At 46.3% G+C, this 144,179-nt stretch overlaps 1 protein-coding gene across 6 annotated transcripts; it reads right to left on the bottom strand.

Annotated features, from left to right (window-relative positions):
• Positions 1-71,398: 71,398 nt before the first annotated feature.
• On the bottom strand, positions 71,399-126,041 carry srrm1 (serine/arginine repetitive matrix 1). Of its 6 annotated transcripts, none has more exons than XM_085962631.1 (18): positions 125,877-126,041; positions 116,170-116,259; positions 108,996-109,118; positions 105,948-106,118; positions 104,955-105,067; positions 103,205-103,420; positions 101,510-101,698; positions 101,301-101,429; positions 99,867-100,135; positions 99,269-99,349; positions 91,495-91,581; positions 85,491-85,641; positions 83,798-83,839; positions 80,967-81,053; positions 78,911-79,300; positions 77,764-77,962; positions 75,762-75,962; positions 71,399-72,772 (listed from the first exon to the last, which is right to left on the bottom strand). In XM_085962631.1, exons 1-18 carry the CDS (start codon positions 125,895-125,897, stop codon positions 72,671-72,673), a joined length of 2,661 nt encoding a protein of 886 aa, XP_085818757.1. In that variant the 5' UTR covers positions 125,898-126,041; the 3' UTR covers positions 71,399-72,670. The 6 variants fall into 6 exon arrangements, with proteins under 6 accessions (XP_085818757.1, XP_085818756.1, XP_085818755.1 ...); XM_085962630.1 differs by lacking the exon at positions 125,877-126,041 and adding an exon at positions 120,891-120,970 and having other exon boundaries at positions 91,495-91,578; XM_085962629.1 differs by lacking the exon at positions 125,877-126,041 and adding an exon at positions 120,891-120,969.
• Positions 126,042-144,179: the final 18,138 nt, after the last annotated feature.

Genomic DNA, 144,179 nt, shown 5'->3' with positions numbered 1-144,179 from the left:
GAGACGGGGGGGGTGGAGAGAGACGGGGGGTGTGGAGAGAGATGGGGGGTGTGGAGAGAGACGGGGGGTGTGGAGAGAGACGGGGGGTGTTGTTACGTCCATGTGTAATTGAGACACGGACTGCAGGAGTTGGTTATAACAGGTGTTTACTGAGTGGAGACAAAACTGGAACTACTATACAAAGTTACTTCACAGGCTTATATACAGGGGTGGTCACTACTGGTACTGCAGTATACAGGGGCTGCAGAATATAGTTCCTTCTTCAAAGTACATACACTACAGGTGTGGAGAGAGACGGGGGGGTGGAGAGAGACGGGGGGTGTGGAGAGAGACGGGGAGTGTGGAGAGAGACGGGGGGGTGGAGAGAGACGGGGGGATGGAGAGAGACGGGGGGGTGGAGAGAGACGGGGGGTGTGGAGAGAGACGGGGGAGTGTGGAGAGAGACGGGGGAGTGTGGAGAGAGACGGGGGGGTGTGGAGAGGGACGGGGGGGAGTGTGAAGAGAGACGGGGGGGAGTGTGGAGAGAGACGGGGGGTGGGTGGAGAGAGACAGGGGGGGAGTGTGGAGAGAGACGGGGGGGTGGAGAGAGACAGGGGGGGAGTGTGAAGAGAGACGGGGGGGGAATGTGAAGAGAGACGGGGGGTGGGTGGAGAGTTTTGGGCTGTTGGGTGGCAGGATGTCGCCACTGAGGAAACGGTCCCCGGCCCTAAATTAACCATCGGTGGGAGGGGACGGGAGGCAATCAATTCAATTCAATTCAATTCAAATCGCTTTATTGGTATGACAAGTTACATCTTATGTTGCCAAAGCATCGAAAAACATTCATGTTTGTACACAAAAATACAGATCTATCCATACAGTGTATAAACAGATATATCCCTGAGTGTATAAATATACATTCATATAATTTATATATACTCTTTTCTTATATTTAGTGGTTGTCCCTCTGTTTATGGCAAGCTGTAACATAGTGTGCCGCTAGTGTTACACAATTTCTTTCTTCCCCTAGTAGGTATGGGAGTTTTTGGTCGTCATTCAAATTTCTGAATTCCGGACATATTTTTGTGAATTTTGGGTAGAAATTCTCCCTTATGCCCTGATATTTTCTATAAGCTGTGAGGAAGTGCATCTCTGTCTCCACCACTCCCTGACTGCAGTGAGAGCATATCCTGTCCTCTCTTGTCAATCACTGTTGGGGGGAGAGGGGTAGCTCTGGGCAGGAGAGGCTGAAGATGTCTTTGTGTAGCCTGGAGGAGCATTCCAGCTCTTCCAGGCTCCATGAGGAAACCATCCCTTGGTGGGCCTCTTCTGGCCCTGGATCCAGCTGCTAGCAGCTATCCCCGGGGTGTTCCACACTGTGTGTGACTTACGAGGTGGGGGGGAGGGGTGGGGGAGAGGTCTGGTCACCAAGGCACAATGAAGATATTCAAACTCTCGAGATAATTCAGAGAAGAAACACAGGACTGGTCTCCAGAGAATTGAGGTATGAGGAACGACTAGACAAACTTGAGAGGTGACCTCATGGAGGAGCACAAGAACCACAGAAATTTACAATGTAAGGAGGCCATTTGGCCATCAGTGTCTTTACCCGCTCAGCACCAAAGGTGCATCATGACTGCAATCTCACTTCCCTGCACATTCGGTGCTTCGCAAACCTCAGTGTTCCATCATACATTTGGAATCCCCAACCAGCACACCAGTACTATTGGCACCGATGATCACATCATTGCCCAACATCCTCACTGATGATGCAGATGTACCAATATAAAATGCGATCCCCAGTAAAAATGCGATTCCTGCTACTATATTATTCTAAATATAGTGTAAAGTTTATAGTGTAAACCACAACCAGAAAGTCAGTTTAAAAATCTCACCAGGCCTGGTATTCCTATGTATGGCTGTAGGAATCTACGGATTCCTATCTAAATCACTGAGGTCGAGTCAGTTCAGTAAATTAACCGAATTTAATTAAACTGATGAACAAAACAAAATATGCAGGAGAAATCACAAACAGGTCTGTACAGTAGCTAGTTCCACGAGGACTGAACTTAGAACCGCCCACCTCTGACGTCATGACGTCGTCACGTTTCCCGCTACTCGGGGCACCACGTGACCAACGTGATGACGTCATTGCGTTAGTTCAGGGTTTTTACAGAAAGCTTGTTTACTCTCAGCAAACGGACCTAGGTGCTGTAACATTGCTTTAAAGACAGTTATTCACGTGTACAGGAGTTCCTTGGTGGTTTTATCACATGCGCCCCCCCAGAAGTGTCTTTAATCATCAAAGTCAATCGCAGAGGAGGTCGGACAATCCTGTCGGAACGACTCCGATATTCCCGGAGAGGAATGGATGGTGCAGTAGAGGAGCTGGGCCGCGGGGCCGATGGGCCAGGCGAAGCAACCGTGGGCGGTCGCCCACGACGCGGCAGTTGCGCCGTTTTGACCGGCTGGTCGAGGTCCAGGTGTGCAGCCTTGAGGCGGTCCACGAAAATGTAGTCGGGCGTCCCGCCGACGTCCACCAGAAAACTCTTGGCGCCCACCTTCAGCACCCGGAAGGGGCCTGTATAGGGAGGCATGAGGGGATGACGGTGGGCATCGTGCCAGACAAAAACATATTTAGCCCTCATGAGCGTTGGCGGGATATGCGACGCAGGCAGTCCATGCTGTGAAGTTGGAATGGGCCGGAAAGCGCACACCGCGGCTCGGTGAGCCTCCAGTTGTGCAGTGGCGGACCAGGGGCGCGTCAGCGATGGGAGAAACTCGCCGGGGACCCTGAGCGGTTGGCCGTAGACCAGTTCGGCGGCCGACGCCTGCAGGTCTTCCTTAGGTGCCGTGCGCAACCCGAGCATTACCCACGGCAACGTGTCCATCCACGCGGTCCCTTGGAGGGTAGCCCGCAGCAATGCCTTCAGAGAACGAGGGAAGCGTTCGCATAACCCGTTAGCCTGCGGGTGATAAGCTGTGGTGTGATGGAGCTTGGTGCCTAATTCTGAAGCCACGGCAGTCCACAAAGCAGAGGAGAACTGCGGCCCGCGGTCCGAGGAAATGTCCGACGGCACGCCGAAACGGGCAACCCAAGATGAAAGGAAAGCCCGGGCGACATCCGCGGAGGTGGTGGACGTCAATGGAATGGCTTCCGGCCATCTGGTGGTACAGTCGACAATCGTTAGCAGATGCGTGAACCCTTGTGACGGTGGTAGTGGGCCCACGAGGTCAATATGAATATGATCGAAACGCCGCTCCGGTACCTCGAAAACGGCGACAGGGGCTTTAACGTGGCGCTGCACTTTCGCTCTCTGGCACACGACACAGGTGTTGGCCCAGTCGCGCACATCTTTTCGCATTCCCCTCCAGACAAACTTGGATGCTAACAACTTCTGTGAAGCCCGCACCCCCGGGTGGGCGAGGTTGTGCATGATATCGAAGGCTTTCCTGCGCCAGGATGACGGAACGATCGGGCGTGGATCTCCCAGGGAGACATCGCAGAGCAAGGATGTGCCGTCGGAGTGGAAAAGTACGTCCACTGGCCGCAGGCCGGACGGATCGGAACGGAAAATGTGCGTCTCCGGGTCATCCACTTGGTCGATCGCCATTAGTGAATAGTCGAGGCCCAGTTGGACGGCCTGGACGGCCGCACGCGAGAGGCAGTCAGCAACCACGTTGTCCTTGCCGGCCACATGCCGGATGTCGGTGGTAAACTCGGAGATGAAAGTGAGTTGCCACTGCTGTCGGGCCGACCATGGCTCAGTCGTCTTGGCCATGGCAAATGTCAGGGGTTTGTGATCGACGAAAGCGACAAATTGGCGCCCTTCCAGTAAAAAACAAAAGTGGCGGATGGCCAGGAACAACGCCAACAGCTCTCGGTCAAATGTGCTATAGCTATGTTCGTTACTACGTAACTGGCAGCTAAAAAACGCCAGCGGTTGCCATGCTCCGTCGACCCATTGCTCTTGCACGCCGCCGACGGCGTAGTCCGACGCATCAGTCGTGAGCGTGATGGTGGCGCCGGGCAGCGGGTGCGCTAACATCGTTGCATTGGCGAGGGCCTCCTTCATGTCCCCAAAAGCGCGGTCCATTACCGACGACCAGATTACCGGTTCTTTCCTCGGAGTGCCTCATAGAGCGGCCGCATGAGCTGGGCGGCCCGGGGGACAAAGCGATGGTAGAAGTTTACTATGCCAAGGAATTCTTGGAGCGCCTTGACGGATTGCGGCCGCGGGAATGCAGCGACGGCTGCCACTTTCGCCCTGAGTGGCAGTGCCCCTTCCACGGTGATGCGGTGGCCCAAAAAAATTGACCTGCCTCAGTCCAAATTGGCATTTGTTTGGATTGACGATGAGGCCATGCTCCTGGAGACAGTGGAAAAGGACACGCAGGTGACGTAGGTGCTCCTCCTTTGACGCGCTGGCGACGAGGATGTCACCGAGGTATATGAAGAGGAATTTGAGATCCCGGAGCACCGAATCCATGAGGCGTTGGAACACCTGCGCCGCATCTTTAAGTCCAAAAGGCATCCGTAAAAATTCAAAGAGGCCAAACGGGGTAATGACCGCCGTTTTCTGGACATCCTGAGGGTGGACGGGCACCTGGTGGTACCCGCGGACGAGGTCGATCTTGGAGAACCACGACGTGCCAGCCAAATGGGCGGAAAAGTCTTGAATATACGGTATCGGGTACCGGTCCGGAGTCGTGACCTCGTTGAGGTGCCGATAATCACCACAGGGCCACCACCCACCGCTGGGCTTTGTCACAATGTGTAGTGGAGACGACCAGGGGCTATCGGAGCGGCGAACGATGCCCAACCGCTCCATAGTGGCGAACTCCGCCTTCGCGGCCTCGAGTTTACTGGCTTCTAATCGCCGAGCCCGGGCGTAAACCGGGGGGCCGGTCGTCGCGATGTGGTGTTCAACACCGTGTTTGGCGGTTGCCGCAGAGAAAGTGGGTCGAGTGAGCTCCGGAAACGCCTTGAGCAGACAGGCGAACTCGTCGGGCGGCGACTCGGTGCTGGCAACTGCGTGGGTCGTGCCGTAGCCCCGAAAACAGGGGATGGGGGCTTGTGAGGCGGCATGGATCAGGCGGCGATGACGAACGTCGACCAGTAGATCATGTGCGCAGAAAAAATCGGCACCGAGGATTGCCAGTGGTATCGTGGCAGTGATAAACTCCCAGTGGAAGAGTTGGCCACCGAGACACAAACGGATACATCGTTTCCCGTACGTACAGATGGCGCTGCCATTGGCGGCCTGTAGTGGAGGACCGCGCCACCCAGAATGGACATCGATGACCGAAGCGGGGAGTATGCTGCACTGAGCGCCCGTGTCACATAAGAAACGCTGGCCCGAAATGGAGTCGATGATGTACAACAATTTCCCGGAATCACCAACTGTCATTGTGGAGGCGAAACCGACCTCGGAGCTGCCCTTCCGGTCTCGCAATCGATGTTGCTGCTTTCGCGGTGCCGATGGCACGAATTTACACGGTGGCCGGCAGCATCTGGCTTTCTGACCGAAATGGGCGTGGTAGTAGCAAAAGCCTGTCGGTGGAGGTGCCGAGGCGGGGTTCTTGGAGGCGGGGCGCGTCGAGGTGGCACAATGCTGTTGTATCACCGCGTAAATGGTGTCGGCTTCGGCCGCGAGCGCCACACCGTCCGTAGTCGTCGACCTGGCCAGGGCCGCTTGTACCTGCACAGGGAGCTGACTCAGAAACAGTTCGCGAAATATAAAACACTGCGGTTCAGAACCGAGGAGGGTGAGCATGTGGCTCATCAACTCGGAAGGCTTAGCATCGCCTAACCCGGGGAGTGCGAGCAAACGACGTGCGCGTTCGCCTTTGTGAGACCAAATACTTGCATGAGGCGCGCCTTGAGCGTTTCGTACTTGTTTTCCACGGGCGGGGTCTCCAGCAGGCTGATAATGTGGGAAGCCGTCGAGCTGTCCAGTGCGGAGACCACATAAAGGTAACGGGTCCGATCCAGCACTATGTTTCGCAGTTGGAACTGAGCCTCCGCTTGAACGAACCAGGAGGCTGCCTGTTGTTCCCAAAATTGAGGGAGCTTCAAACTCGCTGCATTTACATCCATCTTGTTCTTGAGCATGCCTCTGCGAAAATCGTCCGCGAAGCTTCGGGGTCACCAATGTAGGAATCTACGGATTCCTATCTAAATCACTGAGGTCGAGTCAGTTCAGTAAATTAACCGAATTTAATTAAACTGATGAACAAAACAAAATATGCAGGAGAAATCACAAACAGGTCTGTACAGTAGCTAGTTCCACGAGGACTGAACTTAGAACCGCCCACCTCTGACGTCATGACGTCGTCACATTTCCCGCCACTCGGGGCACCACGTGACCAACGTGATGACGTCATCGCGTTATTTCAGGGTTTTTACAGAAAGCTTGTTTACTCTCAGCAAACGGACCGAGGTGCTGTAACATTGCTTTAAAGACAGTTATTCACTTGTCCAGGAGTTCCTTGGTGGTTTTACCACATGGCAATACTTCACAAATGTATCCAAATGGTAATTTTTTGTTTGTTGTTTTTCCCAGATACAGTACCAGACAAAGCAAAAGATAAGTAACCCAGCAAACTCATTCCATCTATGTATTTGTACAGAGTCTTGCTGCAGCATATCAGCCCAAAGTGACCATCAAACACAAACTTGAACTTTTGAATCCTCAAACACAAAACGATTTCACGGAGAAATTGTAATTTCAGCATTTAAAACAAGTTTAGAAGAGGCAACTGGCAAATCCAATCTAAAGAAAAATAGGAAATAGTTAAAAACATAGATTTTTCTTTACAAAACGACCTCACTTTTTGAAACCACTGCTGTCTCCAGCAGACATTGGGCAGCAGACCGACTGTATTGGCCCAGTAATTCCTGTCGGGGGCTTGCCGCGCGCGCAAGCCCCCGATGTGCGCTCACCCTGCGCGCCGACATCTGAAATCTGGCCCGCAGTGGATTTCCTGTCAGTGGCCAAGTTCTGATCCCGGCGCGCTGTGCTAACCTGACCCAGCGGCGTAGTTAGTGCGATGTGCTGGCTGGGATCAGGTGAGCACTGTTCAGCCAATCAGGGGAGGGGAAACTTCATTCATAAGGGGCAGCACGGTGGCATAGTGGTTAGCACTGTTGCCTCACAGCGCCAGGGACCCGGGTTCAAATCCGGCCTCGGGCGACTGTCTGTGTGGAGTTTGCACATTCTCCCCGTGTTTGCGTGGGTTTCCTCCGGGTGCTCCGGTTTCCTCCCACAGTCCAAAGATGTGCGGGTTAGGTTGATTGGCTATGATAAATTGACCCTTAGTGTTAGGGGGATTAAATACGTGGGGTTACGGGGATCGGGTGGAATATGTGTCGGTGCAGGCTCGATGGGCCGAAATGGCCTCTATCTGCACTGTGAGGTTTCTGTGATTCTTCTGTGATTCTGTGATAAGTTTGATAGTAAAGACTGTCAAACTCATGAAAAGTACGGCACCCCAAAACACTACTTAAACTTTAAATAAAATTTTAAAAAGCATCCCAATAATTAAATTAACTATGAATAACTTTAAAAAACTATTTTAAACAATTAATCAAATTTTTGAAAAAAATAAATTTTTTAAAAATAGGGTCTAAAACTAAACTTACCTTACTGTAGATTCTTTAAAAATAATAAACCTGTGGAAAAAAAAATTCTAAATTGTACTAAAAGACCACTTACCTGTAAAACTAAGTACTTACGTGTGGTTTTTCAATGCGTAAAAACCGGAGGCCTTTACACATGCGCAAATCTGTAAAAATACAGGAAATCCAAGTCGCACGCGCTGCCCAATACCGCGCATGCGTTCAGCCTCTTAACCCCTTGGGTCAGAGGACAGGAAATGCCGGTTTTCAGCGCATGCGCTGTGCATGCTGAAAACCGACAATTCCTCCTGGCACACGCGTGAGTACCCTGTCCGTACTCACGCGTTGTGACAGGAATTACTGGGCCATTGTGTGCGCTGTGGATCAGTCCCAGCAAGTGCTCGCCTTTCTGGAGGTCACTCGCAAGTTTACTGGGTCACAGAAACCTCTGGAAAAATGCACCAAAGAGTGATCTGATTAGACCCTTGATACAATCTGATCAATCTGTAGATGTTTGGAATTTGGTGGAGAAAGCAGCCAGCAATTAAATGGCTATTCTTTAAAAAAAAATGTTGCTCCTATCTGCAAAATGGATGGAGGGAGTAGGGAGGCTGATGAACCAAAAACCTTAAAAAATAGTTTTAAGAAAGGTTAGAATAGATTCTATTAGTTAAGTAAAGAGTAAAATAAAGCAAAATAAGAGAGTAACGAATAGGAAAGCCAATAAAGACTGGAAGGGCAAACACAAGTAAAAACATTTATTAGTTTAGAATTAATATTTCTATAATAAAACAACACCTCAAGTGTGCACGTGGGTGTCGGGTGATGCCAGGATCTGGCATGGCTATACAGCCTATGTTTGATTAACCTGCTGTCATTACCTATTGGCACTCGCTTGTGAAGTACAACCGCTTGGACATATCAAGGGTGATCACCAGGGCAGGGTATCGGAAGGCACCTAGTGTCCATGGCACTGTAATAAGATAGAAAGAAAGACTGGCATTTTATACAGTGCCTTTCACGGCCTCATGACATTCCAAAGTGCTTTACAGCCAATGAAGTACTTTTGAAACACAGCAGCCAATTTGCGCACAGCAAGGTCCCACAAACAGCAAGGTGATAATGACCAGATAATCTGTTTTTGTTATGTTGATTGAGGGATAAATATTGGCCTGGACACCGGGGATAATTCCCCTGCTCTTCTTCAAAATAGTGCCGTGGGATCCACCTGAAAGAGCAGACAGGGCGCCTCAGTTTAATGCGATAGCAAAATACTGCAGATGTTGGAAATCCGAAATAACAACACAAAATGCTGGAAAAACTCAGCAGGTCAGGCAACATCCGTGGAGAGAAATTTGAGTTGACGTTTCGGGTCTAACCCTTCTTCAAAAGGGTTCGACCCGAAACGTCAACTCAAATTTCTCTCCACGGTTGTTGCCTGACCTGCTGAGTTTTTCCAGCATTTTCTGTTGTTATTTCGTCTCAGTTTAATATCTCATCCGAAAGACAGCACCTCCAACACTGCAGCACTCCCTCAGTCTTGCACTGGAGAGTCAGCCTAGATTTTTTGCTCCAGTCCCTGGAGTGGGACTGTGAACCCACAACCTTCTGACTCTGAGGTGAGAGTGCAGCCCACTGAGCCACGGCTGACACCATCAAGGAGTCAATGCCTTCAGAAGATGAGGGTCAGGGGGTTGAAAAAGAATGAAAAATAAGCAGGGCAATTATGGAAGATATACCTTGGAGATCAGGATTTGTGTTTAAATGTTTTGTTTGGACCAGGAGCTCTACATAAGAAGTGAATAGAAGGTGGATTAGAACAGGATAAGTGCGGCAATGTCCAAGACACAGCTCATTTCCCCTTCACAACACCAACTATCTGAACAACTCCAACAAGTCATTTGTTCTTTCCTTTTAATTCAGGAGGGAGAGCCTATGAGGGAATGCATTTCTTCACAGTCATATGCAGCCCACTCACTGAAACATTTCAAAGTTTGGGCATCTCTGCTTTAGTACATTGGAATTTTATCCTTGCATCAGAATCATGTTTAGAAAAGGTATACGGTTACCCCGAGTCTCTAATTTTGGAGAATTGCTACAGAAGATCATCACTTGCTACAGCTGTGTCGCTTCAGATAGAGTTGACTGCAGCTCCTGCTATCAGCTCTAAATAATAATTGGATCATTATTTAACCAAATACTCAATTTAAGATGTGCATAGTTTATAGCTATGCACCAGTCTTCTCAGTGATCCCCTCCTGGGAGACGTCATGTAAATGAAGCAAGCTTTGACCTATATCTTTCACAGGCAGAATACATTAGTATTGATTCACTCTGACGGTGTTTTAACTACAAGATCAAATTCAGTGGATCCAATTGTTCCACGGTAGATATGATCATGCAGCCTTTATCTACCTCTGCCCCAAATTGGATCCTCTGCAATCTCAAATTACCACCGTGACACATTGGCCATGGATCTCCACAATATGGAAAGTGGCCTAACCAGGAAAGGTTGCAACAGTCTGATCCCAATCACAGCTGACTTAAACATGTGACAAACAGCTCCCCTGAAGTCTCAGTGTGTGAACACACACCTTATGTGGTACTAAGCTATATGGCTCAGGGAGACCCCAGGTTCAATTCCTGGTCTGTGCTGAGTTAGCTGATTTTTGCCAGATCAGAAATGTAGGTGCTACAATCGGCCTCGGCATCCCTGGGCCAGGAAGGAGTAAAATCAGCCAGAGTCCCTGCTCTGGATAACTATCGAGCGACTGCAGTGGGAAAGTGCATCTATGGATGTTGGGGAAGGCCTTGGCTCAGTGGTGATGCCCCCCCCCCAAGTTAAATAGCCTAACAACACACACAGGAAGAATGGCCATTTGAGTGCTACTACATCTGCGGAACTGTACGTCAGTGAGTCAGTGCCTTCAGGAGAAAAATGGGAAGAAAAATTAAATAATAGGTTGGTCTTTACTTAAACTGAAAATGCAGTAAATAACACTACAGCGGGAATCGACTGTGCATTTAATTTAATTGATTACAAATTCAACTGTACTAAAACTGTCCAAATGACACTAGCGTGACCAGTGTAGCTAAGATTTTACTTAGGTGCAAGAGTAGAGTGTGACTGAGTCAGTGTACTTTCAGAGGGAGAAGTCATGCAGGCTATATGCCATCAACAGATTTGCAGAAATGGGTCAGTAAAATTTTCAGTTTTATGATGAAATTCTTCATGGCCATTTACTAATAAATGGATTAGCGAAACAAATACCTCCCAGTCAAAGGAAGCCCAGACTTCAAAGTGTCCTGGACACATTGTTGACACATCCTAATAGTGCAAGTTCCTGTTAAGCAATTTGGTCTGATAAGCAAATCATAATTTATGGCAAGCACATTATCCACTAAAAGACATCAGCTGTACTTCCTAGAAACTAGCTCCATATGGCACACAGCTATTTCCTCCTTGGCATTCACTATAAATGCATTATTGTTTTTTTAAGTTGTGGAGCGCTCATATAAAACTTCAGTTATCTCCTTCACTGGGCCAATGTAGCTCCAAGAAAGCTATTTTGTTATCAAAGCTGTAGTGTTCCACAATTGTAAAGTGATATCTAGTCTGTAAAGCTCGTGTTTTAATATAGTTTAAATTGAAAATGTTCCTTTCCAGATACCTAAAACAACAAGCTGCAGCATTAATGGCGAGATGTGGCTGTGCAGCAACTGTATGAAGTAGCAGTTGCAATCATTGGAATTCTGTAGGGGATCTGAAAAGATGAAGTAAGCCATATTGTCCTCTTTTTGACAACTTTATGAGAAAGTAGATGGACATAAACAGAGAGCCATCCCGGTCGAAAGTGTCATCAGATTATTTGTTTGCGGTTAGTACTGCCCTGAGGATTGTCTGAATAGCTAAAAAAAAACACAGCTTTTTCCTTTGTTAAAGTCTTGCTAAAGGCCAATCGTGAACAAATCATGCAAGAGGGATAGAATTGGGAAGTAAGTATCAAACCATAGTTCACAGCCTTGGCTTTAGAAAGATTAACGGATGGAAAGATAGTGAAATATCATCACAACTGTGGAGATACTGGAAGGGTGAGAGGTTACATCAGAGGAGAGGCACAACAGCAACTTGCATTTATATAGCGTCTGAAACATCCCAAGGTACTTCACAGAGGCATAATCAGACAATAAAACCAATGGGGAGCCAAAGAAAGACATATCAGGAGGTGTGACCAAATGCCTGGTCAAAGAGGCGGGCTTTAAGGAGGGCCTTAAAGGAGGAAAGGGAGGTGGAATGGCAGAGAGATTTAGGAAGGGAATTCCAGAGCGTGGGACTTAGACAGCTGAAGGCACGGCCGTCAATGATAGCGTAAAGGGAGTGCGATGCACAAAAGGCCAGATCAGAGGAACTCGGAGTTTGGGTTGGGGGCAGGAGGGAGGTTTGGAGGAGATAGGGAGGAGCAAAGGCCGGAAGGGATTTTAACATGAGGATGAGAATGGTAAATTTGAGGTATTGGGGTCCAGGAGCCAACAAGCACAGGGGTGATGGGTGAGCGGGATAGGATATGGGTAGCGGAGGTTTGGATAAAGTGAAGTTTAGGACGATGGCGGATGGGAGATTTGCCAGAGCATTGGAATAGTTGAGACTGGAGGTGACAAAGGTACGGATGAAGGTTTCAGCTGCAGATAGGCTGACGCAGAGGCAGAGAGCGGCGATGTTATAAAGGTGGAAATCGGCAGTCTTTGTGATGACGAGTTGAAAGCTCAGCTCTGGGTCAAATAAAATAATAAATCTACTCAATAACTCATCTCAATGACTGACACCTAAAATGGCTATGGAATTTTTTCAATACTGGGCAGTTCACATTTGTGCTGTGTAGTTACTCTGCAGAGTGCCCTGGCCATTTCATCAAATCTAATGCTGGTTCCCATAGCCTGTTTTTTTCAAAGTGTGCTTTGCTGTATTTTTCCTCCATTGCTTTGCCATAGAATATCTGCCAGCCCCACTCCAGAACCCTGAAGCACTTTCGCGTTGTCATCTTAAGTCCAATTGCATTCTCGAATAGGGAACAGGAATTATTGTTCTGGCAAAGGGTTTATACCTGAAATGTTAACTGTTCTCTTTCAGGCGTAAAGACCTTCTGTGCATTTCTAACACTTTGATTTGTAGTTTAATCAACTCTAATTCTCCTACTTCACCCTGTGCAAACTCCAACTCCTATTCCGCGCCAAGTCCAGTTCACATTTTGGTAGGAAGAATGAGGAGAGACAATACAAGCTAAATGGTACAATTTTAAAAGAGGTGTAAGAAGAGAGAGACCATGCGGTGTTTGTGCACAAATCTTTGAAGGTGGCAGGGCTGGTTAACAAAGACGTTAATAAAGCATATGGGATCCTGGGCTTTATAAATAGAGGCATAGAGTACAAAAGCCAGGAAGTTATGCTAAACCTATATAAAACACTAGTTTAGCCCCAGCTGGAGTATTGTTTCCAATTCTGGGCACCACACTTTAGGAAGGACATGAAGGCTTTGGAGAGGGTACAGAAGAGATTTACTAGAATGGTTCCAGGGATGAGGGATTACAGTTACATGGATAGACTAGAGAAGCTGGAGTTGTTCTCTTTGGAGTAGAGATGGCTGAGGAGATTTGCTAGAGGTGATTAAAATCATGAAGGGTTTAGATAGAGTAAATAAAGAGAAACTGTTTCCAATGGCTGAAGAGTCGATAGCCAGAGGGCACAGATTTAAGGTGAAAACCAGGGGCGACATGAGGAAAAATATTTTTACACAACGAGTGGTTAGGATTTGGAATGCACTGCCTGATAGGGTGGTGGAAACAGATTCAATAATAGCTTTCAAAAGGGAATTGGATAAATACTTGAAGAGGAAACAATTACAGGGATATGGGGAAAGAGCGGGGGAGTGGGACTAACTGGATTGCTCTTCGAAACAGCTGGCGCACACTCAATGGGCCGAATGGCCTCCTTCTGTGCTGCATCATTCTATGATTCTGTGATTTTATGATTCGCCCATGCCCAGCTCATTGACCTCCACTAGCTCACCTTCCCCAGTGCATTGATTTCAACATTTTTCCTCATTTACAAATCCCGTCGGGCTTTGCTCCATCCTTACATTCCAGCTCACGCCTTCTGCTCTTGTGAGTCAGGAGCACGGTGTGTCCCCTTCACAGCCTTCAGCCATTGCACCCCTACACTCTGGAATTCTCTTCTTAAATCTCGGCTTTGTTGCAGCTTTCCCCAGCTTCGAAAGCCTTCTCAAAGCCTACATCTTAAATTACACGTTTTGGCAGGTACACTAACTCTTTCCCAGTTCCTGCTCAATTTCCAATCACCCCACTGGGAAATGTCCTGAGACATTTCAGCACATTAAAGCATTTAAGCGTAAACAGTTGTAGTCCACTACATTCTTATCAGATCATTTGGACTGACAATGGCATGTGGCATCTTTTTGAAAATAGGAATGCATGCTATACTTACTGCATTGATATTTAAATTAGGTTCTGAAGACGTTTAACTCCAGTGGGACTTGGTGGCCATAGAGTAACCAATTGAATCACTCTGTTTTAATTATTATACTAATATAATGCAGGCAGCGCTGTACTATTTTCAGTATAACTGAATCATGCTAAATGAACAAATAGAGCCAAATGAACTCTTGAATCTTTCTGCAGACTTTTTTTTATAGCATATTACTGAGTTTCAGTATTTATAGTTGAGCCCATTTAATTGGCCTGCAGTTCAATACAAGTTTAAACAGTAAATATTAGAAATTTCTAAATTAATATGATGATCCTTCACAAAAAGGGTGTTGAAGGTGTTGTGTATGTACCTTTAAGAGAAGAACTGATTTTATACTGCAGTACCGGCAGTGACCACACCTGTATATAAAGCCATAGCAGGCTTCTGTACTTCAGTCTTAAGTTACCCTCTGTTCAGCTGCAAGCACGAGTAGAGGGAGCAGCCAGACTTTGGAGAGTGGATTAAAGTGGTGGTCCCCTGACCAGGAAGAGGAGGAGAACGTTGGACCACCACCACCAACTCCACCATCATTACATCAACTGAGGTGCCTGGAGAGAGAGGACAGAGAAGGAGAAAGGAGGCCTACATCAACATCAACCAGGGGAGAGGCCTTTCTATCACTGCCTCCCCAATTTGGCCTCCACTTCAGGAGAGGGAGAGAGGGGAGAGAAACCAACTGCTTGAAAGGAGGGAAGAAAACTTCATCCGGAACATCTACAGGTGGGTGTTATTTGGGGCACTCTCCCAAGACTTTGTATTTTAGGTGGGGGGAGAAAAGAAGAAGCAAGGCTGGATCATCAAGGGGTGTAGTGTGTGTGCTCTTGTTAAAAGCTAGGCCACACACACCACTAATTAGCATCCCTTCTATTGCCTGCCCTGGGAGAGCTTGGAGCTGCCCAAGGTGAAGTCCTTAATTTAATTTAATTACCTCGTTAAGACCTGTTGCAGGACTAAGCTTGGGCTTCTCCAGCTTTTCCAGGTGAAGACGTCTTCTCCCCCTGCCAGAAGACCACCATCACCAAAGACTTTTTCCATCGGAGAGTGCAACCCTGCCTACACCCACCCACCATCCTGAGTGGCAACACTGCCCTTTGCGGCCTCCCTCCTTCCCACCACCCCCCCACCTCTCTCTCTCTCTCTCTTTGTCTCTCTCTGCCTGTCTTTCTAAGGCACCTTAGTTTCATCTATTTTATTAATTGCCAATTGAAGCAGAGGGGCGAGGGCTCCTCTCCCAATTTAAATCAATAAGGAGAGAGGTGTGTCCTCATTTTAATCAGCTCCCTCTGCTCAATAGAGGACAAAAAAATATATATATACACCGAGGCCATTAACACCTTCAGGCCTGTGACTTGGGGTGAGTGTAGCCCTTAAAAAAAGCACCCCAGAATGGCGACTGCATCTTCGCCGGTGGCGGGGCCAGCCGGGACCTATGCGAGAGTGGTAGCCACAGCCACAGCTGCTCCCGCTGTTCCTGCTGCCCCGTCACCTTTTCGATTAATAACGAAAAAGCTTGGGGTGAAGAGCTACACTCACCCCACTATGACCATCGAGGCCTGCGTCAAGGCCATGGCTGGGGTTGTCGGCCCCTCAGCCATCGTCGCGGCCTCGAAAATGTATGGGAAGGCTGTGTTCTTCCTGGGGTCGGAGCGGGCGGTGTCCCTGGCTGTCGCCAAGGGGCTCACCGTGGGCGGGACTTTCCTGCCGGTGGATCCTCTCGAGGCCACCGCGCAGAGGATCATTATTTCCAACGTCCCGCCCTATGTTCCTGGTGAGCTCCTCCTTCCCCATTTGCGACAACTTGGGGAGGTGAGGTCGGGGATCACGCCCATCCCGCTCGGCTTCCGGGAGGCCAGCCTTCGCCACGTCTTCTCCTTCCGGCGCCAGCTGTTTATCCAGCTGGCGCGGGAGGAGGACACTGAAGGGGCGTTCGTCGTCCTCCACGAGGGGACCGCCTACCGCGCCTTTTGGACGTCGGACGGTGTGAGGTGCCATGCCTGCAGGGAGGTGGGGCACATCAGGAGGAACTGCCCTGCCTCCAAGGCCGCCGGACCGTCTCGTGCGGCCGAGGCTGGCGCCGCCGCCGCCGCCCTTCCCCCCGGATCTGCCCGCGCGTCAAGTACGTCTGATGCGCGGTTGACGTCGGGGGCCGATGCCACCAAGGCCTCCGGCGGGGGGGAGGGAGCGTGTCCGGCCGGAAAGAAGGCGCGGGGAAAAAAGAAGCACCTTAGGGCAGGTCCGCCCGTGGATGGTGAGCCCTTGCCCCTTGAGCCCCTTACACCCGCGCTCCTCGCGGAGTTGATCAGGGCAGATGTGAGCGGGAGGGGCCCCGTGCCCGAGCCTGTGGCCGCAACCGCCGCAGCGGTAATGCCAATACCTGCGGCCGGGCTCGGGCCCGAGGAACCCGACAAACCTGCTCCGCCGGAGGGAGTCGAGGAGGAGGCCTTTGCAGACATGGAGGTCTCCCTCGCTCCCTCCGTGCTAAAAAGAAGGCGCGACCCCCTGGATGAGGAGGAGGACCGGGAGGAGGAAGGTCCCTCCGAGCAGGGGGAGTCGTCGCCCGCCGCGGGTACTGCGCCCCCCCGCCCCCCCAGCGCTGTCGTCATCACCAGCGATCGGCAGGGGTCGCCTGTCCCTCGGGAGGCTGAGGCAGATGTGTCTGTCCAGCACGTGCCTCCCGGGGATGGGGATGAGACCCTGCCCGTGGGGGGGGTTGCGGAACAACCCGCGGCAGTAATTGAAGTTGACCTTTTATCGGTGTCGTTACCCCTCGCCGGGTCGGGCAGCCTGGGGGTTGGGTCGGGCGAGCTCGAGGATAATGAGCTCGCCCAATGCGACCCGGACGTCTCCCAGGGGATGCTCGTCCTGGTAGAGCTTTTAATTCAAAACCCCCCGTCCGCTGGGTCGGAGGTTGGTGGCGGGGAGGAGGATGGCCCCCTGGCTGCGTCTCTGGTGCCGGACGTACTGGAGGAGCTGGAAATTGTTCTCTCCCCGGTTTCTCCGGTCGTTCCGGCGTCTGAGGCGGAGGGGAGCTCTGAACCGCCGCCGTCTTCTGGCCCGGCACCCCTAGAGGAGCCCAGGGAGAAATCCTCTGCCGCCGATCCTGGGGGTGGGATCCGGGCGGAGGCGGGGCTGGCTGGCGCGGCCGAGTCGTTCGCTTCGCACTGCGCGGCGGACGGGTTGGCCGCTGGTGACGACCCCCTGGAGGAGGATGGAGACTCGGTGATGGGCACGGAGGACGATTCGGACTCCAGCGCCGACGTGGCGATGGATGACCTCGTGCCCCTTGCCAAGTCTCCCCTCATTTCCGTAAGGGAACTCCGGGATTTTATGGCCACGTGCCTGGGTCAGCGCAATAAGGTCCGGCTGGCCCTCGACAGGTGGTCGGAGCTGGCGCTGCTCATCGATTCCGTCCGCGCCGCCGTTAAGATCTTGGGCGCGGACGAGGGTGTGAACCCGCTCGAGCTGCGTCGGCTCACAACGTTTCTCACTGGGCTGCTGAGGAAGTGGCGGCGGACCAGCGGCTGCGCTTCCTCGCCCCGTTAGGTGTAGGTAGAGGTTGCACTATGCTTCTGACATGAAGATAACCATAGCCAGCCTCAACATCAACGGCAGCAGGGAGGCGCGCCGCAGATTCAATAACTTCTCGGTCCTTCGGGACGGGAAGTATGCGGTGTGCTTCCTGCAAGAAACCCACACCGTTCCGGGAGACGAAGCCACGTGGCTCCTGGAGTGGCAAGGAGGGGTCAGCATGAGTCACCTCTCCAACAATTCCAGCGGGGTGGCTATCTTGCTGGCCCCGCATTTTCAGCCGGAGATCTTGGGGGTCAAGGAGCACGTGCCGGGCCGCTTGCTCCATGTCACTGTTCGCCTGGGGGGCGTGCCGCTCCATCTAGTGAACGTGTACGCCCCTCAGACCAGTGCGCAGCAAGTGCGCTTCTTCGAAGAAGTGTCCGCTCTCTTGGGCTCCATCGACGTGGGCGAGTGCGTCATCCTCGGGGGGGATTTTAACTGCACCCTCGAGGCGAGGGACCGTTCGGGTCCCCCGCGAAGCCCGGCGGCGATGGAGAAGTTGAGGGACCTGGTTGGGTCCTTCGACTTGGTGGACGTCTGGCGAAATCTCCACCCCGACTCCAGCGCCTTCACTAGTGTGAGGTCTGGGGGAGGAAGGTCCAGAATCGACCGCCTCTACATTTCCCGGGCGTTCGTCTCCTGCGTTCCGGCAGCTTCCATGCGGCCGGTGCCGTGCACGGACCACCACCTGGTGTGGGCGGAGCTCGCTCCGCTGCGCGCGCGGGGGGGGTCCGTGTACTGGCATTTTAACAACCTGCTGCTGGAGGACGCACGGTTCCGGGATTCGTTTCGTCGATTCTGGGCCGACTGGAGAAGGAAGCAGGGGGGCTTCCCCTCCTTGAGGCTATGGTGGGATGTGGGCAAGGCTCACATCCGTCTCTTCTGTCAGGAGTACGCGAAGGGGTCGACCAAGAGGCGGGAGGCCCGGGTCGGGCGGTTGGAGAAGGAGGTGCTCGACCTGGAGTCCCGTCTCGGTCAGGTCGTCGAGGACCCGGCCCTGCGGAAGGTGTACGAAGAGAAGAAGGGCGCGCTGAAGGACCTGCAGCTCGTCGGGTCCCGAGGCGCGTACGTGAGGTCGCGGATCCAGCTCCTGCGGGACCTGGACCGCGGCTCCCCCTTCTTCTACTCGCTGGAAAAAAGACGGGGGGTCCGTAAGCAGCTCTTGGGGCTGCTGGCCGACGACGGATCTCTGGTCTCGGATCCGGAGGGAATCAGCGCGGAGACCCGCGCCTATTATGGGGCTCTGTTCTCTCCGGATCCGTCCAGCGAGGATGCGCGCAGAGTTTTGTGGGAGGACCTGCCGAAGGTTGGCCCGGAGGGCGCCGAAAAATTGGACGCTCCGCTAAGTCTGGCGGAGCTGACCGGCGCCCTCCGCCAGCTCTCTAGGGGAAAGTCCCCGGGGCTGGACGGGCTGACCGTGGAGTTCCACAGGGCGTTCTGGGACGTCTTGGGGGGCGACTACGCGCGGGTCCTGGGGGAAAGTTTGGCGACCGGGGAGATGCCCCTCTCTTGGCGCAGGGCGGTCATTGTCCTGCTGCCTAAGAAGGGCGATCTCCGCCTCCTTAAGAACTGGCGCCCGGTCTCCCTCCTCAGCACGGACTATAAAATCTTTGCCAGGGCCATGTCTGCTCGCCTTGGCACCGTGCTGGCCCACATGATCCACCCCGACCAGTCCTACACGGTCCCGGGCCGGACCATCCACGATAACATCCATCTGGTCCGGGACCTGGTCCACCACTCCCAGAGGGCTGGTCTGTCGGTCGCCTTCCTTTCCCTGGATCAGGAGAAGGCGTTCGACAGGGTGGATCACGAGTATCTCTTCGGGACTCTGCGCGCATTCGGGTTCGGGACGCATTTCGTCGCCCGGATCCGACTTCTGTACGCCGCCGCGGAGTGTCTGATTAAAGTTAACGGGTCCTTGACGGCGCCCCTTCGCTTCGGGAGGGGGCTGCGTCAGGGATGCCCCATGTCCGGTCAGTTATATGCCATTTGCGTGGAGCCTTTCCTGCGCCTCTTGCGGAAGAGGTTGACGGGACTGGCTCTGCAAGGGCCGGGCGTGGAGGTGGTCCTCTCGGCTTACGCCGATGACGTGCTCCTCACGGTCACGGATCCCGCTGACTTGCGGAGGATGCGGGAATGCCAGCAGATTTACTCGGACGCATCCTCCGCCAAGATCAACTGGGAGAAATGTTCCGGACTCCTGGTGGGTCAGTGGCGGGTGGACTCCCTGCCGGAGGAGTTCAGGCCTTTCGCCTGGAGCACCACGCACCTCCTCTATTTGGGAGTCTACCTTAGCCCTGCCGAGGACGCTTGGCCGGCGAACTGGCAAGAGCTGGAGGCCAAAGTCACCGCTCGCCTAGGACGCTGGACAGGACTGCTCCGAGTGTTGTCCTACAGGGGTCGAGCGCTGGTCATAAACCAGCTGGTGGCCGCCATGTTGTGGTACCGGTTGGTCACTTTGATCCCTCCCCCTGCGTTTGTCGCCAAGATTCAGAAGAAGCTCATCGACTTCTTCTGGGACAAAAGGAAGCACTGGGTCTCTGCTGCGGTTCTGTGTCTCCCGCTTAGGGAGGGCGGTCAGGCGCTGGTGTGCCTTCGCACCCAGGCTGCGACTTTCCGTCTTCAGACGCTGCAGAGATACCTGTACGTCGAGAATCCTCCGAGATGGTGTGCGCTGGCGACGTTTTTCTTCCGCCAGCTGCATGGCCTCAATTACGACACGCAGCTCCTGTTTGCGAAAGTGGGCAGCAGGCGTGCCGGCCTGCGGGAGCTGCCTGTCTTCTACCAGGAACTACTATGGGTTTGGAACTACGTCGCTTCCAGGCGGAGCTCTCCCCCGTCAGGAGCGGCGGCTCTCCTTCGGGAGCCGCTGCTCAGGAATCCGCACCTCCACGAACACGGGTTCGGGCGGCTGGCGGAGGGTAGGGCTGTGGCTGGCAAGGTGACCAGAGTCGGGGACCTGCTCGATGGCGGAGGAGCGGGCTGGATGGCGCCGGAGGAGCTGGCGCGGCGCCTGTCCTGGGCCAACGTCCGGCTCGCGGTCGAAACCATCGAATCGGTAAAAGCGGCACTGGGCCCCGACTCCACTAGGTGTATCGAGGCGGCTCAAGCACGTGGGGCGATCCCGTCCGAGCTTACCCCCGTTCGGACGGAATTCCTCATCGGCGCCCGGCCCCGAAACTCCCCTCGGGAACCGGCGCCTCACAACTTGAGCCGTCTCGAGGAAATACCCTCCGTGCCTTTTCATTCCGCGCGGAGGGGTTTCCTGTACGGGCTGCTCCTGCACACTCTCCACTTTGCCATCTTCGTCTACCGTCCGGACACGCCTTGGCGTGGCGTTTTGCCGACCGGCGGTAGCGGAGGTCCCCAATGGAGGGCTCTCTATGCGGGAGTCCTCCCTTGTTCCATCGGGGACTTGGCCTGGAGGGTGTTGCACGGAGCGGTCCCGTGCAATAAGGTTTTAAGTAGGTTCACGGACTCCCAGGCCGCCTGCATTTTTTGCGGCCTGGAGGAGTCCGTGTTTCACGTTTATATGGATTGTGAGAGGTTGCAGCCCCTCTTTCACTACTTGAAGGGGCTGCTCCTCGATTTTTGGTTGCACTTCAGTCCCACGCTCTTGATCTACGGTCACCCGGTGCGGAGGGGAGCGGACAGGTTGGAGGACCTCCTTGTGGGCCTGCTCCTGGGCCTGGCTAAAAGAGCCATCAATTGGTCCAGGCAGCGGGCGGTCGAGGGGGTCGTCCAGCCGGATTGCCTGCATCTCTTCCGCGGCCATGTTCGCGCCCGGGTGGCCCTGGAGATGGAGCACGCGGTGTCCGCCGGTGCGCTTGAGTATTTCCGCGACCGGTGGGCGCCGCGGGGACTGGAGTGCATCATCAACACGGATAACCAAATTTTAATTTGATTTGTTAAGCTTTAGTTGAACTTTTGTTTATTTACAGTCGAATTGGTTTTTTTTGGGTCCAAATAAAAGAGTACCCTCTGTTCAGCTGCAAGCACGAGTAGAGGGAGCAGCCAGACTTTGGAGAGTGGATTAAAGTGGTGGTCCCCTGACCAGGAAGAGGAGGAGAACGTTGGACCACCACCACCAACTCCACCATCATTACATCAACTGAGGTGCCTGGAGAGAGAGGACAGAGAAGGAGAAAGGAGGCCTACATCAACATCAACCAGGGGAGAGGCCTTTCTATCACTGCCTCCCCAATTTGGCCTCCACTTCAGGAGAGGGAGAGAGGGGAGAGAAACCAACTGCTTGAAAGGAGGGAAGAAAACTTCATCCGGAACATCTACAGGTGGGTGTTATTTGGGGCACTCTCCCAAGACTTTGTATTTTAGGTGGGGGGAGAAAAGAAGAAGCAAGGCTGGATCATCAAGGGGTGTAGTGTGTGTGCTCTTGTTAAAAGCTAGGCCACACACACCACTAATTAGCATCCCTTCTATTGCCTGCCCTGGGAGAGCTTGGAGCTGCCCAAGGTGAAGTCCTTAATTTAATTTAATTACCTCGTTAAGACCTGTTGCAGGACTAAGCTTGGGCTTCTCCAGCTTTTCCAGGTGAAGACGTCTTCTCCCCCTGCCAGAAGACCACCATCACCAAAGACTTTTTCCATCGGAGAGTGCAACCCTGCCTACACCCACCCACCATCCTGAGTGGCAACACTGCCCTTTGCGGCCTCCCTCCTTCCCACCCCCCCCCCACCTCTCTCTCTCTCTCTCTTTGTCTCTCTCTGCCTGTCTTTCTAAGGCACCTTAGTTTCATCTATTTTATTAATTGCCAATTGAAGCAGAGGGGCGAGGGCTCCTCTCCCAATTTAAATCAATAAGGAGAGAGGTGTGTCCTCATTTTAATCAGCTCCCTCTGCTCAATAGAGGACAAAAAAATATATATATACACCGAGGCCATTAACACCTTCAGGCCTGTGACTTGGGGTGAGTGTAGCCCTTAAAAAAAGCACCCCAGAATGGCGACTGCATCTTCGCCGGTGGCGGGGCCAGCCGGGACCTATGCGAGAGTGGTAGCCACAGCCACAGCTGCTCCCGCTGTTCCTGCTGCCCCGTCACCTTTTCGATTAATAACGAAAAAGCTTGGGGTGAAGAGCTACACTCACCCCACTATGACCATCGAGGCCTGCGTCAAGGCCATGGCTGGGGTTGTCGGCCCCTCAGCCATCGTCGCGGCCTCGAAAATGTATGGGAAGGCTGTGTTCTTCCTGGGGTCGGAGCGGGCGGTGTCCCTGGCTGTCGCCAAGGGGCTCACCGTGGGCGGGACTTTCCTGCCGGTGGATCCTCTCGAGGCCACCGCGCAGAGGATCATTATTTCCAACGTCCCGCCCTATGTTCCTGGTGAGCTCCTCCTTCCCCATTTGCGACAACTTGGGGAGGTGAGGTCGGGGATCACGCCCATCCCGCTCGGCTTCCGGGAGGCCAGCCTTCGCCACGTCTTCTCCTTCCGGCGCCAGCTGTTTATCCAGCTGGCGCGGGAGGAGGACACTGAAGGGGCGTTCGTCGTCCTCCACGAGGGGACCGCCTACCGCGCCTTTTGGACGTCGGACGGTGTGAGGTGCCATGCCTGCAGGGAGGTGGGGCACATCAGGAGGAACTGCCCTGCCTCCAAGGCCGCCGGACCGTCTCGTGCGGCCGAGGCTGGCGCCGCCGCCGCCGCCCTTCCCCCCGGATCTGCCCGCGCGTCAAGTACGTCTGATGCGCGGTTGACGTCGGGGGCCGATGCCACCAAGGCCTCCGGCGGGGGGGAGGGAGCGTGTCCGGCCGGAAAGAAGGCGCGGGGAAAAAAGAAGCACCTTAGGGCAGGTCCGCCCGTGGATGGTGAGCCCTTGCCCCTTGAGCCCCTTACACCCGCGCTCCTCGCGGAGTTGATCAGGGCAGATGTGAGCGGGAGGGGCCCCGTGCCCGAGCCTGTGGCCGCAACCGCCGCAGCGGTAATGCCAATACCTGCGGCCGGGCTCGGGCCCGAGGAACCCGACAAACCTGCTCCGCCGGAGGGAGTCGAGGAGGAGGCCTTTGCAGACATGGAGGTCTCCCTCGCTCCCTCCGTGCTAAAAAGAAGGCGCGACCCCCTGGATGAGGAGGAGGACCGGGAGGAGGAAGGTCCCTCCGAGCAGGGGGAGTCGTCGCCCGCCGCGGGTACTGCGCCCCCCCGCCCCCCCAGCGCTGTCGTCATCACCAGCGATCGGCAGGGGTCGCCTGTCCCTCGGGAGGCTGAGGCAGATGTGTCTGTCCAGCACGTGCCTCCCGGGGATGGGGATGAGACCCTGCCCGTGGGGGGGGTTGCGGAACAACCCGCGGCAGTAATTGAAGTTGACCTTTTATCGGTGTCGTTACCCCTCGCCGGGTCGGGCAGCCTGGGGGCTGGGTCGGGCGAGCTCGAGGATAATGAGCTCGCCCAATGCGACCCGGACGTCTCCCAGGGGATGCTCGTCCTGGTGGAGCTTTTAATTCAAAACCCCCCGTCCGCTGGGTCGGAGGTTGGTGGCGGGGAGGAGGATGGCCCCCTGGCTGCGTCTCTGGTGCCGGACGTACTGGAGGAGCTGGAAATTGTTCTCTCCCCGGTTTCTCCGGTCGTTCCGGCGTCTGAGGCGGAGGGGAGCTCTGAACCGCCGCCGTCTTCTGGCCCGGCACCCCTAGAGGAGCCCAGGGAGAAATCCTCTGCCGCCGATCCTGGGGGTGGGATCCGGGCGGAGGCGGGGCTGGCTGGCGCGGCCGAGTCGTTCGCTTCGCACTGCGCGGCGGACGGGTCGGCCGCTGGTGACGACCCCCTGGAGGAGGATGGGGACTCGGTGATGGGCACGGAGGATGATTCGGACTCCAGCGCCGACGTGGCGATGGATGACCTCGTGCCCCTTGCCGAGTCTCCCCTCATTTCCGTAAGGGAACTCCGGGATTTTATGGCCACGTGCCTGGGTCAGCGCAATAAGGTCCGGCTGGCCCTCGACAGGTGGTCGGAGCTGGCGCTGCTCATCGATTCCGTCCGCGCCGCCGTTAAGATCTTGGGCGCGGATGAGGGTGTGAACCCGCTCGAGCTGCGTCGGCTCACAACGTTTCTCACTGGGCTGCTGAGGAAGTGGCGGCTGACCAGCGGCTGCGCTTCCTCGCCCCGTTAGGTGTAGGTAGAGGTTGCACTATGCTTCTGACATGAAGATAACCATAGCCAGCCTCAACATCAACGGCAGCAGGGAGGCGCGCCGCAGATTCAATAACTTCTCGGTCCTTCGGGACGGGAAGTATGCGGTGTGCTTCCTGCAAGAAACCCACACCGTTCCGGGAGACGAAGCCACGTGGCTCCTGGAGTGGCAAGGAGGGGTCAGCATGAGTCACCTCTCCAACAATTCCAGCGGGGTGGCTATCTTGCTGGCCCCGCATTTTCAGCCGGAGATCTTGGGGGTCAAGGAGCACGTGCCGGGCCGCTTGCTCCATGTCACTGTTCGCCTGGGGGGCGTGCCGCTCCATCTAGTGAACGTGTACGCCCCTCAGACCAGTGCGCAGCAAGTGCGCTTCTTCGAAGAAGTGTCCGCTCTCTTGGGCTCCATCGACGTGGGCGAGTGCGTCATCCTCGGGGGGGATTTTAACTGCACCCTCGAGGCGAGGGACCGTTCGGGTCCCCCGCGAAGCCCGGCGGCGATGGAGAAGTTGAGGGACCTGGTTGGGTCCTTCGACTTGGTGGACGTCTGGCGAAATCTCCACCCCGACTCCAGCGCCTTCACTAGCGTGAGGTCTGGGGGAGGAAGGTCCAGAATCGACCGCCTCTACATTTCCCGGGCGTTCGTCTCCTGCGTTCCGGCAGCTTCCATGCGGCCGGTGCCGTGCACGGACCACCACCTGGTGTGGGCGGAGCTCGCTCCGCTGCGCACGCGGGGGGGGTCCGTGTACTGGCATTTTAACAACCTGCTGCTGGAGGACGCACGGTTCCGGGATTCGTTTCGTCGATTCTGGGCCGACTGGAGAAGGAAGCAGGGGGGCTTCCCCTCCTTGAGGCTATGGTGGGATGTGGGCAAGGCTCACATCCGTCTCTTCTGTCAGGAGTACGCGAAGGGGTCGACCAAGAGGCGGGAGGCCCGGGTCGGGCGGTTGGAGAAGGAGGTGCTCGACCTGGAGTCCCGTCTCGGTCAGGTCGTCGAGGACCCGGCCCTGCGGAAGGTGTACGAAGAGAAGAAGGGCGCGCTGAAGGACCTGCAGCTCGTCGGGTCCCGAGGCGCGTACGTGAGGTCGCGGATCCAGCTCCTGCGGGACCTGGACCGCGGCTCCCCCTTCTTCTACTCGCTGGAAAAAAGACGGGGGGTCCGTAAGCAGCTCTTGGGGCTGCTGGCCGACGACGGATCTCTGGTCTCGGATCCGGAGGGAATCAACGCGGAGACCCGCGCCTATTACGGGGCTCTGTTCTCTCCGGATCCGTCCAGCGAGGATGCGCGCAGAGTTTTGTGGGAGGACCTGACGAAGGTTGGCCCGGAGGGCGCCAAAAAATTGGACGCTCCGCTAAGTCTGGCGGAGCTGACCGGCGCCCTCCGCCAGCTCTCTAGGGGAAAGTCCCCGGGGCTGGACGGGCTGACCGTGGAGTTCCACAGGGCGTTCTGGGACGTCTTGGGGGGCGACTACGCGCGGGTCCTGGGGGAAAGTTTGGCGACCGGGGAGATGCCCCTCTCTTGGCGCAGGGCGGTCATTGTCCTGCTGCCTAAGAAGGGCGATCTCCGCCTCCTTAAGAACTGGCGCCCGGTCTCCCTCCTCAGCACGGACTATAAAATCTTTGCCAGGGCCATGTCTGCTCGCCTTGGCACCGTGCTGGCCCACATGATCCACCCCGACCAGTCCTACACGGTCCCGGGCCGGACCATCCACGATAACATCCATCTGGTCCGGGACCTGGTCCACCACTCCCAGAGGGCTGGTCTGTCGGTCGCCTTCCTTTCCCTGGATCAGGAGAAGGCGTTCGACAGGGTGGATCACGAGTATCTCTTCGGGACTCTGCGCGCATTCGGGTTCGGGACGCATTTCGTCGCCCGGATCCGACTTCTGTACGCCGCCGCGGAGTGTCTGATTAAAGTTAACGGGTCCTTGACGGCGCCCCTTCGCTTCGGGAGGGGGGTGCGTCAGGGATGCCCCATGTCCGGTCAGTTATATGCCATTTGCGTGGAGCCTTTCCTGCGCCTCTTGCGGAAGAGGTTGACGGGACTGGCTCTGCAAGGGCCGGGCGTGGAGGTGGTCCTCTCGGCTTACGCCGATGACGTGCTCCTCACGGTCACGGATCCCGCTGACTTGCGGAGGATGCGGGAATGCCAGCAGATTTACTCGGACGCATCCTCCGCCAAGATCAACTGGGAGAAATGTTCCGGACTCCTGGTGGGTCAGTGGCGGGTGGACTCCCTGCCGGAGGAGTTCAGGCCTTTCGCCTGGAGCACCACGCACCTCCTCTATTTGGGAGTCTACCTTAGCCCTGCCGAGGACGCTTGGCCGGCGAACTGGCAAGAGCTGGAGGCCAAAGTCACCGCTCGCCTAGGACGCTGGACAGGACTGCTCCGAGTGTTGTCCTACAGGGGTCGAGCGCTAGTCATAAACCAGCTGGTGGCCGCCATGTTGTGGTACCGGTTGGTCACTTTGATCCCTCCCCCTGCGTTTGTCGCCAAGATTCAGAAGAAGCTCATCGACTTCTTCTGGGACAAAAGGAAGCACTGGGTCTCTGCCGCGGTTCTGTGTCTCCCGCTTAGGGAGGGCGGTCAGGCGCTGGTGTGCCTTCGCACCCAGGCTGCGACTTTCCGTCTTCAGACGCTGCAGAGATACCTGTACGTCGAGAATCCTCCGAGATGGTGTGCGCTGGCGACGTTTTTCTTCCGCCAGCTGCATGGCCTCAATTACGACACGCAGCTCCTGTTTGCGAAAGTGGGCAGCAGGCGTGCCGGCCTGCGGGAGCTGCCTGTCTTCTACCAGGAACTACTATGGGTTTGGAACTACGTCGCTTCCAGGCGGAGCTCTCCCCCGTCAGGAGCGGCGGCTCTCCTTCGGGAGCCGCTGCTCAGGAATCCGCACCTCCACGAACACGGGTTCGGGCGGCTGGCGGAGGGTAGGGCTGTGGCTGGCAAGGTGACCAGAGTCGGGGACCTGCTCGATGGCGGAGGAGCGGGCTGGATGGCGCCAGAGGAGCTGGCGCGGCGCCTGTCCTGGGCCAACGTCCAGCTCGCGGTCGAAACCATCGAATCGGTAAAAGCGGCACTGGGCCCCGACTCCACTAGGTGTATCGAGGCGGCTCAAGCACGTGGGGCGATCCCGTCCGAGCTTACCCCCGTTCGGACGGAATTCCTCATCGGCGCCCGGCCCCGAAACTCCCCTCGGGAACCGGCGCCTCACAACTTGAGCCGTCTCGAGGAAATACCCTCCGTGCCTTTTCATTCCGCGCGGAGGGGTTTCCTGTACGGGCTGCTCCTGCACACTCTCCACTTTGCCATCTTCGTCTACCGTCCGGACACGCCTTGGCGTGGCGTTTTGCCGACCGGCGGTAGCGGAGGTCCCCAATGGAGGGCTCTCTATGCGGGAGTCCTCCCTTGTTCCATCGGGGACTTGGCCTGGAGGGTGTTGCACGGAGCGGTCCCGTGCAATAAGGTTTTAAGTAGGTTCACGGACTCCCAGGCCGCCTGCATTTTTTGCGGCCTGGAGGAGTCCGTGTTTCACGTTTATATGGATTGTGAGAGGTTGCAGCCCCTCTTTCACTACTTGAAGGGGCTGCTCCTCGATTTTTGGTTGCACTTCAGTCCCACGCTCTTGATCTACGGTCACCCGGTGCGGAGGGGAGCGGACAGGTTGGAGGACCTCCTTGTGGGCCTGCTCCTGGGCCTGGCTAAAAGAGCCATCAATTGGTCCAGGCAGTGGGCGGTCGAGGGGGTCGTCCAGCCGGATTGCCTGCATCTCTTCCGCGGCCATGTTCGCGCCCGGGTGGCCCTGGAGATGGAGCACGCGGTGTCCGCCGGTGCGCTTGAGTATTTCCGCGACCGGTGGGCGCCGCGGGAACTGGAGTGCATCATCAACACGGAAAACCAAATTTTAATTTGATTTGTTAAGCTTTAGTTGAACTTTTGTTTATTTACAGTCGAATTGGGTTTTTTTTGGGTCCAAATAAAAGAGTACCCTCTGTTCAGCTGCAAGCACGAGCAGAGGGAGCAGCCAGACTTTGGAGAGTGAATTAAAGTGGTGGTCCCCTGACCAGGAAGAGGAGGAGAACGTTGGACCACCACCACCAACTCCACCATCATTACATCAACTGAGGTGTCTGGAGAGAGAGGACAGAGGAGGAGAAGGAGAAAGGAGGCCTACATCAACATCAACCAGGGGAGAGGCCTTTCTGTCACTGCCTCCCCAATTTGGCCTCCACTTCAGGAGAGGGAGAGAGGGGAGAGAAACCAACTGCTTGAAAGGAGGGAAGAAAACTTCATCTGGAACATCTACAGGTGGGTGTTATTTGGGGCACTCTCCCAAGACTTTGTATTTTAGGTGGGGGGAGAAAAGAAGAAGCAAGGCCGGATCATCAAGGGGTGTAGTGTGTGTGCTCTTGTTAAAAGCTAGGCCACACACACCACTAATTAGCATCCCTTCTATTGCCTGCCCTGGGAGAGCTTGGAGCTGCCCAAGGTGAAGTCCTTAATTTAATTTAATTACATCGTTAAGACCTGTTGCAGGACTAAGCCTGGGCTTCTCCAGCTTTTCCAGGTGAAGACGTCTTCTCCCCCTGCCAGAAGACCACCATCACCAAAGACTTTTTCCATCAGAGAGTGCAACCCTGCCTACACCCACCCACCATCCTGAGTGGCAACACTGCCCTTTGCGGCCTCCCTCCTTCCCACCCCCCCACCTCTCTCTCTCTCTCTTTGTCTCTCTCTGCCTGTCTTTCTAAGGCACCTTAGTTTCATCTATTTTATTAATTGCCAATTGAGCAGAAGGGCGAGGGCTCCTCTCCCAATTTAAATCAATAAGGAGAGAGGTGTGTCCTCATTTTAATCAGCTCCCTCTGCTCAATAGAGGACAAAAAAATATATATACACCGAGGCCATTAACACCTTCAGGCCTGTGACTTGGGGTGAGTGTAGCCCTTAAAAAAAGCACCCCAGAATGGCGACTGCATCTTCGCCGGTGGCGGGGCCAGCCGGGACCTATGCGAGAGTGGTAGCCACAGCCACAGCTGCTCCCGCTGTTCCTGCTGCCCCGTCACCTTTTCGATTAATAACAAAAAAGCTTGGGGTGAAGAGCTACACTCACCCCACTATGACCATCGAGGCCTGCGTCAAGGCCATGGCTGGGGTTGTCGGCCCCTCAGCCATCGTCGCGGCCTCGAAAATGTATGGGAAGGCTGTGTTCTTCCTGGGGTCGGAGCGGGCGGTGTCCCTGGCTGTCGCCAAGGGGCTCACCGTGGGCGGGACCTTCCTGCCGGTGGATCCTCTCGAGGCCACCGCGCAGAGGATCATTATTTCCAACGTCCCGCCCTATGTTCCTGGTGAGCTCCTCCTTCCCCATTTGCGACAACTTGGGGAGGTGAGGTCGGGGATCACGCCCATCCCGCTCGGCTTCCGGGAGGCCAGCCTTCGCCACGTCTTCTCCTTCCGGCACCAGCTGTTTATCCAGCTGGCGCGGGAGGAGGACACTGAAGGGGCGTTCGTCGTCCTCCACGAGGGGACCGCCTACCGCGCCTTTTGGACGTCGGACGGTGTGAGGTGCCATGCCTGCAGGGAGGTGGGGCACATCAGGAGGAACTGCCCTGCCTCCAAGGCCGCCGGATCATCTCGTGCGGCCGAGGCTGGCGCCGCCGCCGCCGCCCTTCCCCCCGGATCTGCCCGCGCGTCAAGTACGTCTGATGCGCGGTTGACGTCGGGGGCCGATGCCACCAAGGCCTCCGGCGGGGGGGAGGGAGCGTGTCCGGCCGGAAAGAAGGCGCGGGGAAAAAAGAAGCACCTTGGGGCAGGCCCCCCCGTGGATGGTGAGCCCTTGCCCCTTGAGCCCCTTACACCCGCGCTCCTCGCGGAGTTGATCAGGGCAGATGCGAGCGGGAGGGGCCCTGTGCCCGAGCCTGTGGCCGCAACCGCCGCAGCGGTAATGCCAATACCTGCGGCCGGGCTCGGGCCCGAGGAACCCGACAAACCTGCTCCGCCGGAGGGAGTCGAGGAGGAGGCCTTTGCAGACATGGAGGTCTCCCTCGCTCCCTCCGTGCTAAAAAGAAGGCGCGACCCCCTGGATGAGGAGGAGGACCGGGAGGAGGAAGGTCCCTCCGAGCAGGGGGAGTCGTCGCCCGCCGCGGGTACTGCGCCCCCCCGCCCCCCCAGCGCTGTCGTCATCACCAGCGATCGGCAGGGGTCGCCTGTCCCTCGGGAGGCTGAGGCAGATGTGTCTGTCCAGCACGTGCCTCCCGGGGATGGGGATGAGACCCTGCCCGTGGGGGGGGTTGCGGAACAACCCGCGGCAGTAATTGAAGTTGACCTTTTATCGGTGTCGTTACCCCTCGCCGGGTCGGGCAGCCTGGGGGCTGGGTCGGGCGAGCTCGAGGATAATGAGCTCGCCCAATGCGACCCGGACGTCTCCCAGGGGATGCTCGTCCTGGTAGAGCTTTTAATTCAAAACCCCCCGTCCGCTGGGTCGGAGGTTGGTGGCGGGGAGGAGGATGGCCCCCTGGCTGCGTCTCTGGTGCCGGACGTACTGGAGGAGCTGGAAATTGTTCTCTCCCCGGTCGTTCCGGCGTCTGAGGCGGAGGGGAGCTCTGAACCGCCGCCGCCTTCTGGCCCGGCACCCCTAGAGGAGCCCAGGGAGAAATCCTCTGCCGCCGATCCTGGGGGTGGGATCCGGGCGGAGGCGGGGCTGGCTGGCGCAGCCGAGTCGTTCACTTCACACTGCGCGGCGGACGGGTCGGCCGCTGGTGACGACCCCCTGGAGGAGGATGGGGACTCGGTGATGGGCACGGAGGACGATTCGGACTCCAGCGCCGACGTGGCGATGGATGACCTCGTGCCCCTTGCCGAGTCTCCCCTCATTTCCGTAAGGGAACTCCGGGATTTTATGGCCACGTGCCTGGGTCAGCGCAATAAGGTCCGGCTGGCCCTCGACAGGTGGTCGGAGCTGGCGCTGCTCATCGATTCCGTCCGCGCCGCCGTTAAGATCTTGGGCGCGGACGAGGGTGTGAACCCGCTCGAGCTGCGTCGGCTCACAACGTTTCTCACTGGGCTGCTGAGGAAGTGGCGGCGGACCAGCAGCTGCGCTTCCTCGCCCCGTTAGGTGTAGGTAGAGGTTGCACTATGCTTCTGACATGAAGATAATCATAGCCAGCCTCAACATCAACGGCAGCAGGGAGGCGCGCCGCAGATTCAATAACTTCTCGGTCCTTCGGGACGGGAAGTATGCGGTGTGCTTCCTGCAAGAAACCCACACCGTTCCGGGAGACGAAGCTACGTGGCTCCTGGAGTGGCAAGGAGGGGTCAGCATGAGTCACCTCTCCAACAATTCCAGCGGGGTGGCTATCTTGCTGGCCCCGCATTTTCAGCCGGAGATCTTGGGGGTCAAGGAGCACGTGCCGGGCCGCTTGCTCCATGTCACTGTTCGCCTGGGGGGCGTGCCGCTCCATCTAGTGAACGTGTACGCCCCTCAGACCAGTGCGCAGCAAGTGCGCTTCTTCGAAGAAGTGTCCGCTCTCTTGGGCTCCATCGACGTGGGCGAGTGCGTCATCCTCGGGGGGGATTTTAACTGCACCCTCGAGGCGAGGGACCGTTCGGGTCCCCCGCGAAGCCCGGCGGCGATGGAGAAGTTGAGGGACCTGGTTGGGTCCTTCGACTTGGTGGACGTCTGGCGAAATCTCCACCCCGACTCCAGCGCCTTCACTAGCGTGAGGTCTGGGGGAGGAAGGTCCAGAATCGACCGCCTCTACATTTCCCGGGCGTTCGTCTCCTGCGTTCCGGCAGCTTCCATGCGGCCGGTGCCGTGCACGGACCACCACCTGGTGTGGGCGGAGCTCGCTCCGCTGCGCGCGCGGGGCGGGTCCGTGTACTGGCATTTTAACAACCTGCTGCTGGAGGACGCACGGTTCCGGGATTCGTTTCGTCGATTCTGGGCCGACTGGAGAAGGAAGCAGGGGGGCTTCCCCTCCTTGAGGCTATGGTGGGATGTGGGCAAGGCTCACATCCGTCTCTTCTGTCAGGAGTACGCGAAGGGGTCGACCAAGAGGCGGGAGGCCCGGGTCGGGCGGTTGGAGAAGGAGGTGCTCGACCTGGAGTCCCGTCTCGGTCAGGTCGTCGAGGACCCGGCCCTGCGGAAGGTGTACGAAGAGAAGAAGGGCGCGCTGAAGGACCTGCAGCTCGTCGGGTCCCGAGGTGCGTACGTGAGGTCGCGGATCCAGCTCCTGCGGGACCTGGACCGCGGCTCCCCCTTCTTCTACTCGCTGGAAAAAAGACGGGGGGTCCGTAAGCAGCTCTTGGGGCTGCTGGCCGACGACGGATCTCTGGTCTCGGATCCGGAGGGAATCAGCGCGGAGACCCGCGCCTATTACGGGGCTCTGTTCTCTCCGGATCCGTCCAGCGAGGATGCACGCAGAGTTTTGTGGGAGGACCTGACGAAGGTTGGCCCGGAGGGTGCCGAAAAATTGGACGCTCCGCTAAGTCTGGCGGAGCTGACCGGCGCCCTCCGCCAGCTCTCTAGGGGAAAGTCCCCGGGGCTGGACGGGCTGACCGTGGAGTTCCACAGGGCGTTCTGGGACGTCTTGGGGGGCGACTACGCGCGGGTCCTGGGGGAAAGTTTGGCGACCGGGGAGATGCCCCTCTCTTGGCGCAGGGCGGTCATTGTCCTGCTGCCTAAGAAGGGCGATCTCCGCCTCCTTAAGAACTGGTGCCCGGTCTCCCTCCTCAGCACGGACTATAAAATCTTTGCCAGGGCCATGTCTGCTCGCCTTGGCACCGTGCTGGCCCACATGATCCACCCCGACCAGTCCTACACGGTCCCGGGCCGAACCATCCACGATAACATCCATCTGGTCCGGGACCTGGTCCACCACTCCCAGAGGGCTGGTCTGTCGGTCGCCTTCCTTTCCCTGGATCAGGAGAAGGCGTTCGACAGGGTGGATCACGAGTATCTCTTCGGGACTCTGCGCGCATTTGGGTTCGGGACGCATTTCGTCGCCCGGATCCGACTTCTGTACGCCGCCGCGGAGTGTCTGATTAAAGTTAACGGGTCCTTGACGGCGCCCCTTCGCTTCGGGAGGGGGGTGCGTCAGGGATGCCCCATGTCCGGTCAGTTATATGCCATTTGCGTGGAGCCTTTCCTGCGCCTCTTGCGGAAGAGGTTGACGGGACTGGCTCTGCAAGGGCCGGGCGTGGAGGTGGTCCTCTCGGCTTACGCCGATGACGTGCTCCTCATGGTCACGGATCCCGCTGACTTGCGGAGGATGCGGGAATGCCAGCAGATTTACTCGGACGCATCCTCCGCCAAGATCAACTGGGAGAAATGTTCCGGACTCCTGGTGGGTCAGTGGCGGGTGGACTCCCTGCCGGAGGAGTTCAGGCCTTTCGCCTGGAGCACCACGCACCTCCTCTATTTGGGAGTCTACCTTAGCCCTGCCGAGGACGCTTGGCCGGCGAACTGGCAAGAGCTGGAGGCCAAAGTCACCGCTCGCCTAGGACGCTGGACAGGACTGCTCCGAGTGTTGTCCTACAGGGGTCGAGCGCTGGTCATAAACCAGCTGGTGGCCGCCATGTTGTGGTACCGGTTGGTCACTTTGATCCCTCCCCCTGCGTTTGTCGCCAAGATTCAGAAGAAGCTCATCGACTTCTTCTGGGACAAAAGGAAGCACTGGGTCTCTGCCGCGGTTCTGTGTCTCCCGCTTAGGGAGGGCGGTCAGGCGCTGGTGTGCCTTCGCACCCAGGCTGCGACTTTCCGTCTTCAGACGCTGCAGAGATACCTGTACGTCGAGAATCCTCCGAGATGGTGTGCGCTGGCGACGTTTTTCTTCCGCCAGCTGCATGGCCTCAATTACGACACGCAGCTCCTGTTTGCGAAAGTGGGCAGCAGGCGTGCCGGCCTGCGGGAGCTGCCTGTCTTCTACCAGGAACTACTATGGGTTTGGAACTACGTCGCTTCCAGGCGGAGCTCTCCCCCGTCAGGAGCGGCGGCTCTCCTTCGGGAGCCGCTGCTCAGGAATCCGCACCTCCACGATCACGGGTTCGGGCGGCTGGCGGAGGGTAGGGCTGTGGCTGGCAAGGTGACCAGAGTCGGGGACCTGCTCGATGGCGGAGGAGCGGGCTGGATGGCGCCTGTCCTGGGCCAACGTCCGGCTCGCGGTCGAAACCATCGAATCGGTAAAAGCGGCACTGGGCCCCGACTTCACTAGGTGTATCGAGGCGGCTCAAGCACGTGGGGCGATCCCGTCCGAGCTTACCCCCGTTCGGACGGAATTCCTCATCGGCGCCCGGCCCCGAAACTCCCCTCGGGAACCGGCGCCTCACAACTTGAGCCGTCTCGAGGAAATACCCTCCGTGCCTTTTCATTCCGCGCGGAGGGGTTTCCTGTACGGGCTGCTCCTGCACACTCTCCACTTTGCCATCTTCGTCTTCCGTCCGGACACGCCTTGGCGTGGCATCTTGCCAACCGGCGGTGGCGGAGGTCCCCAATGGAGGGCTCTCTACGCGGGAGTCCTCCCTTGTTCCATCGGGGACTTGGCCTGGAGGGTGTTGCACGGAGCGGTCCCGTGCAATAAGGTTTTAAGTAGGTTCACGGACTCCCAGGCAGCCTGCATTTTTTGCGGCCTGGAGGAGTCCGTGTTTCACATTTAGATAGAGTGTGAGAGGTTGCAGCCCCTCTTTCATTACTTGAAGGGGCTGCTCCTCGATTTTTGGTTGCACTTCAGTCCCACGCTCTTGATCTACGGTCACCCGGTGCGGAGGGGAGCGGATAGGTTGGAGGACCTCCTTGTGGGCCTGCTCCTGGGCCTGGCTAAAAGAGCCATCAATTGGTCCTGGCAGCGGGCGGTCAAGGGGGTCGTCCAGCCGGATTGCCTGCCTCTCTTCCGCGGCCATGTTCGCGCCCGGGTGGCCCTGGAGATGGAGCACGCAGTGTCCGCCGGTGCGCTTGAGTATTTCCGCGACCGGTGGGCGCCGCGGGGACTGGAGTGCATCATCATCCCGGATAACCACATTTTAATTTGATTTGTTAAGTTTTAGTTGAACTTCTGTTTACAGTCAATTTGTTTTTTTTTGGTACAAACAAAAGAGTACCCTCTGTTCAGTAAACACCTGTTATTATTGTTCTCCTGCAGTCCGTGTATTATTGATACTCGGACACTACAGAAGGGTCACATTGACCTATTGATTATTTGGAGAATTTGTACTGTTTTCTGAATAGTACCGTGGGCCTTGGTTTAGCCAACAACACAGTACTCCTTCAGTACTTCAACACAACTTTGCAAAAACCAGCTCTCTTATCCCAATGGTGAGAACCATAACCTCTTGCTTTTTTGGGATGAAAGAGATTGTTTTAGCAGTGTAAGAGCAGGGAGCTGGCATACAGACGTCACGCTCCTGTGACCTAAACTACAGAAATGCCAAATGTAAAAGCACTTATAACGTGGTGTCACACCAGGTCCGTTCTACCCCCTCCACCACTGTGGCTGCAGTGTGCTCCCGTGCAGTGCCCCTTAAATGAATCAAAGGGAATGCTATTCTATCAACGCCCAGCCAGTGTGCGGTCACTGCACAAAATTATGCAGGTGAATGCCAGGTTCTCTGCCAGCTTGCACGATGCCTTCATCCTCAGACAAGTGACCATTCCAGCGTGGTTTGTAGAAGGACAAGGATCAAAGGGCTGGTTGTGAGCTGACCTTGACTATCCACCGTTACCATGGTTAACGACATCCCTGAGGGCTCCATTTAATAAAGCAGAATGATATGAAGCTCAGTAGAGTGGCCATTGAAAACAACACTGGCATTCTGAAGCAAAAGTTCCAATGCCTGGATCATTGAGGGACTGCCGTACAATGTAATCCAGGGAAGATATCTAGAATCATAGTCGCATACTGTGTACACCTTATAGGACGGGGGCATCCATCTGGAGAAGCAAAAAGTGGAACAAGCCAGAGGAGAAACAGTAGGATTTGTCACATGACAAAGGCAAGGCTCCTGAAAGACTCCAGGGCAGTCAGGTTCCGACTGGCTGAACCATCTGGGGAAATCTCATCCTGGAACTTTTCCCTTAAATATGCCATCTAGTATAACAGTTAGATCCCATCCCTCCCTCTTGACCTTCCTCTGCAATAAAAACATCACTGAAAAACCTACACAGAATCCATTCACTTTCCCAATCACCACCATTCCACTACTGACAGAAACCTCAACAGCCAGTGACATCAAAAGGACTTTGCACACAGCCTAATCTCCAGCCAACACATTTATTGTACAGATGTCCAAATTGTCAACTGTCAACTTAATTCTTTCCATCAGAGTGCTTCCCCTTTCTAACAGTGGGTGTCTTTTGTGCATGGCTAACTAGCCTGGTGCTTCGTCTAAGTATTCCCTAAGGCAGGAACAGGGCAGAAGGATGGCAGCTGTGTATTAGTGTCAGGATGCAGGACCCGAGGTGGCTCTCAGTCTCCACCAGCCACAACACTAGATGGGTCGGCTTCAGGCGACTGTTCATTCACTGCTGTGGGACATCCTGGCCTTGCCCGCTTTCAGGCCCCTGTGCAGATAATTATGGAAGTAGAGTCATTTAAAGAGAAAGCACCAATATCCTCTGTTCCAACCTGCACCTTCTCCTGACCTTTAACAATCTGCCCACCGATCTGAAGTTTGACAAACCCCATGACAGGAACTGCACTGAGCAGCCTCATCTGTGAGCCTGTCCATTGAGAAGGCCACACTGTAGATAAAAGCCTGTATTGCATCAGTGAGAGCATTCAGGAGAACACCCAAAACTGGAACAAGGTCTCAGCTGTACAAAGCTGTGCAGCAGATGGTGCTGGGGCAGTTACCCACTCCAAGGATGTCTATATTTTATATTCTGTGCATCAGGACCCCACACTCCTCTACACTTGCCATCATGTTGCGGAAGCTTGCTGACTACATCACCCAATGACTGCAACAGGCTAGCATGCTTTGAAAGCATTCTTCTTTTGAAAGTCGGGCCACAGAGGTCTTGAGTCCACTGCCCAGGCAGTTGTTGCAGATTCCTCTTGTCCCTCCTTCTGCTCCTCTATGCTCAGTTCCCCCCTCATTCTCTTTATCTAAATCGCCCAGGTGAGTTTAATTGGGCTGCTAAATGCCAAATTTTGGAATTGTGACAGGGTGCCAAGTTAGCTGCTTCCTGCAGCTTCTATGGAAGGCGATTGTATGCCATTTCTGTGAAGGCAAAATGAGCGACAACACTTAGAATGAACTTAAGGAATACTCATCTGCCTATATAGAGCCATAGAGTCATACAGCACAGAAAGAGGCCCTTCGGTCCATCGTGTCTGCGCCGGCCATCAAGCCCTATCTATTCTAATCCCATTTTCCAGCACTTGGTCCGTAACCTTGTATGCTATGGCGTTTCAAGTGCTCATCTAAATGCTTCTTGAATGTTGTGAGAGTTCCTGCCTCTACCACCCTTTCAGGCAGTGAGTTCCAGATTCCAACCACCCTCTGGGTGAAAAAGTTTTTCCTCAAATCCCCTCTAAACCTCCTGCCCCTTACCTTGAAACTATGCCCCCTGGTTATTGACCCCTCTACTAAGGGGAAACGTTCCTTTCTATCTACCCTATCTATGCCCCTCATAATTTTGTACACCTCAATCAGGTCCCCCCTCAGCCTTCTCTGCTCTAAGGAAAACAACCCCAGCCTGTCCAGTCTCTTTTCATAGCTGAAGCGCTCCAGCCCAGGTAACATCCTGGTGAATCTCCTCTGCATCCTCTCCAGTGCAATCACATCCTTCCTATAGTGTGGCGACCAGAACTGCACACAGTATGCCAGCTGCGGCCTAACTAGCGTTTTGTACAGCTCCATCATAACCTCCCTGCTCTCATATTCTATGCCTCGGCTAATGAAGGCAAGTATCCCATATGCCTTTTTAACCACCTTATCTACCTGTACTGCTGCCTTCAGGGATCTATGTACATGCACACCAAGGTCCCTCTGATCCTCTGTCCTTCCTAAGGTCCTACCATTCATTGTGTATTCCCTTGCCTTGTTAGTCCACCCAAAATGCATCACCTCACACTTTTCAGGGTTAAATTCCATTTGCCACTTTTCTGCTCATCTGACCAACCCGTCTATATCGTCCTGTAGCCTGAGGCTTCCCTCCTCGCTATTTACCACTCCACCAATTTTCATGTCATCTGCAAACTTACTGATCATACCTGCTACATTCATATCTAAATCATTAATGTACACTACAAACAGCAAAGGACCCAGCACCGATCCCTGCGGTACACCACTGAACACAGGCTTCCAGTCACACAAACAACCTTCGACCATCACCCTCTGCCTCCTGCCACTAAGCCAATTTTGGATCCAATGTGCCAAATTGCCCTGGATCCCATGGGCTCTTAGCTTCTTGACCAGTCTCCCATGTGGGACTTTGTCAAAAGCCTTACTGAAGTCCATGTAGACTACATCAACTGCATTACCCTCATCCAAACACCTAGTCACCCCTTCAAAAAATTCAAATTGGTTGGACATGATCTCCCCCTGACAAAACCATGCTGACTATCCTTGCCTCTCCAAGTGGAGACTAATTCTGTCCCTCAGAATTTTTTCCAATAATTTCCCTACCACTGATGTTAGGCTGACTGGCCTGTAATTCCCTGGTTTATCCCTACTACCCTTCTTGAATAATGGTACTACGTTAGCTGTCCTCCAGTCCTCTGGCACCTCCCCTGTGGCCAGAGAGGTTCTGAAAATTTGTGTCAGAACCCCTGCAATCTCCTCCCTTGCCTCACACAGCAGCCTGGGATACATCTCGTCTGGGCCTGGGGATTTATCCACTTTTAAGCCCGCTAAAACTGCTAGTACCTCCTCCCTCTCAATACTAATTTGTTCAAGTATATCACAATCCCCCTGCCTGATTTCTATGCCTACATCGTCCTTCTCCATAGTGAACACAGATGTAAAATATTCATTTAAAACCTCACCCACATCTTCCGGCTCTACACACAGATTGCCACTTTGGTCCCTAATGGGCCCTCCTCTTGCCCTTAATATACTTATAAAACACCTTGGGATTTTCCTTTATTTTGCCCATCAGTGTTTTTTCATGCCCCCTCTTCGCTCTCCTAATTTCTTTTTTAAGTACCCCCCTGCACTTTCTATACTCCTCTAGGGCTTCCACTGTTTTTAGTCCTTTGTATCTGCCAAAAGCCTCCCTTTTTTTCCTAATCCATTCTTGCATATCCCTTGACATCCAGGGTTCCCTGGGCTTGTTGGTCCCACCCTTGACCTTTACGGGAACATGTTGGCATTGTAATCTCTCTATTTCCTTTCTGAAAGACTCCCACTGCTCTGATGTGGATTTTCCTACAAGTAGCTGATCCCAGTCCACTTTGGCCAGATCCTGCCTTATCATATTAAAATTAGCCTTCCCCCAATTTAGAACCTTTATTTCCAGTCCATCTTTGTCCTTTTCCATGACTACCTTAAATCTCACTGAATTATGGTCACTGTCACCAAAATGCTCTCCTACTGACACTTCTACCACTTGCCCGGCTACATTCCCTCTCTTGTAGGGCTTTCTACATGCTGGCTCAAAAAGCTCTCCTAAATGCACTTTAAGAATTCATCAGAGTTAATGTAGTCTGTGACAATTATTGGAATTGGGAGGGAGGGAGGGAGGGAAGGCAAGAGAGCAAACCTTCATTTTCTCCATCTCCTGTCACCTTGCTCACGGTTCAATCCTTGCAGTTCTACAGTTCTTTCCTTAATCGAGTTATTTCCTGAATTGTAGCAGGTCCTTCTCCGGTAATAGTAGCCTTCCTTCTGGAGACGTACGAGACTTTCATTACTAACTGCAGTCTCCGCCCACCCTACAGTACTGGTCGAGTCATCTCCCTGTGCTGCTGTTTTAATGTTCTTTCCTACATTAGATCCTTCCAAGTATTTGTGTGGAGTGTTTGTAGATTGTGACCAGGGAGATATTCCTAAGTGGGTAAGAGACTCTGCAAACTTACATTATATAGTTTGAATGAGGACAGAAGGTTGTATAATAGCAAAATACTGCAGATGCTGGAAATCTGAAATAACAACAGAAAATGCTGGAAATACTCAGCAGGCCAGGCAGCATCCATGGAGAGAGAAACAGAGTTAACGTTTCAAGTCTGGGACCCTTCATCAGAAGGTTGTATGTTAGGATACACTAGATTGGTGCGAAGGGGCTCATAAACAGCTTTATACATGTAAAGGTTCACACTTATTTCCCCTGCTCCTGGTGGGGTTTGTTAAACTTCATTTTGCATTGTATTGATGTCTGGACAGTGCTACTGGAGTGGATGACCTCAGTCACCTCTTGCCATGATCTGCATGCCACAGCCTTCAGGCCCCTTCCTTTCATGGCGGGGAAACAGGGCATCCCTCCTTTGCTCCCATTTCTGCAGCAGCTGCTCAATTGCCTCATTATCAAAGCAAGATGCTCTTAAACTGCCTGACACAGTGATGGATTAAACACTATTTTTAATGCAGCAACAAAACCTCTCTCCTTTGGCAATTTCATTTCAAAGATAATCTGCACAGAAGCATTGCAGAATAATTGGCTATAAATTGCAAGCTTTCAAAATGTTAAACTTTGCTGAGGCTACAGTATTTCCTGCACAGGTAATCCCAAACACCCAAGTGGCACCAGTTACTTTCAGCACCCACAAGCCTTTTAAGGCCTGCGCAGCACTGTGACCTCATGGCTGGGCCCAATCAAATGCCTCAATGCTCCCGCAAGAAATTGGGACACTAAACTTTGACCTTGTGCGCTGCCTTGTGTGTTGTGCTCCCCAGCATGGACTCAGGATGGTGGCCTCATTGTGCCCAGCTTTGAGTAGTGCACAATATAATTTCTAGTGTCAGTTCCAATGATTTCTAATAATTCATAAAATTGTTAGATTCTGTGCCAAGGTCTATAAATTGTGGGTTGGCCTTCCATTTAATGATGACTTTGTTTGATATGAATTCTGTCAAAATCCAAGAGAAATGTTTGAATGCATTAACTTAAAGGCTATAAAAGATCATAAAATCTAAAGTGCAGTAATGTCTGGCAAGCAGTCAAAGCCATCCCACTTCCCTCTTCACACCAGCAGTCCCTTAAGGAAAAGTAATTGAAACATTGAGGGGAATAAGCCACAGATCCAAAGCATCAATTAGAATCTTCTTTGAATTCTACTACAAAGACCTCCTCGAGAATGCATCAGCAAAAAAAAAATCTTTAATGGAAAATCTTTTCTCTTGATTCTGGATGTATGGTTCTTCACTGACCAGTCATGTAATTCCATTTTAAGACAGGGACACAAACAATGTAATTACATAAACTTTGACCTCAAATGAATGCAAGTTGCACCTAGAATCACTCCTGATTTGTGCCTTGTAGGTGGCTTTGGGGAGGTGGGGGGGGTGTCAGGGGGTAAGCCACTTGCTGCAGAATACACAGCCTCTGACCTGCTCTAGTAGCCACAGCACTTATGTGTTCAGTCAAGTTGAGTTTCTGGTCAATAGTGATCCCCAGGATGTTGATGGTGGAGGAACTTGGCAATATTGCCATTGAGCATCCATGGGGAGTTGGTTAAGCTCTCTCTTGATGGAGATGGTCATTGCCTGGCACTTGTGTGGTGCAAATGTTACTTGCCATTTATCAGCGAGCATGGATTGTTTCATTATCTGAGGAATGGCAAACGGAGCTGAACACTGTGCAATCATCAACTTCTGACCTAGTAAAAGGTAACAGCTGAGACTACTATTCCAGTAATGAGTACCAACAGGTAACCCAATTGAAATCTCCCCCACCCCCTTTCCAAACCTCATCGCCTAGGAGCCTTTTATAGAAGGGATTCCTATGTAAACAAGCTTTCCTATCTGTTTGACTCTTATTTACACCCAAGCACAAATAAAAATCCAGAAAATGCCAAGACAGAATCTTTAAAAAAAAACTTTATGATTAAGTTAAAATAAATATAGTTACAACAAATAGAAAAATGTTAAAAAAAATATGGGAGAGGAAAGAAAGATGCCCTTCTTGGTCACAATATTAAGGCAGTACATTAGTATCGGTTGGCCAAAGTAAAAAGATGGCATGGATGAGATAATATGATGCGCTCTGAAATGGAAGGACATCCGGAGAATCTGCCACCAGGTTTGGATTATTACCTATTGTAAGTGGACAGTTTCAAAAAGAGTAAATGTTACACTTTGCTCTCAAAACAAACATGACAGACATCTGGCACCTAGCACTGGAAAGAATAAATAGTTAACAAATGCTGCTTTATTTGTATTTAATTTAAGGAGCAGATGAACAATACTTGCTAAGCAATGAAAAGATGAAGTGAAGAAAATATGAATGGATTCTATTGAGATCATGCATGAAAAAGAGAGTTATACATAATAGAAGACTAGATGGCTGCAATTGGAATTATGTATGATCAATTATGGATTTATCTGGAGTAGACTCAACTATTACTAATTACTGATTGAATTATTTGAAGACAGAACATTTTCAAATATTTTCTGTTCCACATTTCCAAAATATCTGCTGTGCTCGCAAAGGGTTAAGAGATTTTTTGTAGTTTTCTCATTGTACTTTAGACTGTGATATGCTTCATCACAAATGGACATAACCTTTACAGATGTTCGATGAGAGGAAGGCAGAGGAAATTGTGTGCTTAAAGGGTTTAAAGTAAACTGTTCAGCTTCCAACATCTTTCTGCATTATTATAGCTTTTTTCCTTTGAAGGTCTTTGGTCAGGCATCGTCTTTCCTTAGGGAAACTACATCAAAATGGAGAGGACAGGGTTTTAAGCAATCAGGGAACAATTTGATTTCCAGTCAGGTTTCACAATGACACAGGCCAGGGGATTTGCAGTGAATATTTTTAAATCCTCAGACCATCGCAATTGGCTGGTTAGTTTCCATAGAGCTCCCATATAATGCATTTGTCAACTATAGAGCTCCCCACTACCTCCTTCTCCTCCTTTCGGACCTTCCTCTCTTCAACCAAGTTTTTGGTCACCCCTCCTGATGTCTCCTTCTCTGGCTTGGTGTCCATTTTTGCTTGACTATTTCTCGGAGAAGTACCTTGGGATGTTTTTCTATGTTAAAGGCACTATATAAAATGAAACTTGTTGTCGATAACCAATGGTACTCCAGAGGAGATAGCTTGTGCAAAGCACTATCCCACCAATAGAGTTCCAGGTTTGCTGGCAACAAACTTGATTGTCTGTTAAATGAACTTTCTTTGTTTCCACTGGGACACTAGATGGAGCAGACAGCAAAATACTGGCAGAACCCAAATTATGCCATTAAATCACACCTTCTATCAGACAGTCGTGGAGTGGTAATGACAACCATGAAAATCAAGCTTCTCACATTATCACCTGTAAGTATTAACTTGTTCCCATGCAACTTCCTTCATGGAGAGTGTAGATTAGTACAAGTCACATTTTGAAAAATCTGACTTGTTAAAATGATAAATTGGACAGCTGTAAATTCCAGTTGTCCAAAAACTTGAGTGCTCACCAAGCAGTTTCATGGAAACAAATACATTGTAGTGGCAATCAGTCCTGTGTTCTAGATATCTGGTATGTAAAATTTGCTCAATGGCTTCATGCTGCCAAGCTGAAAGGTATCACCGCCAACCACCCCCCCCCCCCCCACCCCAAGCTGACCGTGACAGCAAACTGATGACACTGTAAAACTGTTTTTTTCCAGTAGGCATATCTGCAGTGACATCTGAAAAACAGCTCCGTCAGGCAATTCGGTACATAACTATAGAAAATCGACTTCATTTTTAAAAAAATGGCAAAATAGCATAATTTGAGCACTAATGATGCTCAAATTAATATGTAATCGTCATCTTTTATTACATGGACTCCCAACCAACGAGGTTGTGGTATATAGTATCATATCCGAGATGTGGATAACCATGTTAAATGTTACGACCTCTCGGACAGAAAAAATTGAAGTGATATACCAACATACAAATCAAAACCAATATTTATCATTATTCACAAAACAGTAAATATGGTTCAATACTTCATTTACCTTGAAAGAATTCTCTAACAATGGTATAATAGACCAGGACATCTTTAATGACATTATGAAAGCTAGTACCACCTTACACTGGCTCAGGGTTTGAGAATGTGACCAGCATGGTGTCAAATTCAAACGGAAAATCTACCCAGCAATCACTGACTCATCTCTTCTCCATGATTGCAAAACGTATGCCAAAGACATTTCAGGGAGAATTGAAGTTGTTCTCTGCGTATTCCATGTTTTAGGGGTTTTATGCTCGATAGTCTCCTTGGGTTCAGCATCATCGCCTACTATCAGAAGTGGACCTGATGTCCCCTATAAACCAGAGTATGCCCTTTTGTTCCCAATATCTAGGTAAATGTAGTGAGACACAGGGGTTGAACAGAGAATCCTCGTCACTGCTATTCAACTTATTGGCACATCATGTGTTGTCACATGATCTCCTCAACTTCACTTGCCAGAAGAATATACATTAAATCAGACCGCAGTTCAAGCTATAAACCAACAGATTTATTGAACTCTTCTGCGCTAACTCTCAACATAAAAATGTCTAATTACACAGTAGCTTCTTCTAATGTAGGAGTGCTCTACCACAGAACCCTCTGATTAGCTGCGTTCCCCCGACTGACTTCTTGCTGCAACTCAACTTAAATACAGCTCTAAATGTCTTTGAAGTTACCCCAAAACAGGTATTTTCATAAGTACATTTAGATGGCTAAACACTCGGGGGATTCAAAATGCCATTTGCTCACACAAATGCAGCTGCCAAACAAATATGTACTATAAATAGCCCCAAAGGATGTTTGCAATTGAATGGAATGAATTGCCTCCTTTCTGAGAAACTCATTGATCTGTTTCGACCCTTTGATCGATTGGTGATTGCAAGAAATTAACACTTGTCCAGACAGCAATCAGGTACATTGCTGAGCAGATGACACTAATTGCTTTTCACACAGATATTAAAACATTAATCATCATTTTGTTCCACAACAACCAGCTTCAGATGTATCGAACCCTGGTTAGACCACACTTGGTCAGCTCTGATCTCCATATTATAAAAAGGAAAAGATTTACTAGAATGATATCAGAACGGAGAGGTTATACCCATCCAGCTGGGGCTCTTTTCTCTAGAAAAAAGACTGAGGGGTGACCTGATAGAGGTCTTTAAGGTTATGAAAGGGTTTGATGGGGTAGACGTAGAGAAGATGTTTCTACTTGCGGGCTAGGGGCCATAAATATAAGATAGTCACTAATAAATCCAATACGGAATTCAGGAGAAATGTCTTTACCCAAAGAAGTTAGAATATGGAACTCGCTACCACAGGGAGTAGTTGAGGAGAATAGCATAGATGCATTCAAGGGGAAGCTAGATAAGCACATGTGGGAGAAAGGAATAGAAGGATATGTTGATGGGGTGAGATGAAGATGGGTGGGAAGAGGCTCGTGTGGAGCATAAAAATGGGCATGGACCTGATGGGCCGAATGGCCTGTTTCTGTGCTGTAAAAACTTTGCAATACCTGTAATAGATGCATGTTGATGGAAAACAGGAATTGGGGTGTGAATTCTCTGCCTTCTGCAGAAATAGCTAGCTGTAACCAATTTGAACATGTTTCGTGCTGTAATCTGGCAAAAATATAATCCAATAAATGATTCAACATTGACACAACTTGTGGGCATCAAATGGCAAGATAAAATGCCCAAGATTGAAATTCTACCTTAACTGTAGTAGCAGCCATGCTTAATAAGGTGGCTCAACTATGATGGGTTGATCACACTGTGAGACAACAGGTTCCCCAAGGCTAGGCTCTACTCTTATTTCCCGCTGAAAGAAGTGTCTTAATTCAAGCATTAAAAGGACAGCCTGAAGCAAAACCCAAGCCCATGTGACGACATCACCGACTCCTGAAGAATTACCACAACACACAAATAATAGGCATTTCACCATAAGTGCAGTGGAGCAGTTTCCTCCTCAAGTCTCTTAATAGAACAGGGCGAGATAGTAAAAATCACAAGAGCTGGCTGCCCCACCCTCCTCCATGAAGGCAGTTTGGCCGTTGTGGGCTAAAGATGTTCGTCTCACTCCTACAGTTGGCAACTGTGGTTGGACCCATTCCGGAAGGTTTCATCGCATGAACGCCCGCCTCCATCCATCTTGCCAGCCCTTTCCCCATCTCGAATATTTTTATAACTAATAAATAGAAGTGTTCAAAGAAAATTTTTCAAAATACAATTTTTTTTTTAATGCCCCTATGATTCTTCTCGCGGGTTGCTCGCAGCACTTCTTAGGAGATTAATCTTTAATTCCCGGAGACTCCGGTACAATCCAGGAGGGTTGGCAATCCTACACATCCACCTTAGTCAACCTAGGCTGTCCGAAGATTACTACAGAATCAAAAGCACCTTCATGAGAAATTAGTTCAAATTGTCAAATTCAAAAGGCCATCATTTTCTAGATTGAAGTCTCAATGAAAATGGAACACAAAGAACAAACAACATACATTTTTCTTTTTTGTTTCTCACCATTCTATCTGGGTATTTAGATTAATTTTGCTCAAGGATTGATGCATTTGACATCAAGGGACTAGCTTGGAACAGTCTCTGAGCTAGTTGATGCAAAGAAGCTGAATTAACATAATTATATATAGTAATGAACAGCAGCAATTAGGCCATCTTGATTATTGGCTAATTCAGCGCTCTCACAATCAGTAAATCCCCTGATGTATTACCAACATTGTTAATCATAATGTTTTGTAATGATTTTATTTTAAAAAAGAATCCTGATACTGTAGTGTGATTTCATCTGTAATTTTTTTTGTTTTTAGTTATTACAGCAACATCTCTACATCAACCAGACACAATGACATATTGCCAACAAAAAGTTAACACTGAATTTTTACGTGTTTATTTGCTGTGGAGGTTTGAAGTGTGATTGTATCTACTGCATGAATTAGAAGGTTATAAATTCAAGCTTCGGATTAGGACTTGAGCACATAACCTAGGCTGGCATTCCAAGTGCTGCATCAAATGCAGTCTTTCAGAGGAGACGTTAAATTGAGCCTTTTGCCTGTTCCGATGGATGTAAAAAAACTACATGTCACTTTTTCCAAAGTGCAGGAAGTTCCCCCAGTGACCTGGCCAACATTCATCCCTCAGCCAACATCAAAACCGTTTAACTGGTTGTGCATCCCTCACCATCCACAGCCCCCTCGCTAGCCATTGTTTCAGGCTGAACCAGACGGTTTGCAATCTCGGCTTCTTATTTGATCTTCAAGCTAAGATTATGATCTCATATAGTCTCCTTCACAAAGACCATCTACTTCCATCTCCACAACATCACATGTCCCTACCTCATCCATAGTTTTGTCACCTTCAGACTTGACTATTCTAATACGGTCCTGGAGAGTCTTCCATCTTCCTTCCTCCGTGAACTTCAGTTCATCCAAAAACTGTCATACCCTAGGCCACACGAGGTCCCACACACCTATCACCTTGGTGATTTACATTGGCTCCCGGTCCTCCAACCTCACCAATTTAAAATTCTCATCCCCGTGTTTAGATCTCTTCATGGCCATATTTCTTTATCTCTGTAATCTCCTCCAGCCTTATTCCACCCCCCGCAACTGGTCCCTTGTGCATCACCACCTACCTGGCACCACCATTGGCAGCCATGCCTTCATCCCTTTAGACCCCATGCCCTGGAATCTCCCCGCTGAACTCCGACACCTCTCCACCTCCCTCTCCTCCTCAAAGAACACTCCTTAAAACCCACATCTTTGACAAAGCTTTTGGTCACCCCTCCTGATATCTCCTTCTTTGGTTTGTCTTCCATTTTTGTCTAATTACAGATCTGTGAAGTGTCATGAGATGCTTTTCTATGTTAAAGGTCAAGTAAGTTGTTGTTTTAAGTCAAACACAGATCGCGTATGTACTGGGTAAAAGAGTTGAACAGTCATTTGATCCCATGTAAAGAGACACTTGCATTACATAGCATCTTTCACATACACAGAATAATCCAAAGCTCTTCACAGCCAGTGAGTTACTTTTGAAGTGTAAACACTTATGTAGGTAAATGCAGCATAAACATCAATGACCAGTTAAATCTATTTTGGTGGTATTGGTTGAGGAATGAACGTTGGCCCTGACATCACGAGAACTCCCTGCTCTTTGGAAAAAAATGCCATGGGATCTTTTACATCCACCTAAACAGGCAGATAGGCCTCAGTTTAACATCTTATCCAAAAGACACTGGCCCAGAAATTCGGGGGGCTTCCTGCGGGTGCAAGCCCCCGACCTGCACTTACCTAGCGTGCCAGCCGTTGAGCTGTGGGCCCCCGTGGAATTCCGATCCGGGGCCTGGTCCAGCTGCTGGTGCGCAGTGCTTGCGTATCCCAGGGGCGCAGTTAGTTTGATGCATCCCCTGGGATCACATGGGCCATGGGGAGTCAATCGGAGCAGGGAATGTTCCATTCATAAGTTTGACAGGAAGAGCTGTCAAAACTTATAAATACTACAGCCCCAAAACATCACTAAATCTTCAAATAAATTTAAAAAACATCACATTTTTTAAATAAACTATAAATTACATGAAATAACTATTTTAAACAATAATTTAAATTTTTGAAAAAAATAATTTTATTTTCTAACGGGGCTAAAAATAAACTTACCTTGCTTTAAAGTATTTAAAAATAATAAACCTGTGGAAAAAATGTTTTAATTTTAATTAATTCACCACTTACCTTTTAAAAAGCAGGCCTTATGCCTACTTTTTAAATGTGTAACTTCTGCAGACTTACCCTCCCGGGAAAACCTGGAAAAAAAACAAAGTTCAATGCGCACGCACAGTCTCTCCTGCGCACGCGTTCGAACTCTGAACCCCTTCGTTCAGGGGAACGGAAGTGCCGGTTTCCCGCGCATGCGCAGTGCATGCAGGAAACCGGCACTTCCATTGGGCCTACGGGTGAGTATCCCATGTGTACTCACCCGCGGAGACCCGAAGTTCTGGGCCAGTACCTCTGACAATGCAGCATTTCCTCAGTACTGCGAGCCAAGCTGACACTTAAATGCATGATCTGGCTAACAAACACAGAAAACAAAGAAACTGGATGCTAGAAATGGTAAGTGTGACCAGTCTATTTTCCCAGATAGGAACTACAAAAGTCACAGCAATAGCATTTTTGAGAGATTACAGTGTATCGTGTATTTCATTTTATTCTACACACAAAGTGTATAATGCATTTCATTTCATGTTTTTTTTAAACTGGTAAAGGAAGAATACCAGGGACTAAGTTTCATGCACAATTTTTTCCCTTAACATTTGATATGTTGCATCATTGTCACGAATGCTTTTCAAGCACCAAGATCTACCATCTCTAGAATGGCATTACCAATTAGTGCTTGCTGAAAAATGAACAATTCATCATTTTTAAAAGGTACCAAATTGGTTCAACTGGTATCAGCTCCCACCCAGTATTTTAAAACCATAGAACCGAGTTTGTATTATTGTGAACTTAGTACAGTGCATGCTTCTTATAGCAGACTTATCCATGTGATCCAATTTGTCTCGTTCAACCAATGTTCATTCTAGCCACAGGAGTGCCAAATAACGAGTCCGAATCTTTAATGATCCTTTTAATTGCACGCATGTAGATATTCAGTTTGTTTGATCAGTCAGCTGAATACATGTTTATATAGATATTTAGCCATTAATTGTGAGCAAGCAAACGGCAGATTACTAACTAGACTTGAATTAAGAGCACAAGTTCTGGAAATAATGTGCACCATTTCATGAGCACCACAGAGGGCAAAATGATAGACACAAATCACGGTTAGTTTACTTACATTTCCTGCAACTATGCATTTACATTGAGGTTATGAGGCCATTGAACAGAGCTTTTAAAATTTCTAAAGGATACGCAGGGACAGGTTATTTCTTCTGGTTGGCGAGTCAGTGACGAGGAGTCATGAGTTTAAAATTGTCACTATGCAAGTGAGGAGATGGGTTAGGAAAATGTCTTCATGCACGAGAGTTGCTGGAGCATGGAATGCTTTGCATGAAGCAGTTCAGGCAAAGAGCATTGCATCTTTGAAGGAAAAAAAAAACATTTCAAGCAGAGGAAGGTATTGGACAATGGGGAGAGGAGAACAGTGGGATTAGTTTTGCATTGCTCTCGCAAAGAAGTCAGCACCGGCACAATGGGTCAAATTAACTCTTTCTGTGCCTCTAACGAAACATGCATTCATTTGGGAAATGTTTTTTTACCCAATTGCCTTGACAAACCATGTTCACTACGAGTGGGTACACTGCAGTTCCCTCTGCTATTAGATGGCTGAGAATTATACCCATTACACTTACCCGGCTCGCCTGAATTAAATACCACCTCACCTGTGCTGGCCAGGTGATGCTTCGTTCACACAGAGGTGCTCTGGTGCCTATCAAAACTTGTCAGTTCAAAAATTCAGAAACATTTTTGTTTCATCATGTATAAGTGCCCACACAACTTATGGTGCTCTACGTTTGAGGAAATTAACACATTCAATGTGGTTAGTATAATCTAATCAAACAAAGTTTCTGGCCTGAGGTGACTTTGCCCGTGATGGAAGACTGTAAGCATGCGTCACAACATTACAATGTCATGACAAGAAATGCAATTAGACTAGTCTCCAGCACAAACTTTCTCTCTCAACACTCCACACCCCATCCCCACCTTAAAAAGCCCCTTCAAAACCAATCTCTGAATATGCCTTCAGTCCCCTTCTCTAACTTGTTTCTACTCCACAGGATCCACTTCTTCTCTGTGAAGAACCCTGGGATGTTTGTTGCATTAAAGGCACTATATAGTGTCTTAGCATTACTGACGTCTTGCACAGCAACCTAACTTGGGCCATGGGGGAAGTGAAACATCCAGGTTGGATTTAATGTGTCGCATCTGTATTAGTTCTGAGAAAGTTACAAGAGAAGTAAATTCGGCAAGGAAATCAAAGTACGACAAGAGCAAAGGCTCAAGTCTGACCTGCTACAGAAAGTGAGAATGTCCTGCATTATAATGATCTTATCTAGTGTTGTACTGCCCTCTAATGGAGAAGTAGAGAAATGTCAGTGGTTTTAGAACTTTTGCAGCAGTGAATGTGAAAATGGGTGTTTATGATTTAGTTTATTGTACAAATTACAGTTTAAACTCTTACTGTTTTAAAAAAGGTGGCTAAATGGATCATGCCATGCAAAGGTAATAATGCCAACCATAATATAGCAATGTAGTTTGTTCTGTGGTCAATGGTGCTCAATGGAGTGCCTCTGGTAAAGCAGCACGTTATTGCTTGGGATCCAGTGTAGTACAGATTGGAAATATTAAGGTTATTGCCATTCTGGAGTTTCTGATCTTAGCTAGGGTTATTCGGAGGAGTAGCAGAGACCAGTTGTTTCCCCCAAGAGACAGAGAATACTGGCGAACATATGTCAAGCAGTATCACACTCACAAACTTAGTAACTGATGCAGTACAGGTACACTATCCATTATCCAAAAGCCTTGGGACCAGCTGAGTTTCGGTTTTCGGAATTTTTCGGATTTCAGAAGGTATTATTATAAAACTGGGAAACTTGTATTTAATATAAATTTTAAAAGTTCAGGCTACCTCTTGCGACTGTTCCGTGTCTCATTCCCCTTCCTGCTTCTCTGGAAAGCCGGATATCGGCTGACTCCTACTAAGCTGGCCCGCAAATCAGGTCGGAATATCGGATGGGCCGCGGTTCAGGTCGGGGTCAGGGGGGTCCGGGGGGGGGGGGGTCAGGGGGCAGAAAAGAATATCGGACGGTCCACGGTTCGGGTCGGGAGAAAAGAATATTGGACGGGTCGGGTCGGGTCGGGTCGGGGGGGGGGGGGGAGAAAAGAATATCGGACGGGCCGCGGGTCGGGTCGGGGGAGAAAAGAATATCGGTCGGGTCGGGTCGGGGGGAGAAAAGAATATCGGACGGGCCGCGGGTCGGGTCGGGGGGAGAAAAGAATATCGGACGGGCTGCTGCAGCTATCGGACCGGCCGCTGTATTGTTGTTCACGCTCCCGGTACCTCCTTCACACTGCCCGGCTCGGCCTGCAATCTCCTACCCAGGAGGGAACTCTGTGACCCTCTGCCCTGCTCAGCGTAAGTCATGCACTACTCTGGTCATGTCGTGCGCACGACTTACGCTGAATGAAAAAACTTTCGGTTTTTAGAGGTTTTCAGAAGTTCGGATAAAGGATAGTCTACCTGTACTACTGAGCTGGGTACAGTTCTGTGGTAGCTTTCCTCTTGGTTCAGAAGTGGTTCATAGTTCTGTGGGAAAGAGATGAAATAACTTCTAAAATCCTCATTATGATTGATTGAATTAATAAATACTATGGGGAAGGGAATGGTTAAGTCATTCCTTTAACAAGCTCCTTTTTGTCACTAATACAAGCTATTCTCACCTCCTTTTCAAAACAGTAAAAGGCTGATTAAATTTGAGCCTACTGATCTATTGTAGGAGTGGCTCAATAGCTTTAGAGGTAGTGTTGGATTACCAATAAATCCTCTTGTATTTAACCCCAAGGCGCAACTGGCAATTGAACATAACTATTGGCATCGGCCAAGTTTCTTGACCAGGCAACATGATGGGGCACTGAATCTCAAAACTGGCTAGAACAGCAGAGTATAATTGGTAGTTGCAAATTATGGAGCCATATTTATGGGGTCTAATATCATCTCTGAATTTTGACTTTGTGTTCATTAATTAGAAATTAGCACAGATGGTCTGAACTGCTTTTCTCTGAAAGGCTGGTAAATAGATGACTGAAATAAAATCAATTAAGTGGTAGCAATACTCTTATGCTAAAAAGAATATTCATATAATTACCACCGTCAACCGCACAACATTGCCCTGAAGATGAATTTAACACAGAAGGAGGCAAATTACGGGCTAGATTTTCCACCCACAGACTATGTCTGCACAGAAAATCTAGCCCATAATATGTTTCAATTGTAATATAAAATGTACATGGCTCTGTTTTGAGACATGAAAACAGGCATTATATGTCTTAAACCCCCAAAAAGCATTTGAAATAGAGTTGCACAGGGAAAGAACGCCCCCCCCCCCCCTACAAATTGGAGAAAACCCTGTTGTTTTCTGTAAGGCCCATGCTCTAAAGCTTGTAAAGACATTTACAAGTGCTTTGTGAACAGTGTTTATTAGTCACTTACTTCAGGGATCTGATCTACCTCCCCATTTTGTTTTTCCTCTTGTAATCACTCCATTTCACAAAGCATAAAAAGTGGATTTGAAATGGTATTTTCAAGATTCAAGTTATTCCTTTGATGTTATGTTCTTAATCCAGTTGTAAATTAATTTGCCTTCAAATATTAACTTGGTCCTTTCGTTGTTCCCAAGATAAAAATGCTGGTTATTTTTTTTGTCCAATTTTTTCATTAAACTACAAAGCTAACATTAAAGAACTGTACAGGAAAAGGAATAGAGCACAAATCTCAGACTGTAGTTCAGAGTCGGTGGGACAGTCGCCCAGCCTTACATGGAATATTGTGTATAATTCCGATCACTATATTGCGAGAAAGACAGAGTCATTGGGAGAGGTTGCAGCGACTGAATTAGGCATCCAAGTTATAAGTAGAGGCTGCAGAACCTGGGAATATTTATACCCGTGAAAGTAAGTCTGTAATATTCAAGATCCCAAAGGAGACGGCCACAGTAAACATCAATAGGTTTAAGCGTCACAAATTCTACAACAGGGCACACCCTGAAACTGAGGGAGGGTGAGGGGAACAGTTTAGCTTTAATTACACCGAGGGTGTGAATGTATAAAACAGACAAGGGAGGCACAGTGAGGGCTAACTGTATCAATAGTGGATAAATACCTGATGAAAAATTTGATTAAGGGGTATGAGAACTTAAGTATCGTGGGATGCATTCCTGGACATAGAGTCACCAGGTGGACCACAATAGTCTTTTCCAGTCCTGTGTGTTCCTCTATATTAATACAAAAGCTAGTGACAAAGATTTGATAAAGATTAACTGGTTTACTAAACTGCATGGTTCAATATTTTTTTTTTTTAAATGTGCCTTTAAAAAACCCAACTCAAAAAGAAGTCTTAAAATGTATTACAGACTTGAGGCAATAAAACACATAACATAAGAACATAAGAAATAGGAATAAGAGTAGGCCATATGGCCACTCGAGCCTGCTCTGCCATTCAGTAAGATCATGGCTGATCATCTACCTCAAATCCACTTTCCTGACTCTCCCCATATCCCTCAATTCCCTTAATATCCAAAAAATCTATCGATCCCTGGCTTGAATATACTCAACGACTGAGCCTCCACAGCCCTCTGGGGAAGAGAATTCCAAAGATTCGCCATCCTCTGAGTGAAGAAATTTCTCCTCATCTCAGTCCTAAATGGCCGACCCCTTATTTGAGACGGTGACCCCTGGTTCTGGACTCCCCAGCCAGAGGAAGCATCCTCTCTGCATCTACCCTGTCAAACCCTGTAAGAATTTTGTATGTTTCAATGAGACCACCTCTCATTCTTCTAAACTCTAGAGAATATAGGCCTAGTCTACTCAATCTCTCCTCATAGGACAATTCCCCCATCCCAGGAATCAGTCTGGTGAACCTTTATTGCACTCCCTCTATGGCAAGCATATCCTTCCTTAGGTAAGGAGACCAAAACTGCACACAGTACTCCAGGTGTGGTCTCACCAGGGCCCTATATAATTGCAGTAAGAAGTCTTTACTCTGTCCAACTAATTTGTTTTACCACAGCGCAAATTCCCATCTAGATTCCCAATTTTGGTTGCACCATAAGAGGACGTTGAACAAAGGCCTACATGTGTGTGTCCAATAGGAGGTGCAAGCAACCTGCACTGAAAATGAGTGCTTATTGCAACAACACTGCACTGTATTAAAATAGCTCATTTGCAAGCTGAAATGACATCCTTGATAAAGCACATTTACTTGTATAGGAATAGTTTTTTTCCACCTGCTTACTATCCCAATCACAAAAGGAGATTATCTACCTTTAGCATGGCCTTCCACGGTCTTTGAATATCGAACAGATATTGGGCTAAGTGCATCATCCGACAAGGAAAAAAAGAGGGAGTAAAGGCCATTTAAAAAAAAGTTTGCTCATTATAGCCACATAATTTTCCACCACTGTACAACAGCCACAGCCTCAGGCCACTCCTTAATATTTCTCAGTGGCAATTGACATGAAGGAATACATTTTCAAAATTAAACAAAATAGGTTTGATAACCTCCATTAAGTTTTCTAACCTAGGGCTCTTAACTCAATACAAAGCCAGACACGGCGTCTCACTGATGTTTGGAGTGTGAGCGATGATATCCTGTCTTCTGTGATCCTGATGGTTTACTGCTTTCAATAAGACCCGCTGGGTAGTCTGGAGCAGAGTGTGCATTTCTGTAAAAGATGGTTGTGAGTGCCAATCACGGGAAAGAAAAAATGACATTTGGAATATGGGTGTCAGCATCAATTGAGGTCAATGGCTGGTCGGCCGTCCGATGGTTAAAATTAATTGAAAATTAGTTGAAAACTTAAAACTTTTGGAAGTTTGAATAAAGGTATTTCTAAATTAATTTAATAACCAAAAGTAAAAACCTTGTATAATTAAGGTATTGCCTTAAAAAGCAACATCAAAGAGAGACTCAGTGCTGCGCCGTATCAGACACTATTTACAACAAAAAAGAATCCCGCTAGATTGGCACTGCTATGGACCAGCTGATGCTCAGCTTTAGGTCATATAGACTAGCACCAGTAGCTTGGATTAATTTTTCCATGCCTCTATGAATCTGGAGACAACAACGTTCCATAAGCAACTCTTCACAAACTGTATATAATAGAACTTTATCCTACTCATTCACAAAACAAATCAGTCACACTGTATGACTGAAGGCAGACTGGCTGGAAAGAAGTGCTGGAGTGAGAAACTGCTTGCTAATCCAGTCTACTAACATGCCAGATTTACTCTCCCAAAGTCTCCAGCTATCTTATAAACAAGAGGCCCTGCAATAAGGTGATTGTGAACTGCTCTTGACAGAACATAATACTCAAGGCTATAATTGAAGGACACAGTTTGACTCCCAATATCACACAACTAATACTCATAGGATCACTGCAAGACAATTCAATAGATCAGACCCTGTGAAGTTTCCTGTCCTAAAGAACTCAAATGGTTACCATTCGACCAAGGATGGAGAATTGATTTTCTCACAAAGCAGCAGCACAAGCCTCCCTTGGATTGAAGCAGTTCTAGCATTGTAATACTGCAACGCCATTTAAACAGAATCAGCTGCTACAAAGCTCCAATGAGAAGCTCAACTCCCAGAAGAAAAAGTACACTTCAGACAACCATAATTAAGGTGTGTACTTAGGTGCTCTGATGAGGCAATTATCCAAGTTTAGGGAGATGCACAACTCATCAACAGAAAGGCATTAAGCATTTGTTATTTTTACCCAGGCATGAACCTTCCTGTATTAAAAACAGAAACTGCTGGAAAACACAGGTCAGGCAGCACCTGTGGAGAAACAGCTAATGTCACAGGTCGATGACCTTTCATCAGAATGGGAATATGTTTGGCAAGGGGATGGGCACCAGGATGAAATATTGGAGATGAGGATAAAGGTGCACAGAGGACTGGGAGAGGGGAATAGCATTAACGTAAAGAATAGTTCAGAAATAGGAGGGATCAGACAGGGACAAATGCAAAGCAGTCTAAGATGGGTTTGGAGTGCATGTGCGTAAATGCACGGAGCGTGATAAATAAGGTTGGTGAGCTGCAGGCACAAGTCTTCACATGGGACTATGATATAGTGGCATAACAGAGACCTGCTTAAAGAAGGGGAGGATTGAGAACTTAATATTCCCGACTACAAGGTATTCAGGAAAGATAGAGAAGGAATAAAAGTGGGTGGTGGTGGTGGCAGCATTGATCAAAGAAACTATTGTAGCACTAGAAAGGGATGATATAGTTGCAGACAATTATGATCATCAGATTGTGTAAAGTTTCCTGTGCTGAAGAACTCAGATGGTTACCATTAGGGCAAGGGTGCAGAATTTATTTTCTCATAACAGTAGCACAAGCCTCCCTTTAGATTGAAACAGTCCAAGGCATAGTAAGGCTACTGCAACACCATTGAAACAGAATCAGATCAAATTGGTTAGAATTAAGAAACAACAGAAGATGTTGCACTATAATGCACTACTGGCTATATACTATAGGCCACCAAATAGTGGGAAGGAAAAAGAGGAGCAAATTTGCAAGCAAATTACAGAGAGATGCAAGAACGATAGAGTAGTGATAATGGGGGACCATCAATTATCCTAATTTAGACTGGGATAGCAATAGTGCAAAGGGAAGAGTGGGGGAGGAATTCCTGAAATGTGAAGAGAACTTCCTTGATCAGTGTGTTTCCAGCCCAACGAGAAAGGAAGCAGTGTTGGATCTCATTCTGAGGAATGATGTGTGGGGCAAGTAGAGCATGTTTCTGGGGGAGAATTTGGGGAACAGTGATCATATCATTAGGTTTAGTTATGGAAGAGGACAAGTAACAATTAAGCGTAAAAATACTTAACTGGAGGAGGGCTTTCAGTGAGTTGAAAAGGAATCTGGCCCAGGTGGACTGGAATCAAAATTTGGTGGGCAAAACAGTAACTAAACAATGGGAGGTCTTCAAAGGGGAGATGGTTCAGGTAGAGAGTAGACACATTCCCACGAGGAGGATGGGAAGGGCATTCAAAGCTAGAGCTCCCTGGATGACTAAAGACAGAGAATAAAATGAAACAGAAAAAGGAGGCTTATGACAAATATAAGGCTGACAATACAATAGAGAACCAACCCGAATACAGAAAGTACAGAGATCTAAAAAAGGGAATGAGGGGTAAAGAGAGAGCATGAGAATAGATTAGCGGCTAACATAAAAAGGAACCCAAGTCTTTTATAAACTTATAAATGGTAAAAGGTAGTCAAAGGAAGGGTGGGACTGATTAGGGACCAAAAAGGACATCTTCATGTGGAGTCAGAGGGCATAGCATGAGTACTTTGTATGTCACCAGTAGAGAAGAATGTCACAGTAAAAGAGGAGATAGGAGAGAAATTGGATAGCATAAAAAGATAGAGGATGTACTTAAAAAGTTGGCAGCGCTCAAAGTAGAAAAGTCACCCAGTCCAGATGGAATACATCCTGGGTAACTGAGGGAAGTTAGGGTTGAAATTGCAGAAGCACTGGCCATATTCTTCCAATCCTGAAATATGGGGGAGGTGCCAGAGGACTGGAGGATTGCAAATGTCATACCCCTGTTCAAAAAAAGGGAGAGGGATAACCCCTGCAATTGCAAGCCAGTCAGCCTAACATCAGTGATGAGGAAACTTTGAGACAATATAATTCAGGACAAAATTAATTAGCACGTGGAAAATTATGAGCTAATAAATGAAAGTCAGCATGGATTTGTTAGAGGTAAATCATGTTTGAGTAACTTGATTGAGTTCTTGTGTATATGGACTTTCAAAAGGCAAATGATAAAGTACCACATAATAAACAGGTAAACAAAATTAAAGCCCATGGGATTAAAGGGACAGTGGCAGTGTGGATACAAAATTGGCTAAGGGACAGAAAGCAGAGAGTAGTGGTGAACGGTTATTTATCAGTTGGAGGGAAATATACAGTGGTGTTTGCCAGGAGTTGGTATTAGGACCACTGCTCCTTTTGATATATATTAATGACCTGGACTTGGGTATACAGGGCAAAATTTCATCAAAGTTTGCAGATGACAAAACTCAAATGTAATAAACAATGAGGATAGTAACAGACTTCAAGAGGGCATAGACAAGGTGAAATGGTCAGACACATGGCAGATGAAATTTAACGCAGAGAAGTGTGAAGTGATGCAATTTGGTAGGAAGAATGAGAGGCAGGACTATAGGAAAAGAGCAGGGTGTGGGAGTAACAACGGAAAGTGCTGGAAAAACTCAGCAGGCCAGGCAACATCCGTGGAGAGAAAATAGAGTCAACGTTTCAGGTGAACCCTTTGTCAAGACTAAAGAAGCACTGGAAATGAAATAGATTAAGAGGCCAGGCTGGGAGAGAACAAAAGAGAAGTGAAGAGACATTAAGAGGTATTCAAAATGAGAAGAGATGGTGATAGGACTAGTGGAGACAAAAGACGGCTCTAGATTAGGTGTGAAATGCGCTGGCAGAATGGGAGACAGCTGCCATGTGGGAGAGAGAGAAAAAAAAGGGGGGGGGGAAGGGCCAAAACAAAGGTGTGGATAAAAAAATAAGTAAAAATGTAATAGGGGCCGAGGTTATGATCTGAAATTGTTGAACTCGATATTGAGTCCGGAAGGCTGTAAAGTGCCTAATCGGAAGATGAGGTGCTGTTCCTTGAGTTTACGGTGAGCTTCCGTGGAACAATGCAAGAGGCCGAGGACAGTGAGGTCCAAGTGGGAATGGGACGGTGAATTAAAGTGACAGGCGACCGGAAGCTCGGGGTCACCCTTATGGACTGAACAGACGTGTTCCGCAAAGCGGTCACCCAATCTGCGTTTGGTCTCCTCAATATAGAGACGACCACATTGTGAGCAGTGAATACAAGATACTAGATTGCAAGAAGTACAAGTAAATCGCTGTTTCACCTGGAAGGGGTGTTTGGGGCCCTGGACAGTGGGAAGGGGGGAGGTATAAGGGCAGGTGTTACATCTCCTGCGCTTGCACGGGAAGGTGCCAGGCAAAGGGGAAAGGGTGCTGGGGGTGATAGAGGAGTGGACTAGGGTGTCTCGGAGGGAGCGGTCCCTACGGAATGCTGAAAGGGGAGGAGAGGGGAAGATACATTTGGTGGTGGGATCACTTTGGAGGTGGCGGAGGATGATCCGTTGAATGTGGAGGCTGGTGGGGTGAAAGGTGAGGACAAGGGGAACCCTATCGTGGTTACTGGAGGGAGGGGCAGGGGTGAGGGCAGAAGTGCGGGAGATAGAATGGACACGGTCGAGGGCCGTGTCAACCACGGTAGAGGGGAATCCTCGGTTGAGGAAAAAGGAAGACACGTCAGAAGCACTGGTGTGGAAGGTGGCATCATTGGAGCAGATGCGGTGGAGACGGAGAAACTGGGAGAATGGGAGTGGGAGTAATTGGATAGCTCCACCAAAGGGTCGGCACAGACACAAGGGGCCAAATAGCCTCCTTCTGTGTTGTATCATTCTGACTCTATGCTGGAGATGAACAGTTTTTAAGCAAGGGCAGAGCCAGAGGAAAAAAGTAAAGAACAAAGGGAAAGATCTGCGATAGGGTTGATGGCAGGAGTAATTAAATGACAAATGGTACGATGGTGCAAGGCAAAAGGGGATGAGGTAATGGGACAAGAAACAAATGATGGGTCCAGAGGTGTAAATGGCTACTGCAGAATAGCAGTGGGGATAGGAAGCATTGAAAATCTGGCAAGGAGAAGGCTCCCTTGGCCCAGGAAAGTGGCAGAGAAAGGTGGGTAGACCCCATGGTCGTGGACTACCCCGCCAACAGTATCGATAGGGGATCCCCACCCCACACCACCTCCACTCCCAGCACCTATTATGAGAAAATGGGAGCGGTCGTTAAAATCTAAAGTTGTTAAACTCAGATGTACAGCTGGAAGGACTGCAATGTCCCTAAAAGATGAGTCACTGTTCCTCTAACTTACGTTGAGCTTCATTGGAACAGTATAGGAGGCTGAGGACAAAGAAGTCAGAGTAAGATGGAGAATTAAAGTGGCAAGCAACCATAAGCTCAGGGCACACTTGCAGACTGAACAGGGGTGTTCAGCAAAGCGAACCCCCAATCTGCATTTGGTCTCTCCAATGTACTTGGACCTTTCTGTATTGTGGTCAGCTTAACTTTGCGAACTAGGTATGATGCAAGTAGTGGAGGCCCCAACACCACTTTCTTAATACTCCATTGTGTTTCAGAGAATTGGTTATGTTTTTATCCTAATCTTAACTGTTAGCCATGGCTCATTGCACTTCCCCTTCTCCCAATCTATTGCCATTCAGATAATAATCTGCCTTCCTGTTTTTGCCACCAAAGTGGATAACCTCTCATTTATCCATGTTATATTGCACCTGGAACAGTACCCATGGATTGGAGGGTAGCTAATGTTACCCCACTATTCAAAAAAGGTGGTAGAGAGAAAACGGGGAATTACAGACCGGTAAGCCTGACAGCGATAGTGGGGAAAATGCTAGAGTCCATTATAAAAGATGTAATAGCAGAGCACTTGGAAAACAGTGACAGGATCGGACAAAGTCAACATGGATTTACAAAAGGTATCTCCAAATTTGCAGATGACACAAAGTTGGGTGGGCGTGTGTGCTGTGAGGAGGATGCTGAGGAACTACAGGATGATTTGGACAGGTTGGGTGATTGGGCAGAAGCATGGCAGATGCAATATAACGTGGATAAATGTGAGGTTATCCACTTTGGTGGCAAAAACAGGAAGGCAGATTATCTGAATGGCAATAGATTGGGAGAAGGGGAAGTGCAATGAGACCTGGGCGTCCTTGTGCACCAGTCACTGAAGGTAAGCATGCAGGTGCAGCAGGCGGTTAAGAAGGCAAATGGTATGTTGGCCTGCGTAGTGAGAGGGTTTGAATACAGAAACAAGGATGTCTTGCTACAGTTGTACAGGGCCTTGGTGAGACCACATCTTGAGTATTGTGTGCAGTTTTGGTCGCCTTATCTGAGGAAGGATGTTCTTGCCATGGAAGGAGTTCAGCGAAGATTCACCAGGCTGATACCTGGGCTAGCAGGAATGACGTATGAGGAGAGATTGGGACGATTGGGCTTGTACTCGCTGGAGTTTAGAAGAATGAGAGGGGATCTCATTGAAACTTATAAAATTCTGACAGGACTGGACAGACTAGATGCAGGAAGGATGTTCCCGATGGTCGAGGAGTCCAGAACCCGGGGTCACAGTCTAAAGGGGTAGGCCATTTAGGACAGAAAGGAGGAGGAATTTCTTCACCCAGCGCGTGGTGAACCTGTGGAATTCTCTACCACAGAAGGCAGTAGAGGCCAATACATTAAATACTAGCTGGAGTACCCGGCGTTGCCAAGGGAAATGAAGAACCCTCTGACATGTTTATAAAACTGTTGGGATTGAAGAACTCTTCCTAAGCACCCAGGAGGTGGTTGTTTAACTTCGTTTTTTGTTAATAGGGATCGACAGTAGCCAAAAATTCAAGTTTTTACAGTTTTCCTTCTATGTCACTTTGGAGGTAGCAAGCAGAATTATAATTTTGCAATGTTATCATTGACATTAATGTGTCATGATCATATAATGATTGTGCATTATTGTAAAAAGCAATAAAATTGTTGAAATTTTTAATGAGAGGACCACATTCCGCTTAAAAAAACTCAATGATTATGATTTAAAAACGCAATTTTTCATAGCCAACCCAGGAGGAAATTGCATGGCTTCATTTTTTTTTTTTTTTAAAGAGTTTCCGGGATTAGGCATTTTTATTGAGAAAAAATCCGTCGCCAACTGTTTGCATAATACAGCGCTGATGGACAGGTATTGATGGCGGAATATATTTTCTTTCTCTACGCCCTTCCGATCGTTAATTGGCAGTGCATAAAAAAGAATGGCGTTGATGGAATTTTAATCTGAATAAAAAAAACAAATTGGCCGAGTCTCTTTCGTTTTTTTTTTATAAAAAGAGTTTCCCAGAATCGGTATTTTTAGAGAAAAAAAATTTCTTCACCAAATGCGCCAACTATTTGCATAATACAACACTGATGGCCAGGTATTGATGGCGGAGTATATTTTCTTTATGCCCTTCCCATCGTTACTTGGCAGCACGTAAAATATAGTGGCTTTGACGGAATTTTAATCTAAATAAAAATACCAAATTCGGTATAATCTGTATAAAAAATTTTTTTCCGATTTTGCAAGCGTGTATCATTGCATAATTGAGGTGGATTAATGTTGCGCATTAACATGATAAACTGAAACTTAAAGAAAATGCTGTTGTGTGTTGGAAGGCAGGGGTGCTATATTTTGTTCGGGTTTTACAGTTACCTGTTTTCCTTCCCTAATGATGGCATTATTGGAGAGCCCGTTGATGTACAACATTTTCTGTTTTTCCTGAGGGTGTTAAAAGAAACAGATTCCTTGATGCACCAACTCTTGAACATGCCACGTACAACTGGCCATGTGAAAAACAGGGCGTGAGTAAGTTGATGCCAGCAACCTTCAAAGTCTGCCCCTGTGCCTTGTTGATTGACATTGCAAAAGAAATTGTTACAGGAAACTGTCGCCTTTTAAATTGAAATGGCAAGTCATTTGGTATCATTGGAATTCGAGGAATGAGAACATCCTCACCTCTGGCGCAGCCTGATATGATGGTAGCCTCAATGAGATTTGGCATGAGCTTTTTGACTGCCAGTCTGGTTCCATTGCACAACTTTGGTGGATCAATGTTTCTTAAGAGCATGATGGGGGTGCCCTCCTTCAGTACGAGTTTGTGAGGAGGTGTTCCTGAAGGCTGCAATGAGTTGAGGAACTCAGTGGGGTAGTGTACGCCATCAGCACGGTCACAAACAGTATCAACACTTTTATAAATTCGCTCTTGGCCAGGGAGTTTTTGAAAAAGCAGCATGTTGATGTTGTTGACAGTATCATTCTTGGGTGCACGTATTGACCGTTCACACAGCCACTTGGGATCTTTGAAGTGATTGAGGAGGTCTGGATACACCTTTGAGATCAACTCATCAACTGTTCTGACTTGACTGCCACAGCCTGGAGGAATTGTGATTTGACCACTGCGGTCAATTGGCAACTTTCCATCTCCCAAATTTAGGGTAAAGGATCCTGCCATTTTGTCACCATGCACCATGCATATGAACACGCATGTTTGTGGTCAAATGGACTGTTTGCACAGCTGGCCACAGATGCAATGCCTTGAGACATGCATTGAGTTCATCATCTGGTGTTCCTCTGGGGACAACTGGCAGGATTTGGCGGAAATCACCTGCCAGCAACAGGGTGATGCCACCCATCAGCCTATTGTTGCCTCTCAGATCTTGGAAGAGTTCTGTTGAGTGCTTCAAGTGCCCTCTTGTGGGCCATTGTACACTCATCCCATACAATGAGTCTACACTTTTGAAGCAACTCAGCAGCACCAGTTTCTTTGCTAATGTTACACACTGGGTGTTCTTGTCTTGTCAGATCCAGAGGGAGAGCAAAGGTTGAGTGGGCAGTGCGACCTCCTTGGAGAAGAGTTGCAGCAATTCCTGATGAGACAACAGCCAGTGCAATGCATCCCTTAGAGCAAACCATGGCCAGTAAAAGATTGATCAGGAATGTCTTTCCTGTTCCATCAGGTGCATCGAGGAAGATAATACCACCAGCATTGTTTTCCACCATATCCACAACCAACCTGTATGTCTGTTTCTGGTCTGGAACCAATTTAGGTTCAGTGATGGTGACAAAGGAGGTCAGTTCCTCAACATTGTAGGTGCTTTCCCGAGTACCTCTCTGCTGAGACCTGGAGAAGTATTCCTACAGGGAGATGGAAGGTTCAACTCAGTCAGAGACTTGCCAGCCAATGCCAAAGTCTTCTCCTCCAAAAGGATCAATACCTGATTGTACATTGCATCAGTGAAGTTCAACTCCATTGGGGGGTTGGCTCTCCTGAGTTGGTGTAAGATGTCTTCTGTCAGGCTGTCTGTGATCTTCCCACAACTGCATCGGGTTGGAAGGGCTGCAGAGGGCAATTATAATGGCAAAAAGATTTCGTAGCCTATTGGGGGAGTAAGACAGAGCAGCTTCTGTCATCGTTGCATGCTAATGAATGTCATCCTCAATGAGTCCTCTCCTGCGGCAAGCTTCTTGAAAGGAGGCACAGAGATGGCCATTGAAATTCTTGAGGTCATTAAATGGTGTGGGGCCAGCAACCTCATGGAGGAGTAGATGAAGGTGAAAGCACTGTGTTGTTTGGATGGACCGTGTAGACTCTGCCAAGTGCATCAGATGAGTACACCCCTGTATGACCAGGAACTTCCTTCTGACCTGGTCCAGGGTGCCGAGCCCACCATGTCTTGTTTGGCTGCCAGGTGTAGTACTTGGGCACCTGATGATACAAAAGTGTCTTGGCAAAGTCAATCATTTGGCACAACTCAAAGAATGCTGTCAGTTTTGTCTTTGGAGGCTCCTCAGCACGTTGCCTGGCATTTACTGGTCAGAAGAAAACCCTTTGTCCATTTTGGAAGTGCACATCCAATTTAGTGACAGTGGGGTAACGCTTGTTGATGTCAAAACCAAAAATTCACCAGGCTGCCTCATTGCTGCAGATGTAACGGCCCATCAGATGTGTGGCAATCTCATCATTTTGATTTTGCTGTCCAACCCGTTGAAAATCAAAGACAGCTTGGTCACTGCCCTTATGGATGTACTTGCACACATATTTGATAGACTTAACTTAGTGGCAGTACTCCACATTGATGTGACATTTGAAGAGCCTGGATAGGAGTGGACAATAAGGAACAATCCAACGGTTGTCAACTTCCAATGGCTGTCCTTGCTGTCTTGTCTGATTTGATTGACGAGGTTGACTTCACTCACCAGAATGCTGATTTTGCATTATTTCAGTGCTGAAACCTCCACTCTCTTTGCCCCTTCCCCTGTACAAAGGATAGCCATCATCCCTATGCTGAGTTTGTTCGCGGAGTGGCTTTGTACATTCATTGTTTTTCATGCAGGGAGAAGAAGGGTTGTGTCGCCCACAAGGACCATGAATCATATTTTTTACAACAACATCAAAGAGGATTGGATCCTTGTCCTTATCGGGTAGCTCGGCAGAGATGAAGGAATCAACTCGATTGGGGTGAATCTTTGCCTGAAGCCAGAGTAAAAGATGAACATGAGGAAGTCTTCTCTTCTGCCACTCAATACTGTACATGTAGCAATGGGGTGCACCAAAAATTTTGCCTAGTCAGAAGTTTTACCAGTTTTTTAACTTTGAGGTTGAAGACCTGTGCTATGAGGTTATGCCTTTCAGTACCAGCTTTGGGTGGGAACTCCTGCCATTGGGGATTGCAAGTCATGGTGATAGAGGTCAGGTCTGCCATAGTTTCTGACATAGGTCATGGCATCCTGTGTGTGCTCATGCATGTACCTAGGACCTCCAACAAAGGTAGATGGTAGGATGACCATTTGACTAATGTCCTCAGTGTTGCCAACATTGGCCACAGCATCTTGCAAGTGTATATAGTCTGTGACTCAACTGATTTTGGTTATTCCGGAACCAATTAAGCCGCTCTCCTTCCATTTTTGCATACATGTCAGTGAGGAATTGGTGGAGAAGTCCTCCACACTGAAGCAGGTGGTTTGAACCAGTTTGTCGTTCCATCAGCCTATATGCATAGAATTCCATGGCAGATACCATCTTTTGCCTTTGGGCTGTAGGTGGCACACCAGTTTTGGGGTCAAGAAGTAGATTTGGAGAAACTGAGGTCTTTCGTTTGGTAGAGGAAGTAGGGAGCCAGCTGTATGGTACACCTGTCCATGAACTTTAAAAGTTGGGCAAAATCCTGATTCATGCACTCTGTTTGCACCAAAAGAGGTCATTGCGAAACAGTTGTTGTACTTCCTGCTATGAGTAATTGTCTTGAAGCTGGAGTTCTGCCCAACAGAAGTGAGTGTAGGGGTTCAGGTGGAGCTGGTAGTGGTGGAAGTTTCACCTTTCCTCCATTGCAGCATATCCCATCAATTTCCCTTTCCCACTTCAGAGCACCAGTTAGGACAAATGATGGTCATCCTGCCAATGACGACTGTGGGGTCTGCCTCATAATTGATGGTGGGTTCATAAGAGAAGGCTGCTCTGTGCCAATGATTCCAAATGTCAACTCTGGCAATGGCTATGCGTATAGTGTCGGCCTGACGACGTGCCTGAGTCTGGGGCTCTGGCTTGGGTATGTCTCGCCTGGTCAACAGCTTGCCGTGCCTGAGTCTGGTCAGGAGTCTGAGGCTCTGGCAGTTGCCATTCTGGCTGTGTTGGCAGCTTTAGGTCCCTCAGGTTGTTGAGGAATCTCAGCTGATCTAGCAGCAGCATTTCTGTCCTGGTTAACCTGAAGGCGAGCCTGTCTCTGCTCATCAGTTTCAGCAGCTCTCCGAGCCTTATCTCGGCATGCATCAGAAGTGCTGCGTCCAAGTCTGCAACTCTTTTTTGAGCCCATGTTGTTAAGAAAAAAGTACAAATCTATATACAGGAAACTTTGCGCTATCCGGCACCCACGGGACCGAGCTGCTGCCGTTCCCTCAAAACTGCCGTACACTCTAGAGTTATCTGACAACAATCACTGTTGCTTAGCAACAGCTTCTAAACACTCAGGTGTGGCTACAAGCCTCTGTAGCTAAAGCTGTTGCTATAGCTACAGACCTTGCAAAGCTTGACTGTTCAAATAAAGCAAAGAAAACAAAGAATAAAAAACGGCTCCTGATTTTTGCCGGTGGCTCCAGATTGCCGGATAGTTCACCTCCGGATAGCACTGTATATAAATGAGTTTGTCTGTCTGTGTATGCATGCGGTGAAATGAGCAGATTTTGTCCGTTTTTTGTACTGTGCGAACAATTTTTGTCTGACCAAAAAATAAACACACCTATGACACTCCCCTAATCATAAGCTTTCTTTTGATATAACATGTGTGTAGGTACACACTATAACTTTTGAGTTTACCGCACGCATACAGACAGACAGACAAACAAACTCTAATTATATATAAAAATATAAACTAGCCTGGAGTACCCAGCGTTGCCGAGGGAACTGAAGAACCCTCTGCCATGTTTATAAAACTGTTGGGATTGAAGAACTCTTGCTAAGCACCCAGGAGGTGGTTCTTTAACTTCGTTTTTTGTTAATGGGGATCGACAGTAGCAATATACTCCAGGTTTTAGTTTTCCTTCTATGTGAATTTGGAGGCAGCAAGCAGAATTATAATTTTGCAATGTTATCATTGACATTAATGAGAGGGGGAAGGAGAGAGAGAGAGAGAGAGAGAGAGAGAGAGAGAGGGAAGGAGAGAGAGAGAGGAGAAGATGGGGGGGGGGGGGGGGGGGGAAGAGAAGGAGTGAGGGAAGAGATGAAGACACCCCGGGGAAGGGGTTGGACTCAAGAGCCCGGCCGCGGTGACCCAGAGCCCGTGCGCGGCCTAGCGCCTCAGGCCCGGCCCAACTCAGCTCAGCCGCTCGCTGTCTCGGGCCGCGCGGTTCTCTCTGTCTCTATCTCTTTTCCTGGTCCCGCACTCACGGCAGGCCGCAGGCTTAGGCCCCGCCCCCCCCCGACGCATCATACCGCGGTTCCCCCGTAGGATTGGTCAACCATCACATCACTCAATGCTAATGAGCTGAAATGAGTGGATTTTGTCCGTTTTTTGTAAACTGAAAATTTTTTGTCTGACCAAAAAATAAACACGCCTATGACACTCCCCTAATCATAAGCTTTCTTTTGATATAACATGTGTAGGTATGCTCTATACTGAATTTGGATGATCAGCCATGATCGCATTGAATGGCAGAGTAGGCTCTATGTTTCTGTTTCTCCATAGTAGCACTCTCACTCAGCTCTGAATTTGCTGTAATGGGTTAAAGTCCCATGCCAAAAAACTTGGGAGCACATAATCTAGGCTGACAGTTCAGTGCAGTAGTGGGGCACTGCTGCATTTTCAAAGGTGCTGTTTTTCAGATGACGTTAAACTGATGTGTGTCCCATCGCTCAAGTGGATGTGCAAAATCCCCTGGCACTAGAAGAGCAGCAGGGGATGGATCATGGCAAATATTTATCCCTCAGCCAAGTGCTAAAAGAAGATTCTCTTATTTATCTTACTGCTCTTTGTGGGACCTCAGTGCACAAACTGGCTGCAAAACAAGCGAGGACTAATCAGAAGCACTTTGAGATGGCCTGAGGATGTGAAAAATGATATACAAGTGAAAGTTTCTTACCTGGAGTGGTTGTGTTTTATGTGACTCCAAACTGAACTCCTAGTTTGCATTAGGCAGTGCAATGAACTGATCAACTCCAGCCTGTCTTCTAGGTCATAAGCTGCCTTGCAAGTTTCAGAATAGATCATACACTGCACGCTAGGCAGGGTCTGTGTGGGATATAAAGCTCTGAAATCCAGCTGCTGGTAACCAGTCAGCGCTGAGGTAGCTAATATGTCATATTATATTGACACCAAGACTGCAAAATAGGATTAGAATTTAAAAAAAACTAACTTAAAAGGACCTGAAAAAGACCAAGCTACAAAATAATTGAACACTGAGGAATCACAAATAAATAACCGATCACAGGCAATTCGAACGTTTTCCTTTGTGGAACCGCTGCCAATAACTACAGGAGTGTAATTTCAGAACCAGGACTCACGTGTGTCATTGGCTTGGAATGATCACACAACTATTGCAAAAATGAAGTATTAAAGAGACAATGTCCCACAATCTCCCCATTGCCATTTGTATGAGGACAAATGAAGAGCAAAGTACAGGCATTTGTTTAATTTGCTGGATTATCTGAACATCTAACCTCATGAATAAAAGTAGCACATTCTCCACACTTCGTTCTTTTTACCTTTGGTCTATTACATGCATTTATATAGTGCCTTTAACGTAGTAAAACATCTCAAGGCACTTAACTGATAAATTTGTCCCCTTTGCTGTGACTTTTGATAACCTAAACTCATTCACATAACTGGTTAGAGGAAACAGAGATTCTGTACACATGGTTTGAAAGCAAACTCTGGTCCTAGGAAAATTGCTGAAACACATTACAAAACCAAATGTCCCCCAATAGGAAACATGGATTTGATCCCCAATACAAGAGGACAGTGTTCTAACCTCATGCACTACTCACTTGCTAATCTTAAACTAGGTTGCCAATGCCAGTTATCCACCTATTTTAGAACACTACACTATGGCAAGAAGTGTGTTCAGCACCATGAACTGTTGCATAATCACCCTGACTACAGAATAAGAGTTAAACTATTTCTCAGTTTAATATAACTATATTCTCTCCTGCAGCAAGCTCGACTTCTTCTGGTGCTCTGGTTTTACCTAGCTCTGTACTGCATCGAACATCTACATCTACCCTTGGCCTTCAGTGCACACAGTAAGTGGGACCAAAATACAACAGGATTGTTGGCGACTAATGCATTCCAGCAACTTACAATTTGCATGTCAAGTTTCTGCTCCATTTTGTTCTTTAATTGAAACATATGAACATATTTCCCAAGCTGCTATACACAAAAGTTTATATAGCTGTTTCAATAAAGATTACTGTTTTTATATTCTCAATTTTCATTTCCTTTGCTGTAACCAATTTTGGCCAAAACGGCACCAATACAGTTTACTAAAGATGTGTGCAGACACACCATTAATAAAATCTGCAACTACTTCCTGTGGGGGAAAAAAAGAGCCTATCAGAGGGAAGAAAATTGAATTTAGAAATTTAATTTCCATTTATTACCTCAGCTTTTTACAGCTTTATAATTCAACGTTTATAAAAAAACAAAACCCTTTTAAGTCAAAAGATGACAAATTCAAAATATTCATTAGATTTGTTAAGCTCCCACAAAAGAACAGCATCTAAACAAGTTTTTACTTTCAGAACAACCGTAACAGTAGAAGACACGAACAGTTTGGGTGAAACCAGCCTGTTACACAAAGCAAAATACAATCCAAAGCTACTGTCAACCAGGAAATCGTAAAATCCTTCAGATCCTGGTAGTTCCATCCTCTTCCTATAACAATTTTCATTTAAAAAAAGAGACTTCCAGTGTTCTAGATACAGCGCATTTTCACGTGAAGCTCTTTGTAAAGAATGTTGTGGACAATCAAACGGCTCAAATAAAACTCAAACTCTGCAGAAACTACACTACAGGTCATATCAGTGGATTAAACACAAAGGATTTGTACACTTACATAAACGATGTCACAAAATACCATTACATAATGATAGCCAAGACAAGAACTGCAAACAGATTTTAAAAAAAAGGTACTAACACTTTCAATGTTCAGTCACTAACAGCATAAATTCAGTCAATTCAGCGCAAATCCAGCATAGCTTGTGGCTGCATGTGTAAAACTGATTTACTCCAAATTCACTTAATTTATTCCATTTAAATCTGATTTTATCAAAATCAGTTTCCCCACAATGGACTTATCTCACCTTCAAGCGGACCATTTAGAAAGGAGTCAGGGCATTCTGGGCCGCAGACTACCCCAAGATCTCCATCAGTCTGTTCCATGACCAGCTGGCAGAAACCATGATTAAGTTGGTTGAGTTGATGGAGGGAATGAAACATCTCTCTGCTCCAGAGCTGTATCTCGAGTCCAGATATGAATGGATGAATCTCACCCAATCGTGGTAGATGAGGATGAGCAACTTACAGCTTTAGGATTAAAACCACTAACCATCAAACCATCGGCTTCTCAAATATTATTGCATTTAAAATATGGGATGTAGCTGTGAAAATGAAAGACGTGTAGGAATTTTGTTCTAATGTGTGATAAAACTTACAATCATATGATTTGCCTGTATGAAAAATAATTTCTAGTATAGGTAAAAGAGGCAGTGTCAGTGTTCATGAGTGGCATGGCAGCCATCTTAATGTACTGGCATTATTATAGCAGCCAATTTTAAAATGTACAAAGCCCTTGTGCCTAATCCATTCAGCCCCTTAGGTTTATTCAGTACTCTCCCTCATGATGGTGGTGAAGTTTGAGCCTTTCGCATTGACCGCAGAGCCTTCTCTCGGAGGTGCTTTTCTAGATCGTCTAAGTTTTCATCTTCACTTCCTGACTCCTGTAATAAAGTAATCAGATTAAACTCATGTAGAATTACATTACAATGCCATTTTTGACAGTGGCTTAATTCAAAAGAATCAGGATATCAGACATCCAAATTATGTACGGCAGAAGCAAATAAATATACAGCTCAAATAAATTTGACTGCTTCTGTATTATAAAATTTGGACATAGAAAAAGATAAAATATGCTTTATTATAATCTAAACATTGGTTATTTTATTGCTTGTGCAACACTTTTACCTAAAGTAGTCCCAGCCTCCAAGAAGTAGGTGCATTATAATGTACATTTGGCTCCCAAATAATTTTTGAACTTAATAACATACAAGTGGTGCAGGTACCAGACTCAAATGGGAAAAAAATGGAACAGCTCACTTCTGTAATTCACAGCTCTAGAATATAATTTCTGTTTCCAGACATGAGTTGAGGAAACCCCCAGTGGTGGAAAGCTTTGGGAACCACAGGTTCACAATCATCTGTTCTTCCCAAGCATGTTACACTTACCATATGCTATGTCTCAAATTACTCACTGTATCCCAAAATATTTTCTGGAAAAAAAATCTGATTTCCAGCATACATAGAAACATAGAAGATAAGAGCAGGAGTAGGCCATTCAGCCCCTCGAGCCTGCTCCGCCATTCAATGAGATCCTGGCTGATCATCCAAATTCAGTACCCGGTCCCTGCCTTCTCCCCATATCCCTTGATCCCTTTAGCCTCAAGGAATATATCCAACTCTTTCTTGAATATATTTAATGAACCGGCCTCCACTGTCTTCTGTGGTAGAGAATTCCACAGGTTCACCACTCTCTGGGTGAAGAAATTCTTCCTCATCTCTGTCCTAAATGGCTTACCCCTTATCCTTAGACTGTGACCCCGAGTTCTGGACTCCCCGGCTATCAGAAACATCCTTCCTGCCTCTAGTCTGTCCAGGCCTGACAGAATTTTATAGGTTTCGATGAGATCCCCTCTCAATCTTCTAAACTCCAGTGAGTATAAGCCCAATCGATACAATCTCTCCTCATACGTCATTCCTGCCATCCCAGGTATCAGCCTGGTGAATCTTCGCTGCACTCCTTCCATGGCAAGAACATCCTTCCTCAGATAAGGCAACCAAAACTGCACACAATACTCAAGATGCGGTCTCACCAAGGCCCTGTACAACTGCAGCAAGACATCCTTGTTCCTGTACTTGAACCCTCTCGCTATGAAGGCCAACATACCATTTGCCTTCTTAACCGCCTGCTGCACCTGCATGCTTACCTTCAGCGACTGGTGCACAAGAACACCCAGGTCTCTTTGCACTTCCCCTTCTCTCAATCTATTGCCATTCAAATAATAATCTGCCTTCCTGTTTTTGCCACCAAAGTGGATAACCTCACATTTATCCACATTATAGTGCATTTGCCATGTTTCTGCCCAATCACCCAACCTGTCCAAATCACCCTGGAGTTTCACGACATCCTCCTCACAGCACACCCTCCCATCCAGCTTTGTGTCGTCTGCAAATTTGGAGATATTACATCCAATTCCCTCGTCCAGATCATTAATATATATCGTGAACAGCTGGGGTCCTAGGACCGATCCCTGCGGTACCCCACTAGTCACTGCCTGCCACTCGGAAAACGACCCATTTATTCCAACTCTTTGCTTTCTATCTGCCAACCAGTTCTCTATCCAAGTCAATACCTTGCCCCCAATCCCATGTGCCTTAATTTTGCACGCTAATCTCTTATGCGGGACCTTATCGAAAGCCTTCTGAAAGTCCAAATACACCACATCCACTGGTTCTCCCTTATCTATTCTACCAGTTACATCCTCAAAAAATTCCAGTAGATTAGTCAAGCACGATTTACCTTTTGTAAATCCATGTTGACTTTGTCCAATCCTGTCACTGCTTTCCAAGTGCTCTGCTATTACATCTTTTATAATAGACTCTAGCATTTTCCCCACTACCGATGTCAGACTTACCGGTCTATAATTCACCATTTTTTCTCTACCACCTTTTTTGAATAGTGGGGTAACATTAGCTACCCTCCAATCCATGGGTACTGTTCCAGAGTCTAGTGTGTTCTGGAAGATGACCAGCAATGCATCTACTATCTCCAGGGCCACTTCCTTAAGTACCCTAGGATGTAGATTATCAGGCCCTGGGGATTTATCAGCCTTCAATCCAGTCAACTTCCCCAACACCATTTCCTTACAAATACTGATTTATTTCAGTTCCTCCCTCTTATTAGTCCCTATGTTCCCCAACATCTCTGGGAGGTTATTTGTGTCCTCCTTTGTGAAGACAGAACCAAAATATGTATTTAATTGGTCTGCCATTTCTTTGTTCCCCATTATAAGTTCCCCTGATTCTGACTGTAAGGGACCTACGCTTGGCTTCACCAATCTTTTTCTCTTCACATATCTATAAAAGCTTTCATTGCTGCAATATCCTTTTTGTTCTAAGGTACACTGTATTCTACAAATGACAAAGACTGCTTGAACCCATCTTCTCTAGGGGACGCACAAATGGCGTGTTTAGAGTAATAACTCTAGTATCCTACTCAGGTCATCCATACCCAAGACTACATAGCAGAATATTAATCAGACTCCTTCATTTCTCTGAGTGTCCATAGCTCCACTTACGTGTCTATTTGTAACCCTCCCCTTTTATATTTTCCAAAAGTGTTAGTTGCCATGGATACCAGCAACAGTCTGCACCACAAAGGCCTCAATCTATGCTCCTCTTTGACCTGATAAAATGTATTCTTTTTCAGGATCTGAAGTAATCTAGTCAGTGTTTTCCTCAGTACCGGGACTTGTGCTTACTTCTGAACAATGCTCAGTCAAGCTGTATAGCTAAAAATGAGCAAAACCTACACAAAAGGTAGCCATTTCTAAAGTGTACACTTCAAACATCCCACGATTATTACAACCAGGAAACATCCAATTTATTTCTATTTTGTCTCTAGTTTTAACTATCCTCGAGACACTGACTCACCTTTGTGGGTTCTGAAGCTTCTGGCTGGGGTGACTTTGCTGGAGCTTCGACTGGTTCTACCGTTTCTTCCACAACTACTGCCGGTGCCACTGCAGCCTTTTCTTTCTTATGCTTCTTGTGTTTCTTGTGTTTTTTGTCCTTCTTGTGTTTCTTATCCTTCTTTTTCTTCTTCTTCTTTCCTCCAGTTTCCTGGTCAGAGACCTTGAAGATAGAAGGTAGTATTACCTCAAAGCACTCAATAGTGAGAAATATAGCTCTCGTGTTTTTTAAGTGGATCTTCTGCACTTACAAAATAAATGATTTAAAAAAGTTGGCAAGAGTTACAAGAACAGATGTACTTAAGGGTATATGTACTTATATGGGCAGTATAAATACTTCAAGGTAAAGAGTTTCTGAATGGCACATTTTAGAATAGAAAACTAACATTTTTACTATCTTGGTATCCAGTATGGAGGAACTCAGAAGAAATTAAGGTTTGAAAAATCAAATGCCAGGGTATCTGTTGACACAAAGTGAAGCACCAACACACCATCATGGACTGATGAGACTAGGGTTCAGAACCAGAATTCGTCACAAGTTGATTCATCAATTTTATGTATAATACTATGGGAAGTGAAATCAAATCACCCCACCACTTAAGAACATAAGAAATAGGAGCAGGAGTAGGCCATTCGGCCCTTCGAGCCTCCTCTGCTATTCAATAAGATCATGGCTGATCATCTATCTCAACTCCACCTTCTGCACTATCCCCAAATCCCTTGGTTCCCTTAGTATCCAAAAATCTATCGATCTCGGTCTTGAATATACTCAACGACTGAGCATCCAGAGTCCTCTGGGGTTGAGAATTCCAAAGATTCACAACCCTCTGAGTGAAGAACTTTCTCCTCATTTCAGTTCTAAATGACCGACCCCATATTCTAAGACTGTGACCCCTAGTTCTAGACTCCCCAGCCAGGGGAAACATTCTCCCAGCATCTACCCTGTCAAGCCCCGTAAGAATTTTATGTTTCAATGAGATCACCTCTCATTCTTCTAAACTCTAGGGAATATAGGCCTAGTCTACTCAACCTTTCCTCAAAAGGGCAATACCCCCCCCCCCCCGCCACAATGCCAGGAATCAGTCTAGTGAACCTTTGTTGCACTCCCTCTAAGGCAAGTAAATAAGGAGACTAAAAGGGTACACAGTACTCCAGGTGCGCCTCACTTATGTGCCTCACAGGGGCAATACTGGGAGAGTCCTGGCAACTGACCGCCCAGCCAAAGGAGTGGCAAGAGGAAACTAAAGATGGTCGAGAAAGAAATGTCAACGAGGGAGTGTTACCTTCAGAAAAAACTCACGCCGTAATTTCAAATGAGCAATACTCATCCCACTAACTCTTGCATCATTGCCTAATAAAGGAGCTACTACTGTGTTAAAATTTTTTAGTTTAATGCCTTTTTCAATTTTTGGAAGTATCACCCATTATCTAAAAAATAAATTGTATCTATGGAATTTAAATGAAGAGTAGCTTAATGCCACTTAAGCTTTGAAATGAAAGCTCCAGAGATTGTGGAAAACATTCGCAAATACTACATTATGCAAGTTGATCTTGCAGAATTTTGAAAATACCATACATAAATCATACCATAAAAGTCCTCAAGTCCAACTTACATAAAGTAAACCACCCAATTTTATTGGAGAATTTCAGACCTTTTGCAACTCAGCTCAATTTTAAAACACTGAACAAGGCATTAGCTACTGAAATGTCTAATCAGTTAAGAATGGAGTAAAATCGAACTTGGCTCATTAATGAGAATCAATTTTCCCATTTCTAGATCTCTGTTCAAAATCCATAGTAAAGCATAATAAAATGCAGCAAGGATTGCCTAGTCAGGGCCACTCGACATCTTGCAAAGTACAGTTTTACTGTAGGGGGTTACTTGCACTGTTGGTCTCGATCATCGGAGAACCTATGAAGCCAAATTGGAGAAAAATGTTAAATGGCGGAATACTGAAGTGTACCTTGACAGGAGATGGACTAATTGAAGCACTCTTTGCCTTTTTGACTTGTGGTGGCGGAGGAACAGGTGTTGGTGACCTGCTGGCAGACTGTGACCTGGAGACTGAAGCAACTGGCCTTTTCTTGGGAAGAGGTTCTGGTGATCTAGATATGGATCTGGACGACGTAGCCCTTCGCACAGCTTGTGGACTTGGTGAGACCCTAGGAAATTCACAAATTAGTGTATTGAAAATGAAGGGTTCTTAGGAATCAATGCCAGAATCCATAAAGCTCATCTTCCACATCAACTGGATTGAAGCTGCCAAAGTTTCCTAGAATAAGTTTCTAACTGAAATCCAAAAGGACGCATGCATGAGTTAAGAAATTAAATGCTCCAGCTGCAACAATTATTAAAATGGATAGTAAATTAGATACAGAAATAAATGGAACCTACAAATAGATTAAGGAACTACCCATTAAAAGAGAAATGCATTAAGTTGCCACTGCAGCTGAATCTGGGTTGAGAACACTCACAACCAAAATATGTACTAAATGAGTAAACTGTAACTTTTCTTCATTCTATATATTTTAGTTACATGTTGCAATGAAAAATGTAAGTTAGGAAAAGTTATAAACTTATGTTTTGAATTCAGCAAAAATTAAAGAGCTGGAAAAACTATAAAGTTAAATCATGTAGCAAGAGAAAGCGTATTTGGGCTATGAAAATGTTGTCAAAAGCCAAAATTAGAATGGTGGCACACTCACATTACGTGTTGGAATACTTTCACAAGGTAAGCAAGTTATTAAACATTTACAGGAAACTTTGGTTTATCCGGAGGTTAACTGTCTGGAATGCTCGAGCCACCGGCAAAAATCAGGAACCGTTTCGTTAGTTTTTTTTTTTCATTGCTTTTTTCCCCCCCACCAGTCAGGCTCTGCAAGGTTTCGCTGAAGCTGTTGCTAAGCTACAGAGACGCTTGCAAGGTACGGCCGACTGTTTAGAAGCTGTTGCTAAGCAACGGGGTTTGTTGCCAGATACGGAGCTCAAAATCGCCGTACGTTTCAACATTAGCGCTGGTTTGTCCGGCAGTTTTGATGGGGCGGCAACAGCTCGGTCCTGTCAGTGCCGGATAGCACAAAGTTTCCTGTACGTTCTATTTATGCCCTTACTTTTTGGGTTTCTTGGGTTCCGGGGTCCGTGATACTCGCCGGATTGGCCGGTTACTAGGGGACGGAGACAGATGACGTCGTTGTGGTGGTGGCGGTGACATTGACATTCTTCGTGCCGGCGGAGGACTAATGGATCCACGCATTACCCTAGGTCGTGGGGATGGCGAGTGGCGTTTGTGTAGTGGTGGTGAGCGAACATCTCTGTTGGAACGGCTAGGAGGTGATCCTCTCCTACGCCTGGAAGAGGGGGAAGGAGAACTACGGCGCTTTGGTGCTGGTGATGGGGATCCCCTCCTCCTCAGTGGTGGTGATGGAGTGTATCTCCTCTGAATTGGAGGGGAATAGCGCCTAGGTGAGGCTGAACGTCTACGTGGCGGTAGAGATGGCGATCTAAAAGACAAAAATCAATGATAAAATCAAATTAGTAATACTGCGGATAATTGTCATGGTTAGAACAGATAAATCTAAATTTAAAGTTTTAATTATTCTTTGACTTTATTCTGGTAGACCATTCCTGTTATGTGCAACCTAATGATTAATTTTTGTTCCTTTCACTCAAATTCCACAGCAAAGAAAGAGAATTTCAAGTTGGGATATGACTAATATACCAGTGACACCACACGGAGAAACTCAAAGTGCCATAGGCATAATTAAGGAGCTCCACACGGACCAGAAAGCTGCTAGCTTTGATCTCCAGTTAGTAACTCTCAGCCAGGATGGCAGCAGGGCCACAAGTGGCCTCAAAGTACATTAGGCAATGCAAAAAAAAGTCAGTTGAGGTTCTTTCCGATTACAGTAATCCCATTGCAAAGAATGCACATCGGATGCGAATGGACTGATACTTGGCTGTGACCCCTTCCAAAGTTGAACAAATCCCCAATACAATCGAAGCACACGTAAAGACTTGTAACCTGAGCAAGGCAGCGAGAGCTGCTGATCACATTACAAGTGGGAAGGGAAGGGAGAAAGAAAAAAAGGGGGAAACTCCACACAGAATGGAAGAGTTTCCGTTGGAACAAGGCACCACTATAAAACACTACATCATGCTTACCCTGGAATCAAAACATAATCTGTTAGAAGTTCTCTGTAGGAGTGTAAAACATTTAAAAACATTACAACCATTTCTAGATAATTAAACTTAAAAGTTCCAGTACCATTAGCATTCATCAGTACCTACTTACAACGTGGACTTATATAGCATACATATTATTTATATGGCATATATAACAAAGCATTCCCAGGTTGGACGGTGTAGGAAAAGACACTAAGCAGAATTGTAAGTTTCAGAGAACCTAATACAACAAAATCCATTATAACGATGATACAATACTCCCATGCTTTGTGTAAGCCTACGTTCATGGCACGTTAAATGCATTATTGACTGCTACAGGGCTGCAAAATGAAGCTTCCAGCACACTGACTTTGGATTGGAGATTCACAATATGAAAATCATATAAACCAATAACTACATCAAAACCTCCATTTTACTGTTTTCAGGCAAAAATGCTATACTCAAGGCGCAACAGAATTACACCAGCACCATTTATTTTTGTGGTGCCAAGTACATGATTTCTACCTTGCACCAATAAACTACAACACAGCACAACTACAAGCAGTAATCTGAAAAGGGAAACAGGAGCTGAAAAGATGGATAGAAAGTTCCTACACCATGCAAAAGTAAAAAAAAATTGTTGGGACATTTCTGGGAAAATGATGTCAATGTCGAAGCTAAGCATGGTTTAACTGTGCCTCTACATGCTTCACAGTCGCATCACAATTTTGCTATACTACTTTTCATGTCATAGCACATTTAAATTCGATCTCCGTCTACGCTATTTCAAGAGACGTGCAGAATTAATCCCCTATATATTTTGGAATGACAATGAAATCACGCGCCATGATTTTAAGGAATCCATGAACTTGGTAATAAGCGAACCATGCTAATTCTACCACCAACTTCACATTGATCACCTTGCTGCTCCCTATGAAATTATGAAAAGTTACGAGTTTCTCTCGAAATAAGACCTACTTGACTGCAAACATTTACAGTACTAACCTGCGCCTTAGTGGAGATGGTGATCTGCGTCTTCTAGGAGATGGTGTACGCCGGCGCCTTGGCGGTGGTGATGGGCTTCTCCTTCTCCTGTTTGCCATACATCAGCATGTGAACATACATTCAAGGTGTCATCACAAAAGAAATATTGCACTGTAGATCTCTCACTGTTCCCATTAACTCCCATCCTCGAAAGTTAAAACTGAATTTTAGCCAAAGCAAATAAACATTATACTGATATAAGACAGCTTTAGAAATAAATTCTGGTAGAGAATGCCTTTTCAAAAGAGACAACTGTTTTCACAAAATACACAGTATCCACGAAATGATTTTCTGTACAGTTCCAATTATAAAATGGAATCAGTTACAGAACATTTTTTCATAGTTCTTTTGAAGTTTAGGTATAAAGATTAAACAGAACTTTACTGTTTGACATTGTGTAAAAGAAATGTTATTTATTTTTTTTATTTTTTAAAAAGGTTTAGATGATTGAAAAAGGTATTCCAATGCACTATTCTTCAAAATTAGATGCATCAATGGTCCAATTATTTAGAATTTACAACAGACCATTCAGCCCAACTGGGCTATGCCAGAGTTTATGCGCCACACGAGCCTCCTCTCATCCTATTTAATCTAACCCTATCCTTACCAAAACTGCTCCAAGTTTTGTAAAAGTAGCAGTTGGAAAATAATAATTGCACTTCATGTTTACTGAAAAATGATGTCAGCTTCGATCCCTGGTCTGATATAGGCCAAGTCTACTCAATCTTTCCTCACAGGACATTTCCTTCCCCCCCCCCCCCCCCCCCCCAAATCCCAGGAATCAGTCTAGTGAACTTTCACTGACTTCAGCCAGTTGGATGCTACAACTAGCCTCAGCACACTTAGGCAGGGGAGAGTTAAAAAAAAAAAAAAATCAGCTGTTTATTGATACTAGCTATCTAGTGACCAATGTTCCCCCCCCGCCGCCAAGGTGCACATTCGCGCACTAATTGCAAGGTCCTGCACAGGCCAATCAGTGACGGCAGAAATATCACACATGCACAGTCGCTCAGCAACTTTAAAAGACCCGTGTAGAGGGAAAAAAATTTAGAGGGAACATTGCTTGTGAACTAATTTGTGGATCAGGTCAAGACTGAGCTCGATAGCGATGTCCTGCACAGCTGAAAAGCCTTCCAACACTTTGTCTAGTTTCACACACGAAGAATGCTCAGCTGAATACCAGATTGCTGCCACTACCCATTCCAACTATACCCCAAAAAGTCAGCCTTCAGGAATGAAGAAATATGGAACAGAAGGACACATTATTTAGAACATGCATAAATTAGATGCAGCTACAACACTGCAAATCCCTTGGAATGTTATTGTGCAAAATTGTAAATATAAAACATGATTAGAATTTCTGCTGTTTGGAGACTAACATTAAATAATATTCTGTAAGCTTCTCTAATTCAACATCAAAAAAATCCAGGTTTATTTCAGTGTAATTTAAAAAAATACCAGTGTTTCAAGGTTGAAACAGATCACAAATTTCACAGGGATCATAAAGAAATAGGGCTTGTATTTTGAGTTTGGATTTTTAAGCAACCAAATAAAATGCTTTAATTTCCTCGACCAACTAAATGTCCATAGTTGTTTTTTTTTTTAAAAAACCTCAAGTTGAAACTGAGCAATAACCATAGAATACAGAATATCACTGGTGACACTTGTTATTTTACTTGTTAGATTAGAATTCATTCACTGGTTACCGGTCTTTCACACCAAATAAAACTGGCCGCCACCACTATATCATCCCACATACAGTGAAAACCACATGTTTTTTGTGTCAAATTTGAAAGCCAAACCACCTAATTCTGCAGAATGCCTTCTACCAGGTCCTAAACTATTTCACACCAAGTCAAAATGAAAGCACCCAAACTACCCAGTCTAAACTGAATATGCACACTAGCCTGCTCTATTGTATAAATGTATACTGCTCTTATTATATCCAGGGATCAAAAATTCCACTGGTTACAGGTATAATTCAGGTCTTCTTACTTAGTGCTCCACAAATTCAAGATAAATGAACCTGGTTGGAACGTCTGTGGCCTAACTTGATGAATGAAAAAAAGGGTGACTGACAACAGGATTGCTTCCCAGTAATTTAAGTAGACACAAGGATAATATCTACTTTTCTTCTTAATACCGTTATCTGCAACAGTGACTCAAACTAGGACCCAGGAGTTTGAGTACTGAGGCCCTGGAGCAGTAGATTAGAAAATATTTTGATTCCGATGTTGGTTTTATAATTATTACAGTATGTAACTAGTCCAAACTACTGAATTATATTCTTTACTCTCTTTTACACCACACTTGAAATATAGTTCTAGAATTCTTGACTGTGTTTTCCTCCCCTGCACAGTATATCTTCTTGGACGTTTTCATTTTTGATTATTTTTGTAACCCTCAATGTTAAAACTGGCAAATTTGGTACAAGTGGGTTCCGCTGTATTCATAGTTCCCCAAGTATTTGAAAAATTGAATTAATTAAAAGCAGATAATTCACATTAAATTAGTTCTTTAAAGTTCAGTTTAAAGTTCCCATTTACAAAATTAAAAATCAATTTCAAGCATACATCAAGAATTAAGTGCTCTAAATTTCCTGTTCAATTGAAAATTCGATGCAATAATTACTTTGGCACTCCAGTGAAACTGGATGTAAGGCAGCCCTCTTGCATTGTCTGATAGGCAGTGCAATAATTTGACTAATTAGTTGGGCTGGGGTTGCTAATTAAAGGAACCTTAAACAGGCTAACGTTTTCAATGATCAGACAGCAACTCATTTTCAAACCAACCTTTTCGCCACTGGGAAGTGCCACCTCTTTCCAAGCGGCATCCTGATAGCAAGAGAAAACAAAACCAAGCTGTGTTTTTTCACAGATCAACCTCTAACGGAAGTATCTTAAACCAATAATTTATACAGACAGTACCTCTTTGGCGGATTTAGATTTTAATTCATAACTACAATAACATTTACTTAATTTTTTTTTACAAATAACCTCCCAAACTGCTTTCTATTTCCCAGGTGTCACGCTCGAAACTGGCCAGGAAGAGCAGCAGTTGACAGTGGACTTCAATGCCCATTTAAGGAGCAACCAGAAAGGAGTGCTAAGTGTAATCTGATGCGGAACAGGGATGATTTATCTTCCCCACTGGCCAGACACCCTGCCTCTGCTTGGTACTGCACCTAGTGGCTCATCCAAAACTAGCAACTCTCAATCCACCCTATAACACTCGACTACAGAGTTACATGCTCAATTTAAAAAATATTTATCTTAATTGTTGTGTGTTTCTGGGTTTACACAATATTTAATATCTATTCAATTCTTCTGAGTTATCTACCCAAAGGATTCCAGTACTTGTAAAGAGGATCTTTCCTCTCTCAATGACTAATTTTCATTTAGTACCAGCTTCAAGTTTTAGGAAAGGAATACTTCCAATTTACAGTACTCATTCCATAAAAGTTCTAATTTATCCCATTTCTCCTGATTCATGAAATTCCAAATTTTAATTTCCAGGACACAGTGGGGTGGAAACACCAAATTACCCAATGTATCACCAGGAGGAACAAGATCCCCGTTCAAAAGAATAAGCTGCCTGCTTATACAAAAGCAAATGATACCTTTCAAGTAGAAGGCCCATCATGGTGCACCTCCAGCAGGCTAACTGGTAACATTTCAAATTTGGAATTTCTTCTGCCAGGTAGGAGGGAAAGAAAAACTTTTTTTTGGTTGGGATAGGGAACACTTAACACTAAATGCACTATATTCCTGCAACATTATGTCTCCCTTTAAGTGACGCAGTCTTTAATATGCTATGTGATAAAGAAAATCAAAACTATAAAACAAGTGAAATACCTGCAAATACAGCAAGACATTTTAATTTCAGCAGACTTGTTTAATTTAGGTTCTACACTAAGCCAGCTGCAAGTTACTTTACTAATATGGTCCTTGTATCACTGTCCTTCAACCCAAATCCCCAAAAACCGTACCAATGTAATGGCACCAGACTTTGTAAACTGCCTTAACAGGATTTATATTTCTCCAATTTGCAGATGGACTGATGTGTACAATGAGGACCAAAAATGGGCAGAAACAAGGAATTATTATCCATCCTGCACTGCACAAAAGCAGCTTCCCCCTTATTGAACTTTTACCTTTAATTGAAAAAAAAATCTAATCTTGCAGCTATAGTGGAGGAAGTCAATATTCAAATGAGCCTTTAGTCACTTTCAATATGCATAAATCAGATTTTAGTAAATGGGAAGCTGTTTAAGCCTTTGAGGGAGCCACAGCAAAACTACAACACTTAATATATTGCAGATGTCATCTTAGTGCGAAAAAGCATGGTGATACAAGACACGTTAAAGTGCAGACTTCAGGCCAGGATAGAACCTAAAACCTAACTGCTCATTTTTCTAAATACTGAACTCCAAAGTGATGCAAGAAAAAAAATGATTCCAACAACAAAAATGTATTTGGATTTTACCTCGGTGAAAAGTCCTTGTGCCGTTTTCGCATTGCAGGGGATGGAGAAATACTCCGGGACAACGAGCGCTGGCGTCTTCTTCGAACTTCCCCATTCTTTGCACTTGACCTTTTTGGTGCTTCATCTTCAGATGAGGAGGAAGATCCAGACTCTGCATAAGTGACATTTAACTAATTAAAATAATGAAATGAATGAGTACTACACAATACATATATATATATATATATATAATATATCATTCCTATTGTCAAATTTGCAGAATAAATGCCAAATAAGTCTGTCCTCAAAAAATGAAACAAAAAGTGAAGCAATATTCCAGTCAATATCAGTGTTTGCACATATCTAATTATTCATCTCAGCCTGCTGATACTAACAGATAGCTGCAATACTAATTGGGATTACAGAGACATGGCTCCAGGGTGACCAAGGCTGGGAATTCAACATTCAGGAAAGGCAGGCAAAAATGAAAAGGAGGTGGGGTAACATTGCTGGTTAAAGAGGAGATTAACAATAGTAAGGAAGGATATTAGCTCTGATTATGTGGAATCTGTATGGGTAGAGCTGAGAAATACCAAGGGGCAGAAAACGTTAGTGACAGTTGTATACAGACCCCCAAACAGTAATGTTGAGGTTGGGGATGGCATTAAACGGGAAATTAGAGACACGTGCAATAAGGGCACAGCAGTTATCATGGGTGACTTTAATCTACATATAGATTGGGCTAACCAAATAAGTAACAATACTGTGGAGGAGGAATTCCTAGAGTGTATACAGGATGGTTTCCTGGACCAATATGTCGAGGAACCAACTAGAGACCAGGCCATCTTAGACTGGGTATTATGTAATGAGAAAAGGATTAATTAGCAATCTTGTTGTGCGAGGCCCCTTGGGGCAGAGTGATCAGAATATGATCGAATTCTTCATTAAGATGGAGAGTGAAGTAGTTGACTGAGAGACTAGAGTCCCGAATTTAAATAAAGGAAACTACGATGGTATGAGGCGCGAGTTGGCTAGGATGGATTGGGGAACATTAATTAAAGGGTTGACGGTGGATAGGCAATGGCAAACATTTAAAGATCGCATGGATGAACGACAGAATTTGTTCATCCCCGTTTGGCATAAAAATTAAAAAAAAAAGTGACTCAACTGCGGCTAACACGGGAAATTAGGGATAGCATAATATCCAAGGAGAGGACATATAAATTCGCCAGAAAAAGCAGCAAACCAGAGGACTGGGAGCAGTTTAGGATTCAGCAAAAGGAGGACAAAGGGATTAATTAAGAGGGGGGAAATAGAGTATGAGAGTAAGCTTGCAGGAAACATAAAAACTGACTGTAAAAGCTTCTATAGATATGTGAAGAGAAAAAGATTGGTGAAGTCAAGCGTAGGTCCCTTACAGTCAGAATCAGGGGACTTTATAATGGGGAACAAAGAAATGGCGGACCAATTAAATACATACTTTGGTTCTGTCTTCACAAAGGAGGACACAAATAACCTCCCAGAGATGTCGGGGAACATAGGGTCTAATGAGAGGGAGGAACTGAATGAAATCAGCATTTGTAGGGAAATGGTGTTAGGGAAATTGACGGGATTGAAAGCTGATAAATCCCCAGGGCCTGATAATCTACATCCTAAAAGGTACTTAAGGAAGTGGCCCTAGAAATAGTAGATGCATTACTGGTCATCTTCCAAAATTCTATAGACTCGAACAGTTCCTAAGGATTCGAGGGTAGCTAATGTAACCCCACTATTCAAAAAAGGTGGTAGAAAGAAAATGGGGAATTATAGACCGGCAAGCCTGACATCGGTAGTGGGGAAAATGCTAGAGTCCATTATAAAAGATGTAATAGCAGAGCACTTGGAAAGCAGTGACAGGATCGGACAAAGTCAACATGGATTTACAAAAGGTAAATCGTGCTTGACTAATCTACTGGAATTTTTTGAGGATGTAACTGGCAGTATAGATAAGGGAGAACTAGTGGATGTGGTGTATTTGGACTTTCAGAAGGCTTTCGATAAGGTCCCGCATAAGAGATTAGCGTGCAAAGTTAAAGCACATGGGATTGGGGGTAAGGTACTGACTTGGATAGAGAACTGGTTGGCAGACAGGAAGCAAAGAGTTGGAATAAATGGGTCTTTTTCCGAGTGGCAGGCAGTGACTAGTGGGGTACCGCAGGGATCGGTGCTAGGACCCCAATTAGTCACAATATATATTAATGATCTAGACAAGGGAACTAGATGTAATATCTCCAAGTTTGCAGATGACACAAAGCTGGGTGGGCTTGTGTGCTGTGAGGAGGATGCAGAGAAACGCCAGTATGATTTGGACAGGTTGGGCGATATGGCAGATGCAGTATAATGTAGATAAATGCGAGGTTATTCACATTGGTGGCAGAAACAGGAAGGCAGGTTATCTGAATGGCAATAGGTTGGGAAAGGGGAAATGCAACGAGACCTGGGTGTCCTTGTGCACCAGTTGCTGAAGGTAAGCATGCAGGTGCAGCAGGCGGTTAAGAAGGCAAATGGTATGTTGGCCTTCATAGCGAGAGGATTAGAGTACAGGAGCAAGGATGTCTTGCTGCAGTTGTGCAGGGCCTTGGTGAGACCACACCTTGAGTATTGTGTGCAGTTTTGGTCACCTTATCTGAGGAAGGATGTTCTTGCCATGGAGGGAGTGCAGCGAAGATTCACCAGACTGATACCAGAGATGGTAGGAATGACGTACGAGGAGAGATTGGGTCGATTGGGCTTATATGCACTAGTTTAGAAGAATGAGAGGGGATCTCATTGAAACTTATAAAATTCTAACAGGACTAGACAGACTAGATGCAGGAAGGATATTCCTGATGGCGGGAGAGTCCAGAACCAGGGGTCACAGTCTAAGGATAAGGGGTAAGCCATTTAGGACTGAGATGAGGAGGAATTTCTTCACCCAGAGAGTGGTGAACCTGTGGAATTCTCTACCACAGAAGGCAGTTGAAGCCAATTCATTAAATATATTCAAGAAGGAGTTAGATATATTTCTTAAGGCTAAAGGGATCAAGGGATATGGGGAGAAAGCAGGGACAGGGTACTGAATTTGGATGATCAGCCATGATCTCATTAAATGGCAGAACAGGCTCGAGGGGCCGAATGGCCTACTCCTGCTCCTATCTTCTATGTTTCTATGTTAAAATACAGGAGGTTTGTGGCTTTCCCTTCCAGTGAACAATGCTGGTTAACTAAGCTTATTTCTTAATCAATGCTCCACTCAAAAAAACCATAATTAATGCAATGTATTAATGTGCTTAGGCACCTGTGCAACACTTATAATTCATAACCAGCAGTTCACCTAGTATTGTAGGGCTCGATAGTACTGATGAGCCAAAATGGGAGCTCCACAGCTTTAAAAGACGATACATACGGAAGGGTCTCAAATCATTAACAGGACTGTTTCTTATTTTTTGGGCATTAAATTTAATTACTATTTTGTTTTTCCATGCACTATTTAAAATTGAGAACTAGCATTAGTGCATATAGCACATTTCAACAGCACACAAATCAGGTTTATTTTTCATTTGATTTACATATATGGGCTGCAATGTAGCAAGTCTCTCTCTCTCTCTCCCCCCCCCCCAGTCTCGCTCTCTATCCCCCCCCAGTCGCTCTCTGTCTCCCAGTCTCTCTCTCTCTCTCCCTTCCCCTCTCTCCCCCAGTCTTTCTCTCTCTCTCTCTCTCTCTCTCTCTCCTCTCTCTCCCCCCATCTCTCTCTCTCCTCTCTCTCACACTCCCAGTCTCTCTCTCACACTCCCAGTCTCTCTCTCACACTCCCAGTCTCTCTCTCTCTCTCTCACACTCCCAGTCTCTCTCTCTCTCACTCCCAGTCTCTCTCTCTCTCACACTCAGTCTCTCTCTCTCACACTCCCAGTCTCTCTCTCTCTCTCACACTCCCAGTCTCTCTCTCTCACACTCCCAGTCTCTCTCTCTCTCACACTCCCAGTCTCTCTCTCTCACTCCCAGTCTCTCTCTCTCTCTCTCACACTCCCAGTCTCTCTCTCTCTCTCTCACACTCCCAGTCTCTCTCTCTCTCTCACACTCCCAGTCTCTCTCTCACACTCCCAGTCTCTCTCTCTCACACTCCCAGTCTCTCTCTCTCTCACACTCCCAGTCTCTCTCTCTCTCACACTCCCAGTCTCTCTCTCTCACACTCCCAGTCTCTCTCTCTCACACTCCCAGTCTCTCTCTCACACTCCCAGTCTCTCTCTCTCACACTCCCAGTCTCTCTCTCTCACACTCCCAGTCTCTCTCTCTCACACTCCCAGTCTCTCTCTCTCACACTCCCAGTCTCTCTCCTTCCCTCTCTCTCTCTCTCCCCTTCGCCCCCTCTCTCCTTCCCTCGCTCTCTCTCGCTCTCTCTCTTTCCCTCTCTCTCTCTCTCCTTCCCTCTCTCTCTCTCTCCTTCCCCCCAGTCGCTCCCTCTCTCTCTTCCAACAACAACATGCCCTCAAAAAGCCACGGCACCGCCGGGCTCCCCCAGCTAGTTTTATATATATTGAAACTGCTACAGTTGTATGCACTACTTGGTTCAGACCATATACTTTTAGCATTTTAGACACCTACATGGTCCAATATACCTAACAATTTAAATGCGTCACACTGTATGAAGTTCATAGTTCCATACTTTTAATCCCTTGTGGCTCTGCCTCAACTTTCCCATTACCAAAAATGAGTCAGCATTTGTTGATGGTTTCTCCCACTCATAACCTGAGCGTACAAAACTGAATGGGGGGGGGGGGGGGGGGGGGGGGGGGGGGGGGGGGTCAGATTTCCTTAGGAAATATTGATCTCTCATTTCCTCCCACATTCCTTTTTCCACTGTCACAGAATAAGGACGAGAGCACCATACCTGAGTTTGTGTGCTAAAAAGAGCAAAAAAAGTAGAATTCTTAACTGAGTAGCACAAATAGCAAAAGAACCAGACAGAATGCCACGGTATTGAAAAATAAAAAACTGTAATGAGCAACCTAACAAACTTACATATGAGCTAAATGAATGCCAAATATATTACTACATCTAGCATTTACACGGTGCTTAACAAATTATAGCATTGCTGCTCTGTACAGTTTTTAGTTGCAGATACTCAGAATTTAATTCAGTTCTATTGCTTGCTTTGGTATTTAATTAAGATTCATTTATTCCATTCCACGTACCCACTACAAAATTAGGACCTTTCTTTGAGAGTACGATACAACACAGCTAAGTTCCCCTTTAAAAAAAAAGCAATACTTGGCTAGGGAAAGCATCTGAATTGGGAGTTCTGGATGCACTGAAGACTATCCTGGCAGACATCATCTCATTCCAGACTGCCTACCTGAATAGAAGTTTGTAGGACCCCACAGGGTAAGATGATGATTGAAAATCACTACAAACATGGCAACAATTACAGGTGCATAGAGCAGAATTCTATGATTATTAGTCACGGTGCTTTCCAAAGTAGGATACTTCACTGAAATCCCTTTATCTGATCATTCATTTCTATTCCAAAGTTATACACTAGGGTCGCTTTAAACTCCTGATGCCAAATATATGGACCTGAACAATTGGATTTGATCAAAGTTGAAGACACCAAGTTATCTCTGCATAATACTTTAGAATACCAATGCATAAATTATTCAAAAACAGAACTGTAGTGGAACTATCCCATAATGGAGGGAACCATGAGTGGCCAATGGAAATTAGCCGCAAGTCTCCAAATCTCTCTTCAGTGGGCATTTTAAATGAATCCTGCAAATATTCTTGTAGACCTGAATTCCACAACAATTCTGGTAGATGATAAAAAGTATCAATGAGTGCAAATACAAAATTTTCACTGTACTGTATTGCAGTGAATTGGTTATTTTTCCAGTACAAAAGTACATCTGTAGTCACATAAATTTAAATAAATCTTCAAACATGCCAATAGGTCAGGTGTCGTCCCCAAAAATGTAAATGTGAAGTGATATAAAACATCCGACAGGACTCCCACCTGAAGAGGTCTGCTGGTTCTGTTTGCGATACTGACGTCGCTGTTGCACTGATTCCACTCCTGCAGCTTTGCCTCCTTTATCATCTTCTGCAACAATAAAAAAATTCTAATAACGGTTTTCTAATCCCCATCTCTATGGTTTTCCCCCATTATATATTCTTTCAACTTGGCAGCACAGAAACTAGGCCATGATCATTAAAACAAATACTAGGTGCAATTAAGCCCAAAGAACCACTTCACTACATTTCAATAACAAATAACAAAAACAAACCTGGAAATAAAAAGCTTGGTACCAGTGAAAGTGACCATGAAGCTTGTCGGAAAAACCCAACTGGTTCTTTAGGAAAGGAAATCTGCCGTCGTACCCAGTCTGGTCTATATATGTGACTCTGGTCCCATACCAACGTAGTTGACTCTTAACTGCCCTCTGAAGTAGCCTAGCAAGCCACTCAGTTGTATCAAACCGCTAGAAAGGAACAAAACAATAAAACCGAATAGACAACTCGGATACGACCGAGGCATCAAATCAGGACACGGCAATGGCACACCCAGCCCAGTTGACCCTGCAAAGTTCTCCTCACTACCATCTGGAGACTGGTGCAAAAGTTGGGAGAGCTGTCTCAGACTAGTCAAGCAACAGCGAAATAGTCATACTTACAAAATCACACTCATCAGCCAACATCCTAGACACTATCACCATCCCTGGGTATATCCTGTCCTACCAGAGGTGCAGGCTCAGTGGTATACAGTCGGGGAAGATAAATCAGTACCCCTACGTGCTGAACACCACCTGGAGGAAGCACTGAGGGTACCGCCAAGGGCACAGAATGTACTCTGCACGGGGGACTTCAAAGTCTATCACCAAGTGGCTCGGTAGTGCCAGCACTGACCTGAAGGACATCGCCGTCAGACTGGGCTTGTAGCAGGTGGTGAGATAACTTAACACAATGGAATAAGGTACTTGAACTCATCCTCATTAATCGGTCTGTCGCAATTGCATCTGTCCATGACAGCATTAGTAGGAGCGACCACCGCACAGTCATTGTGGAGACCAATCCCATCTTCACACTGAGGATACCCTCCGTCATGTCATGTGGAACTATCACTGTGCTATTTGGGTTAGAACAAATCTAGCAGTTCAAAACTGGGCAACCATGAGGTGCTGTGGGCCATCAGCAGCAGAATTATATTTCACCACAATCTGTAATCGCATAGCTCGGCACATCCTTCATCAAGCCAGGTGACCAAACCTGGTTCCACGAGGACTATAGAAGAGCATGCCAGAAACAGCATCAGACTTACCCGAAAATCTGGTGCCACCCAGGTGAAGAAAACAAAACTACATTCATGCTAAACAGCAGAAGTAGCATACTATAGACAGAGAAAAGCGATCCCAATCAGGTCAAAGCTCTGCAATCCTACCACATCCAGTCGTGAATGGTGGTCAATTAAGCAACTAACGGGAGGAGGAGACTCCATGAACATCCCCATTCTCACTGATGGTAGAGCTCAGCATGTGAATGCAAAAGACAAGACTGAGGTGTTCACAACCATCTTCAGCCAGAAGTGCCGAGTGGGTGAAATTTCTTGGCCTCCTCCAGAGGTCCCCACCAGCGCAGATGCCAGTTTTCAGTTAATTCAATTCATTTCACGTGACATCAAGAAACGGCTCAGTGCAAAGGCTACAGGCCCCGCTAACATCCCGGCTGTACTGCTGAAGACCTCTCGTCCACAACTAGCTGTGCCCTTAGCTCAGCTGTTACGGTACAGCTACAACACTGGTATCTACGAAACAATGTAGAAAATTGTCCATGTATGTCCTGTCCACAAAAAGCAGGACAAATCCAACCAGGCCAATTACCACCCCATCAGCAGCAAGTGATGGAAGGAGTTAACAGCGCTTTCAAGCGGCACTTCTTCAATAACTTGCTCACCGCAGTTTGGGTTCTGCCAAAATCACTCGGCTCCAGACCTCATTATAGCCTTTGTCCAAACACGGGCACAAGAGCTGAATTCCAGAAGTGAGGAGACAGTGACTGCCCCTGACATCAAGGCAGCATTTGATGGAGTGCGTCACCCAGGAGCCCCAGTAAAACTGAAGTCAATGGGGATTAAGGGGGAAACACTAGTGACTGAAGTCATTATCTGGTACAGAGAAAGATGATTGCGGTCACTGAAGGCTAATAATCTCAGCCCCAAGACATTGCTGTAGGAGTTCCTCCGGCCAGCAGCCTAGGCCCAACTATCAGCAGCTATTCCATCAATGACCTTCCCTCCATCATAAGATCAGGAGTGGGGCTGTTCACTGATGATTGTCCTGTTCAGCTCCATTCACAATTCCTTAGATAAGGAAGCAGTCCATGCACCTATTCAGCAAGACAGACAATGGGCAGGCTTTGCTAATAGGTGGCAAGTAACAATCGTGCCACACAAGCGAAGATCATCTCCAACAAGAGAGCATAACTACTTGCCTGGATGGTTGCAGCTCTGACAACACAAGAAACTTGACACTATCCAGGACAAAGCAGTCCACTTGATCGGCACCCTATCGCATTCACTCCTCCACCATCGGCGTACTGTGGCTAGTGTGTACTATTTACAGGATGCACTGCAGCAACTCACTGATGCGCTATCAATTACTCATAAAAGACTGAGAGTTAGAAGAGTAACTAAAGGCTTTTATTAACAACAGAATGGAGGTCTGCCTCGAGTGGTCGACCGGTCCAGGATACCAAGGGCTGGGGAGCAGTCACCTTTATACTAGGACCTGTGGGAGGAGTCAGCCGAGGCATGTACACAGTGGAATACAAACAGGACAAACAGGAATACAAACAGTGGTTTACCACATTCACCCCTTGTTTAAAATTGAGTCCGGCGGGGTGAAGTGTATTAAAAGTTCGTGTATTGGAGTCTCTCCGGAGGTCTTGTCTGCCGCTGTGATCGGCGTGGCGACGGCAGGGGTAGTGAAGCTTCCGGCGTCGAGTCCAGCGTAGGCTGTGGCACAGGCGTGTCGTCCTCGTAGATGTCGAGCGGGTCGCGGGGCCCAGGCCTGCTGGGGCTGGATATCGGATCGTGGGGGGGGGGGGGGGGGGGTGGTAGTGGGTAGTGGGTTACTGTGGTCCCCGAGGGTGCAAGGTCTCTTATGGAGACTGTGTCCTCCCGCCCGTCCGGGTATGCGATGCAAGCATACTGGGGGTTGGCGTGGAGGAGGTCGACCCTCTCGACCAGGGGGTCCGTTTTATGGGTCCTCACGTGTCTTCTCAGTAGGACCGGCCCTGGGGACGTCAGCCATGGCGGTAGCGATGTCCCTGATGTGGACTTCCTTGGGAAGACAAACATTTTCTCATGAGGGGTGGCGTTAGTGGCAGTGCAGAGCAGTGACCGAATAGAGTGGAGCGCATCGGGGAGCACATCCTGCCAGCGGGAGGTCGGAAGGCCCCTAGACTTTAAGGCTAGCAGGACGGCCTTCCAAACTGTCGCATTTTCTCTTTCCACCTGTCCGTTCCCCCGGGGGTTGTAACTGGTGGTCCTGCTTGTGGCAATACCCCTAGTTAGCAGGTACTGACGGAGTTCGTCGCTCATAAACGATGAGCCCCGGTCGCTATGGATATAGCTGGGGAAGCCGAACAGGGTGAAGAGGTTGTTCAGACATTTAATGACCGTGGCACTGGTCATGTCCGGGCAGGGGAAGGCGAACGGGAAACGGGAGTACTCATCAATAATATTGAGGAAGTACACGTTGCGGTCGGAGGAGGGGAGAGGCCCTTTAAAATCAACGCTCAGGCGCTCGAGTGGCTTTTATCAGGTGGGCCCTGTCTGGTCTATAAAAGTGCGGTTTGCACTCAGCGCAGACTTGGCAGTTCCTGGTCATGGTCCTGACCTCCTCAATAGAGTAAGGCAGGTTGCGGGCCTTGATGAGGTGGAAGAACCTGGTGACCCCCGGGTGGCAGAGGTCATTGTGGAGGACCCGTAGTCTATCGATCTGCGCGCTGGCGCAGGTGCCACGCGATAGCGCATCCGGGGGTTCATTTAGCTTCCCGGGCCGGTACAAGATCTCGTAGTTGTAGGTGGAAAGTTCGATTCTCCACCTCAAGATCTTGTCATTTTTGATTTTGCCCCTCTGCTTGTTGTTAAACATAAAAGCAACTGAACGCTGGTCAGTGAGCAGGGTAAATCGTTTTCCGGCCAGGTAGTGCCTCCAATGACGCACAGCCTCCACAATCGCCTGGGCCTCCTTCTCAACAGCGGAGTGTCTGGTCTCCGGGCCTTGGAGGGTTCGTGAAAAGGCCACGGGTCTCCCCGCCTGATTGAGGGTAGCGGCCAGGGCAAAGTCGGACGCGTCGCTTTCCACCTGGAAGGGGATGGATTCGTCCACTGCGTGCATGGTGGCTTTGGCAATGTCCTCCTTGATACGGTGGAAGGCTAAGCGGGCCTCTGCCGTCAAGGGAAAAGAGGTGGACTTGATCAGCGGACGGGCCTTGTCCGCATAGTAGGGGACCCACTGGGCGTAATAGGAGAAAAACCCTAGGCACCTCTTCAGGGCCTTGAGGCAGTGGAAGTTCCATAAGGGGACGCATCCGGTCGGGGTCGGGGCCGATGACTCCGTGTTCCACAACACAGCCAAGGATGGCGAGGCGGTTTGTGCGGAATATGCACTTCTCCTTGTTATATGTCAGGTTTAGGAGTTGGGCGGTGCGGAGGAATTTTGAGAGGTTTGCGTCATGGTCCTGCAAGTCACGGCCGCAGATGGTCACATTGTCCAGATAAGGGAAAGTGGCCTGCAACGCATTTTGATCTACCATCCGATCCATCTCCCTTTGGAAGACGGAGACCCCGTTGGTGACGCCAAAGGGAACCCTAAGGAAGTGATAGAGGCGGCCGTTTGCCTCAAAAGGCAGTGTACTGGCGGTCCTCAGGGCGGATGGGGAGCTGGTGGTACGCTGATTTCAGGTCAATGGTCGAGAAGACGCGGTACTGCGCGATCTGGTTGACCATATCAGCTATACGGGGGAGTGGGTAGGCGTCCAGCAGGGTGTAGCGATTTATTGTCTGGCTGTAGTCGATGACCAGGCGCTGCTTCTCGCTGGTCTTAACGACCACAACCTGGGCTCGCCAGGGGCTGGTGCTGCCCTCAATAATCCCTTCTTTCAGGAGCCGCTCCACTTCGGTTTTAATGAAAACCCTGTCCCCGGCACTGTATCGCCTGCTCTTTGTGGCGATGGGCTTACAGTCGGGGGTGAGGTTAGCAAACAGTGGTGGGGGGGTGACTGAGTGTGGAGAGGTTGCACCTGGTGCGCGGCGGGCAATTTGGAAGCTGCTGGCTGCGGACTGTGAGTGGGGGTAGGGGTCCACCGTACGCCATCGTAACACTTTTAAGGTGGCACTGAAAATCTAACCCCAGCAGGACGGCAGCGCAGAGGTCAGGCAGGACCAGAAGTTTAAAATGATCGTACACGGTCCCGTCTACTACGAGTGTCACCACGCAGTAGCCGCCGATGTCCGCCGACTGGGACTCGGAGGCCATAGAAATCCGCTGTTGCGCAGGCAGGACTGGGAGAGAGCAACGCCGCACCGTGTCGGGGTGGATGAAGCTCTCCGTGCTCCCAGAGTCAAAAAGGCAGATTGTATCGTGACCATTTACCTTAATGTCCATTGTGGAACTGGCCAGTTGGTGCGGTCTCGCTTGGTCCAGTGTAACGGATGCCAGCGTAGGGGTCGGTGTGTCGCTGCGGGTATCAGATGAGGCGGTGTCGGGGGCCTGCTGCGTCCCGGCTGTCGTCCAAGATGGCGGCGTCCATGATCCCCATGTGGCTGGAGGCGTCCAAAATGGCTGCTGTACCGGTGATTCGCACACGGCCGGGGAGGTCCAAAATGGCAGCCCGCATGGCCCACACGCGGCGCTGCTGGGGTTCGGGGTGGCTTTGGCCCTGCAGACGCTAGCGTAGTGTCCCTTCTTCCCGCAGCCCGAGCAGATCGCGTTTTTCGCCAGGCAGCGCGCTCTGGGGTGTTTTGCCTGGCCACAGAAGTAGCATTTCTGGCCTTGGGGCACTGCTGTCTGGCCTTGGGACACTGCTGCGGTAGTTGGGCCGTTGTTGGGGTGTGGCTGGGGTGGCACGGCGCTATGAGGCGGTCCTACCGTGTCCCAGGCTGTCATTCCCCGCGGCGTCCACGGTGCAGAGGAGTAGGCATCCATGCCCTGGTAGGCTGCATCCAACGATAGTGCGAGTTCAGAGGCCTTGTTGAGGTCGAGGTTACTCTGCTCCAACAGTCGCTGTCGTGTGTAATTGGATCTGTGGCCCGCTACAAAAGCGTCCCGGATAAGTTCCTCTGTGTACACGGCGGCCTTTACATCCTTACAACCACAGGCCCGGCCAAGCACAGACAGTGCCTGAAGGTATTCCACGGTCGATTCCCCAGGTTGTTGTTTACGACTCCCCAGGAGGTGCCTGGCGTACACTTCGTTCACTGGGCGCGTGTACTGGTCCTTGAGGAGCTTGATAGCATCCGCGTACGAGGTCGCGTCTTGGATGACCGAGTACACTCGGTGGTTCACTTTGGAGGTCAGGACATCCAGTTTGTCCTCGTCCGATTTGATTGCTTCGGAGGCGGTCAGGAATTTTTCGAAACACTTAAGCCAGTGAGTAAACTTGGTGGATGAGTCCGCCTCCCGATGGTCTAAGTCCAGGCATGCTGGTGTGAGGATCTTCTCCATTATAAAAATGTTGTTAATAAAATTGATGCGCTATCAATTACTCATAAAAGACTGAGAGTTAGAAGAGTAACTAAAGGCTTTTATTAACAACAGAATGGAGGTCTGCCTCGAGTGGTCGACCGGTCCAGGATACCAAGGGCTGGGGAGCAGTCACCTTTATACTAGGACCTGTGGGAGGAGTCAGCCGAGGCATGTCCAGGCATGTACACAGTGGAATACAAACAGGAATACAAACAGTGGTTTACCACACTCACCATGACTTCTTTGGCAGCACCTCCCAAACCCCGCAACCTCCACCAACTAGAAGGACAGGGCAACTGGTGCATGGGACCAAGTAGCACACTATCCTGACTTGAACATATATTGCCATTCCTTCATTGTCACTGGCCTAAAAGTCAGATGAATGGAGCATTTGGGGAGGGTTACGGGGCTGGAGGAGGTTACAAGAGACTGGGAGGGGCAAGGTCATGAAGTGATTTAAATATGAGGAGGAGAGCTTTAAATTAGAGGCATTGCGTGTTAATGAGAATAAGACTGATTAATGGGTGAGCAGGACAGAATGCTGGCAACAGAGTTTTGGATGAACTGAAGTTTACAGAGCGTGGAGGATGAGGTTAGTCAGGAAAGCATCGGAATAGCTTAGTGAGTCTGGAGGCGACATCAGCATGGATGAAGGTTTCAGCAGGTCAGCTGATGGAGTGGCAGAGGTAGATGGAAGTAGGCAGTCTTTGCAATGGAGAAGATATGGGATTGGATGCCCAGCTCCGAGCAAAGTAGGACGCAAAGGTTACAAACCATCTGGTCCAATCCAAGAATGACTGGGAATAGAATGGAATCGTAGCAAGAATATGGCATTTTGAACAAAAAAGTCCACTAAACTTTTCGACCCTCCCCAACAAAGTTAAGCACTGGTTGACATTACGATCAGAACTGCAATCGCAATTGAGGGAGGATTTTAGGTCACATTAATCATGCTTGATAGAGCCAACAGATGGCAATTTTGACCTCTACTCATCCACTTTTAAACATCAATGGGATTTCTCCAAGTATGGTAACACTAACCTGAGTCTGATGGCTCTGATCTTCTTGGTTTAGGAGGGGGAGAAACAGATTCATGCTTCGCACTCCCTTTCCGTTTTGGTGCTGTAACAAAATAATTTAAATAATATATAGATTAATCTGAGCATCCATTTCTCCACTTATTTTTCTCTCCTTTCATTTAACCTATGTTGCACATCATTTCCTGAACACAAAAATAGAGAGCCTTCTCCCAGGTCTACACTAAGTGACTTGAGTGACTCACTGTGTGGGACCCCCTTGGGATGCATTAATAGAAAATACTTGCACCCTTGTGTCTGCCCACATCTTAATTTTAAAAGGACAGTACAGATGAACGTTTCCACCAGTATACCCATTAGCAACAGTTATTATCTAAAATAAAATAATCTGACCGATTAGCAGGTAAGATACTGCATTTTCAGGGCTGGATTTCAAGTAGTACACTAATAGAGATGAAAGAACTGGCTTTTTAAATCAGATTAACCAGTCTCCCATTTCAGAGAAATGTTTTTTTAAAAACCTAGGTTGCAGAAATGGTCTAATTTGTTAAAATCACCTCAATGCCAAAAGAAGTCTGCATGCTTAGTTGGATAAAACTTACCTGGCCTAGCAGGGGAAACGGAGGTATAACTTTTCCTTGACCGATTCATATGTGGAGGAGATGACAACCGTGGTCCCTTATGAATTGGACTTGCTGCAGACACAGGTGACCTATGTCGTCTCCTGGGTGGAGTAGCAGGGGATGGGGAAGATCGGCGAGGTTTTCGGGGTGGACTGATTGATATGCGTTTTGTCTTCTTTGGCGGTGACCTTGATCTGGAAGAGGAAGAGGAACTACTGCCCGAGGAAGAAACTGAGGGAGATCGGCGCCTGCGGGAATTAAGTTGAAACATACTGTAAAGCTCGACTTTAAAATGCTTTACTGCCCCCCCCCCCCCCAACCTACTCAAAGCAGAAAAATGTAAAGCTAATTCCCATGGCTGGATAGAAATACAGAATGATCAACACAATGGCAGTGACAATTCACACAAATATTGCTTCATTACATTTTCAGGGCAATTTCATCAATTAAAATGAATAGATATTAACTAAAACAAATGGAGATTGAGGTCATCGGATTGAGATCACCTGCTTAAGAACATGAGGTTCAAAAACCTTTTTTGAAGTAGACAAAATTTATCAAGATTCTTTTTTCAAGGATCCAGGACACATCCCAGGCTTGAGCCCATCAACAAGGGATTCACAGTTTAACCCTCTTTGAAGACACAGGAACTCCATGCCTGGAAGTACCTGCGTCCCTGGTCACGGCTTCTTCCACACCACCGGCCTTGTTTGAGGCAGTTGGAGACTCCGCCCCTTACATGGTCCTGTGGAAATACCCGAGAGTACTGGCCTAATTCAAGGGCATTCTCCCACCAGTTAGTGGGTGAGTGAAATGCAAAACCTTCAGCAAATCAGTGCAATTTCAATTATTGAATTTCTACCAGAAAGCAATGCCGTAGAAATGCCATACTTTACAGGCAAAGGATGCCAAACAATTCTACTTTTAAGAGTCAAATCAGGATGTCTTTTGGAAATTATTTATTTGAGTAGAGGAAGAGAGAATGACTGCTTTGGCCAAAGCTAAAACTGGTTTGCAGAATGCAAATTCTATTGTAAACTCCAAAAAGTAAACTGTACATTCACAACGCCAGCATAGGACTGATACACAAAGACCTAGACATGTTTGATATAGGTTGCTAGGGTACTTCATCAGAGGTAATAGGATATACTAAGAAATGGAGATTAGTGGTAACTTTTATCATTACAATAAACCGCTCAGTTGGACAGCTAATACATTTAGTGCAAATAGTCTAACAAAATGTTGATCTGATAGTTTTCCAAATATTCATTTCAGCTACTCTTTTTCAAAATCAGTAACGGTGTTAACTTTAAAAGTATATTAAATACATGGAGCTGATCTGCAAGTAAAATGTATATTTAAAATATTAGCTTTTATAACAGTTCTGAAGAAGATTTGAAATTAAATGTATACCTTCTAATAGGGGATCTACTCCTTCTATGTCTGGAAGGAGGTGGAGGTGGTGGCAGACGTCTTGGTGGGCTCCTCCTTCGAGGTGGAGACCTCCGTCTTGGACTGGGCCGTCTACGAGGTGAATAGGACCTGAAATTGAGATTGTCAACTATTATAAACTGTGATTTTAAAATGTTAATTAATTAGGGGAAAAAAAACAAATAACTTACCTCGACCGGGACCTAGGGCGCCTCCTTGGCCTTGAATGAGAGCGTGAACGGGACCTAGACTTCGATTTTGAACGTGAACGTGATCGATGCCGATTCCTTTCTTTTCTTTCCTTCTCCTTTTTTGTAGGTTGTTCTAATAAAGTTTCCTTCACCTCTGGTGTCGCAGGTTTGATTTCCTTCAGAATATCACTATAGAAGAGCAGAAAATTAGAGTGTTGAATTTTTCTCTGAATTTATGGACTTATCTAGATGTAGCCACAATGTGCATGACAGAATGTTCACAACAACTTTCACTATGTTTTAGTCATAAGTATATCCTCATGAATTCTTCCTTTCTCCCAGAGTTACATTGAATACAATGATCAAAGGAATAACAAGCATTATTCGAATGAAAAGGTTTAAATGATTACTTAAATACAAGTGTGACTCGAGCGGTTTAGTCATTTAAAAGTAACAAATGAGAGCTCATCGCTGCACTATACTTGAACTCTGCTTATTTTTTAAAGTTGGAAATGCATATAAAAGCCAATGGAAAAAGATTTTCAATTTGACTTAAATTCACCAAATATTTAGGATGTTTCATGATGACTTTTTAATAGGCATCATACAAATCTGTTTTCTCTCCAAACATAACCTTGGTTCCTAATAACGTAACCCTATTCACTTCCCAGTAGCGTAAGCCCTTGAAAATAAAATAAAGTTTAAATTCATTTTCTGTAACATCCAATTTTTTTTATTTTTTTTTACATTAAATTCATCAGAAATTACTATGCAGTTTATATCCACGGTTAACAGAAACGATGGGCCGAAATGTGTGGTGGGTAATAACAGTGAACAAATAGCATTCGCTGTTATGACCCCTTTGAAACTGACCGCAACTTCAGGATTTAGCGCATGCGCATCCTAACGAAAAAATCCCGAAGTTGCGGTCAGTCATTTACTGCTCCGACACTGGCTGCGCTCCAGCAGCACCCCCTGCCCCCACAGCCGGCAATCAGTGAAACTGATGAAAACATTGGCTTTTCCGCAGTAATATCGCTGTAAAATACTGCATTAAAAGTTAGATCCTTTTGGATTAGGTGTAACTGGGGTTAGCACAGTTTATTGACTGCTAAACAACGTTATGGCCCTGAAAACTAATTTTAATTTTATGGAGTGTCAAATTTATCAATTTTAATTAAAAAATTGCAATTAAGTAAAAAAAAAAAAAAAATATTTTTTAAGTTTGTTCAACTTTATTTCAGGTTTACCTTTTCCCCCCATGCAAGAGCCCCAATCTTTGTTTTGCTCGCTAACATTTTAAAAAAGTTAGGATAAAAAGAGCTTATTCACTTCCTGGTCTGTAAGAATTCTGCATTGTGTTTGGCTGCATAGACAGCTTGTTGACGTCACAGCAGCTCGTGCTCGGGATTCCCCATTAACTGACACTGATCTCAACTGAACGTCGGAAAAGTCGAACTTCTCGCCACAGCGATCGCGAGATCTTTGTGGAAAGCTTACTTCGAGGCCAGTGGCGAATGCCTTTGCTTTGCTGCTGACTGCAAATTACAGGTCAATATTTCACTATTTCCAGTTCATTTCTTAAATGTTATTGATGAATTTTGAACTCATAATTTTTCCCAAACCTTAATGTAGGCAAGATGTTACATGCTCCCTACTGAAGTTAGGGAAGCTTCAATAAAAACAATGACTAACCTTGTTGAAGTTGCCTCTGGAGCAGGGGATTCTTTCCTTTCTTTGAGAGAGAGATCTGGCTCAGGTGACAGCTGCTCTGGCTTCTTAACTGTAGACACTGGAGAAGCACTTCTGCTCCGGCTTCTAGTCCGACGACGAGGAGACCTAGAGGGAGAACGCTTTCGCTCCCTTCTTGCTGGGGACCGCCTCCTGGGTGATGAAGATCTTGACTTACGCCTGCAACAGTTAATTTTCTTTTAAAATTTGTATATTAAAAAGCCAGCAAGGTTTTGCTAATTACATCATAAATCTTGTTAAAATACTTCCAAAGGGAAGCCCTTATTAATAGTCGCCATTACTGTTTTTCTAAAAAAAGGTAGATCAGAAAGTATCACTGAAATCTGTCAGACTAAGGTAGTATAGCTTCTCATTGGAAATCATTGTTGTATTCCTTGAAATCTGCTGATTTTCTAGATTAGAAATGCACATAAAGGCCAATGGAAAAAGATTTTCAACTCGACTTAAAATTCACCAAATACCTAGAATGATTCAATATTTTTCATGACTTTTTAAAAGGCATCATACAAATCAGAACACCCATACCAAATCCCTCGGCATTTATTTATGGTCTCCTTATTAACAGAAACCAATTTAAAACAATGCAACATAGAATCATAGAAATCTACAGCACAGGAGGCCAGTCAGTCCCCCATAGCCAACAATCTGTGAAAATGTTAAGCCTTGGGGTTTTAACAGAGTATTAACTGCTAAACCAACGTTATGGACCTGAAAAACTAATTTTAAATTTTGCGGCGTGTCAAATTTCTTCATTATGATAAAATTTACAATTATTAAAAAACTTTTTTTTTTTTTTTTTAAGTTTAATTTTTTTTCAAAGTTTGTTCATATTTCAGGTTCTACCTTATCCCCATGTGAGAGCGCCAGTATTTCTTTTGCTCTCTGTAATGTTTATAAAAACTCCGAATAAAAGCAGCTTCTCATTTCCTGGTTCCCTGTCTGAGAATTCTGCAATGTGATTGGCTGCTTAGACAGCTTGTTGACGTCACACCAGATCACACTAGGGAATTCCCACTACAGAGCACTGCAATCAATTACGCGTCGAAAAAGGCAAGCTTCTCACCACAGAGATCTCTGTGGGCAGCTTACTTAGTGGCCAGCAGCAAATGCCTTTGGGCCATAATGAGACAAACTAAAGACATTGAAAAAGACTATTGAAACTTTATTTTAATTTTAAAAGGATTAAACTATTTCAAAGAAAAGCTAAAATCTTAACGATTGTCACCCCTGAAAAAAATGTATACTAAATGTACAATATTTATAGCAGATGCTAGCAAAGAACATTTATTTCCCATGCTAAATTTGGGGAAGTCTTGATACACACAGCACTGTCTAGCACTTAAATTCACCAATGTTGGTGAAATGCCTTGGGTTATAGTGAACAATATCAACCTTCTTTTGGATGGTAAAAAGGGGATGCAAGAGAAGAGATTATCTTATCCTATTAAGTGCATCGATTTAGCATGGCTTATATGATACAAGAACTGAAGGCAGCAACTGATGCAGTGTGCTTGACTGCCTTTGCATCATGCCATTGGTAAAGCGTGGAATTAGCAAATAACAAAGCAAAGTAGGAACTTGCCGCTAAAAAAGTTGATTTTCCATCTAACTTGAATGAAGAGGACTAGACTGTATACGCTACCCAACCACTGGACTGAACCATAACCTGACGATAGACTTCATTCTTAATCACCTCTTTGGACTTCTGGATCGGTCCCTCTTTTCTCTGTTTTCTTTGTCTTCCTTATCCTTTTTTTCCTTTTCTTCATCTTGTTTCTTCAGGGTAGCTAGCTTTTCCTGTTCAATCTGCAATGATAAGGAATTCATAAAGCTGTGAAGAGCAGGAGAAAATATATAGTCCGTAATATTCTGTTTCACTGCTCCGCCATTGACAATCACCATGTCATTTCAGCTATTTCCTAGATTCACAAAATTAAAGGAGAAAAATCACTTTTTAATTAAGGAACGCTTAGAACAAAGCAAAACCGAAGTGATTCTGGACATTCTGTATCTAGCTGTGTATATAACAAAGTGTCTTGTATCTAGCATTGTGTTGCAGTGCACCTGGAAGTGTGGACTCATACTAATCTCACACCTCAAAAGCAATCAAATCCTTCATTTTTTCCCCCCAAAGCTACTATCGATGAACCAACAAGTACTACAAGCCAACCAATTGCCTTAACTTGTGATCTGGTCACCAAATTGGATCCAGAGTCAATTGCCAACTTGTTACTTGGCTTAGAAATTGGATAATACTCCACACCAAAATTAAAGCAGCAGCCACCAATCTCTCTACATGCAATGACCAAAAGGGTACACAGACATAAATTGAGCAAGAGACACCAACAAAAGGAAGAGGTGAGAAATTCAGACAATGTTCATATTCAGCTTTCAATTTCCATTTTCAATATAAGTAGTTGTAGCCTGTTCTCCTTCCAGCTTTTGTCATTGTCTTGGCTTAACGACTCATCGTAAACTATTCCCAGATCAAATACAGGTATAGTGGAGTTGCATAAAATTGCTCAAGAAAGCCAAACAGAACTGCTTTTATCCATATATGCAAATGACAATTCCTGTCAGATAAGTAATTTGCAAGATGGTCTAGAATGAAGGCTCTTCCAACACATTTGATCTCAACCTAGAATACCAGCTCGATCAACTTCACACAGATCTTCAAATAGATTACCTGTCTCTGCTTGATTTCTTCTTTCTTCTGTTCTAGAAAGGCAGAGGGGATTCCTGCGATGTTTTCTTGTGCGCTCAACAGCAACGGCCACAGCTCGCCCATGAACATTCTTGCATTCTTCCCATTCAAAAATCCCGTCAAGTTAATCTGCATCAGCTTTGCGTCTGGATTCTGCAACAGACACAACATGAAAGCAGGAAGGTTATTTGGAAAAATCCAAAAGCAGTTCACTCCACTACTTTCAATCTACCTCAGTATTCTAAAGACAAAATTGACAGATGCAATACTTTAGATAATAGCAAATTACATTAATGGTTTTTCTATCTGTGCTGTGCATCATCAATACCATTTCCCTGATCTATCAGCCTATATAAATTGGCCGTGTGTCAGCTTTGTCTTCTTAAAATTTCTCTCAATATGAACAATCCACTTAAATCCCATTTACGAGGCCAGACTGCCTCTCACTATTTCCTGACAATAGCCAATGGGCCTTCTGTAGTTTTAGTGAATGGGTACTGCACATAGGTTGCCAGAGCAACGAGGTCCAGTAAAAAAAAACAAACGTGTCAGAACACCACAAAGCAAGTACAGAGTCCTGAGGTCTTCAATTTCTTCTGGTCGACTCCTGAACCCAAAGTTCCAAGTCCCCTGTAGAGAAAGATGTTCCCTTGGGTTGCTTCCGACTCCCTACTGCAACTCAATCACCTTGAGTATAATGTTATATCATTTATCTAAATTGTAAGAGACGAACAAGCAATAATGAGTAAACAGCCACATAAAAGAAAAATGAACAGTTTATATTAAACTTCTGCTTAAATAAACTTGCCTTCATGCTCCAAGTGAAACAGAGCTGTTGCTACCTCCAAATCTGAGTTTTAGATTAAACTACAATATCTAATAACATGCAAGCACCTAAACTGTGTTACAATGTATTAATGCAATGAACTACGACATATACATGCTGCTTCTTCCACCGATTATAATTGATCAAAATCAGGGCTAGCACATATCTAAATCAGGGCTAGCACATGGTTATTAATGCTGCTTTATTATAATTGTGAGATTTATGCTATGCTTTTTAGCACTGCTAGATTAAATTGACTATGCTTATAGTAATCAACATATCTAAATCCATTACTGCTGGGTAGATACTGGGCTGCAAAGAAAGCTAGTTCTTCTGCTAATTTGGACTGTCCCTGTTCAAAGATTTATTATTTTAGAAATATTCCACCACTAATGCCAAATTATTTGTATGTTTACAAAAGCAAACATCTTTGTTCAATATCCAAATACATATGTAGAGCATACACGTTACTGTTTAAAATGTTTTAAGATAATTTAATTTGTAAGCAGATGCACAGAAATTTGGTTACATTGAAATTTACCACTACTTTGAATCTTCTGGCAGTTCCGAGGGGTCTCAGACATGCTAGCAAGTAATACCGCTTACACTGCATCTACTAATGTAACAGACTAACACAGAAATCTACACTATTTCCTTTCCCCCCTCACTTGTGAGCTGCTTGCATCCTCCTGCAACTGGGAGGGTAGGATGGTTTGGGTTGTAAACTTTTCCACATCCACCATCAATGCCACTCCATGATCAGTTATTAAGAGGTACAATTCAAGCAGAGCAAAAAGAGGACAATTTTTCTTTCTTTCAAAATGAACACCTTGCTTCCATGCAGAATTCTATCTAGTAGTATAGCCGCTGTCATGTTATTCATTTATAAAATAAAAAAAGCCTGAACGTTTCTACGGACAAATTAGATCAGACACATTTAAATGTTAAGGATACATTTCAGTCGCGTGAAAAGGGGTGTAGAACCTTATGGCTGCACAAATTCAGTACCATTTGTAGATCCACATCAAACATGACTTTCCTCCTATATCATCATTTTTAAACATTCTTCCCCAAAATGAAAGATGGAGTCTCATTATCCCTTGGGTTGCAGTGGCGAGTTGAAGTTTTGAGTATTTTTTTAATAAAACAATTAGCCCTCCAGAAATATTCCAACATCTTGATTTTTAATTGAAAGATTCAAAAAAAAAAAACTACTTTTTTTGCACATTGGTCATTAATAAGCCTAAAGCTTCACTAAAAGGCCATATCAAGTTTTCAGATTACAAAAACAATTTTTATCTGTAATAGTACATTTTTCCTCATCTAGACTGGCTACTGTTTTGCTTTCCACTTTTTACTTCTGAGCAGTGTAAAGTTTGTCCGAGTGCTCTTCATTGAGTGGCATGAGGATTTGCGTCTGGTCACTTTACACAACTCACCTCCAAACACACACTGCATCATCAAGGGAGGAGGGTCAGAGCGACATTGGAATTCACTTTGCTGTGACCTAACAAGGTGATGGTGCTATACTTCAGACGGAATAACATCCATTTTGGTTCAGGCCTTTTAAATCATAAATCACACGATCATTAGAAAAATGCTGTCAAAGGCGCTTATTATACAACAAAACAAGTAAGAACACATACAAGATGGATTTTCTTTGTTACCTGAGGGCTAACTGAAGGAGTCATTCAATATTTTCAACTGCTTCTCACAAGAGTATATTAAGCACTCTTAAGGAAGAGCACCCAACCTTGTATATGCAAATACATTCAACTGATTGGTCAAAAACATAATTCATCAACATTCAAATTAGTTTCCTTAAATTTGGGAAAATTTCAGGAAAGTGAACTCAATTTAAGCTACCTAAATATATATTTTTTAAATCTGTAACATTCATAAATTCCATCTTAGAACCCAAATTAATTTCCAAATTGAGTATTTTATGAAGAAAGTGAGTCAGGAAAAAATTCTCAATGTACCCTTGTGAAAATAACTGAAAGTGCTGAATGGTCCCCAAGAATCCTGCCATATTTAAAGCTATCCTTGCAGCTTTTTAACCACGTTTTATACTGTCTTCAACATTAACTGTGTAGAAAACAAGCAAACCTGACACTTTACATAACTTTCTTTCACCAAAAGTCCAGGTGAAAAACCACATCACAATAACGTTTTAAATACTCTTTCGTGTTTCCAATTATTACCTTCTCTTCAAGGTGGTTGAAGATGAACTCAATAACAACATCATCCTCAAACCCAAGCATTTCTGTCACTCTCTGTGTAATCCATGGCTTGATCACTTCCAGGTTCACTTTATGCATGTCCACCTGAAACCAAGTTAAAAAAAAAATTACAATTAACATCACACTTGCAAGTTCCAATTCATAGCCTCAGTGGGAGATTTTGTCTTAATCTATTGAGATTTATTGTGACTTAATTAATCATATCCAACACAGAAATAACAAGCCAGTTTGAACACATTAAAAAAAAAAAATCCTGACAATAAAGATAACATTATTGCAATGGAGCAGATTGGAGGCATTCAGTAAGGTTCCAGATAAGAGATTTAACAAAAATGGGAGCATATGGAATTGGACGCAACCTACTGTCATGGGTAGGGAATTGGTTAGGAGATGGAGAGTAGGGATAATTGGCAGGATGCGACACACACACCCCCACACAAGGATCTGTACTGGGGCCTTCGCTTTTCACAATGGCCCTGAATTTGCGGTCGGTGGCATACGCCGCTGACTCGAGAAAGATCTACAAACTTACCTCCTGGCTCCAAAGCTACTGAGAGTTCGGGTCCTGGGCCTCCAGGCGAACGCCTGCGTAAAGGCCCATGGATCCCAGGGACGCAGGAGGTTCAGAAACATCTCTGGGATTACGTGGGCCAGGTCCTCCAATGAGAAAGGAGGATTTCCTTTCCAAACGGAATCCCCTATAAACCCTACTGGAACCCCCAAATAATTAAACAATTTAGACAACTGTAATAAACATAAATGTTCTGATTTTCAAATTTAAAGTCCCTTCATTACAGCAAATACAATTAAAAAAATTTAAAAGTTTAAACATTTTAATTGCGGCCAATATTTGCATAAACTACAGGAAACTGTGCGCTATCCGGCACCGACGGGACCGAGCTGCTGCCGTTCCCTCAAAACTGCCGGACACTCCAGAGTTAATGTTGAAAGATAGAGATTCTTATCTCCATATCTGACAACAAACACTGTTGCTTAGCAACAGCTTCTAAACAGTTGGGTGCAGCTGCAAGCGTCTGTAGCTAAAGCTGTTGCTATAGCTACAGACCTTGCAGTGCTTGACTAGAAAACAAACGAAAAGAATAAAAAACGGCTCCTGATTTTTGCTGGTGGCTCCAGCTTGCTGGATGGTTCGTCTCCGGATAACTCAAAGTTTCCTGTAATTAAGTTTTTATTTAAAATTTTTAAAATGTATTTATAATAACCTTTACGCTGGTGAAAGCAGGCCCTATGCCTGCTTTTACCAGCCGTAATAGTTTCATGGGCATTTGCTGGGCAGTAGTTGGACAAATAGCCCAACTCTGCACCAACGAAAGTGAATTTCTAGTCGGTTCAGATGATCGGTCAAGGCGTACCATGACGGATCGCAAGTTCCAGGTTTTCGTGTATACGGAAACCCGGAACTTACGGGGCCTTTCAGAAGGCTTACAATGGCGTATGCCATCACGGAGACCATAAATTTTGGCCCTATATTTATAAGTTACTTAGATGAAGGAATAGAAAGCCATATATCCAAGTTTGCTGACATCACAAAGTTAAGTGGCATAGTAAATAGTGTAGACGGGAGCAGAAAGTTGCAACTGGACACTGATAGATTAAGTGAGTGGGCAAAGCTGTGGCAGACAGAGTTCATTGTGGGGAAAGTTGTGAGGTCATCCACTTTGGACCCAAGATAAATGGATCAGAGTATTTTCTAAATGGCAAGAAGCTAGGAACTGTGGAGGAGCAGAGAAATTTAAAGGTCCAAGTACAGAAATCACTAAAAGCTAGCAGAGAGGCACAAAAAATAATTAAAAAGGCGCATGGAACGTTGGCCTTTATCTCATGGGGCTGGAATGCAAAGGGGTGGGAGTGATGTTAGTTATATAAAGCTCTAGTTGGGCCCCATTTAGAGTACTGTGTTCAGTTCTGGGCACCGTACCTCAGGAAGGATATATTGGCCTTGGAGGGGGTGCAGCACAGATTGAGCAGAACGACACCGGGCTGGACAGGTTGCATAGACTAGGCTTGAATTCCCTGTAGTACAGAGGATAAAGGGGTTATCTGATTGAGATGTTTAAGATGGTTAAAGGAGTTGACAGGGTAGAGAGAGAGAAACTATTTCCTCTGGTGGGGGGGTCCAAAACAAGGGGGCATAACCTTAAAATTAGAGCCAGGCCATTCGGGGGTGATATCAGAAAAGTTAAAAGCCGACTCCCAATACACGTACATAAATGTGCTTCAGAAACAAATTTCTGTGATAATACTGAGACTTAAATGGAAGTCCAAGAGTTCAGAGCAAAATTAATGACAACTGTATTTTCTTCATTGTTTACTTGACCAGTTGCTGTGAACTACTCGGACAAACCTTGGAGGAATCCCATTCTTTTTTTTCCTCCTTCTAAGAACAACTATGAAAGAGACTCAGAGGCCAATCCAATGAATTCAGTTGCCCGTGTTGCTAAAAATCGAGCATTAAGCTACTGCAGTGTCTGTAAGCCTAACGGGTTCAGCATTGGTACTCTTGTCCTGCTATTTAAAAATTACTCCTTACAAATATGTTGCAGGTGAGATTAATTCTCTCATTTGTTACCAAAATTGTCACACTTAAAAATAAAAACATATGCTGATAGCAGAGACAAATTAGTTGGGAGGGCCTATATTGACACATCACAGTTTAGAGTTGAAAGATTGAAACAGAGTATTCCCAACATGTTAAAAGTGAAGTCCAATTGAGAGATTGTCAGAGCAAAGATAAGATTATACTGGTGAAGTGTGAAAAGGGGGGACATTCTCTGAACTGGATAGCTGTGGTACACAAATGATCTGCAAAATAAAAGGCGCTGAATAACTGGACAATTTCTCAAAATAAGGAATAATCTAAAGTTCCCAACCATAATATGGTTTCAATTAAATGAGTGGAAAGATCATAGTACTTAGATAAGCCTGTAGCCAAAGTGACTTCCTTTCTATTCAAAACACTTTCACTGTATATTTGCATCCAACGTGGCTGAAGCATGGTTAGATCAACAGTGTTCTACTGACCTTTCTATTCTCGGCAAGTTCACCACAAATTCCAGATGGGAATACCAAGACATTTTGGACAGAATGCCACATTTGAAAATGTGTGTGTTTAGTCCAATGCAGGGGTATCCAAGATGTGGGACAAATCTGGCCCACAAACTCTTGACCTAGCATGTGAAGCCCTCGGGAGTAACTTTTTTTTGGGGCTTGTGCATAATTCTGACTGATTTCTGTTCAGTCTCAACTGTTTACACTTCCCAGGCCTAAAGGATTGGAAAAGTTTGCTCCCCAATTGGTAGATTTAGACCAATGAGGGAGCAGCCCTTTTGCACCAATCAGGAAGCCGCCTTTACTAGTCCTCCAGGCCCAGGAAGTTTAAAGAACTACGGGTGAAACTTCCAAGTGTTCAAACCTACAACTGCAATAGAAGCAAATTAAAAGACAATGGCACCAGACAGAGGTAGCAACAAAGTAAAAGGAGCAACAGTGGTGAATATCCCCGCAGAGAGCAAGTGGCATGCAGGACAATGGATGCCCGAATGAAGATGATGGTGGATGATGGGAAATAGACCAGACTGGAAATTGAAGAACAAGAGTAACCGGGGTATAGGAAGCAGCCTTCATGTAGATCAGATTTTAACATTTCTGTACGTCAGGGCTCACATTTTTGCACATAGAAACATAGACGATAGGAGCAGGAGTAGGCCATTCGGCCCCTCGAGCCTGCTCCGCCATTCAATGCGATCATGGCTGATCATCCAAATTCAGTACCCTGTCCCTGCTTTCTCCCCATACCCCTTGAGCCTTAAGAAATATATCCAACTCCTTGAATATATTTAATAAATTGGCCTCTACGGCCTTCTGTGGTAGAGAATTCCACAGGTTCACCACTCTCTGGGTGAAGAAATTCCTCCTCATTTCTGTCCTAAATGGCTTACCCCTTATCCTTAGACTGTGACCCCTGGTTCTGGACTCCCCGACCATCGGGAACATCCTTCCTGCATCTAGTCTGTCCAGTCCTGTCAGAATTTTATAAGTTTCAGTGAGATCCCCCCTCGTTCTTCTAAACTCCAGCGAGTATAAGCCCAATCAACCCAATCTCTCCTCATACGTCATTCCTGCCATCCCAGGTATCAGCCTGGTGAATCTTCGCTGAATATGGGGTCATCAGGTTGTGTGTTAGGGGTTGTGTGTGGCTTGAAATTTGTGTATGTAAGCTACTGTGAAAATGTGTGCAAATGCTTCTCCAATAAATGTAGGATGTCATTCGAAAAATGTAATTATGTTAGACGCGAATACAGAAAGTAGAGAACTGAAAAAGTAATGAGGGGGGCAAAGAGACTTTGAGAATTGATTAGCAGTTAACATAAAAGGGAACCCAGAAGTATTATCTAAATAGTAAAAGCGTAGTCAAAGGAAGGGTGGGGCCAATTAGGTACCAAAAGGGAGATCTGCTTGTGGAGGCAGAGGGCATGGCTGAGATACTAAATGAGTACTTTGCATCTGTCTTCACTAAAGAGGAAGCTGCCAATGTCACAGTAAAGGAGGAGGTAGTAGAGAAATTGGATAGGATAAACAGAGCTAAAGAGGAGGTACTTAAAAGGTTGGCAGCGCTCAAAGTAGTGAAGTCACCCCGTCCGGATGTGATGCATCCTAGGTTGCTGAGGGAAGTAAGGGTAGAGATGGCAGAGGTCGTGGACACAATCTTCCAATCCTCCTTAGACATGGGAGCAGTGCCAGAGTTCTTTGATGAAGTAACAGAGGGGGCTGATGAAGGTAGAGGATGATGTTGTGTAGATGGACTTTCAAAAGGCGTTTGATAAAGTACCAATAAACTTGTTAGCAAAATTGAAGTCCATGGGATTAAAAGGACAGTGGCAACGTGGATACGGAATTGGCGAAAGGGCAGAGAGTAGTAATGAATGGCTGTTTTGCAAACTGGAGGGAAGTATACAGTGGTGTCCACTAGGGGTCCGTGTTAGGACTCTTTTTGATCTTTATTAATTGACCTGGACTTGGGTATACAGAGCATAATTTCAAAGTTTGCAGATGGCACAAAACTCAAGTGAACAGTGAGGAGGATTGTAACAGACTTCAGGTGGACATAGACAAGGTGAAATGGGCAGACACATAGCAGATGAAATTTAACAGAGAAAAGTGAAGAGATGTATTTTGGTAGAAAGAATGAGGAGAGGCAATGTAAACTAAATGGTACAATTTTAAAGAGAATGCAGAGACCTGGGGGCTTACATACACAAATCTTTGAAGGCGGCAGGACAGGTTGAGAAGGCTGTTAAAAAAGCATGGAAGCCTTGGCTTTATAAATAGAGGTATAGTGTACAAAAGCAAGGAGGTTATGCTAAACCTTTGTAAATCACCGATTAGGCTTCAGCTGCAGCAGTGTTCAGTTCTGGGCACCACACTTTAGGAAGGATGTCAAAGCTTTGGAGAAAGTGTAGAGGAGATTTACTAGAATGGGATGAATGACTTCAGTTACGTGGAGAGATTAGAGAAGCTGTGGTTGTTCTCGAGAGCAGAGAAGGTTAAAGGGGAGATTTAAGAGGTGTTCAAAATCATAAAGGAGTCTGATAGAGTACGTAGGAAGAAACTGTTTCCACTGGCAGGAGGGTCGGTAACCAGAGGACACGGGTTTAAGATAATTAGCAAAAAAAAGGAAATGGGAGATTTTTTTTAAAATAAAGGCAGCAAGTTATGACAATCTGGAATGCATTACCTGAAAGGGTGTGGAAGCAGATTCAATAGTAACTTTCCAAAGGGAATTGGATAAATACTTGAAAAGGAAAACAATTGCAGGTACTGTATATGGAGAAAGAACAGGGGAGTGGGACGAATTGGATAGCTCAACAGGCACGATGGACTGAATAGCTTCCTTCTGTGCTGTATAATTCTATGGTATGATAATGTTTAAACAGGATTCTACCGGACCCGAAAACATTTAAATCATACACAGCCCACAAATTGGTTGAGACGTGGATTTAACTGTCTAATGTACTAAATTTAAACTCAATCTATGAAGGGCAAAGAAGTGCTTGATTTTAAATGAATATGTATCACCAATATTTCAGGTTCAGCACAGGTGTACAACACAAGTGTAACATTCTGATAAAGTGTACAGTTAGCTCTTTAGACTATCAGGTTCCACATGTACGCTGACGACACCAAGCTCTACCTCACCACCACCACCTCTCTCCACCCCTCCACTGTCTGATTTGTTACACTGCTTGTCTGACATCCAGTACCGGATGAGCAGAAATTTCCTCCAGCTAAATATTGGGAAGACCAAAGACACTGTCTTCAGTCCCCGCGGCACCAACTTCATCCCTCTCCCCAGCAACAGTCCGAGGCTGAACCAGACCGTTCGCAACCTTGGTGTCATATTTGATACCGAGATGAGTTTCTGACCACATATCCACCATCTTACCTAGACTGCCTACTTCCACCTCTAACATCACCTGACTCCACCCCTGCCTCAGCCCATCTGCTGCTGAAACCCTCAGCCATGCCTTTGTTACCTCTAGACTTGACTATTCCAGTGCTCTCCTGGTCGGCCGATCGTCTTCCACCCTCCATAAACTTGAGCTCCTCCAAAACGCTGCTGCCAGTATCTTAACTCGCACCGAGTCCCGTTCACTTACACTGGCTCCCGGTCCAGCAACGCCTCAAGCTTAAAATTCTCACCCTCGTTTTCAAACCCCTCCATGGCCTCACCCCTCCCTCTCTGTAGCCTCCTCCAGCACTACAAGTCTTTGAGATGTCTGTGCTCCTCCAATTGTGACCTCTTGCAAATGCCAGATTTTAATCCCTCCACCATTGGTGGCCGTGCCTTCAGCTGCCTAGGTCCTAAGCTCTGGAATTCCCTCCCTGGACCGCACTGCCTTTCGCTCCTCCTTTAAGACGCTCCTTAAAACCTACCTCTTTGCTCCAGCTTTGTCATCTGTCCCAATATCTCATGTAGCTCGGTATCAAATTTTGTTGGCCAACGCTCCTGTGAAGCACCTTGGGGTGTTTTACTATGTTGAAGGCGCTATATAAATGCAAGTTGTTGCTGTAACGAAGACAAGTATAATACCTTTAAAATAAAATAATACACTACCTTTTTCTCAAGACATTCTGCAAATTTCAACTGTTTTAGGAGTTTCTTCTGTTTGTTGCTGAAACGGTTGTCTTGTTCCGCACTGGTTCCCTATAGGAGAAATAAAAATACTAAGTAAAGTGCCTTATGTTGTGACAACGCACCTTAATGTGTTTTAATGGAATTACAGATAAATTCACTAATTCAATCAGTACGATCTCTCCCCTGTATCACACTGGGAAGTTATGGGCCAGATCTTGCTGGAAAAACAGTGCGCTAACGACTCATCATTATTAATGTGTAAGTCGACCAACAAATCATAGCGATTAAGAGATAAGCCATGCGTTGCAATTCTCCAGAACTTGCTGGGCGATTGACACCCTCTGCTGTTTGCTTCGCATGAACTGCATCTTGCTTTTAGCCTCCGTTATTTTTCAGAATTTGCACATCAATTGTCTATTAAACGTTCCATAGAATATGAAGTCTGGTAATTAAAAGTGTAAGTACCCTGTTAACGACATGGTAATTGTTAATGCAATGCCAATCTACCTCCCTGGCCTAGAAAGGGAACAATTTAAATGGTTCAATTTCATTCCTGCATGTAATCAACTGTTGTTTTTGAAAATGTCAAATTTAAAATTGTGCGCATTGTTTTCTTACTTTTCCTTTGTCTCTTTTTTCTCTCTTGCTTAATGCAATCTTTCTTTCCCTCTATTTCTCTCAGTACGCGTTTTGACTCCAATTCACCCTCCTTCTCAGGTCATTCCTGCTTCTTTCCCAATCCTTAAATCTCTGATTGAGATACACTTTTGACCCCGCCATTCACTGAGGTCCCAGATGCCCCGGTTGCCCTCACCACACCATTATCAGCTCGCACTTCCAGCAAGACCCGGCCCAATAGGCTTATCATGCCTGCTACTGCATTATAAAGTCCCAGAGAAACAGGCGCAGGCAGCTGACCCATAGAACAGACTAAGAAATGCAGCCATCCACATTTTACTTCACAATTCTAACGGGCTAGCAGGAGTGCTAGCAACCTTTTTATTAAATTGTAAGATATAAAAATCTAGTGCATGTCTTGCAGATTTTTAATAAGTGATTGGACATAGCAAAGCACCAAACTCATCAGTTTGGATGGTATCATGAAAGGAGGGGAAAATCCTGGGCAGTTGCTAACAGTTAACTGAACACCAAGATAAAATTACAACCATGCAATCACTCCCATGTATATATCACTTTTTGTAACACCATGTAACCCATGGGTCTACTTTTTATCTGCACGCAATAGATATCTTACAGACAGCAGCAGCCAATGAACTCTTGATATATAATTGCAAGACTTTCTTTTATATGATATCCACACTGGAAGAAAAGCTACCATGCTGTAATCACTGCAAGTGATAATCCATAGTTGATAGTTAGAAAAGTCAGTTATATACACCAAGTTCCAAATTTTCATTGGTAGAGATAACATTTAGAAATTCTACTTCCAATGCCATGTAGTTGGCATTATAGTTTAATTTCTCTAGAGATATTTCAACAGCCTGAGTATTGTCGTTGATAAGCAAAGCACTGATCAATAACGAACCCTTCTTCATCTGCTTGTATGTCCATTTGCAGTCATTTTTGGAACCAAATATAACACACAAAATGTTATTTTTCAATGCTGTCATACAAGTGTGTTTATCAACTCCAGTAGAAACTCCAAACTTGAACACTGATGTTTCAGACTGCCTGAAGTAATGCTTTAACAGTGATATGATACAGCAAGCTTCTTGCCCCAGATGCTAGGCTTCATAGTCTGAGTATGTCAGATGACAACAAAAAAGAAGTTTGAAAGGAGGAAATGTCTATAAATAAGTGTATTAGATTGTTTTCAAACTCAGTTCAACTTAAAAAAGTGTGTAACTGTGCAAGTGCATGCCTGTATAAGGCTGGAAGACAACCAACCAGGAAAGAAGACAACTACAAACCAGTTATTGCAGATATAGGCTGGGGAAATTGTTCAGATATTGCAATTAAATTGCTGCTCGTCAAAGCAGTTGTGTTCTTTTACATGAAAAAAATATATATTTAAAACAGGAAAAGCACAATTGCTATCTGTACTTCCACTGCATAAACTGAAAAGGATCAATGCTGCCAAGCACATACTGTAACCGTCAGCATTGATTAGAGATGCTACACTAAGTTGAGCACAGCTCAGGTTGTGATACTGTAGTCCTGAACTACAACAGAAAACTTAACTTGAATTATTCTAACTACAAAACTAAGCTATGCTGTTTGTGAAAGTAAGCTGACATTTGTTTTGTCTTCGATTGCCTAAGTGTAACAAAGTATTTGTTAGTTGTACAAACTGAATTCTGTTCAGTCCTTGCTTGATATCTTCTCGTTAAGCAATTCAGACTGCTTATGTACGTACAACGATTAAAGAGCCAAATTAGTCATCACAAAGAAACAGACTTAAATCTCAATCCATTATCAATACACCAATTAATTGCAGCTGCTTTCAATTTATCCTCCCTTGTACAATTTTCTCTCCCGCTTTCCCAGAAGCACCGATTCTTGATTTGAGTGCAGATCCATGAGGCTCATCCAAGTGTATATTCTTTATTTGTGAGCCTAGACAATAATCAGAATGCTACTGACTGTAGAATGGAACACAACCATGCTGCCTCCTTTTCTCATGTCCACACACAAGCTTTACAGTGTAGGTTCACTGGATACTGATCAGGAATGGGAATGCCTCCCTACCCCCAAACCCAAGGGCACTGAGGCTAATTGTGATACCCCAACTGCTGCCCTTGAGATCAGCCAATGCTGCAGAAGGGGGAATCTGAGACTTTCCCATTTGCATGTGTTAATATCACATTACACAGCACACTCAGCCACATTTTAAGTTTAAAAAAATATATTTTGGGATTGCACTTTTTCTAAACCAATTTTTATTTTCTAGTTTATTATCTAATTCCCAAGTTTATTTCAAATGTGTGGTTTTGATAAAGATGCATTTCTAGATAATAAGCACTCTAGTTTTATGTCCCTAAGCCCCATTTTTGGGAACGTAGTAGTTTTTTTGAATTCAAAGTGATCAGTGCTGGCAAGTGAAATATCTCGAACATTTTGCATCCAGTCTCGGCATTAAGCATTCCCAAGTGCTCCTAGATGGATGTGACCAAACTCCACCTCCTATCCAAATTCTTGCCAGATTTTTCTGGCCCAAAGACATCTACAAATACACAAATTCAATTTGTTTGTTTTCAAAGCTCCTCACACAGCACCATAATCATCAAAACTGCACAGCTATCCAGCCATCAGGTTCTCCAGAGTGCCAAATGTTATCATTCACAATGAGCTTGCTTCCAACACTCAAGATCAACCTTCAGTTTTCCCCCTCCAAAAAGGTTCCATCTAGCATTCAACCAAGAATAGATATTATCCAAATAATTGACTGGACACCGAGGGGACTCAAACTCATGACCTTCAGATAGATGTGCACTCTACTGCACTTTTTAAACAAAATCTAATCCAATTGAGCTCACATCACTTAACCTGCGAATATTTTTAGCCGAGACCAACTGCAATGCCCTTTCTGCTATCATGACAGCAGCCAACACAGCAAAGACACAAATGAGACCTTCTGTTCAATATGGTTCCATTCTACATTGTCTGTATCAAGTTAACCATTGGCGAGCTCCCTTGCGGAATTCTTATTGAAATATATAGTATGAAATTTGAGGCGCAATAATTTGAAAACCCAAGTATTCCTGCCCCCACCACCAAAAGCTACAACTGGGGTAAAGTTACACAGGCACACTTCAATGCCTTACCCAACAGGCTATTAATTTGTAGTAAGCCTAGACAGCGCGTGCCAGCAGGCAATTCATCCGCAAGGGCCCTCACATCCAAGTCCCAACAAAACATCCACACACATGCACTTCCTAACCCAGGGAGCGGAGGCCAGTTAGGCCACTACCATCCAAGATCATTGAAGAAATGGGATCAAACCCAAGATGACCTTGGTCTGTATAGTTCAGTTACTCAGTGGACAAATTTGCAGAGCCATCAGGGAAGCTCTTTCAATGAAATTGTTCTATATATGTTTTTTTTTATAAAAGCGTGCTGCAGTTTATAAGATTTCACCTTCAAGCAATGGGTTATTTTGCCCTGTAGATAGGATAAAAATGTCCAAAATAAGCAAACTGTTCACTTAACCTGCAGCGTCAGCAATTTGGTTAACAAAACAATGGGTGCAAAAGATGTCTGATAATTTGCAATAAATTGAGGCAACACAACTTTTGCAAAAAGTGGATTTGAATTTAAATCAGCACTTAAATGAAAACTGAAAAGTTCTGCAACATGACTTTTATTTAATAATGAAAAATAAACTTCCACATGGCACCATAGTGCTAGCCAGTCTCAAAGGTCCTTTTATCTCTGCAATGTGGGTTTCAAGAATAAGATGGTGGGATCAAACAATCTCCTCTCGTTAAGTTTCCTTAAATAAATGACCGAGCAGTCTCAACCCAGTTACTCGTGGCTGTGGGTTTACAACATCACCTATAATTTGGCAACAATTGGCAAACTTACTCAGCAAAATTCCAAGGATGGCTAGTATGGGAAATGACAATATTGACACTGGTGAAGAGCCTGGAATTAGGTATAGAGAGCTCGATTGTTTCTGGCCTGTGATATACTTGAGTTAGGAGACTTCATGTCAAGTGTCAAAAAGGTGCTCCATTTACCTTGATATGCACCAAAAGATTACTTCTGCCCCCAAAATATGGTTTCCACTGCATTGGTGTTCTAGTGATTTATCAACTCCCAGCTTTGCCAAATAATTCTGAAACCTGTAACAATATTCACCAAATTGTATGAGCCGAAGAATATTGCGAACAAACATTATTCACCGTCTCTTCAGAACGAGTACGAATTGTTGTAAATCAGAGATGCAGGTCACTATTTCCACCCCATATACACAGATGTCATCTATGACCACTGACCATGTTAGTTAGAATATCATTTTTCTGCAAAAAAATTATTGGCAAGACTTAGTATCTGTGCAAAGTCAATCATATTTAAGATTCTAATTTAAGTAATGAACCAATGTCCCAAGAGATGAGCTTTATACAGAAACACATTCAATCTTCACAGAAAATGAGGTCATAGTAACCCAGATGAACTAAATAACAGTTGTAAGTAGAATACAAACATTCACAATAAAATAGAGGAATGCAATGTTTACAATATTTATAGGATTTACAGACAGTGAAATTACAGGATTAGAATTAAATCAAATCAAAAACTAAGAATGCTTGATTAGTTTATGATGGAAAGAAAATTGTTTAAAAAAGGTCCTAAACTTACTTCATTAAAAAAAATTAAAATGACTAATTGGCAGTAGCACCATAAAATAAATGAGTGATGTAGTGCTTGATTATATGGATCCACTAGACAGAGACTTTGAATAATGTCATGCCATCAATCACACGAGAACACTAAAGTTGTTTCCACTAAAGGTGTAATCCATATACACCTGTATCAGAAACAAATTTACTACCAAAACAGAAATTCATCACAAACCATGCACTTTCATGCAATATGTTACAATCTGCTATATTATCTTTTCACCTATGTCACACTACCTAAACAGCTGTTATAGTGAGGACATTTAAAAGAAAATATGTATTCAGTATATACTACATATATATAGAGCATACCTTATGGTTATTGCTGTGTTATAATCTGATTAGTGGGAGAAGAGAAAGGGATTCAAATTAGAAGCCAGAACAAACCCCAAACTATCCTCTGAATTTTGATTCACAACACTGAAAAATGATTTTTTTTTTTTTTTTTTAAAAAGCGTTTCAACGTTAAGTGGATTTCCACTTTTTACTGAGAGCAGTTCCACGTGGACACCAATAACCACTGACTTGAGAAAGATTGTCAGTCATTGCAAGTTTAATTTAAAAATGCAATTACCAAACATAATACACTAGTATATTTATATATAAAAGTGAGTTAAAGGCCGTAATTCAGGTTCAACGGTTCTGTTAATGTTCATCAACTTCTCAAAGTTCACTCTTGCAGTTCAAGACATTGGGCCAGAATTTACTGTAGCCGACGAACGAATAAACAACACAGTAGGTTAATACACTGGGTGTTGTACCACCAATTCATAGAGACCAAGGAAGTCGTAAGTGCGATCCCAGGTCTATGCTAACTTTGGCTAAAACAAGGGTGGGCACCATAATTAAGCTGAGGTTCACAGAATTTGGTGGGAAAGAGGAGAAAAAAACAAATCCTGCTCCTGACTGTGATCCACTGGCCTCTGCTGGAAGAAATATGTCTGTGTATACTTGGTAATGGCAAAATACAGTTTGGCTGTGCTGCCCTGCTAATGTTTGAATAGACTGTTAACAGAGACAATGTAGACTTATATATGAAGACATTCACCCATGGATTTGTACCACAGCATGTGTCACTAACTTCAGGGCGGAGGTAGGGAAAAGGACTTTGAGGTCAGAAGCATCCAATGAATGGAACTGAATCAGCACAGGGAGATTTGGAGTAACACAGTGTTGCATGTCATTTTCAATGTGCAATGTTACAAAGCAATTAAAATAACTAAATGCTAAGATAGGAGAACACAAATCTATAAAGGGTATGCTAAGGCTTTACAATGCACTGGCCAGATCACACTTGGAATACTATGTTGTTCACAAAAAAGATACAGTTGCATTAGAAACAGCAGAGAAACAAGAAACAAGGTTGATCACCAACATGAAGGGGATAAGCCATTACAAGAGATTAGAGAAGCTGAACCTTTACAGGCTAAAAAGACAGCAGTGATTGAACGACCCCCTACTCTACTCTTACCTATCCAATTGTAATCAGAGTTGCTCTAGCATTGGCTTCTTCCCACCGACACTGTTACCTCAGAGGACCCCAAGAATCTATCCTTGGCCATCTCTTCCTCTACATGCTGCCCTTTGGCGACATCATCCACAGAGATGGCATCAGTTTCCACATATAGGCTGTTGACAGCCAGCTCTACTTCTCCACCATCTCTCTTTTGATTCCCTCCAATGCCTGCGTTGTCAGACTCGATGAGTCCTAATTTCCTTCAGTAAAACATTGGTGAGACCAAAGCCAGTGTCTTTGGTCCATGCCACGAACTGTACCCTCATCAACGATTCCATCCCCGGCCCACATCTCAGACTGAGCCACTGTTCACCCGAGCGAAGTTTCTGACCTCCATTTCCTCTCCATCACAAAGACCACCCACTTCTATAGAACAGGGGTAGGCTATTTAGTCCCTTGTGTCCATTCCATCATTCAATGAGATCATGGCTGACCTGTACCTCAGCTCCATTTACCAACCTTTGTTCCATATCCCTCGATACCCTTACCCAACATATTTATCGATCTCAGTCTTGAAAATTTCCAGTGGTCCACAGCCTTTTTGGGGAACGAGTTCCAGATTTGCACTAGGCTATGTGGGAAAAGTGCTTCTTGATTTCCCTCCCAAAAACAGCCTAACTAATTTTAAGATTCCCTAAATCAGAGGAAATAGTCTATCAAATCCCTTAATCACTTTAAATCCTTCAATTAGATCATCCCTCAACCTAAACTAAAAGAAAGAACTTCCATTTATATAGGTCGCACGACCTCAGGACACCCCAAAACGCTTTACAGCCAATGAAGTATTTTTGAAATGTAGTCAGTTATGTAAACTCGGCAGTCATTTTGCACACTCTCGGATCCAAAGCGGATGACCTCGCACTGCCCCACATTGAGCTCCATCCGCCGTGGCTTTGCCCACTCACCGAGAACACTGCCATAGCATTGTCCACCTCCAGCCATGCCTTTTTCACCCCCAAACTCAACGATTTCAGTGTTCTCCTGGTGGGTTCCCCATCTTCCATAAACTTCAGCCCATCCAAAATTCTGTTGCCCATGTCCTATCCCGCACCAAATACCACGCACTCTTCATTCCTGACCGCACGAACAGGCATTGGTTCTCAGTCCCCCCCAAGCAACTCAAAAATAAAATTCTCAGTCATGTTTAAATCGCTTGATTACCACATCCCTTCCCACCTCAAAGCTTCTCCAGCCCTACAACCCTCCCTAAAACTCAGCTCTGCGACCAAGCTTTTTGGTCAACCCTCCTAATATTAACTTTCTTTGGCTTGGCATTCATTTTTCCCTTATGCCTCTAAAAGTACCTTAGGGTCATTTTTCCACATTCGATAGGTGTCAGCTGTTGCTGAATTTGATGAAATGTATAAAATATTAAATGACTGGATTACTCATGGGTCTGGGGACAATTGTACTGTTGACTGCTAACCTATCTGTAACCAAGCCTGCACCTTCAAGAAGGGAGAGTCACGTAATTTTAAATAACGAGGTCAGAGGAAGTTCAGCTGCCTGTAAATTTCAGATTCTTGGTCAAAAACTGTCTCCTTTTTAAAAGATTGGTTTGCAGCAAATTGGTGTTGTGCGCTGAACACGAGTTTTAGAAAAGCAAATGTAGAACCAACTTTTACAACTTGCCAAACTAAGAGGCAAAAATTCTGGAGTTATTCAAAACACAAGATACCATGATAGGAAAATTAACATACTAAAGGGATGAACTGGTTTCTCTGGACTGAGTTTTGAATAAATTAACGCCATGTGCTCACTTTCCACATGGTAAGCACTTAAGTTTCTAGTATCTGCACCATTGAAGTTTGGATTTTCCAATTATGCAATGCTTGAATCAGAACAAAGGCAAACTAAGCACAGAATACTGTCACGAGTTGGAGACACGTTTTACTTTTGGATCGATTTTGAACTCCAAAACAAACTTACAATGCAAATCAAGAATCCAGTACAAATTATAACTTCGTAACTCACTCCCGATTATCTGTGTGTTCTACATAAACAGCAACATTATCACCGATGCCAGTGAAAATATTTAAAATGTTTTTCTGGGCTATTTCTGCTTTGAAATCACGTCTAGCTGAATGTGCATGATCTTTTTGAAACGGAGTATGAAAGTAGTATAATTTGCAAGTGTTGTTTTCGCAAACTGGTGTAGAGACCACAAGGTAATTTGGCCCATTTTTTCAGTCTGAACCGCACCGCGCTCCATATGCAAGCAACCATGCTGTTGCTGAACCAGGCCTCGGTGGAGACATTTTAATTTCATCTTAAAAATAAAAACCGTTTGAAGCATTTCAACGGAAGCTTTCAAGCGACGCAAAATGAACCGGGTAGGATTCGAGCCTCTGTTATTAAAACATTTGTTCGGATGGCTACTTTCCCAGCCTTCGCCTCCACCGCCTGCCGCAGTGGAGCCAATTCCCCAAGAAAAGAAAAAATCGCACTTGGGAGGGGTTGCATCTAGAATTAAAATTCGGCGCGCACCTCCTTGGTTATATTCGAGGTGAATCAAATTAAATTGAACTAAACAGTTGAGCTGGGGAAGACAGAAACAAATCTCCCAACACAGTTCCCCCCATACGCCTGCCTGCCTGCCACTGGCCGCCATTTTCATTCCCGCTCGGTTGCTAGGGCCGAATCGGCTTTATGTGCTCAGGGGAGGGGGCAAAAAGCCCGCGTTTTATGCGTTTAAAACGCCGGAGCAGGCGGGCGGGTCCCTTGAGGTGTTTCATTTGCCACTACAGTGGCCAGATATTCTAGCGGTACTCGATAGGCCGGCTTTGCTAGGCCTCCACTTTACTTACGCGGAAAAACCCCGCGTCCATCTTGTCCGTCTGTGGAGGGGCTGCCGGATCAGTGTCGCTCACTTCCGGTTTACCAACGCTACATCCGCTTTACGGGAACAGCCGAGGCCGAGCTTTCCGAGTGACGGAAATCGCCGAACGCCTGACGCTGCTCCCTTCTCCCCTCCCCGCCGCGCCGCTCCATCCATCCACCCTCCCACTTGGCAAAGGCTGCTCATTTGGCCTGCATCTCACACATTTTGATTTCAAAATGTGATCTATCTGACTCTTGAAAAACACAGCTGCATGTGTTTAAATAGGTTTGGCACTAGCCTCACTCTTTTAAGCACGTGCACATTTCACTGTAACAGTTCCTTGCTCTTCACAACTGAATTGATTCTCCAAATCTCGCTGATTCAATAGTAACTTTCAAAAGGGAATTGGATAAATATTTGAAAAGGAAACTTTTGCAAGGCTATGGGGAAAGAACAGGGCAGTGTGGATTAATTGGGGAGCTCTTTCAAAGAGCCAACACAGGCATGATGGGCTGGATGGCCTCCTTATGTGCTGTATCATTCAACATGTATTTATATAGCGCCTTTAACGTAGTAAAACGTCCCAAGGCGCTTTACAGGAGTATTAAAAGACAAAAAATTTGACACCGAGCCACATAAGGAGAAATTAGGGCAGATGACCAAAAGCTTGGTCAAAGAGGTAGGTTTTAAGGAGCGTCTTAAGGAGGAAAGAGAGGTAGCGAGGTGGAGAGGTTTAGGCAGGGAATTCCAGAGCTTAGAGCCCAGGCAACAGAAGGCACGGCCAACAATGGTTGAGCGATTATAATCAGGGATGCTCAAGAGGGCAGAATTAGAGGAGCCCAGATATCTCGGGGGGGAGGGTTGTGGGGCTGAAGGAGATTACAGAGATAGGAAGAGGCGAGGCCATGGAGGGATTTGAAAATAAGAATGAGAATTTTGAAATCGAGGCGTTGCTTAACCGGGAGCCAATGTAGATCAGCGAGCACAGGGGTGATGGGCGAACGGGACTTGGTGCGAGTTAGGACACGGGCAGCCGAGTTTTCGATCACCTCAAGTTTACGCAGGGTAGAATGTGGGAGGCCAGCCAGGACTGCGTTAGAATTCTACAAAAGGATGGTGGGAGCAGACTCGATGGTAACTTTCAAATTGAACTGGATATACTTGAAAAGGAAAAAGAAATTGCAGGGCTATGGGAAAAGAGCTGGGGAGGGAGACTAATTGGACAGCTCTTTCAAAGAGGCCGAGGCGATAAATGCAACTGTTTCTTTAAAATTAAGTATTTACAATAGAACATGTATCAAAAAGGTATAACATTCAGCAATTTAATGCAAACATTTTGAAATATAAAAATACTGCAAAATCTGAAAAACAGCACAGCAGGCCAATCAGCTTTAAGTACTGCTCCACTTAGCTTGTGATCTGAGCTGTATTGAGTGGGAAGGAATTAACACTGACATCTTTCAGAAGGTGGCTCACCACCACCTTCTCAAGGGCAATTAGGGATGGGCAATAAATTGTGGCTTTGCCAGCGACGCCCACATCCCATAAAAAACGAATTAATAAAAAGAAGGAAAAATTGTAGAACACTCATGCTTTGCTCTCTGACACATTCTAGCTGATGACTATAAGGGACATTACACTTTTGTCTGCCACTAAACCACAGATGTGGCAAGCCAGACAGATGAAGAAAACCAAGATAAAATGACAGAAAAATAAAGGGAAACTTACCAACATGTATTTTTAACTAAAAATCACAACATTCCATGCGTCACATAAGATCATAAGAAATAGGAGCAGGAGCAGGCCATTCGGCCCCTCGAGCCTGCTCCACCATTTAATGAGATCATGGCTGATCCGATTTTGGCCTCAACTCCACTTTCCTGCCCGCTCCCCGTAACCCTTGACTCCCCTGTTGCTCAAAAGTCTGTCTATCTCAGCCTCGAATATATTCAATGACTCAGCCTCCACAGCTCTCTGAGGTAAAGAATTCCAAAGATTCACGACCCTCAGAGAGAAGAAATTCCTCCTCATCTTCGTCTTAAATGGGCGACCCCTTATTCTGAGACTATGCCCCCTCGTTCTAGATTCCCCCACGAGGGGAAACATCCTCTCAGTACGCACCCTGTCCAACCCCCTCAGAATCTTTAGGGGGAGAAATTGGGTGAGTAGCGCCACCTGTTAGCGCCTAAAGAGGCAGTCAGTGGCTGTAGCGCCACTGGCTGCGTCTGCGGCGATATTCAGTAGGGGCGCTAATGGTGGCGTTAGGCATTTGCGCTGCGCCACCACCGATGACATCATCGGTGTGCGCAGCACCCCATTCGTGCCCCGTTCGCGATATTTGGTAGCGAACGCCGCAGTTGCGCCGCTCGCTACCCGCGCCCGGTTCACGGGGCCTTACTCTGCCGGCAGCGGCGCAAGTTAAGGTGGAGGTGCGGGGCAGCCGCTTTTTCGGCGGCCGCCTGCCAGCACCTCCGTCCCCGGCCTCCTAACCACCACCCCCGCGGCATTGCCGGCTGTTTCCCGAGAGCCCGGCACTTCTCCTTGGTGCCGGGCTCATTTGCCGGCACTCGCGATCGCGGATTGCGCTGTTGCAGGCACCTCCCCCTTAACAGTGGGAGGAAGGCCTGCAGTACCGCAGCGTGACGTGCCGCAGCATGTGGCGCTGCGGCACGTTGCGCTGCGATAATCAGTTTCAGCGCCCTAAGAGGGACGCGGAGCGCCTCGAGCCGCGCCCCGTGTCCCTCGAGGGGCGCTGAAACTGAATTTCTGGCGATCGGTATCACTCCGATCACTGCGCTAAATCCTGCGCTCCGCCGACTTTTGCGCCACTTTGGCACCCCAACCCAATTTCTAGGCCTATATGTTTCAATAAGATCACCTCTCATTCTTCTAAACTCCAATGAGTATAGGCCCAACCTGCTCAACCTTTCCTCATAAGACAACCCTTCCCAGGGATCAACCTAGTGAACCTTCTCTGAACTGCCTCCAATGCAAGTATATCCCTTCTTAAATAAGGTGACCAAACTGTATGCAGTACTCTAGGTGTGGTCTCACCAGCGCCCTGTACAGTTGTAGCAAGACTTCCCTACTTTTATATTCTATCCCCCTTGAAATAAAGGCCAACATTCCATTTGCTTGCCGAATTACTTGCTGCATCTGCATGTTAACTTTCTGTGTTTCATGTTCGAGGACACCCTAATCACCGCCGCCTCCTGTAGTCTTTCCCCATTTAAATAATATTTTTTCTTTTCTATTCTTCCTACCAAAGAGGATAACTTCACATTTTCCCACATTATACTCCATCTGCCAAATTCTTGCCCACTCACTTAACCTATCTATATCCCTTTGTAGACTATGTCCTCCTCACAACTTGCTTCTTTCCCACCTATCTTTGTATCGTCTGCAAATTTGGCTACAATACACTCGCTTCCTTCATCCAAGTCATTAATATAGATTGAAAATAGTTGAGGCCCCAGCACTGATCCCTGTGGCACCCCACTAGTTACACATTGCCATCCTGAAAATGACCCATTTATCCCGGCTCTCTGGGGTTGATTTTCAGTGTGCCGTGAGGCGGGCTTTTAGGCGTGCGGGGGCTAAAATCCCGAATTCGGGGGTCCCGACTCCATCCCGCCCAAAACCCGCCTCCATGTAAGTTTCAAAGGAGGCAGGTACCCGCCCCGCACTGGGACCTGCCGACCCGAGGCGGGAAGGGATTAGTGCCAATTAACTGCCTGATAACAGGTAGTTAACAGGCAGTTTTTAGCCTAATTCCTATTTTGAAGGTTGTCGTGTGGGATTCCTGACGGCTCCAAACCACGCCAGGTTAGAGGAGTCAGGCCGTCGGGTTGAAGGACTTGGAGGGGTCGAGATGTCGGTGTTCAGGTGAGTGATGGGTACATGAGTGCAAAGGTAAGTGTGTTTGGTGTGTCTAAAGTGTGTCAAGAAGTTTAAATTACCTGTATTTACCTTTACAGCCTTCCTTCCTCTAGGCTTCGGGAGTCCATCATTCAGCCAGCACAGAAAGCAGAATGGCTGCGATCTGTCAAAAGTGACAGCCTGCAGCTTTGAATGCCGGCGAGATTTCTAACTGAGTCTGCGTAGAAGGACTCAGGTTAGAAGTAAGACTGTCAGTGTTTGACAGCTTCAAACAACTGTGAAACACTGATATTTCATCTGTCAGCACATCTTGACAGATGAAATTTCAGTCTGTGACGTCACCTGTTGCCGGGTGGCCCTTAATTGGCCTGCTGAGCCCGCAGGGCGGGCTCAACAAGGTCAATCAAGTGAAAATCGCATGGATTCGCCGCATCTCGATGGAGGCGGGACTACAACCCTGAAAGTTGTAGTCCCGCCTCCTTCCCGACTTCTGAATGAAAATCCAGCCCTCTGTTTTCTGTTAGTTAGCCAATCCTCTATCCAATCTAATATATTACCCCCAACACCATGAGCTCTTATCTTATGCAGTAAGCTTTTATGTGGCACCTTGTTGAATGCCTTTTGGAAATCCAAATACACCACATCTACTGGTTTCCCTTTATCCAACCTGCTCGTTACCTCCTCAAAGAACTCTAATAGATTTGTCAAATACGATTTCCCTTTCATAAAACCACATTGACTCTGTTTGTATTATGATTTTCTAAATGCCCTGCTACTACTTCCTTAATAATGACAGATGTTAGGCTAACTGGCCTATACATACATAAGAACATAAGAAATAGGAGCAGGAGTAGGCCAATCGGCCCCTCGAGCCTGCTCCGCCATTCAATAAGATCATGGCTGATCTGATCCTAACCGCCAATCCACAACCACAGAACCATCTCCTGAATCTAACAGAATTAGACACATGAAATAGGAGCAGGATCAGGCTACACAGCCCCTGGGCCCGCTCCGCTACCCACAGGGCCATGACCGTTCCGAACCTAGACTCATGTCCAAATTCCTGCCCGCTCCCCGTAACCCTTAATTCCCTTTACTTCTAGGAAACTGTCTATTTCTGTTTTAAATTTATGTAATGATGTAGCTTCTACAGCTTTTTGGGGCAACATATTCCATGGACCTACCACCCTCTGAGTGAAGTAGTTCCTCCTCATCTCAGTTTTGAAAGAGCAGCCCCTTATTCTAAGACTATGCCCCCTAGTTCTAGTTTCACCCATCATCGGGAACATCTTCCCCGCATCCACCCGATCCAACCCCTTCACAATCTTATATGTTTCAATAAGATCGCCTCTCATTCTTCTGAACTCCAATGAGTAGAGTCCCAATCTACTCAACCTCTCCTCATATGTCCATCCCCTCATCCCCGGGATTAACCGAGTGAAACTTCTTTGTACTGACTCGAGAGCAAGTATGTCCTTTTTTAAGTATGGACACCAAAACTGTACGCAGTATTCCAGGTGCGGTCTCACCAATACCTTGTACAACTGAAGCAATACCTCCCTATTTTTATATTCTATCCCCCTAGCAATGAAAGCCAACATTCCATTGGCCTTCTTAATCACTTGCTGCACCTGCATACTAACCTTTTGAGTTTTGTGCACCAGGACCCCCAGATCCCTTTGTACTTCAGTACTTTCCAGTTTCTTGCCATTAAGATAATAACTTGCGCTACGATTTTTCCTGCCAAAGTGCATAACCTCACACTTTCCAGTATTGTATTCCATCTGCCAAATCTCTGCCCACTTACTTAGCCTGTCGATGTCCCTTTGCAGGTTTTTTATGTCCTCCTCACTCACTACTTTCCCTCCCATCTTAGTGTCATCTGCAAACTTTGATATGTTACACTCGGTCCCCTCCTCCAAATCGTTAATATAGATTGTAAAGAGTTGGGGACCCAGCACTGACCCCTGCGGAACACCACTAGTTACTGATTGCCAGTCTGAGAATGAACCATTTATCCCAACTCTCTGCCTTCTGTTAGATAGCCAATCCTCTATCCATGCCAGAATATTACCCCCAATCCCGTGATATTTTATCTTAAGCAATAATCTTTTGTGTGGCACCTTGTCAAATGCCTTTTGGAAGTCTAAATACACTACGTCCACTGGTTCCCCTTTATCCACCCTATACGTTACTTCCTCAAAGAACTCCAACAAATTTGTCAAACATGACTTCCCCTTCATAAAACCATGCTGACTTTGTCCTATTAAATTATGATTATCCAAATGTCCTGTTACTGTCTCCTTAATAATGGACTCCAAAATTTTACCTACCACAGATGTTAGGCTAACCGGTCTATAGTTTCCAGCCTTCTGTCTACTGCCCTTTTTAAATAAGGGTGTTACATTAGCAGTTTTCCAGTCTGCCGGGACCTTTGCCGAGTCCAGGGAGTTTTGGAAAATTATTACCAATGCATCCACAATCCCTACCGCCACTTCCCTCAAGACCCTAGGATGTAAGCCATCAGGTCCAGGTGATTTATCCGCCTTGAGTCCCATTATTTTACCGAGTGCCACTTCCTTAGTGATTTTGATCGTGTTTAGCCCCCTGTTTGTCCAGTGTTGGGATATTCTTAGTGTCTTCTACTGTAAAGACTGATGTAAAATATTCATTCAGTGTTTTTGCCATCTCCATATTTCCCACCATTAATTTCCCGGTCTCATCCTCTAAGGGACCAACATTTACTTTAGCCACCCTTTTTCTTTTTATATAACTATAAAAACTCTTACTATCTGTTTTTATATTTTTTGCTAATTTACTTTCATAATCTATCTTCCCTTTCTTAATCAATCTTTTTGTTATTTTTTGCTGTCTTTTAAAGTTTTCCCAATCCTCTATCCTCCCACTAGATTTGGCTACCTTATATGCCCTTGTTTTTAGTCGAATACTATCCTTAATTTCTTTACTTAGCCACGGATGGCTGTCTTTTCTTTTACACCCTTTTCTTCTCAGTGGAATATATATTTTTTGGAAGTTGTAAAATAACTCCTTAAATGTACACCACTGATCATGTATCGTCTTACCCTTTAACCTATTTTCCCAACCCACTCTACTCAATTCCGCTCTCATACCTTCATAGTCTCCTTTATTCAAGCTTAGCACGCTTGTTTGAGATCCAACCTTCTCACCCTCTAATTGAATATGGAATTCAACCATGTTATGGTCACTCATTCCAAGGGGATCCTTTACTAGGACATTTTTAATTAATCCTGTCTCGTTACACAGGACCAGATCTAAGGTTGCTTGCCCCCTGGTCGGTTCAGTTACATACTGCTCAAGAAACCCATCCCTAATACACTCAATGAACTCATCCTCAAGGCAGCCCTGCCCAATTTGATTTGTCCAATTAATATGATAGTTAAAATCCCCCATAATTATAGATGTTCCCTTATTACAAGCCTCAACGATTTCCTGATTGATACTCCGTCCAACAGAGTTGCAACTGTTCGGAGGCCTATAGACTACGCCCACTAGTGTTTTCTTCCCCTTATTATTCCTTACCTCCACCCAAACTGTTTCATTATCCTGATCTTTTGACCCAATATCATTTCTCTGTATTACAGTGATTCCTTCCTTTAGTAACATAGCCACCCCACCTCCCCTTCCTTCCTGCCTGTCCTTCCTGATCATTAAATAACCTGGTATGTTTAATTCCCAGGCATTGTCACCCTGCAGCCATGTTTCTGTAATGGCCACAAGATCATACCCATATGTAGTTATTTGTGCCATTAACTCGTCTATTTTGTTAGGAATGCTACGTGCATTCAGATAGAGAACTTTCAAATATGTTTTGTGACACTTAGTTCCTGCTATTGCCCTTTTTATTACTTTACCTTTTACTCCATACCTTCTGCCCCTTCCTGACACGCTCTGGTTTTTAATTTCCCCACTGCTACCTAAGTCTATGACCTTCTCTGTTGTCATTTTTATTATTTGCTCTCTAGGAACCTCCCCCCCACTAGTTAGTTTAAAGCCCTCTCTACAGCCCTAGTTATATGATCCGCCAGGACTCTAGTCCCAGCACTGGCCAAGTGAAGCCCGTCCCAACAGAACAGCTCCCTCCTGCCCCAGTACTGGTGCCAGTGACCCAGGAAGCAAAACCCATTTCTCCCACACCAGTTTCCTGCTTTCTGTTTCCCTTCTTTTTTGAATAAGGGCATTATATTTGCAGTTTTCCAATCTGCTGGGACTTTTCCAGAGTCAAGGGAATTTTGGAAGATTACAACCAATGCATCCACTATCTCTGTAGCAACTTCTTTTAAGACTCTGGGATGCAGGCCATCAGGTCCAGGGGACTTGTCAGCCTTTAGACCCATAAGATAGTGATTCCCTTCCTTTTGCCCCTTGATTTTCTACTATTACTGGGATGTTTTTAGTGTCCTCTACTATGAAGACAGATACAAAATATTTGTTCAATGCCATTTCCTTGTTTCCCATTATTTTTTCCCCAGTTTCATCTTCTAAGGGACCAATGTTTACTTTAGCTACTCTCTTCCTTTTTATTTACTTGTCGAAGCTCTTACTGTCAGTTTTTATATATCTTCCTAGTTTACTCTCATAAGCTATTTTCTCCCTCTATTATTTTTTAGTCATCCTTTGCTGGTTTCTAACATTTTCCCAATCTTCTGGCCAACCACTAATCTTTGCAACGTTGTATGCCTTTTTTTTCAATTTGATACCATCCTTAACTTCCTTGGTTAGCCATGGTTGGTTCATCCTTCCCTTTGAGTCTTTCTTTCTCACTGAAATATATCTTTGTTGAGAGTCATGAAATATCTCTTTAAATGTCTGCCACTGCTTTTCTACCATCTTACCTTCTAATCTATTTTCCCAGTCTACTTTAGCCAACTCTTTCCTCATACCTTTGTAATTGCCTTTATTTAAATGTAATACTCTAGTTTCAGACCCAAGTTTCTCACCTTCAAACTGAATGTGGAATTCTATCATGTTATGATCACTCTTCCCTAGAGGATCCTTTACTAAGAGATCATTAATTAATCCTGTTTCATTGCGCATTACCAGATCTAAAATAGGCTGTTCCACAATGTATTGTTCCAAGAAACTGTCTCGAATACACTCTATGAACTCGTCCTCAAGGCTGCTTTTGCCAATTTGATTTGTCCAATCTATATGAAGATTAAGATTGCCCACGATTATTGCAGTACCTTTCTTACAAGCCCCCATTATTTCTTGATTTATACTCTGTCCTACAATGTAGCTACTGTTAGGGGGCCTATAGACTACTCCCACCAGTGCCTTCTTCCACTTACTATTTCTTACCTCTGATTGATTCTACATCTGGAACTTCCAAGCCAAGATAATTTCTCACTATTGTACTGATCTCTTCCTTTATTAACAGAGCTACCCCACCTCCTTTTCCTTTCTGTCTATCCTTCTGAAATGTCAAATACCCCTGAATATTCAGTTCCCAGCCTTGGTCACATTGCAATCACGTCTCTGTGATGGTTATTAGATCATACCCATTTATTTCTATTTGTGCTGTTAATTCATCAATCTTGTTACGATTGTGTGCATTCAGATAAAGAGCCTTTAATTTTGTCTTTTTATCATTTTTCTCTACTTTGACCTTATTTACTGGTGCACTCTTATGTTTGTACGCTCTGTCTCTTCCTGCTACACTCTCGTTTTCATTGCCCATATCGCTACCCTGCATTATTGCCCTGTCCTTTCTCTTTAACTTTCTAAATTTCTCCTCGCTTGAACTCTCCCCCCCACTATTTAGCTTAAAGCCCTATCTACAGCCCTAGTTATTCGATTTGCCAGGACTTTGGTTCCAGCATGGTTCAAGTGAAGGCCATCCCAACGGAACAGCTCCCTCTTTCCCCAGTACTGGTGCCAGTGCCCCATGAATCGAAACCCATTTCTCCCACACCAATCCTTGAGCCACGCATCCAACTCTCTGATCTTATTGACCCTGTGCCAATTTGCTCGTGGCTCAGGTAGTAATCCAAAGATTATTACCTTTGTGGTTCTGCTTTTTAATTTAGACCCTAGCTGCTCATTCTCCCTCAGCAGAACCTCTTTCTTAGTCTCACCTATGTCCTTGGTTCCTACGTGGACCAGGACAACTGGATTCTTCCCCTCCCACTCCAAGTTCCTCTCCAGCCCCGAGGAGATGTCCTTAACCCTGGCACTGGGCAGGCATCACAGCCTTTGGGACTCACGTTCATATTATGCATAGAAATAACAACAACAACTTGCATTTATAAAGCGCTGTTAACATAGCAAAACGTCCCAAGGTGCTTAACAAGTGCTATAGCAATAAAAACATTTTTGACACTGGGCCACAGAAGGAGATATAAGGACAGATGACAGGTCAAAGAAGTAGGTTTTAAGGAGAATCTTAAAGGAGGAGAGAGAGGTAGAGAGGTGGAGAGATGTAGGGAGGGAATTCCAGAACTTACGGCCAAGGCAGCTGAAAGCACGGCCGCCAATGGTGGAGTGATTAAAATCAGGGATGCGCAAGAAACCAGAATTGGAGGAACGCAGAGATCTCGAGGGCTTGTAGGGCTGGAGGAGGTTACAGAGATAGGGAGAGGCGAGACTGTGGAGGGATTTGAAAACAAGTATGAGGATTTAAAATTGAGACGTTGCCGGACCGGGAGCCAATGTAGGTCAGCAAGTACAGGGGTGAAGGGTGAATGAGACTTGGAGCGAGGTAAGATACGGGCAGCAGAGTTTTGGATGAGCACAAGTTTATGTAGGGTGGAAGATGGGAGGCCTGTCAGAAGTGTGTAGGAATGGTCAAGTCTAGAGGTAACAAAGGCATGGATGAGGGTTTCAGCAGCGGATGAGCTAAGGCAGTGTTGGAGTCGGGCGATGTTACGGAGGTGGAAGTAGGCCGTCTTGGTGATGGAGCGGATATGTGGTCGGAAGCTCACCTCTAGGTCAAACACAACACAAAGTTTGCAAACAGTCTGGCTCAGATTCAGACAGTTGCCAAGGATGGAAAGGATGGCCAGGGAAAGGAGTTTGTGGTGGGGTCCAAAGACAATGGCTGGAATTTTCCTATTGCACAGTGTGGGTTTGGGGGCGGGTCAGAAGTTAAAAGCACAGAACTTGACAGCGTGTTGGGAACCCACCGTCATCCCGCCGACTTCCGCATTGAACTCAGGCGTGTTTTGAGGCGTGCCGCTTATGCTGTCTCACCTTGGACCTCAGAATCGGACCAAGATGAGCCCCAGTACCAACAACACCAGCAGCAGCAGCAGCCACCACAACACCAGACCTCTCCTCAACAACCCCATGCTGCACAGGAGAGAGGGGGTCAGCACAGGGCGATACTCCCAACACAGGGTATACAGGCAGAGGATGAGCTTCCTGGACATGACTGAGCAGCAGTACTACAGGAGGCTCAGGCTATTGCGCCAGGTCATCGCAGACATTTGGAGCTTGCTGGAAATAGACCTGCTGCCCAGAGGACCTGGTGGGCACTCCTTACCAGTAGCTGTCAAAGTCACCAGTGCCCTCAAATTCTTCGCCTCAGTCTCCTTCCAGGGATCTGCAGCAGACATTTGCAGGATCTCACAGTCGGCCGCCCACAGATGCATTACCCAGGTGACCGATGCCATGTTTGACAAGTCAGCCAATTACGTCAACTTTGCCACTGATGGAGCCAGTGTTACGGAGCAGGCGCTCGGCTTTGTGGCTCTGGCTGGTTTCCCACAGGTGCAGGGCATCATTGACTGCACACATGTGGCCATCAAGGCACCCCCTCACCACCCAGGAGTGTTTGCGAACTGCAAGGGCTTCCACACCCTCAATGTGCAGCTCGTCTGCATCCATAAAAAGATCATCATGCATGTGTGTGCCAGATTCCTTGGCAACTGTCATGACTCTTTCGTGCTGTGCCAGTCCACCCTCCCTTAGCTCTTCGCACCTCCAAACAGACTTACCGGCTGGCTGCTGGGGTCAAGGGCTATCCACTAAAGACGTGGCTGATTACACCCTGGAGGAGGCCAAGCAATGAGGCCAAGGGACATTATAATGAGAGCCACATGTCCACCAAATGTGTCATAGAGCAAGCAATCAGCATGATGAAGATGTGCTTCACATGTTTTGACAGATCTGGAGGAGCCCATCACTACGCACCAGCCAGGGTCTCCGGAATCATCGTCGTATGCTATGCGCTGCACAACATAGCAGCGAGGATTAGAACTGCAGGAGGAACAAGACGCAGAGCGCACAGCCTCTTCGGAGGAGGAGGAACAGGTGGAACACGAGGAGGAGGAGAAGGAGGAAGAGGAGGAACCTGAGGCAGAGATGGCACCAGCAGCGGCGCACATTGCTGCCCGGGAGGCCCAGGATGGCCTCATAATTGCCAGATTTACTTAACTTGCACCCATATGGCTCCCAGATGCTGCACCAACTTCACCCCCAAAAAATACCACAAAGCAGTCCTACAATGACCAAGCTATTCCTCTCACCCAAACCCCCATTGCTCGAGATTAAGTAATGTCTCACCATTCACTCCAAGTGACAAAGCCACTTCCCAGGTAGCAGGCAAAAATGGACCTCTGGGAGAGTAAAGAGGAGAATTAGAAGTCTTATGAAAAGAATGAGTAACGTTATCATTATGCACATGATGACATTTCACTGGCTGCTGACATCAGTCACCATGAGTGACTGCTGTATGCCATGTGGCTTTATGAGATGTAATTTTGTCACCAGGTTGCTGGGAGGTCCCCTCTCTCCATCTCCCACTGCCAGCAGCTTTGCAACTCCAGAGATTTCTAGCACCTCCTCCCCCGCTGGAGTCAAGTTGGTGAACATTGGAGGGTCACCTCCGTTCTCTGCCTCTCCCTGCTGTTCCGGGCTCTCTTCTCCTGCAAAGAGGGAAAGAAGAGAACTTTGAGTGAGAGTGATGGAATGAGTGTAAGGAATGGATGGGCTACATCTGTAGAAGGTGACTATGAGGGAATGGCGTGACATTGCCAAATGGTCTCCTTCTGTGGTGTTACTTGCTATGATTACATTAGGATGAGGGTGAGTGTCAGGGGTGGTTAGTCAGATGGGGATGTGAGTAAGTGCATAGAGAGTGAGGGATGGGTGGAGCTGCAAGGTAGGCTGGTGTGAGGAGTGATGTGCAGGAGTAAGCTTGGGAAGGCAGAGTGATGGGGTTGGGATGACACGCACATCAGGATGTAGGTGAATGTGGCATTGCACTTATCTTTCCTGACCTCATGAAATCATTAAAGCTTTTGCGGAACTGGATCCACATCCGCCTCACGACATCCCTGCCGCTGACCTCCTCCGTGACCTCTAACCATGCCCTCTTAGTGTCTCTGGCTGTTTTTTTGCGGCCATCCGCAGGGAAGAGGACCTCCCTGCATGCTCTGACTCCCTGAACCAGCACTTCCAGGGAGGCATTAGGGAATCTTGGTGCAGCCTTCTGTCTGTGTGTCTCCATAACTCCCAGAAATCTCAAAATTATGCAGCAATTTGTATCTCTCCCAAACACCTTGATCTCTCCTACAACAACCTCCAACTGAGATGTTTGCAAGGCTGCTTTAAATATCCGTGCTGAAAACGAGTCATCGGTGACGTCATCAGACCTGCTCCATTTAATTGGGCCGAGAAATCTACATGACTCTTTCAATTGATGCAATTGAGTTAAACACGCGCAATGCAGAACGCGCTGTTGCAAAGTTCGGGATGGCAACCCGCTACGCGGCCCACACGCACCCACCCCAACACTCAGGTAAAGATTCTGGCCAACAGCTTCAGTCTTCCCAATATTTACTTGGAAGAAAGTTCTGTTCATCCAATATTAGTTGTCAGACAAGCAGTGTGACAAATCGGAAACAGTGGAGGGGTCCAGGGAGGAATCTAAACACAAGGCCCCAGCACCACTGCGGCCAACTACCTGATTTGAGCAAGTTGCATTCTGCCCGTCCCCAGCACAAACTCATATACACATGCTTCAGTAGAACACCATTTTCCAAAGCTGAAATAGATCAAGTTGAAGCAGATTATGTCAGGATATTGAGTTACAAAAATTATTGGAGAAAGTAGCGACTTTTAGACTTGAAAGAATGGAATGAAAAGGAGGCCTTATAGAAAGAAGGGAACTGAAAGAAGACTTAAATGTTATAGAAAAGGTAAATCTGTAATATTGGTTCAAGGTAAGCCATGAGAGTGGAACAAGGGAAACTGGCTAAAACTGATGGAAGGTCAATGTGGGGTTCATGTTAGAAAGAATATCGTGCAAAGAGAAACAACGCTTGGATGGTCTTCCAGGTGAGAGATGAAAATCTTAGATCCATTCAAGATCCAGTTAGATGACATGATAGAGCAGACTGCAAGTTTTTTTTCCAAATGAATGTGCCAAGATGAGCTGAAATGCCTCACTCATCGGTATCTATCTTGTGATTTATGATGATAGACTTAATATTATCCATAACACAAGGCAGACATCCATCGTAGGTGGGCCACAATTTCAACTGAAATAGCATTCGTTGGAAAGTGTGATTGCCCAGACTTGATAAAGACTTTGCAGTGTGATGCGCCATCAATTACTCAAAAGACTGAGGTTAAGCAAGTAACAACCAGGCTTTTATTAACTAAAGAATGAAGGTCTAGTCTCGAGTGGTCGACCCGTCCAGAATACTAAGGGACTGGGAGGTAGTCACTTATATACCTGGAATAGTGGGAGGAGTCAGCCAAGGCATGTCCAGACCTGTACCTAGTGGAATACACATACACATACAGACAGGTATAACAGTGGTTTACCACATTCACGATAGCAAAATACTGCAGATGTTGGAAATCCGAAATAACAACAGAAAATGCTGGAAAAACTCAGCAAGTCAGGCAACATCCGTGGAGAGAAATTTGAGTTGACGTTTCGGGTTTGACCCTTCTTCAAAACTGGAGAGAAAAGGAACTAGATCGAAGGCAGGGCTGCGATCGGACAAAAGAATAAAAGAACCAAAAGAAGTAAAAGAGATTAGAAGCTAGACGAGATGGTAATAGGCTGTGATTAGGTGTAAAGTGTACTGGCAGGGCAAAAGATAGCTGCCAGGTGTGAGAGAGAAACAAAAGGAAAGGAGGGGGGGAAGGAAAGGAGTGGAAAAATATAAGTGAAAATGAAATAGGGGCCGAGGTTATGATCTGAAATTGTTGAACTCAATATTGAGACCGGAAGGCTGCAGAGTGCCTAATCGGAAGATGAGGTGCTGTTCCTCACCGTCCTTGGCCTCTTGTATTGTTCCACGGAAGCTCAACGTAAACTCGAGGAACAGCACCTCATCTTCCGATTAGGCACTCTGCAGCCTTCCGGTCTCAATATTGAGTTCAACAATTTCAGATCATAACCTCGGCCCCTATTTCATTTTCACTTATATTTTTCCACTCCTTTCCTTCCCCCCCTCCTTTCCTTTTGTTTCTCTCTCACACCTGGCAGCTATCTTTTACCCTGCCAGTACACTTTACACCTAATCACAGCCTATTACCATCTCGTCTAGCTTCTAATCTCTTTTACTTCTTTTGGTTCTTTTATTCTTTTGTCCGATCGCAGCCCTGCCTTCGATCTAGTTCCTTTTCTCTCCAGTTTTGAAGAAGGGTCAAACCCGAAACGTCAACTCAAATTTCTCTCCACGGATGTTGCCTGACTTGCTGAGTTTTTCCAGCATTTTCTGTTGTTACCACATTCACCCCTTGTTTAAAAATGAGTCCGGCAGGGTGAAGTGTATTTAAAAGTTCGTGTATTGGAGTCTCTCCAGAGGTCTTGTCTGCCGCTGTGATCGACGTGGCGACGGCAGGGGTGGTGGAGCTTCCGGCGTCGCGTCCCGTGTAGGCTGGGGCACTGGAGTGTAGTCCTCGTGGGTGACGGTCCAAGGCGAGCCGGCTGCTGGGGTTGGATATCGGGTCGTGGGGGGGGGGGTGGTAATGGGTAGTGGGTTACAGCGGTCCCCGAGGGTGTCGTGGGGGGGGGTGGTAATGGGTAGTGGGTTACAGCAGTCCCCGAGGGTGCGAGGTCTTGTATGGAGACTGTGTCCTCCCGCCCGTCCGGGTACGCAATGTAAGCGTACTGGGGGTTGGCGTGGAGGAGGTCGACCCTCTCGACCAGGGGGTCCGTTTTATTGGTCCTCACGTGTCTTCTCAGTAGTACCGGCCCTGGGGACGTCAGCCATGGCGGTAACGCTGTCCCCGATGTGGACTTCCTTGGGAAGACAAACATTTTCTCGTGAGGGGTGGCATTGGTGGCAGTGCAGAGCAGTGACCGAATCGAGTGGAGCGCATCGGGGAGCACCTCCTGCCAGCGGGAGGTCGGAAGGCCCCTAGACTTTAAGGCTAGTAGGGCGGCCTTCCAAACTGTTGCATTCTCTCTTTCCACCTGTCCATTCCCCCGGGGGTTGTAACTGGTGGTCCTGCTTGTGGCTATACCCCTAGCGAGCAGGTACTGGCGGAGTTCGTCGCTCATAAACGATGAGCCCCGGTCGCTATGGATATAGCTGGGGAAACCGAACAGGGTGAAGAGGCTGTTCAGACATTTAATGACCGTGGCACTGGTCATGTCCGGGCAGGGGATAGCGAACGGGAAATGGGAGTACTTGTCAATGATGTTGAGGAAGTACACATTGCGGTCGGAGGAGGGGAGAGGCCCTTTAAAATCGACGCTCAGCCTTGCTGACCAGCCTTATATTTGAAATCTGAAGAAACGAATCGTGGTTTAATTATTCCTTCTTTGACAGAAGTGGAAAGGACATCACTGGCACAAATCTCATGCTTAATGGACTGTTCTAATACTTCTGATGGGCTATTTACACCATGACCAATAATCAGAAGGAAAAATGAATGGGAGGTTATAAAATTATTAGCCTTGATGAAGTAAATCAGGAAGTAGCAATGAGTAATAACAACAACATCTTGTATTTATATAGCGCCTTTAACGTAGTAAAATATCCCAAGATGCTTCACAGGAGCGTTCTCAAACAAAATTTGACACCGGGCCACATAAGGAGATATTAGGACAGATGACCAAAGAGGTAGGTTGTAAGAAGCGTCTGAAAGCAGGAAAGAGAGGTGGAGAGGCAGAGTGGTTTAGGAGGGAATTGCAGAGCTTCGGGCCCAGGCAGCTGAAGGCGACTCAGTTAGGTGGCTCAAAGCTTGTGGTTTAAAAGCCTGTAGATTGTAGGAGGATGGGAAGAATTGGACAGTTTTGAGGTCCTGGAAAAGATTGAGTTTGCGCTGATGGAGAGGCATTGGGTAGAAATTGGACCTCGTTGCAATCACTTTACAGGCGTAAAACAGATGTAACGAGGGCCAATTTCAGGACCCAATGTCCCACGCCCAAAGGATGACTGAAAGACGTTTGATCCGGTGTTGGTTTGGGATATTTCTCAGGCTTCCCTAGCGACCGCCTAAAACTGGTGTTTGTCGCCTTACATATGTAAACAAGGGGCATGGTGCCTATTTCAGGCCACTGGGCAATTGGATATCGCAGAGTGCAGCAGGGGTCAGGCCTGTCGGCTCTGGATTCTTAAGCGGTAAGTGTTTGAAGAAAATATTTTTCTAAACATTGCTGTGGAGCCAGGAGGATCAGGAGTGCTCCCCCGACTCCACAGTTTCTCAGTCTTGCCTGTGGAGACGTGGCAGGCGCCAGCAGCTTGCCCAATTAATATTAATGAGGCCCAAAGCCCAATTTTAGGCTGGCCTTGGGCCCCATGCTTCAGGTGCGTGTTGCCGTTGCACGGTACCTTCATGCCCGAGACCGTGCGCTAACGAACCTCTACCCCACTATCTTTTCTGGGCTGTTCCAAGCCTAACTATTCTCTGATGCAGAACCTCCAGACAGTTGTCTACCTGTCTGAGACTAGCCTGGATGTTGTTCCCATTGTGTTACATAAGAACATAAGAACATAAGAAATAGGAGCAGGAGTAGGCCATTCGGCCCTTCGAGCCTGCTCTGCCATTCAATGACATCATGGCTGATCTTCTGCCTCAAATCCATTCATCGGCCCTATCACCATATCCCTTGATGCTCTTACTAGTCAGAAATCTATTGACTTCTGTTTTGAATATTCTCAATGACTGAGCCCCCACAGCCCTCTGGGGTAAAGAATTCCAAAGATTCACCACCCTCTGTGTGAAGAAATTTCTTCTCATCTCAGTCCTGAATGGCCTACCTTTTATCCTGAGGCTGTGGCCCCTGGTTCTAGACTCCCCAGCTAAGGGAAACATTCTCCTAGCATCCACCCTATCCAGCCCTGTAATAATTTTGTATGTTTCAATGAGATCCCCTCTCATTCTTCTGAATTCAAGAGAATACAGGCCTAGTTTACCCAATCTCTTCTCATACGACAGTTCCGCCATCCCAGGAATCAAT

Source organism: Somniosus microcephalus, chromosome 20 (assembly GCF_052327205.1).
Source record: "Somniosus microcephalus isolate GS21.2 chromosome 20, FLI_Smic_1.0, whole genome shotgun sequence".
Taxonomy (NCBI): domain Eukaryota; kingdom Metazoa; phylum Chordata; class Chondrichthyes; order Squaliformes; family Somniosidae; genus Somniosus; species Somniosus microcephalus.
This window is presented reverse-complemented; position numbering and strand designations above follow the sequence as displayed.

Bases quoted from the DNA above. Each gene is read 5' to 3' on its own strand.
- srrm1 (XM_085962629.1), bottom strand. From the start codon at position 120,944: ATGCAGTGGAAACCATATTTTGGGGGCAGAAGTAATCTTTTGGTGCAT. The intron at 101,699-103,204 runs GTTAGTCATTGT...GCTCTTCTATAG, and splicing joins CCAGAGGCAACTTCAACAAG to TGATATTCTGAAGGAAATCA. The intron at 72,773-75,761 runs GTGAGTCAGTGT...ACTTTATTACAG, and splicing joins AAGCTTCAGAACCCACAAAG to GAGTCAGGAAGTGAAGATGA.